The following is a 141,409-nucleotide window of genomic DNA, read 5'->3' as shown; positions in this document are numbered from 1 at the left end:
CTCTCTTCAATTTGTATTGTGCTTCTACATTCCCAGTATAATTCCAAAAACACTTAACCATAAAAATGCTAAATAAAAGTGAATGTCCGTTTCATTCAGATTAATTTTAGAATTTAACATTACTTTGCACTCGTTAGTCACAATTTAAAGCTTAAATATATTATAAAACAATATTGGGGCAAAATATATTATAAAGCAATATTGGGGTAATGTGGAAGTTTTACAGGTATTATAATGAACAAAGCAGCACTTTTACGTCTTATGCATTGGTAGATTTCGCAATTATTACTCCAGCTCCTGTTATCCAAGTCAAACCTTATTTTCGTATAATTGTATTCCAGAATATTTCCTCATAAGTCTTGATAGGCTACATGTATTAAGAGTTAATTTCTGGTGATAGTATTGATATTAAACTTGGCCAACACAATATTCCATCTACAACTTCAGAGGGGCGGCAAGAACTAGCGCTGAGGTAGTTCTGGATATTTCAACTGTAAACCAACTTATGAATGTCGTGATATGCAAATAAATATCACCAAACGTAGGTGTCAACTTCAGAGGGGCTGCAAGACACTTTGTGTGCAAATTTATAAAACCAGGGGCATCACATCCAGTAAAATTAAGAGTGATCTCAACCTTGTTAACAATTCGAAGAGATATTCCTAAGTTAATAAAGCGGCGAAACTAGCGCTGAGGTAATTCTGGTGATTTCGGAAGTGAAAATTGTTGAATTTATAACGGATTCTTTTTATGTAGATACAGTTGATCGTATATGCATCATAGACAAATATATGCATGGCATAACAAAAGCCTAAACTAACCAAATCTAACCTGTCACAGATTCGTATATGCAACATGTATATAAGCGGGGAACTACTTCAGCACTAGTTTAGCTAAAAATTGAATTAATTTGTTTGAAAGATGAAGTAGGATATAGGCCAAAGATTATTATTTGAACTCTATACAGAGTAGTGGTTTGGTTCGACTGGAACATCTCGGAAAAAAGAAAATATATATTTTTTTTATTATTAACGGCATAGACCTATATTCATTATTATTTATTATTCCACAGTTGAGTAACAAAATGGACAAGAAACCATCAAGAAACTGTATTACAATAATCTGTAAGATGTTTACAGGACAAAAATTATTAAAACATGTAACAATGCTATACAATATTGAAGTATAACTTAATACACAATTTATGGCATTCATAGTTGACAAATTACCTAAGCAAGTGGTTGCCCACCTGGTTGTGTGGAACCAATGTATGTTTTCAAACGTTATTTTAACTAAATTTAACTTCATCACATTCTGTGACATATCAGCTGGCTGAAATATTTTTTATCTTACACTTCTGAGATTTTAACAGGAATGAGTTTGTCCAAGGACTTCCCTTGGCTTGAAACTCTTGCTTATATATCCGATATTATTATTATTTTTCTTTATTTTAATCTCTAGGATCCAACTGTGTTCAGCATTCAGGATAAGACTAAAGCAACAATAAAGAAATTAAACTGGTCTTGCTGAGTTATCAATCGAGAATTCGATTAATGTTCCACTCTGTGACTTTCGTCCAATATGTTTGAAAGCATAAAAGTATCTTCATTGATTGACATTAAAATTACGGAAATATTATCAAATAAAGACAATTGTATGAAAAATTCATTCCCGATGACAAACAATTAATAGTTTGACCAAAGAAAAGGGTCTCTTAAAATTATTAGAATTATCTACTGATATCGTGGTTAAAAATTGTGTTTCCTAAAACATCTCTGTTGCAATCTTGGTTGCATGACTCACCAGTATATCTCAATGTTTTCTGGATTGCAGTACTACACTTAATGCCATTTGCATCAGTATATTTCAGTGAGAGTACATTTTCTGCTCTGGTCTTCTTGAAGAACAAATACGAGTATAGAAGTAAACATATTCTTAAGGTAGATTTGCAACTTAAGCTACGGTTTGTTTATGGTGATCATCACCGGACGCACATCGCCGGCGATTATAAATGCTGGCGATGATTGTCAGGAAGTGGTTTCTTTATCAGTGTAAATCGCTGTCAATTCTCATTTGTTTTGCTACTTTAATTCGATTAAATATTTCTACATGGCCTTCTCTAAAAATCGATTATTGAACATGTATGGAGTGATATGCGTCCTGAATTTGCTTCAGAAGCAACCTCCAGCGTTCTGCACCGCGTCCAACAATCATCGCTGTAAAGAAACAGTGCGCATTCATTTTAACAGCCAGCAACTCCAAGCAATGATCGCCGTAAACAAACTGCAGCTTTAGAGTACCTACAATTCAGCCAGACTTCGCAAAGCGACTTCAACCATTCCACTAATAATTTTATAAGTATAAAAAACTTGTTTAACACTAGAAGAACCAACCGATCATTTGACTCATTTCGATATTTAATTTATTTGTACCTCCTCTGTGTATTTGCTCAACAAGCTAGTCCTTCAGGACATTTATTGAATTTACTCTTTTTAGATCCTCTGAAAATGTCAAGTCCCTATCATTATTTATGGGGATAAAAGTACAGTTACCTAGAAGGACGAACATGGGTCATTTTTACTGGTTTGCACTGTCTTATTTTCATGCAGCAGCAAACTACAAATATTGCTGTTTTATGATCGTCTTACGCCTCCTAATAATGAACTCAATAGGCCTACATTGTCCCCATGTGACAAGCTTACTGAATGTATGTGGCAAGTCTTTCATATTACCGAAAATATTCTCTTTATGTAGACTGGTTGATACTCAAACATAAGAACGACAATAGGGAGTTTATAACCGCTTTCCTATGACATTACAATATAGTCAATTTATTCTGGATAACAGTGGCAATTCTTTTGGCAACTGTGTGAAGTATTTCATTAGTCTATCTCAAGATTTCTATTTGCCATGTACTGTAGTTATTTTGCAAACATGGCACGAAAGGGTTTGAGCGATGAACTTCTGTTATGAAAGATTATGAGTGATGAAGAATTCTGCATTATTTAGAAACACTGTCAGAAATAGATTAGGAAAGAGAATATCCAGTTAGTGTTTGTGACGAAGATGAAAATGAGACTGGTGATTTTAATTATATCTCGCGAGATTATATATTCCAGCAGTGTCCAGGAAACCGAAGAGAAAGACCTGTCAGATTGGAGGGTGTCACAGCAGAAATAAGACATCACATGTCTGCGCAAAGTATAACAAATTCTGAAAGAATCATGTATGTGTGTGCAAAGTGTAGAATCATGTACATGTGTGTGTGCAAGATGTGATTATAATAATCAATAGACTATAGATAAATTCAGAAAACACAAAATATATATGTCAAAAATATTTAATGTAAAATTGAGTGAACATGATGTTAAGAACAGAATTGTATTTGAGAAATGGCAGAATTAATATGCTAGTACTTATACACAGTTAATAAAACAAATTTTCTTCATCTACACATAACAATTTCTTTTTAGAAGAAGAGTGTATTGTGGTCTCAAATTTTGTTCTGGAAATATTAACTCGCAACTCTTTAATTATACCCACTAAGTCTGTAATAAGACGATATTTCAAATGAAAGCTGCTAATGAGACAGAAATTTAGGATAAAACATGCATGTCAAAATGACCGGTGCTAGTCGTACTAGGTAGTTTGAAAGTCCCAGTCTTTGTAATGTTAATTTTAACAGCAAAAGAAACATCCCACTGGAAACCGTATGGTTTCATTTTTGACAGTAAAGATATGATAAAACATAAAATAACCTTGTATTTGTATATTATATTCAAAACTTAAAACTGATATTTAATATAGCTACCAACTTATTAAGGGTAGTTAATTCACTACATTATGCAAATGTTTAATGAGTACAAAATGATTACCAGATTATTACAGAAAACACTGGAGGTCCACCAAAATGAAATGTAAGCTTCAAAGGGTTCATCACACACCATATTTGAAAACCACTGATTTAGGTTATGGCAAAATATAAGGATAATAAATAACGACTATAAGATGCAATGTTACAAATGTAAGATATTTACAGGGCAAAAATAGAGCACAATACATTAACAGAAAATAATATATAAATTATGATTAATATTTACAGAAATTATCTTTGAGAAAATAAGAGACGATACATGGAGACATTATTCATTTAAGATAAATCATGATAAAAACAATAATACGTTAGCATTAAATAAGTGCAAAATAAGATGTTGAGGATGTAATGTAATTAATGGAACACATTGAATATCTGGATTGCGGTAAATAAAACATTTTTATGCTTACAACGGGGCTCAGCATCACACCGGAAGCGGAATTTCTTCACCGATAGCGCATGCATAATAAAGGGAGCCGAGGGTGACTTTTATCGTCTCGTGGCAATACTGTGTGCGTAGGAGGGGTTAGGAGCACTTTCTGATGTGTTCTCAAGCTTGTCCCATCATAAATGCTACAATGAATAGTGTGCAAAATCTTTTAAATGTGTAATTTTCTATAAGACCTTTACACGAAGATATCAAAATAAAGAAGATGGGCAGACCTACACATGAATTAAAATTATAAGTGACGAAGAATAGTAATAGAGAAGTGACAAGAAAATTCAACATTCGGACTTACGAAAAATGCAATATGCGGCTGCAATATAGAAGACGCTGTATTTTGTTTTCCTTGCATGTTGTTCGACGGCGAACATTTATTGACAAAAATAAGTACGTTTTATGAATTTTATTTTTCTGTTTAAATTTAGGACTGTGCTTAGCAACTACATAATTTTGATTATCGTTCTGCAGAAATGATTGATTTCAATGAAGCACAAGACATGAAAGAATTAAAAAACACGATTCTTCAGCTGCACACATCAACAATAATGTTAAATTAGCAGTGTTGGGTCAAACATACAGACACAATTGGATTGTTGAACTTCACAATGATAAAATTACCAAGAACTGTTATGTGCGTGCGGTTTTGTGGAGCTTTTGAGTTGGCTTTAAGAGGTCACGAAGACAGAAACCCATCTTTAAACGCTAGTATTTTTCTTGGCCTCATCAATTTCAGTTCTGAATTAGACGCACTCTTAAGGAACATTTGGAAAAAGGAACAGTGTTTAAGAGCACATCAAACGCTATACAGAACGAAGTCCTTCAAGCCATTTTGATGTATGCCACGATGAGATTTCAAAGAAATAAAGAAAGTTGCTGAATTTTTAGCAGTTAAGACTGATGAGACGACACATGTATGGAATGCTTGAGAACGTGTGAACTGTGTCATAAAACGGAATATAGTGAAAACAATATTATTTACGGTGTGCTGCAATAGAAATTGAACACTTTCCTTTGCTATTACTGGACCTACATAGGAAAATGATTAACTGCAATTTCTTGACTAACAATATTATGTAAATCTATACCTATGTAACACATGTTGATAGTTACAGTATGCAGTAGTTAGTACCTATAATAATAATAATAATAATAATAATAATAATAATAATAATAATAATAATAATAATATGATAATAATCATAATAAATATTTGTGCACCACCAGGATTATTTATCACCACATGCAACTGTATAGGCCTACATAACTTACACCTAGAGCTGATATGTACTTATTCTTATAACAATATTTTACAGGCTTATTATTTGAATTTACATTAATTTACAATTGAGGACCGTTTATGCAAAACTTGCTAACTGCAAAATTTGCAAAATTGAGATTTTGGTAAATTTGTTAACATAAAGCAGGCCTCTACACGATGTTAAAGTTACCTTAGTAAAATTGAATTATTTATCTTCATATAGTGTGTCAAAGTGTGATGGTTGCACCTATAACCTATTTGTCTGCATTCAGTTTTTGTCTCTCCTGTATAACTTAGTTTTTTCAGTTAGCAAGTTTTGCAAAAACGGTCCTCAATTATACACAATCCATAGCCCTATCATTACTGCCATCATCGTCATAGTCTTCAACGGTTGGTCCAAAATTAATTATTATTTCGTCAATGCCATCAACCATTCGGAATTATCTTATTAATCGTAGGTACTACTTTCTGAACAAGACTGAATTCTTCGATTGTATCCCGAATGACATGTTGATCGAAGTCATCCACTTTAACTTTACACAAGTCCTAATTCTGGAATGAAGTAATATGTTTTTCAGAACTATGTATAACAAAATAATAACTTACAACAGTAATTCATTATGTTGCTCATAGTACACACACTATTGTACATACCTATTATAGCAATAATTTCTAAACATTACATACCTATTCTTTCCCGGAGTAGTGTGAGGTTCATTTGGTTGTAATTCAACATTCTTCTTAATTCTCTTCACGGAACTAGTACTTTTGCCAAAGTATTTAGCCGCTCTCTTAAATTCCTTATCAAGAGGTTCCAGCAAACATTTGTTAAATTTTTATATTATATTTGCGATAATTTTTCTTTCTCCACTGTGGATAACTGCGTTACTTTTTCTCCGCGGTGGTGTGATTTCACCATACTTGCCACCCTATGGTTCCTGCTCCATGTTAACACTACTGGTACGCAGTGAAGGAAATAGCTCTATGTTTCTTGACAAGAGATTATGATGCGAAGCATGCGCAAACAACTAAGTTGGCTTCACTCACGTTACGCGCTTCCTTCCCTCTGCCTCTCTATTCCCGCTCAGAAAGTTCAAGATAACTTGCAATAACAGTATATATAGTCCCGTCGCTTTAATTTCCGGCAGCTAATCACGATGCAGGTCGGCTACATTTAAACGTGTGCGTCTTGTGATTCGCTGATGAAGACGTCATACATTTCCTAAGGCTGGATAAATACTTAATATAAGCGCCCGCCATTTTGGCTCTTTCGTTGGCGTTCGCAGGAACACATGAGGACGTTATTTTCCGCTCAATTATTTGCTAAATTACAGTGCGTTTGATTTATTATCATAGGAGCTACGACACGATAATGTTTAACGGTGTGGCAAATAGATCCCTCGTCTGGTAGCTCGGCAACGAAAGAAAAAAATGGCGAACGATACTACTTACCTAGACTTTATAGAGCCTTGACTTCCTAAGACGAAAGCAAAGAGGAGGAGTCACGCCGGGAATAACAGCGTCGTGTCTACAGTAGACTGTGGTTGGTAGTATCAACGAGTTAGAAAGAGATTATAGAGCGGTCATTGCGCCGCCATTTCTGAATAAAATTGAAAGACCGTCCGGCATTAGCTTAAGCGCCCAAGACAAAGTGGGCGTGGCGATAAGGAAGGCTGGAATCGTCAAGCTGTCAAAATTTCGTTTTCATAAATCAGTTAACCTGAAGTGGAAAAACCTAGTATTTCGTCAAACACGTGCTAGTAACTTAATCTTTAATACATAACCTATTTAAAACTCTTGAGCTATTCCTAGAAGGAAAGCTTAAAAGAATAACCTAAGCAAAATTGTCATGTACGTATGACAAGAGGTCCTAGCATATATACTGAAGAAAATTAATATTCCTAGGTTCTTTTAAATGCGACCTGCAAGATTGCCAATAAAATGAACGAGTATGATTTGGATGAGTTTGATTAAAAATTGTTTTCCCAGTCTCTACACGTTGCAAAACTATGTATTATACCATAAGATATAGAATGAAAGTAGGCCCTAACTGTAGTAAACAATCTTCACCTCCAAGCTTGTAACTTGGGCAAAACATGACCAAACACGCTTTCAGCTTTTTTTTGTTACAGTAGTGTATAAATATCGAAATGTGAACGTGAGGCTGGTCTGTCTGGACCCTTCAAGGGCTGTGGCACCACAGATTATTATTATTATTATTATTATTATTCTTATTATTATTATTATTATTATTATTATTATTATTATTATTATTATTAGTAGTAGTAGTAGTAGTAGTGTATACTTGAGCACCCACGTGCAATAATTGGGTAAGTAGTTACGAAATACATTCATACTTACTCCATTATTGCACGTGGGTGCTCAATTATTTTCTTTCATGTCCTTCCAGTCAAAATACTAACAATAATACGGCCTACCCTAGAGTTCTGCGGAATTTTGGATGCGAATGTCAAAATACAATAATTTTAACATTTTATTGCTATTAGTTTTTCACTGGGTTTGAAACGGAAATGTAGCATACTGGTTTTGTCCGTATTTAGTTTAAGTCTATTACTAGAGAACCATTTATTTAGTTTATCGTTTGTCTTCGACATAGGCCTACTTTTTATAAGCTACAGCACATCGTCTTCTTCTATAAGTAGTAAGGAAGAAGACAAGAAGTGTCGTGAACACCAAATGCTATGCTCGGAGGGACACAATTTATTTGTCTCATTTTATATTTATTACCCACTCTTTCACCAGCTCCTTAAAAAAAAAAAAAAAAAAAGAGAATCTGCAAGAAAAGAAAAATACCGTACGGTAGTAGGTACACACGGTATATATGCCGGGCTTTGTTACGTATTTATGCATGAAAAAAATGCTGCTAATTAAGAAAACTATGTACTTAACTTCATACGGTATATCCGCTTTCTTTTTCCTTTTGATATTGCAGCTATATGCAGCACACAAAACAGGCATCTTTCTTTTGTTTTTTCGTAGCTCTACCTCCGTATATAGAACGTTGTACGCAGACGAATTTTTTGAACGGTAGGCGCTTAGTTCATATCTGCCGTGTTTCGCGGTGGCACCGAAAAGAGAGCTGTACAGGACAACTTGGCCACTCTGTTGGATAGTATCTTTTTATCCTCTAAGGGTAGCATCCATCAGCAGCCATCAGTGAATTTGATTGCTGCTTCTTGTATAGACCAATGACATCGTACACTGTTGTGTCCTGGCGGTGTGTTGTGTTTTGGCTCTGCTGTATTGTTTGTAACGACCACAACGTAAAAAAAAATATGTTAAGGGGTTAGGTACAGCTTACAGCAATACAAGTTTTGGAAATATTCAACATTTTTTCTTCCATTACTGTATCTTGTACAGTAATAAAAATTGGTATGTGTAAAACACTGTCCTTCCGCTATACAGGGTGTTTAAAAAATACGGGGCATAATTTCAGGTATGTATTTCCCACATGTAGACAATCAAAATAGTTCACTACAACATGTGTCCGGAAGTGCTTTATTTCCGAGTTATGTATGGCCTTCACAACAATGAAATTCACCTGAACGTTTTTCTTTCCGCAGATCGTTGCCGTCAAAGGAGACATTAAGAGGGCACTCTGACAGTTCATTCCGAGGCGAAGGTTACATTCAGTGTTGTGTAGGCGTTAGACTGTGCGACATGTATTCAAATCAAGAGCTGGCAGAGATACACTTCATGTACGGTAAGGCGGACGGCAATGCTGCGCTGGCTCGTCGTTTGTACCAGGAGAGGTACCCACAGCGACAATGTCCAGATCGGAAGACATTTGTACGTCTCCATTACCGTCTGTGCGAGTATGGAAAATTTAACTCTCCTGGTTTGGGAAGGGGACGACCAAGATCTACAACTCCAGAAGTACAGGAGGAGATTCTGGAGGCTGTGAACATGACTCCTTCTATCAGCACACGAAGGGTAGCGTTGCAAGTCAATGTTCCTCATACGACTGTCTGGAGACTGTTGAAAGAGTATCAATTGTATCCTTATCATTTGCAACGTGTACAGGCCCTGTCACCAGCAGATTACCCTGCCAGATTAGGTTCTGTCAGTGGTTCTTGCAGCAGTGTGGTGTAAATCCGAACTTTCCTGCCTTAGTATTATTTACAGATGAAGCACAGTTCACACGAGATGGCATAACAAATTTCCACAATCAGCATGTATGAGCGTATGAAAACCCACGTGCACCTGTTCCATCTCATCACCAGGTGCGGTTCTCCCTCAACATGTGGGCCGGTATCATTGGCGATCGATTAGTTGGACCCCATGTACTTGTAAACAGACTTACGGGGCAGGCATACACAAACTTCCTGGAAAACACCATACCTCATGTTTTAGAAGACACTCCACTGATCAATCGTCAACACATTCACTTCTTGCATGATGGCGCTCCTGCACACTTCAGTCGTATGGCTCGCCGGTACTTGGATCGAAGGTTTCCTGATCGATGGATAGCTAGAGGTGGCCCAATTGCTTGGCCTCCACGCTCACCTGATCTGAACCCTCTCGATTTCTACTTGTGGGGCCATTTAAAATCATTGGTTTATCCGTCTCCGGTGCCTGATTTGGAATCCCTTTGGAATCGAATTGTGGCATGTTCTGAGGACATACGCAATACTCCTGGAGTTTGGGATCGTGTTCGCAGGTCAATGAGACATCGATGTGAGATCTGTATTCAAGCAGGAGGTGGACATTTTGAACATCTTCTGTAATGACAACGACCTGCGGAAAGAAAAACGTTCTGGTGAATTTCAATGTTGTGAAGGCCATAACTCGGAAATGAAGCATTTCCGGACACATGTTGTAATGAACTATTTTGATTGTCTACATGTGGGAAATACATACCTGAAATTATGCCCCGTATTTTTTAAACACCCTGTATGAAAAAAAATATTTTTACGATTTAAAAAAGAATTGTTTATATTTTTTTAATAAATTCAAAATGATGCCAGTTTACTGTGTAGTGATGAAGCATTTCCCTCATGACTCATAAACTTGTTAACTTTTTTATGTTCTCGCTCTTTTATTTTATTGCTGGAACTCATGTTTACAACATATGCTCTTTCATCTACACAAAATAATATATATTTTTTTTATTTTGTGTTAGAAGAAAACACTGATTTTTTACCATTTTTAAGTGAATTTATTTCTTAGTAGACAATTTACCAAAGATAGGGAAGTGATCTTGCATTATATTGTAGATATGCCATGCATAAATATACAAAACATATTTCATCACTGAATGTTAGATAGTTTTACAGTTATGTGAGAAACGCTTCATCACTGCACAGTGAACAGAATTTTGAAAAAAAAAATGTAAATAATTTTTTTAAATCGTAAAAAAAAAAAAAATTCAAATAGCAGGACAGTGTTTTAAACATACTAATTTTCATTATTGTATAAGGTAGGCCTACAGTAATGGAGGAAAAAAGGTTGAATATTTCCAAAATTTTACTGCTGTAAGCTGTACCTAACCCCTTATGAGCGAACATGTGAACGGACCAGTTATTACTACTGGTTCAAGAAATAAATTGTTTATGCTCTCTTTTCTTTGAAAGAGATGACAGTACGGAAATTTCGCAAAATCTTGCTAGCGTAGCATACACAAGAACTTGTACAGCCGCCATGTTAGCCAATGAACCTTCCAGCAGTTTTGTTCCTATTTCGCTGCAGCGTGACGCCATTGATGTCCACCGGTCCGTTGAGATTTGGAATACGCTGTTAGAAAAGGAGAGAGAAGGAATACCACAGTCTAGTATATACAATCACGAAGTTCAATACGTAGAGAATATGCATTCATAGATAGTTGCTAACCACTAGGATCGCTACTATCGCCTCATCACAGACAATACGAAATAGTATCGGCACAGTCTATTGTTTAGTACCCTCACAATTCAAGCTTCGTGACTGTATGTACTAGACTGTGGGAATACCTTCGGAGAGCCAACAGCGGACGGAAGTAGAATCGTATTACGTCACTTTCGACCAGCTGATTTTAGATAAAACATACGTAATGGATACGATACGTTTATTAGGCAGGATTTGTGGTTGTCTATTTTTTAACATACGATAGTGTCTATTATTCCTCTAATTCTTAAATGTCATTAACACTATTTCTGAAAGCACAAGAGCTTTAAGATTTAAATTATGAGATTACAGTTTAAATATGTGAATTTAGCACTGAGTGAGCAGGAATTTAACTTACCGAGAGATTTGAGAGATATGACTGCAATATTTTTTCAAGGATTCAGTTTCAATACAGATGTAATTTTTGAGCATGAAGTCTGTAATCTTGTGTAGATTAGCAGTTATTGGACAAAACTTTAAAGGTCTATACAGGGTGATTCATGAGGCAAGATAAAAAATTTAGGATGTGAATTCCGAAGTCATTCTGAGTCAAAACGTTCATATGAATATGGGTCCGTTTTCGAACGGTTACGAAGATATGACTCTTTGATTTCACAAAAACTTCTGAGATTTCACTCTACTAACTCGCATTTAGAGACAGATATCGGACAAATTTAAAGTTTATATTCATGTATGCATACATACCTAATATTCTAGACGTCGGGGTCGATGTTTTCGCACATTTTCAAAGGTACCTCCTCCTGCTCCAATGCACTGTTGCGCTCGGGCGTGAATCGTGCTCATCGCTCGGGAGAGTTGCACGTGGCTGTCTTTATGCTGCATCCAAAATAGATCGATTAGCGCCTCTTTCTTTCCCCGTTCCTTTGCTATACCAAGTCTTTCATCCAACCGCATAAACAGTAAGTAGTCTTCGATATGGTATCCTTCTGTTCGGAAAGAGTCGTTCATATTCAGGGACGGCACGCATGGAACTTCCATCGCACAAACCATAAACATACACAATATCGGCGTATTCTGTAGTAGAAAATTTATAAGGCATTTTGAAAAACACAACTTAACACTTCTGACAACTGTACCTGTATAACTACTGTACTGTAAGTAGCTGACTGAACTGCTGTGAATTGATGAGTGATAGTGTAGGCTATTTGTGTTATCTGCCGGTTCTGTGTCATTACATCAGACAAGGGCAGGCGATTGGACATTTGTAATGCCCCACCACCCAGTTTCTTTCTCTTATCTACATCACTCACAATGAAGATTCCAATGTTATGTCATTCATTGCGGTCGGTGACCTTGTCTCAAGTTCTTAAGTCAGCAGCATATGGTAACGTCTGATTCACATTGGGGAGAGACGTTTCACAAAAAAAAAAAAAAAAAAAGAAGCATCTAACTCCGCCATCGTTCGAAAACGGACGTATATTCATATGAACTTTTTCACTCAAAATGGCCTAAGATATCATATCCTAAATTTTTTACCTTTCCTCGTGAATCACCCTGTATATACGCTCTCGAAACATGCAGCAAAACCTAGTCCATGCCACATTTTGAATGAAAGGAGACATACGTTAATACAACAAAGACTTACCTATCCATCCTCATCTTGCGTACGCGCATAGTTATTTTCCCGTAGCTCAACGTTTGTTACAGTGGAAAGTTTATAATATAGCTTATCACTGCACTAGTTCAGTTCATAACTTAAAAATATGTAATATTAGTTTCATGTAGCACAAACCAAAATGCACTAAATAGACGTTAAAATTAAAAATAGTTCTGAATCTGGAGAAGCAAAGAGTATCACAAATTAGAAATTAAAAATAAAATCTGGGAAACCCTTTTCCGGCAAGACGATTTCGACGTTCTGTTATTTTATACTTGCCCTGCCTTAGAAAATATTCTCTCACAAGGAACAGAAGTTGCAACAATTGTGAGATGCATTTTAGCAAGTTCAAAGAATGCTGGACGTACGTCATTCTTTTTTGGTCGCACCATCTAAGAGGATTAGATGTTCTCGAGAAAAGAGTCCACTTCTGTGATGGCAGCAGTGGCGAGGCGTGGGTCCAAGAGTAGGGAAAACTCGTCTGTAGAAGGGCTTTTCCAAATTTTGCCATAAACTATATAAATTTAATTGCTTTCTAAATTATGTTAACATTTTTATCAAAGCTGAAAATCCTTACCTTATTTTTTGAAGTTTAGTTCAAACCTCCGATTTTTTTTGTCTGTATTTCTGTAGTTTTGAAAGCAAGCCTTCCCAATGCTAAGAAGAGCAAGTGACGACATTTTATCTTGAACTTGAGAGTTTCGAAGATACGGCATGTCTTTATGCGCTTCAGTGTTGAAAAGGATCTTTCAGCAGAAGCACTAGATGCTGGGATGGTTATAATGAGTTGAGTAAGCTTGTATGCTGTACTTCAGGAAGTATTGTTAGTGACTGGTAAATCCGACGCTAGAACTTGGAGAAGTTAGGGGTGAAAATTGCTCCCCACCCACCACACGCTTCAGTAGCAAGAGTTTGTCAGTCAGTTTATGGTTGTCAGGTAGTCAGGTCCTCAGTCTTGCCTTCCTGCCTGCCTGTGTGTTTGAAAACATTTGGTCTGGTGATCTTTCGCTTTCGCGTTCTGTAATATATTACTAGCTCTTTAGTTTTTGTTATAACAATTTAGTTTATTTAGTGTTCTTCTTTATAATTGTTTCAAGTTTTTAGTAAATAAATGTCGTCTTGGACTTACTCATTCGGTGTTAACATCCGACTCCCTCTGCCTAGTTTGAAAGGGGGAATCTGATTTCAATGCCAAGCCTGATTTGATAATTACTGATGATGACGCGTAATGAACTTTGTTACTTTAGCCCTTTGTCCATTTCTTAATGATTCGAGGGCGTTCTCGCTATCCTTCGGCAGGTCTTCGTACACAACTTCTTTCTTTGTCTTGTTTTATCTCTGCCTTAACCGACTCAACAAGCCAATGAGATGTAGGAGATGACATATCTCTCACAATACAGGACCATCGTGGAGACGTTACAGGACAAGTGCAAGACCTACATAGTCCTGTGGCATAGAGATAAATTTCACCCCACGTCAGGAATGGAACCACGGACTGGCTAGTTGGGAAGCACACGTTGTCGTAACTGCAGACCCTACACTTTTCTTGTGAAAAATTATTTGCTAGCTATTTTCACAACGCGACTTCTTAAAAGTATTATTTTATTCTATTTTTACAGCAAAGTGCTGGCTGGCACTTCCTCTAATTTCCAGTTAGCTTATCGAAACAATTTTGAAATTACTGAAGAGTGTGATTAACTCGCAATTTATTAAAGGAGTATGTTAATTCATTTATAGCTGTTGAAAGGACTGTGACTGGATTGGCATAACATTTTCCCGTTACTAATTAAACTACATAATAGCGAACTAATATTTACTATTTAGCTGTAGTTATAGTCATTTTCAGAATACCCTCAGATCGCTTTAATGTGTATTTGCTATTTGATATATTACATTTAGGACACTGCATTTCCAATAATGTTTTAATTACCATCCGTCACAAATGTTTGATGAAACAGTTAATGTCGGCGAACTAATGTACGTAGTAATTTACCAGGGTCTTAGAAATCTTTTAAATCTTATTTTCCTTCTGATTTTGTTGTCAGAAATATGCAATGTGAATTCGTCCTTTTCTTGTAATATGTCATTTTGGTTAATGTTTGAATTTCGGCATTTCTCGTGTGATTTTATCTAAGTGTATCCAATCGTTTATATAGTGCTGTTTTTTTTAAACAGCACCCTTTTTTGTAACAGAAAATAAGCAAGTAATATATAATAGTAAATAAAATATTTGAACAGGTTAATGTGTTCAGTTAATGGCATGGCTGTTATCAAATACAGCTAAAACGGTTTCTGTGGCTAATGTAACTATTGAAGCAACACCATGATTCACCGGTGAGTAATATGTTTTCTTTATCAATAGTAGCAGTAGCAGGGCAGTCTCTTCTCTACCCTCTACCTCTGTTTGTCATGTGTTTGTTGACAGCGTGCAGACTGTTAGAAGTGGAGTGGGTGAAATTCGTTACAGGGCCGGATTTACCAGTCACCAACAATATAGCCTATCCGTTAGATCGGAATTTATTAAGTACCTACACAATTCAACGATACTCTCTTTGTGCACATGTGTTTCTTTGTACAGTAGATACACTAGTTTTCAGCTGTGGCAAGTAAGTGAAGAGGCGATGTCACATTCCCACAAAACGACTACCCCTCGCAAATCCATTTATCAATAAGAACTCTCAAAAAAGATTACGCTGTTATCCCTAAGGTGATTTAATCTTATAATCAACAAAATTGGATACAATCTGTTATCTAGTTTAGAGACGTCATATTACAGGTCCAACGAAATTTCAGGACTATGTAGAAAGGAACAACAATCAAGACCAACAATTCGTGAATGGACATAAAGTTTATGGAAACTGGTAGCATCCTGCAACAAAAGATAGCCATGTGACCAACGCACAGTGAAGAGAATGTTGAACATCTTCGTGAAGCTTTTCTTCTCAGCCCTACAAAATCTGTTGGTAAAGCTGGCAGACAGTATTCCACGTTCAAACGTACACAAAGTGCTGCGCAAATGTTTGTAACTATATGCTTAGAAAGTGCAGCTACTGCATGCCATTAAGCCACCAGACATAACCTCTCTGGATGATATATACTTGAAATGTAACTGAGAGTTGTGGTTACCATTCATAGCGATAAATAATAAACACACATCCAATTTTATTTTCAACAATACATTCTTGTTTATACACGCAATTAAATTTAAGCAGGTTCATAATATTATAACGCGATACTGTATTACAATATAATTATGCAGCTGTAAACTTTCCTCTCATTCTTGCCGCGACCACGACAATGTGATACGGTAACAAAACAATATCTGACTTCCACAAGGTGTTCCAGAACAAACTTCAGAAAAAATTTATCATCAGAAAATGCCGCCCCCAGGAAATTGTCGCCATAGGCAACTGTCTAGGTTGCCTAGGCCTAAGCACTGACCAGACATCCCGATTTGGCCGGAACAGTTCCGGTTTTCAGAGTCATGTCCCTTTGTCCTCACTGGGTTTGGCCGACATACTTGGATGTTCTGGTTTTCCCAAGTCAACTGAAATGACTCAAATGACCAATGAATTGAGGTTGTAAATGTAATTGTTTAACTTCCAACACTAGTGAATAGTTGAGTAGAGGGTGGAACCGGGATACTTTAGCAATCGCTGTATGCAAGCATTGAATATAGCTTTTACACACTCCGTACTGGGCACACACTGTGGACATAAACAAAGGTAGTACAGTCTGGTTATGATTGAATATAAAATACATGAATACATACCTTATACATGCAAGGTTCCACCTTCTTCGGTTTCGTTGCCGGCATTATAATGAACAATAAAATACATCCAAAGATTTGCGAACTGAAAAGTCCTGCGGCAATCACTCAAACAGTTTTTATATTTTGAGAACAACTGTTCAACATCATAGGATGTCAATAGTGAATGCAAATAATACAACTGGTGTTTCAACATTGCATTTGTACATGTTACCAAATACAGTAGAGCGTCTCGATTAGGCACAGTAAAAACGTAAAGAAAGTGCAGGTAACGTGTGGGAGAGGACGAGCCGTACAATAAACACGAGAGATGCACAAGGTTTTAGTTACAACATTTATGGCAGAGCACTAAATGAAATTATATTTTCCAAAACACAGGAAACAAATGAACACCAATTGCATAACTTTATCATACACACATTTTGTCCACACCTGTGTAGTAACGGTCAGTGCGTCTGGCCGCGAAACCAGGTGGCCTGGGTTCGAATCCCGGTCGGGGCAAGTTACCTGGTTCAGGTTTTTTCCGGGGTTTTCCCTCAACCCAATACGAGCAAATGCTGGGTAACTTTCGGTGCTGGACCCCGGACACATTTCATAGGCATTATCACGATCATTTCATTCAGACGCTAAATAACCTGAGATATTGATACAGCGTCGTAAAAAACCCAATAAATACACATATTTTAACAAACAAGCAATTGTAATGTTGAAATAATTCAATATAACAAATCAAATTTTGCTACTAATATGATGTTGCTTTCAAGGAGCATTTTTATGGTCATAAATTTCATTCTCTGTATGACTAACATAATATCACCGTCTTCTGTGGCCGAATTAACAAAACTAGAGTATATTGGTCTGAAATGACAACATTCTTTCCTAAACATAATAATTATCCCTTCTCTAAGTTCAATTTATTCAGGTACAGTACAGAAGACAGTGATATTATGTTAGTCATACAGAGAATGAAAAATTCATGACCGTAAAAATGCTGCTAGAAAACATCATATAGATTAAGTAGTAGAATTTGATATGATATATTGAATTATTTCAACATTACAATTCCTTGTTTGTTAAAATGTGTATATGATAATTTTATGCAATTTGTGACCTTTTATTTTGTGTGTTTTTGGAAAATGTAATATCAATTAATGTTAATTAATATAATTAATTGTAACTAAAACCTTGTGCATATCCGTGTTTATTGTATGGCTCGATCTCCCCCACGTTACCTGCACTTTGTTTACATTTTCACTGTGCGTAAACGAGATGCTCTACTGTACACGTAAACATTGTGACAAACAACCTCGACACTAATGTCAGACAACTGTTCACTATGACTGCGCACAGTACTCTGCTGGCTTAGGTTCGGTTCCTACAGTGCGCAACGGGATGGCTGACAGGTCATTTTGCATTCTTAACAAAATGTACCTACGAGAGTAATGTCAAATTTCTAAGCTCTGTTGTGCATCAACCTATTGCTGCCGTAAAGGTATCCCAAGCCCTCCATCTAGTTATGAGTGTAAGCAGAGTTAGGACATTAGTGTTAGGTTAAATCACGGATAAAAAAAAAAAGACTTCGTGTAATGACATAGGTACCATTTCATGACGTAACAATGTTTCTCGCATTTCATCACGTAAATCCAATTACAAAGTAGTAAAATTCCTAGCATGTTAGATATGAGGGGGTCAGAAGCCAAAGAGATATTAGTGCACTTATGTTATTTGTGAGAAAAATGTGGTTGAAAGTACTTAAGATTTCATAAATTCTGTGAAATATTTTATTTTAATTTTAGTGTGTGGTGCCGTTAGAAGATGTATCCTTTTGCCACTAAAATTTTAAATGTTTTAGCTTGTCCTAGATGCACTTAACTCATGTTCTGAGGAATGACACTTATACCCCTTTGCTTCTAACCCCCTCATATGCCATTCTAATAATATAATATGACATTGTTGAAACAGTTTCACAATCATAAGATTATTCGCCTTTTCATGGCTCATAGGTTGATGTCCCTCAAAGTGCGGAAGCATAGAGAAAGCAATGCGTGTAGAATAATATTTGTAACTGATAAGCAAAATTACCGAGAGGGAAGTTCTTGTGGTAGTTACATATTTCGTCCTAGCTTCGACTATGAGGAATATGGTCGCCTTACCTAATTATCACTACCCAGTTTATTATAACTTCTTACTTACTTACAAATGGCTTTTAAGAAACCCACAGGTTCATTGCAGCCCTCACATAAGCCCGCCATCGGTTCCTATCCTGTGCTAGATTAATCCAGTCTATCATCATATCCCACCTCCCTCAAATCCATTTTAATATTATCCTCCCATCTACGTCTCGGCCTCCCCAAAGGTCTTTTTCCCTCCGGTCTCCCAACTAACAGTCTATATGCATTTCTGGATTTTCCCATACGTGCTACATGGCCTGCCCATCTCAAACATCTGGATTTAATGTTCCTAATTATGTCAGGTGAAGAATACAATGCAGTGCAGTTCTGCATTGTGTAACTTTCTCCATTCTCCTGTAACTGTAACTTCATCCCTTTTAGCCCCAAATATTTTCCTAAGCACCTTATTCTCAAACACCCTTTATCTCTGTTCCTCTCTCAAAGTGGAAATCCATGTTTCACAACCATATAGAAGAACCGGTAATATAACTGTTTTATAAATTCTAACTTTCAGATTTTTTGACAGCAAACTAGATGACAAAACCTTGTCAACTGAATAATAACACTCATTTCCCATATTTATTCTGCGTTTAATTTTCTCCCGAGTGTCATTTATATTTGTTATTGTTGATCCAAGATATTTGAATTTTTCACCTCTTCGAAAGATACATATCCAATGTTTATACTTCCATTTCGTAGAATATTCTGGTCACAAGACTAGAATAACTTCTTACACCCAAGAATTTTCACGAGTCACCACTGTTTTTACACCCCTATCTGTTAATCCAATGTATCTTTGGGCACTTTCCACGACTGGTGTAACACCAATATCAAACTTAATTAGTCTAATAAAAGGCTTGCATGTCTTACATTCACACAGAATTCATTTTGTTTCATCATTTATACAGACTTTTTCACACATTTTTTTTGTAGCCTATTAAGCTTCGACGTTTGTCTGAGATATGAATTCTGTACGTTCATTAATTCAATATGTTTCATTCTCTATTATTCTCTAACTGAATTTATGATTGCTGGCTATAGTTTGTTCTGTGAGAGTCCATTTTAGTAATGTTATACAAAGCAGTAGTTACCCATTTTGTGAGTTAGTGAGAATGGTGAAACATGAGAGTAACATGTGATATAAGGAGAGAGGAATACGAGGTGTAAAATCCTCCCTTAAATGAAAACGAATAATTCATTTTGAAATAAATGTATTAAATATACAACTACTATTTACTCTTACTACTACTTAAATTCACGCACATTTATGAAATCAAAACTCACAACTCAAAATTTACATTTACATCAATATTGGTAGTAAGTTGGCCTCCATTGTCAGCTCGAAGCCTTGCAAGTTGTTCAGGGTTTAATATCACTTTCTTTCCATTGGGGAATGCCAAGGCATAGTTGCTCGAAGTTCCATCAAATATCACAATCAGCCTGGCAGTCGTTTGTCCAGTTGGATGCTGATTACCGGACTGCTTTGGGGAACATGTAGGATTCCTTACTTGAACTTGAGGTGACAGTAATCTTGGACTCTTTACCTGTGCTGTATGCCTGGGAATGTTCTGGTTCATTACTTGGACATCTGTTCTTATTTGAGATGTTGAACTTCTGGGCCTCATTAACTGTGTTACTGAAGTTGCAGGACTCCGTAATTGTGTTACTGGAGTGCCAGGACTCCGTAATTGTGCCACTGGGGTGCCAGGACTCCGCAACTGTGTCACTGGGGTGGCAGGACTCCGTAATTGTGTTACTGGAGTGCCAGGACTCCGTAATTGTGCCACTGGGGTGCCAGGACTCCGCAACTGTGTCACTGGGGTGGCAGGACTCCGTACCTGTAGCACTAGGGTGCCAGGACTCTGTAACTGTGCTACTGGGGTGCCAGGACTCCGTAATTGTGTCACTGGGGTGCCAGGATTCCGTAACTGTGCCATTGGGGTGTCAGGGCTTCGTAATTGTGCCACTGGGGTTCCAGGACTCCGTAATTGTGCCACTGGGGTGGCAGGACTCTGTACCTGTGCCACTGGAGTGCCAGGACTCTGTACCTGTACCACTAGGGTGCCAGGACTCCGTAATTGTGCCACTGGAGTGCCAGGACTCCGTACCTGTGCCACTGGGATACCAGGACTCCTTAACTGTGCCACTGGGGTGCCAGGACTCCGCAACTGTGTCACTGGGGTGCCAGGACTCCGTAAATGTGCCACTGGGGTGCCAGGACCCCGTACCTGTGCCACTGGGATACCAGGACTCCGTACCTGTGCCACTGGGATACCAGGACTCCGTACCTGTGCCACTGGGGTACCAGGACTCTGTAACTGTGTCACTGGGGTGCCGGGACTCCGTACCTGTGCCACTGAGGTGATAGGACTCCGTACCTGAGTCACTGGAGTGCCAGGATTCTGTAACTGTGTCACTGGGGCGCCAGGACTCTGCCACTGTGCCACTGATGTGCCAGGACTCTGCAACTGTGCCACAGGGGTGCCAGGACTCTGTAACCGTGATACTGGGGAACCAGAACTCTTGGACTGTGACACAGGGGTGCCAGGACTTCTTAATTGTGCCACTGGGTTGCCAGGACCCCGTAACTGTGATACTGGGGTGCCAGGACTCCGTAAATGTAATGTTGGGGTCCCAGGATTCTGCAACTGTGACAGAGTTCCAGGCCTCTGTAACTGCGACGCTAAAGTTCTGGGACTGTGTAATTGTAGCACTGGGGTTCCAGGACTCTGTAATTGTGACACTGAGGTTAGAGGACTCTGTGTCTGTAGCACTGGTGTTTCAGAACACCTTACCTGTGGCAGTGGGGTGCTAGAACTCTGTACCTGTGGAACTGAGATACTTGGACTCTGTACATGTGCCACTTCTGTACTTTTGGAGTGAACTACCATCATGGAAGTTGCAGCTGATGTGATACTTGGACTCTTTGTTAAAGATTCCACACTGTTTCCTTCTTTGATCAGTGCAGAGGACGTGGAAGGTGAATTTCTATTTGTTATGCGAGATCTGTTCTGACGGGGGTTCTTTGGTTTGTAATTGCGATCCAGCTTTGGATTATACACAACATCTAAAAATTCCACTGCTACAGGACTCTGTGTCTGTAGCACTGGTGTTTCAGAACACCTTACCTGTGGCAATGGGGTACTAGAATTCTGTACCTGTGGAACTGAGATACCTGGACTCTGTACATGTGCCACTTCTGTACTTTTGGAGTGAACTGCCAGCATGGAAGTTGCAGCTGATGTGATACTTGGGCTCTTTGTTACAGATTCCACACTGTTTCCTTCTTTGATGATCAGTGCTGAGGATGTTGAAGGTGAATTTCTGTTTATTAAGCGAGATGTTTTCTGATGGGGGTTCTTTGGTTTGTAATTGCGATCCAGCTTTGGATTATACACAACATCTAAAAATTCCACTTCACTGCCATCACTGTCATCACTGATACAAACTATTTCTTCTGTTTTTTTAGGTATTATGGTTGGAACCGCTTGTACTTGGGGGTGTACTGTTAAATTCTGTACTTTTTGTGAATTATGATTGGTGGAATTCGTGTTTCTTTTCGTATTTTCCAAAATTTCTTTTGCTTTTTCACCGACCACCTTTTCATATAATACTGTGTGTCCCATATTACTGACTGAGGGCACCAATACAATAGGCTGCTGATCATCACTTGTACTTTTGTCAGCTTCCTTGAATACATGAACAATGTTTTTTAGTACTCTTTCTTGTTCTGTAGTGCCGCAGTGTTTCCCAATTCCTTTAACAGAAGCTGAAGAGTTAAGCAACTGATCTGCTGTGTTGCTCCTGTCATGATTTTGTCCAGTTACTGAGCCCGAATGAATGCTTCCCATTTCTGCATTTGCACTTATCTTTCGATCTTGAAGTTTTGGCAAGACCTTGCTGTTCGTTGTCACACCATTGTTATACAGAATTGTTTTGCTATTACTGGTTGGGGTAATTGGTGAGTTAGTCTCTGAACTTGCTTGTTTTCTTGAAACAGATTTGAGAAATGTTTCGGAATTCTTCTCCAATTTAAATTGACTATTGGCTTCAGTACTTGAAACCTTCTCCTGCTGCTGGAAAAGACGTTTCTTGACACGTAGTACAGGCGTTTCCAAAGGACATTTCGGAACCTCCAGAATCTCAATCTCTGGTTCAGAATCTGCTGTAACTGTAGATTGTTTGCATTCACCTTGTCTGCAAGATTGTTCCTGCAAACAAGACATTGTGCCATGTATATTGATCATACTTGCTTGTAGATGACTTTAATGTTTCCTTTTTTTCAAACGTAACCTAAAACATTCATGTAACTTCACAATAAAATTACATACGTATGTACAAAATCTGTACACATATTCATGATATTTAAATATACTAGTGCAGAATTTCATGTTTGTAATTGAAGTACATTAATTGGGATTAGCTTGGCTGGGATTGTGTAAATTTCTTATTAGTTCAAATGATAAAAGAGTGGCAAAAGACATAGAAACTATTAAGTGAGTGTTCAAGGAGTAAGAATAACTATGAAAATAATCGGAGGGAAAACGTATGAATGAATAAGTGAATTAATGCCCAGAAAAACAATAGATGATAAAGGAGGTGACTAGAGGAAATTGGAAGTGTTTGTTAATAGGAATTGGTAGTGAAATGTTACTAATATTGCAAGTGACGACTAAGTTAGTGTACAATCAGAGAAATTGAAATGATAGGAAGAGAGGAAATATTTCAATGTAAGTTTGCAAATGAAGGTTGAGTTGACTTACAAAAATAGTGCCTAACAGAAAATTTATCGGGATGATAGTGAACAAATAAACATATGATTCAGTGACTAATGGAGAAATAGGGGATAAGAGTGATGACAGAAGTGAGGAGAGGTAGAAGTGATTATAAATTAGAGATGAAGGTGAATGATCATGATTAAGTAGTGTTAGTAAAAGTTAGTTTAAAATTAGGGAAATTTTAGACAATAGGAAGTACTTCAATATAAGTAAACAATAAAAGTGGTGAGTTGTTCATTAGATAGAAGGGAAAATTTTAAGGTGAGAGGTTAGAAAGCAAATTGAAGACATGTATTATAGTAATATAGGTAGCAAAGGTAAAATAAGATGACTCCACATGTCGATGAAAGTTTGTATGTGTTACTGTAATTAGAAGGTGATGGGGAGCACGAATACAGAGATCTGGTGGCAATTCATTACTAAATAAGAGCTGTAGAAATAAATATCGTATATCATATTAGTTCAAATAATTATATCATTTTTAAGTAACTGAAAATTGACCCTTTTAATTATTGTTTACAATTTGGTTAGCCTACTTGTTATCACGAAACAATCTTACATATTCTACTGTGTACTAAGTGCGGAAATCTGATACAAGCAACTGACTAAATATGAGAAGATGTACAGCACACCAATGACATAATTCCGTAACATACCATACTCTTAAGAGATCCACATAATATATGCATGCATGCAGAGAATATGATTTCAGAAATAAGTTATGTAATAACAATCATTTTACAATCTCAGGCTTGATTGAACATACACTTCTGCAATTTCTGCTGTAATGCTCTGTAATTTTTATGTTCATAGTGCTTTTCACACCCTATCACAGTTAGGAAAATAATTAATTATACGACTGTACCTGCTCTTAAAGTAGAAGTGGGTGTAGCTCCGAATCACAATTTCATACAGTAAACCTCGATAAGATGCGCCTGCTTATTACGCTATCCCGTGTAATACGCTTTTTTTGTCCGGTCCCTGAACATTTCATATATAACGCCTTTATAAAATACCCAGTTTGTTGTGGTCAAGTCCCGCATAATACGATGTTTTTGTGGAATATTTTCCATGTCATGTTCAGCAATGTACTGTAACAGCAATGAAACATTTTGGCCATTGAACTAACTGGTGCCATTAACCTGAAAAGTATTGGTATTCGACCCTTTACCTGTGCATTTAAATCTTCATACTATACAATACCCCACCCTCTTGTTACGCTCAATTATTCGACCCTTTACCTGCATGCTTAAAGCTTACATACAGTTACAATAATCCACCCTCTTGCTAATCCTTTGTCTCAAACAACATTCCTCACTCGACAGTAATAAAATTCTGGAAATTTTTGCTGTTCAGTTTGTTGTCCTTAGTGTATTGAAGTGTGAGTTAGTTAGTGGGGTTTAAAAAGGGCACGTCAGCAACTATGGCTATTTGTGCCATTATCTGAAATTCTTTATAGAACAGAGACATAATACAATAATCAGAAAACTTAAAAGAACTAAAAAACGTTGTTACGATTAAAACGAGATACACAAATGCAGTTTCAACAAGGTGATGCATAAAACATTATAAAAATATCGGACCTTAACTAGTATTTAAAAAAGAGACAAATAAAATAATAATACAGATGCTACCATAAATAAATTATCTGGCGTATTTCTAAAATACTCGGATGTAAAAGGTCCGAATGTCAAGTTTGTTAAAAAACTTATATACTAAATAACAAATGTAACCTCCGGATGTAAAGGGTCCGGAGGATAGATAAAAACGGATCAATAAAAAAACTAAATCACCTTATCCAAACCTGTATTCGATAAAAATCTCAGAACTGCATTTTTACAATTAAAATCATTTCCAAGAGCGCCACATAGAGTCGGCTGAATTCCATATTGCCGACGGACATGGTCATATTTTCTACAATGCAATAAAAAATGTTCCACCGTAAGTGGAACATGGCATAGATCACACTCCGGCTGAAGCTCGCCACGTAGGAGATGGCCATGTGTCAGATGACAGTGGCCAATCCTCAACCAGGTGAGTAAAACTTCTTCATGTCGTGACGCTCTTGTGGACGAATCCCAAACTCGAACAGTATTCTTTATTCTTCGTAATTTGTTTTCCTCTTGTGCAGACCATTCTCCTTCCCATTGCCACTATATTCTATATTTCAAATGATTTTGTAAGTCTTGCCACCTCTCGCGCCAATATACCAGAGTGCCATTCGTAGCACCATCTTTGGCTGCAGCATCTGCAGCCTCATTACCAGGAATTCCGACATGGCCAGGAATCCACACTACTCCAATCTCGGAGTCAGAGCTTAGGAGTGTGTGGAACAGCTGCTGAATTCATAACACAGGGGATCACCTGAATAGAGAGACTGCAAAGACTGAATGGCACTTAAAGAGTCGGAGCAGATTAGATATCTGCCCTGAGGTTGTCGAATTAAAAACAATAAAACTCTGTAAAAAGCATATAATTCTGCAGTAAAAATACTGGTATATTCGCTCAGTTTATATTTAAATATCTGTCCATTTGCAACGAAGGAGCAACCTACACAATCATTTACTCGGGATCCGTCAGTAAATATTAAAGAATAATTCGGAAAACATGATAAAAGTTCACTAAAACGAAGTCTATAAACAAAAGCTGGTGTAAAATTCTTAAAACTTCGGCTCAGGCTTATATCAAACATGGGACGTCGCATAATCCATGGTGGAGTGGTGGTATATTCTAGTGTGCGAACGGATGGTAGATGGACGTCGAGCTCAGAGAGCAGTTCACGGAATCGCACGCCTGCTGGACGAGGTCTCCATGGATTTTCACTGTATCGGCTGTAAAGAGACAAATGATGGAAAGAGTCGAAAGAATTGTGCTCAGGCTGCGAGCGGAACTTAACTGCATATGAGCACAACAGGAGACTACGTCGCCGATACAGTGATGGTTCCCCCGCTTCACAATACAGGCTCGCTATCTGACTCGTTCGGAAGGCACCTGTAGCGAGTCGTATCCCATGATGATGGATAGTGTCTAAGAGACGTAACTTGGATTTATTTGCTGAGCCATAGATAAAACAGCCACAATCCAGCTTTGAATGGATAAGGGCACGATAAAGACGTAAAAGCACTATGCGGTCTGCACCCCAGCGAACCCCTGACAAAAGGCGTAAAATGTTGAACGATTTTTCACAACGCCTTCTCAAATCATGGATATGCGCCTCCCACGTTAATTTATGATCAAAGATAAGGCCCAAAAACCTCGCAGTGTCTGTATATTGCAACTCCATTCCATTAAGACGCAGTTCAGGATGTGGATGTAGTCCACGATGGTTGTAGAAGTGGACGCACTGCGTCTTTTGAGTGGAGAATTTAAAGCCATTGGAAACAGACCACTCCGATAGCATGTTGATGACCAGTTGCAACTGTCGACTGATAGATGGAAGGTATTGGGAACTGTAATATAGACTGAAGTCATCAACGTACAAGAGAGAAGATACTCAGTCACCCACACAGTGGGCAATGCCACTGATCGCAATGCAGAAAAGAAGAACGCTTAATACAGACCCATGGCGGAAACATAGTAAAGGTGTGGGATTGCGCATGCTGTTACGATAGCGGCTGAGGCGTGTGACGTCATCTTCACTGCAGAAAGCGATTGCAGCTCATTGCGTTGAGTACATTTTCTTTAATATACTTAACAAGACATTAATATTACAACACATAATGAGTCATTGAGCAGTGTACGGTTACAGTAATCATTATAGAAAAACCAGAGGCAGTAATATTAAATATTTTTCATTCCCGAAAGATAAACATCTTCGTGAAAAATGGGAGAATTGTTACAAACGCCAAGACACTCTGCCAAAATCACATAAGGTCATTTTCTTTATATCTTTATATTGATAGAATAGTATGTTTCAATATATCTGTGAGTTGGTCTATCTAACAGATACTAAGTTATAGACTGAAACCAATCATAAACATATTGAAACTTCGTAACGTATCGGATTCATAACAATGTCAATAAAGGATATTAAGTTTTCAGTATAGCCTACCAAACTATGCTTATTTATAAGAACTGACGCTAATTGTAACACTCAATTATTATAATAATATCTAGCTATGTCTTTTCAGCATGTATATGCTCACAATGTTTTAAAAATGATGACTTTGATAAAACAATGCAGCAGAGATTGCTAGGCTATTCACCAGTTCGTGCATGGAAACTTAAACCTGATGCTATACCTGCAATAAATATACCTGGAGGCAAACATTCAGCAAATGCGTCAACTAGAATGGGGCGACAAAATAAGAGAGTAAGGCGGAATATTGTGAGAGAGATTCTACAAGCCTCGATAAATAAGACACCAGAACCCGATGAGTAAATATTTAACAATGGACTTTCAAATTGAGTTACTGAGGCAGAATAAAAGCGTGTGTATTTCTAGAGCTTATTACAATGAAAATATTTTTGCAAGATTTGTTATTTGTAAGAATACACAGATTAACGCAAATATGCGAAAATGTTAATATTGCATGCAGAGGTGGATCTAGCTACTTGGTGGCTCTAGGCAGAGAAAAATATTTCCGCCCCATATTTCGCCATATATGCGTTATTTGGAGCAATTGAAATAGGCCTAATTATTTCCGCGTTATTATTACTGTTTCTAATATCGGAAACGCCTGACTCAGATAAATCACACATTTCACTATTTTCGGTACCTACTGTACTTTTCGCCACATTATTACAATCTGATGTATCTGGACTCGAGCTGGAACAAGCTGGCTATGTTCTTTTCTTATAACACATCTACTTTTGCACTTTTTCTTACAATTTTCTCTTTTTTACTGCCTAGTTTTCCGCGAGTTTCCAGTATTGTTGTTTAGTCAACTGTCTGAAGACAGATCTGGACCCCACAAGTGACACCATCAAGGCATCACTCATACGGCAACTAGGCCAGGACATAATGGGGTAGGGTGACCAGTTCCTTTCCCCCTCCATTGCATAGATCGCTGACTAGCTACATATTACACTAATCAGATTTCAGATGCAGTTCTTCCTCTGAAACATCGTCAAGTGAGATGTGCTATCTGATAATAGATGTACATATCAGCCAGAACCTCAATCAGAGGTGTTTCCAGTATTGAGAACCACTTAGCTTTTTCAGACTGTCACTCATTATAATGAATATTAAAAAATAAATCACCTAGGTACAAAAAACTGCACTCTTTACCATTTCAAAATAAACTGAACTACCAAGCGTCCAGCCGATACAATGGCTGACGATATTATCTTTGAATTTAAGTCTGAATAGGCATTATTGAGTGTTGATACTGGCTACTCTTATTATAGAGTTTGCAGCGTCTCTCAGCAGAAATCAGTTCTCCTCTTCTGCCAGAAGTAATTACGACGTTAGTTAGAACAAAAACATTTATTAGAATTATTAAAGAAATTAACAAGACAATAAAAATGTCTGGAATTTCAAAGGAATATATTATAAAGAAAATGAAAAAAAAAAAAAAAAAAAAAAGATTGCATAAGAATAAGTATTTCCTTACAAGAGTGGGATTTAGAATAGTGAAATTATATTATGTCGTGTGTGGAATAGTAAGGTAAATAATGTAGTAGACTATACTATGTCTCAAATAGCCTAAATATATAAAAATATTTGTTTACTATATAATGAAAAATTATTCCAAGAAATGCAAATACATATACTTACGTTAATGAAGGTTCAAAAGTACATATTTGAATTCATGTATAAAATAATGTATGTTATAAATAACTGTATAGATCTAAGTATGTATATATTTATTGCACATTGTATTGTAATTATTATAAAAGCACCTGTATATTACTGAAGGCAATTATTAATGACACACAGCCATATCACATTGTTTTTTGAAACTTGTTTTAATATGTAATAGATCACAATTTTATTACGTTATCATTTCAAGGCAGTCCCTATTGTACTTGAATTCATGTATAGCTTATATAATGTCTGTGTTATATGGGCCTAAGTTTATGCATATTTATAGCATAATGTATTATAATTATTATAAAAGTACGTGTATATTACAGAAGGCAATTATTAACGTTGCACTACCATATTACATTATTTCTAGACTCCTGAATTTAATTTGTTCTCTATTTTATAATGTTAGCACTTCAAGGTAGACCCTATTATAGCCTATACTGTAAATATTTACTGAATACACAAACAATGATTTTTATTTATTCATTTAAATCTATGGACTCTGATCTAAGCATCAACAATCTGTTATGTTGACTGTGTCATTCGAGTGCGGCCTGCAGTGAAGGTGACGTCATGCGCAGACTGAACGAAAACGCGCACAGCTTGTCCCACACCTCTACTATGTTTCCACCATGATACAGACCCCTGAAGAACGCCGTTTTCTCGGAGATGTTCGGTAGAAAGTGTGGTGCCTACTCGAACTCGGAAATACCGCTCTGCCATGAACTTCGCAATAAACGTTGGTAGACTGCCACGAAGTCCCCAATCATGCAGGGTTTGCAGAATTCCACAACACCATGTGGTATCATAAGCATTTTCTAGATCAAAGAAGACCACCACAAGATGTTCCTTCTTGAGGAAAGCATCTCTAATGGCAGTCTCCAGCCGAACAAGATGGTCTGCGGTGGATCTGTTGCTTACGAAAACCACATTGGATATTAGATAATCGGTTTCCCGATTCGAGTACCCACATCAGGCATTTGCTTATCATCTTTTCCATAATCTTGCATACACAGCTGGTGAGACAGATTGGCCTGTAATTGCCAGGTAAAGAAGGGTCCTTTCCTGGTTTCTGGACTGGATTACAATGGCGGAACACCAAGCAGATGGAAATACACCCTCAGTCCAGATTCTATTGTATATAGACAGAAGAAAGGATTTTCCAGCTGGTGGAAGATGACGAAGCATGTGGTTATGGATGTTATCAGGGCCAGGGGAGGTGTCAGGGGATGTGTCTAGTGCCGCCTCCAGCTCCTCGGATGTGAACGGTGCAATGTAGTCTTCAGTGTTGTCAGATTGAAAATTTAGGTTTCATTTTTCTGCAGTATCTTGATTTTCAGAAATTCCGGGTCATAATTATTTGAGCTGCTTATTTGTGAAAATGTGGTAGCAAATATTTCAGCAATGTCTATTGGACTGGTGGTCGTTACTCCGTTGTTTAGAAGGCCCGGAATTACAGTACTACGTTTCCCCATTATTCGACGGACTTTGTCCCATATGGTGTTAGCTGGGACGTTGTGTTTCAATGAACTCACGTAGTTTGTCCAGGACGTCTTCTTAGCATCACACACAATGCGACGAGCTTTGGCTCGAAGACGTTTAAACTGGACAAAATATTCTTGGGTCGGATGGTGCTCAAATTGGCGTAAAGCACGTTTGCGGTCACGGATTGCATCTCTGCAGGCATCCATCCACCAGGGGACAGAGAAGCGTTTTGGCCTGCAGGACAACCGTGGGATAGATAATTCCGTTGACTTTATAACCGCATTTGAGAAATGGTCTACTATGGAGTCCACACTTTCATGTCTGTTATCATCGAATGATATGGTCTCCGAAAATCCGACCCAGTCCGCCTTTTTAATAACCCAGTTTGGAGATCGAGATTCCGCAGGGTGTAAAGTGGACATATGCATTCGAATGGGATAGTGCTCACTACCATGTAGGTCGTGAATCACAAACCATTCGAAATGCGTGGACAAAACTGCGCTACAAATGGAGATATCTATCATGGAGTATGTACCGTAAGCTAAGGAGAGATGTGTTGCTTCCCCTGAATTCAGGGTAACAAGATTTAGACGGGTACATACCTCTGCTATTTTATTTCCTCTGTCATCATCGGAATTTGAGCCCCATGAGTGGTGGGATGCATTGAAATCCCCCACTACCAGATATGGAGCAGGTACCTGCGAGAGAATGTCTTCAATTTCATGCACTGTGAAAGGTGTGTCTGGGGGCATATATACAGAGACTATTGAGAACTGGATAGAAGGTAGAGTGACTCGAGCGGCTATGCATTGATGTGGGCTGTTGATGTTGATAACAGAGGAAAAGATACTTTGGCGGAATAGGAGGCATAACCTCTGTTGGCACGAATACCGGCAAGGTGATCGTACTGGTGAGCGTAGTATCCCGATACTCAGGGAGTTTTTGGGACGAAGGTGTGTCTCCTGGAGATATAAAATAGCACCGTTTTCATGATAGATCAATTGCTGTAGTTCTGTATATCTCTGCGTACACTGTTCACATTCCACTGTACAATATCAGTCATCAAGAGGAGCTATATCATGTTGGTGGCTTAACAGGAGATGTTCTCTTCTTTTCCTTTCGATGGGAAGATGCTTTTGTCTGCGACTGCTTTGTCTTCGACTCTGGCAACTCACTTGCAGTTCGTCGCACTCCTGATCGCGATCTTGATCGAGGACCAGATCGAGAACGTGATCTTGACCTGCCACCCGAACTAGGAGTGCGACGTTCTTGTGTTCTACTAGGCCTACAATCCTTCTCTGCTGTCATAGCAATAATTTTCTTAGGGACGTAAGGCCTGATGTCAAGTCCACAAGTGTCGTCTGACTCAGCAGTCTGAGTAGCGGCGTCTACATATGTCTGGGTTGCGATCTCAGTTCGCTTCCCAGGTATGTTTGTAAGAGGTGGCGTTTGTGTGGTGGCATCGATTCCCTCTGTTGAGGTGGCGTTTGTGTGGTGGCATCGATTCCCTTTGTTGCTCTCTGCAGTACAGACGCATAGGACTTTTCAGTTGCCTTCTTTTCTTTATCTAAAATACGCTTACGTGCCTCAAAGAAGCTAATATTTTCCCGGACTCGAAGCTCTTGAATCGTCTTTTCCAGCATATACTTTGGGCAGTTTTAAGAATTAGAAGCGTGGTCCCCAGAACAATTCACACAGTGCTCAGCGCCGGTACATGGGGAATCCCCATGGTCAGCACCGCCGCACTTTGCACAGATGATATTGTTTGTGCAACGTTTTTGCATATGTCCGAACTGTTGGCACCTAAAGCACCGCATTGGGTTCGGCACATACGCATGCACAGGGACACGCTCGTAGCCGAAAAAGATATGTTCTGGCAAAAGAGACGTCTCAAAGGTCAGAAAGACTGTGCTTAGGGGTTCAGTCCGTCCGTCCCGCTTCCGTAGTAAATGGTAAGCCTTGGACACAGACTGTTCCGCCAGCTCTAGTTGGATCTCTTCATCTGACAGACAATCTAGAGAATCTGTATGCACAACTCCTCGCGTGGTGTTGAGCAAGGAGTGACGTTCGACTCTGATGGGGTATGACCCCAGCAACTTTGCTTTCAACAGCGTCTCACTCTGTTTTGCAGATGCAGTCTCAACGAGGAGACTACCGTTATGGAGCTGAGTTGCATTTCTGACCTTGCCAACGAGTCCATCGAGCGCATGTCTCACGTAGAATGGACTAATGTTTATCATGGTTTTTTCCGTTCTATCCAAGGTGATAATGATGAACTTCGGAGGCGGCACTTTAACTGTTATTCTCTCAGGGTCCAAATCCATTGCATTGTTCGGCATATGACCACCAGTCGCATTGTCTTTTCCTATCTTCTGTTTTTTGTGTTGTTTGTCTAATGGAGGGGAAGAGGAGCGCGAGGACATTTTGAACTGGCCCCCCCTACGGAACCGTCGGCGTCAGCCTGCCACCGGGGGGGGGGGGAGAAAAAGACACCTAAAATTCTTCTCAGTCTGTGCCGGCCGTGGGAACCCTCCCACAGCCCAATCCCAAGCAACCCACTTCACGCAAGTTATCCTTCAATCTGGTCATTACACACCTAATGGCAAGTCTTACACCAGAGGCGTGTCGCAGTTTTATGCCCCTACCACGGGAATAACCGCCCGTGGCTCCCCACTCTACACAGAACACAACCGCCGGACCACTCGGCTAACTCCGACCCACCTCCCAAAGCCGGAGCAATCCGAGACCGCACGCAGCTTCAGGGGACTTGTGGTTGATTACACTGCGACACCCATAAGTCAGCTGTAACACGTCGGAGCGATATATTCGCCCTGGCGAGCAGAGTCGGTCACCGGGACATCTAAATCGCCCTGGGCCCCCATTGGGGCTCTACGTGAGGGTACTTGACCTCTGGTCAGGGCTCGGCACCTAAACTTGCATATAGGGACAGTATGAAGGGTCCACTATTGCTTCATTGCTGGGCGCCCTGTCAGGCCACACAAGTTGGAAGTCGCGCTTGAAACCGTGGGACAGGACCACGGAGATAGGAAAGATCCCCGCTGGTGAGATGGGAGTTATAAGCCTAAGATACTTAACCTAATAATGTATATAAAAACTTGAAGAGGAAGAGGAATGTAACCTAGCAAGGCATCCTTAACAAATCAATCCCGTCATTGTGGCGGACGTGGCAAAACCAACAGCGGGGATGGAGAGGTGAAAATGGCTGTGATGATGTGGTGGGCGTTCCGCATGCAATGGTGGCCAGCAGAGAGAAATAGAGTGACGAAGAAGACGAGAGAACGAAAAGGAGTGGTCGGTGATAAGACGAAAAATGGCTGAAAGTAAAAGCATGAGAGCCACCATTGTACCCCCCGGTCACCAACTTGGAGAAACCCACCTCGACCGGTTGAAGTGTGAGTGTTATTACAATGCGTGTTAAACGAAAAACGCTTTCTGTATCGGAAAAATTGGAAATCTTACGAAAGTACGATGAAAACAGTACTCTTCATCAGATACAACTGTCTGATTCATTAGGAATCCCATCATCGACATTAAGAACGATAATAAAAAATCGCGACTCAATCACTGCAGTTGCGACGTCAGGAGGATGTAAGAGCAAGAGAGTTAAGTGTGGTAAACATGAGGACTTAGAGAACACGCACACAGCGAACAACTATAAATGACTCTTTTCGAAAGAATTAAGTACAGTACATACATACAGTATGGTAAATGTCTTTAACGTACAGTATAGTAATTACATAATAGAGTAATACTGTATTACCTTTCATGAATCATGTATTTCAATAACGAAGAATGCTAATAGATACTGTATATAAGTCAAAATTAGTATACCCGCCTAATACGCGGTTCCTTGAACAGCTTCTTATCAGGGTCTTACTGTATATATAATAGAATTTACCACATTAATGTATGGGAAACTGGTATGTGTAGAAATAGAGGCTAACATAGGATGATACTGCTGACTGACGAACTGCATTTTATAAAATTTCTTCAATGCTATTACGATTATTTACTGGTATTATTCTTATATTCAAATTTAATTTTGCTTTTCTCTTCTGTATCTTTATGCAGAATTATTTGGCACTAAGGCTGATCAAGGGCGTTTGGATTCTACCTCTTCACTGCTGATGAAATGCTACAGTCCAAAAGCTGGCCCCAACTTTTTCTTCAGGTGGAAATGGAAGATGGAAGGTATGCTACTTGCAGGCATTACCAATGGCTAAATTAGTTATGTGAAGTGAACTGAGCCATTCTCAACAAATAACGTAGCCACCGATGTGGCTCAGTCGGTTAAGGTGCTTGCCTGCCGGTCTGAAGTGCGTTCAGGCACGGGTTCGATCCCGGCTTGGGCTGATTACCCAGTTGGGTTTTTCCGAGGTTTTCCCGAACCATAAGGTGAATGCCAGGTAATCTATGGCGAATCCTCGATCTCATCTCACCAAATATAGGTCTCGCAAGGAGAGAATACCGACAGAAGAAATGCAAATGAAACAATACGATAAGGAAGAGCGGGCAACAGGAAAGGTCACGAGATAGCTTGAATGATATTCAAGAGTACAGTCGGAAGAGGAATGACATCGATAGAATCAGTCTTGTGTTGTGATAGTTACATTACAACTTTAGTTTGTTCCATTGCATATAAATATGTGTCTTGTATCGCACGGTATAATTATTTTATTTGTAAACATATGTTGTGCGTTTAATTAGCTTCGAATTTTTCTCTTGCTACGTTCTTTATTTCCACAGCGATGTCCTCATTTGTTCATCTTCTTGGAAGAGACAGTACTTCCATCGGCCTGCACCTCTCACCCTCTTGGTGTGCCTACATACACACGTCAAAACAGACAGTAATGCCACTGCTTTTCGGTAATCGTTCCTTGCGCGAGCTATACCATCTCGCTATCACCAATTTCATCGACGGTAAATAACCTAGTAGTTGATACAGTGTCGTTAAATAACTAAGGGGAAAAACAAATAATGTACCTTCACTTCCAGCTTTTTTCTTAACCTGATATGAATCTGACCTTTAGATTTCAGTAAAATATTAAAAGAAATTTTCTCTTACCTCAGTCATGACACTGCAGGCCTGCAGTGAGGAGTCAGTAATTTTTAAGACTTTGTTTCTCTTCCTCTTTCGTTTTTTAGGCATGACCCAGTTGTCACTCTCGTCTGAATCTTCCTCTGTACTGTCCTCAGGGCTTTCTATATTTAGTCGTCTGTCCTCCAGATTCCGGTTTCGAAGCTTCATACCTCCTGAAATGAACTCTGGCCCATGTATTAAAGAAATATGTATTGAATATGAATCATTATACTATGAAATGAATTACATTTAGACAACAAACTTCTACTAGTTGTCTAAAATGTTTTTGAATTAACTTGCATAGAACAGATATAATAATGTTAATTCATGCCTAATGACTTAAGCAAAAGTTTTAATTCTCTCACTCAGGCAACTGTAGTTCTAGCTAGGTTAGCTCAAAATTACTAGCAGATGGGGGACCTGATAAGTGACGAGTTTTTTACACTATCTTTTTCAGTATTAAAATATTGAATAACAGATGCAATTATTTTCCTTTGTGTTGGAAAGAGTGGGTGAAGAAAGAACGAAGCTGAAACTCATCACAACAAGGAAAAGGAATTGGTTGGGTCAACGAACTGAGAAGAAACTGCCTACGGAAGGATGCATTGGAAGAAAATGGTGAAGGGAAGAAGAGTTTGGGGCAAAAGAAGATATAAGATAATAGACGACATCAAGATATGTGGATTCATATACGGAGACTAAGAGGAAGGCAGAAAATAGGAAAGATTGGAGAATGGTGGGTTTGTAGTGAAAGACCTGCCCATGAACAGAACACTTATGTATGTATGTAATTAATTATAGTCGTCCACACCAGTGGAGTAATGGTTAGCAAGTCTAGCCGCGAAACCAGGTGGCCTGCGTTCGATTCCCAGTTGGGGCAAGTTACCTGGTTGAGGTTTCTTCCAGGGTTTTCCCTCAACCAAATATGAGAAAATGCTGGGTAACTTTCGGTGTTGGACCCCGGATTCATTTCACCAGCATTATCACCTTCATCTCATTCAGACACTAAATAACCTAAGCTGTTGATAAAGCGTCGTAAAATAACCTACTAAAAAAGAATACAAATAATTATAGTCAGTTATCTAAAAATGATTAAAGCTCTCTGCTGACAAGTGACAACTGAAGAAATTCGAAACCTTGAATTCAAATGTAATTCATGTTCTTATATACTGTATAAAGGATAGCACGCACCTTGTCAACTTACTAATTTTTGTTATCAACTAGTATTATTAATAGAGTTTTTGATATTAGTTATATATGGTAAAAGTTACTTCTCATACAGTATTACTGACTTGAGAATTACTGAACTCTACCACTGCTTTTTCTGTAAGAAATTGGAACCACTCAATATTTATTTTAATAATGAAATTTTATGAGAACCTTCTTTGAAATGAATGAACAGATTAACCCACCAGAGGTCGCACACAGTGTTTTGCACCGGGCAGTATATATTTTGGTGAATTATACAATATTTCTATTTTATTGGTTGCTGCGGTCTTCAGTACCTATTCCCTACTTTTCTGAGAGTGTGAAACAATATAAATAAATAAACGCCATTATTGATCTGAGTTTTGAGTAAACTCTTGTTGAATAACAATCTGATCTTTTCCATTGTGTGCAACCTTTGACATGTTCTAAATTTGATTACACTTCTTTCCAATAATTGCGCCGCATTCTGTGACTTTGTCAACAGATGTTATTACAATTGAATATCAATTTCTCACAACAATGGCAATTGTAACATAAGTTCTGTTTTGTAATAGAGTATTTTTAGTCTGAAGATTTGGGTTGGCAAGCTGATACTACGGTAGAAATCAGTCTTCTTATTAGTTAGTATTGTATTTAATATATGTCGAAAGCACTGTAGTGCAATAGCAAACTATTACTACTGCTTCTACTATTGCTACTACCACTTATACTATTGCTTCTACTTCTACTACAGTTTCTACTACTCCTACATACTTGCTTGCTTACTGGCTTTTAAGGAACCCGGAGGTTCATTGCCGCTCTCACATAAGCCCGCCATAGGTCCCTATTCTGAGCAAGATTAATCCAGTCTCTACCATCATATCCCACCTCCCTCAAATCCATTTTAATATTATCTTCCCATCTATGTCTCAGCATCCCTAAAGGTCTTTTTCCCTCTGGCCTCCCAACTAACACTCTATATGCATTTCTAGATTCACCCACAAGTGCTACACACTCTGCCCATCTCAAACATCTGGATTTAATGTTCCTAATTATGTCACGTGAAGAATACAATGCGCGCAGTTCTGTGCTGTGTGACTTTCTCCATTCTCCTGTAACTTCATCCCTCTTAGCCCCAAATATTTTCCTAAGAACCTTATTCTCAAACACCCTTAACCTATGTTCCGTACTCAAAGTGAGAGTCCAAGTTTTACAACCATAAAGAACAACCAGTAATATAACTGTTTTATAAATTCTAACCTTCAGATTTTTTGACCGCAGACAGGATGATAAAAGCTTCTCAACCGAATAATAACAGGCATTTCCCATATTTATTCTGTGTTTAATTTCCTCCCGAGCATCATTTATGTTTTTTACTGTTGCTCCGAGGTATTTGAATTTTCCCACCTCTTCAAAGGATAAATTTCCAATTTTTATATTTCCATTTCGTACAATATTCTCGTCACGAGACATAATTATATACTTTGTCTTTTCGGTATTTAATTCCAAACCTGTCTCTTTACTTGCTTCAAGTAAAATTCCCGTGTTTTCCGTAATCGTTTGTGGATTTTCTCCTAACATATTCACGTCACCCGCATAAACAAGCAGCTGATGCAACCCGTTCAATTCCAAACCCTCTTTGTTATCCTCGACTTTCCTAATGGCATACTTTAGGGCAAAGGTAAAAAGTAAAGGTGATAGTGCATCTCCTTGCTTTAACCCGCAGTGAATTGGAAATGCATCTGACAGAAACTCACCTATACGGACTGTGCTGTAAGTTTCACTGAGATACATTTTAATTAATCGAACTAGTTTCTTGGGAATACCAAATTCAATAAGAATATCATATAAAACTTCTCTCTTAAGCAAGTCATATGCCTTTTTTAAATCTATGAGTAACTGATGCACTATACCCTTTTACTCCCATTTTTTCTCCATTATCTGTCGAATACAAAATATCTGATCAATAGTTGATCTATTACGCCTAAAACCACACTGATCCCCAATAATTTCATCTGCATATGGAGTTAATCTTCTCAAAAGAATATTGGACAAAATTTTGTACGACGTCAACAACAGTGATATTCCTCGAAAGTTACTACAATTAGTCTTGTCCCCTATCTTAAAGATAGGTACGATTATGGACTCCTTCCATTGCACTACTTCTACTAATAGTACTAATTGTACTACTTTTACTGCTTGTGCTACTACTACTAGTACTACTAATAATTCTACTACTACTACAATTACTACTATTTCATTTCTGCTACCACTTCTACACTTCTACTATTACTTTCACATTTCTACTTCTACTACTAGTACAGGTGAATAAAAAATCTGGAACCATATAAATACCTTCATATGCTTGATTTTCGATTACTATAGGTGTTACCAGTATTTGTAAGAGTAAATGCTCTACCAGTGACACATTCGATTCTAGCCCTCAGCTATCTCAAAATCCGCCATTTTGGATGCAACTTTGAAATTTTTAATGGAAAGGGGGTCGTGTAGATACTCAAAATGATGTGAAATATTCTGAAAAAAATCAATGGTACAATCCGTTTTGAAATATCTCTGATCGGTTTCAAGTTAATTAAAGATAACTGTCATAATGAGATAAACATTAGTACTAAGGAGGCTTTGGAAAAGGTATTTTTATGCAATTCTGGTAAGTAACTTTTCCTGCTTTACTGTCTGGTTAACCAGTGACAGTTTCAATGCATTGTTGTGATTATTTGAAGCTTTCCTATAACAAATTTCTTGATTTTCGTGATGGCATTATCGAAAAAGAGAGGAATTTATATCATTCTTCATTCTAGTGGGTTAAGCCATAGAAATGTTGCAGCAGACTGGACGAAAAGTTCCTTGGATATTGGATTGGACAGCGATGATGTACATGAAATATAGTAATTTTAGTACTATTTGTCTGTACACAGCGATTCCTATTAAACTATTGGATGGATTTTGTTCATATTAAGTATCTACGCGTAAATTTTCAGGGAATTATGTATATTGAACGCAGTAATTGTATTACTGTGATGTCAGTGCATAGCAATTTATCTTAAGCTATTGAACAGATTTTATTCATATTCATTATCCTTGAGAAAATTTATTAGCAAGTGATCCTTTGTGAAATGTAATTAATTCAGTAAAGAATGGCCGGCCACGTCTCCAGATTTAACACTCCTTGATGTTTTCTTTTGGTATTACATAAAGAGCTTGGTATATAAAAAGGAAATTGAGAATGTGGACAGAACATTTTGTAGCATTTCCGGGGTGACTTTAGCACAGGCTTCAACAATACGGTTCTTTAAATGTTCCACATTCTCAATTTTCTCTTCATATACCAAGCTATTTATGTAAACCCAAAAGAAAAAAATCAAGGTGTATTATATGTGGAGACTTGGCCAGCCATTCTACTCGTTCACGCCGACCAATCCAATGTCCAGGGAACTGTTTGCCCAATCTGCTGCAACATTTCTGGGCTTATATAAATTCCTGTCTCTTTCGATAATGCCATCACGAAAATCAAGAAATTTGTTATAGGAAAGCTTAAAATAATTATAAGAATGCATTGAAACTGTCACAGTTTAACCAAACAGTAAAGCAAGAAAAGTTACCAGAATTGCATAAAAATGCCTTTTCCAAAGCCTCCTTAATACTGTACCATGTTACAAAATATCTGTAGATGCAGTAACTAGTGCTTGTGTCATTATGACAGTTATCTTCAAATAACTTGAAAACTATCAGAGATATCTCAAAAGGGATTCCACCGGTTTTGTTTTTTTTTTTTTGAGAAAATTTCACATGACTTTGAGTACCTACACAACCCCCTTTCCATTTAAAATTTCAAAGTTGCATCCAAAATGGCGGCTTTTGAGATAGCTGAGGGTTAGAATCGAATGTGTCACTGGTACAGCATTTGGTCTTACAAAATACCGGTAATGCCTATAGTAATCGAAAATCAAGCATAGGAAGATATTTATATGGTTCCAGACTTTTGATTCAACCTGTATTTCTACCGCTATTATTATTATTATTATTATTATTATTATTATTATTATTACATATTAGGGCTCTACATTAGGAGCCACCAGTGTGGCTCAGTCGGTTAAGGCGCTTGCCTACCGGTCTGAACTTGCGCTCGCATGCAGGTTCGATTCCCACTTGGGCTGATTACCTGGTTGGGTTCTTTCCTAACCGTAAGATGAATGTCAGGTAATCTATGGAGAATCCTCGGCCTCATCTCACCAAATACCATCTCGCTATCATCAATCTCGATGCTAAATAACCTCGTAGTTGATACAGCGTCGTTAAATAACCAAATAAAACTTAAAAAATCTACATTAGGACGTGGCAAAATAAAAGTAAAATAACTATAAAAGCAGAGAAAAATTTGACATACATCATTAATGCTACTAACCTTCAACAAAATGTTCATCCTCTGTTTTAATTTCGGGTAGTTCGACGTTTTCTACTACATCTAAATTTGAAGGACATGGAGCTTCAGGAGTGAAGCACTCAGGGACATCTACTGGTTCCTTTTCATCTAGCCAGAATGCTTCGTCCGGATCCTCGTAGTCAGCAGGTCTGAAACAACCACAGTAAACTTACCAATTCCCGAAACAATATTATTCAAAGAGGGAATAAAGACGTATTTGTGCTACAGTTTTCATTACCGGTTCAAATGATCCTTCCATTCTGAGAACAACTTCTCACGAGTCATCCTGACGTTCACAATCATTTTGAGCTCCACAGATTCTAGGTCACTCAGAAGTGCTGTTAGCCGCCGGGAAAGTCTCACTTCACATGAAGGATATTTTCCACGCTGTGTCTGCAAGATGTTAAATTTGGAATTACATTGGTACAAACATGAAGTGCTCTACAATTCACAGATAATAAATAAACAAACGTGGCGAATCAATTTCCCACATGAATACTGGTCTTATGCATTACCACATTTACCATATTGGTATCAGTAAATTATTAAATATGTTTCATTTAACGACGCAACTGCGGAGGTTATATCAGCATTACCAGATGTGCCGGAATTTTGTCCCGCAGGAGTTCTTTTACATGCCAGTAAATCTACTGACATGAGCCTGTCGCATTTAAGCACACTCAAAGGCCATCGACCTGGCCAGGGATCGAACCCGCAACCTTGGGCATAGGCGGCCAGCGCTATACCAACTCGCCAACCAGGTCGACCTATTGGTATCAGTATTTATTATCATGAATACTACTATAAGTCATGGTGCCCCTTGACATTTCTGTCTTCGGTACCTCCATGATTATCATTAATCATTATACTTGCTATTTCCATCTACCATTCTATATACATCTTCAGTAATAGGAGTTAAATTAGTAATAGTATAATGAAGATGATCTACAGAGATCTTTATTTAACCTTAGCATTATATAATTAAAAAAATTCACTGCAAAAAACTAAAATAAGGGCATTTTGGGGAAAAATCACTAATACACTCAAAGACTACATTAGAGGATCATAATTTAGAACAAATGAAAAGATAAGATTGCGAAATAAAGATAAAAAATGAAACGAAAGATGACATTGACAAAAAAGTATCAAAATTTCAATTGATGTGCGGTACCATTCATCGGATACTGAAAAATAAAACAAGGAAAGCAACTAGAATGAAGTTGTACAAAATGATGGCTACGCCTGTCCTCTTATACAGTTCAGAAACATGGGTTCATTTGAAGAGGATCCTTAATAAAGTACAAAGTGTTCAAATGGCTTTTTTTCAAGAAAAAGAAAAGAGTGCACAATATCAGATCACAAAAAGAATGAAGACATATGGAAACTACTACAGATTTATAGCATTACTTACTTACTGGCTTTTAAGGAACCCGAAGCTTTATTCCCACCCTCACATAAGCCCACCATAGGTCCCTATCCTGAGCAAGATCAATCCAGTCTCTATTATCATATCCCACCTCCCTCAAATCAATTTTAATATTATCTTCCCATCTATGTCTTGGCCTCCCCAAAGGTCTTTTTCCCTCCGGTCTCCCAACTAACACTCTATATGCATTACTGGATTTGCCCATACATGCTACATGCACTGCCCATGTCAAACGTCTGGATTTAATATTCCTAATTATGTCAGGTGAAGAATCAATGCATGCAGTTTTGTGTTGTGTAACTTTCTCCATTCTCCTGTAACTTCATCCCTCTTAGCCTCAAATATTTTCCTAAGCACCTTATTCTCAAACACAGATTTATAGCCTCAATGATAAAATAAAGGAGTATCGTGAGAACTGGTTACAGTACATGAACAGAATGCAAGGACACAAGACCACCCAAAATTGTGTTTGAATCCAAAGCAACTGGGCCACAAGGGATGTGGGACGGCCGAAGAGATGTTGGAAAGAGAAACTGTGAAGCCAGAACAGGCAAATGTGCTACCGCGTAAATTGAAGAAGAAGAAGATTAGTTTTTTTTTATTTTAGTAGGTTATTTTACGACGCTTTATCAACAGCTTAGGTTATTTAGCGTCGGAATGAGATGAAGGTGATAATGCCGGTGAAATGAGTCCGGGGTCCAGCACCAAAAGTTACCCAGCATTTGCTCATATTGAGTTGAAGGAAAACCCCGGAAAAAAACCTCAACTAGGTAACTTGCCCCGACCGGGAATCGAATCCTGGCCACCTGGTTTCGCGCTAACCGTTACTCCACAAGCGTGGACAGAAGATTAGTAATAGTGGTCTATATTTAATATACATACATCTAGCCATTTACCTACACACCATCATCTCACTTATTACAGTATTTTTCCTAACATCTCTTTTATTATAATCTCTTACTTAAATGTTTAATATTGTTCATTCTCTTACCAATATTACCATACTAGTTTCTTTAACCGTTTTTTCTTCATATCATCACAAATTTACTTTCACTTTAGTCTATTATATTTTAGGACATTTTTCCCGAGGTTTCCCCTCAACCACTTGAAGCAGAATTGCTGGGTAACTTTCGGTGTTGGACCTCGGACTCGTTTCGCCTTCATTAATTTCAACTTCATCTATCATGTTCAATAGTTTCAGGTCGACAAGGAGATCAGGTAGATATGGTACCATGATTTGTCTAGAGATGTTATCCATCTGAGAAAGCTGTACAGATCCCAGGGAGGCATAGGGGCTTTCACTGCAGACTACAGCAGACCAGAGAGTGTAGCTTCCTCTCTCGGGACAGATGGCGCCATGGCGAATCGAGGCATCTACAGTGCTACAATCATCAGCTCAATATAGGATACAACAGAACGTAGTACGTGAATTGCGAACAGATTTCATCGATCTAAGGAGGTTGCAAAATATCAACAGGGAGACAGAAGGGAGTTGCTGTTCACACAGACTTAGTTAGATCTGGATGCTACAGCTGAACTAATAACATGGCACCAAGGAATAAATCATGTACTCGAAGGAATGCGGCCCTAAGAACTTCAACAATCATTTCCTAATAAGAAGGTTGCACAATAATTCTCAGGCTGAGATGCTAGCCTTTTGGCCCTCATCCAAAAAACACTTCTTCCTGATTTGCAACATTTCTGTCCACTTCTGCTTAGTCCTTGGTATCGTCACAATTCATTTATAGATTTTTATTTTTAGTAAACTCTTTTTTTGTTATCGTATTGATATCGATTTAACTTTTTTTAACATGTCTACCCTCTAACATGCGTATTTTACACTATTAATCTGTTAATTTAGCCTTTCATGATGCTGGAACATTCCGACACCAGGACCTCACTAATTATACCTTTTGTTATAATTTTTTTACACTGAACCAGTCTAAAAATACATCACTTCCATCTTTCTAGACACCATTTTCTAATATTATATTCCTTCTGATTCTTCTTCCCCTCCAGTGTCAATATGCTTTCATTTGCAGATAATATCATTACCTCGTCTCTCTCGTTTCCTACTACTTCTTATTTACTACAGTATGCACTCGCTGCCCCCACATGACTTTATGTTTTATTTCAAGAAAATTACAACAATCAAGATTATCAGCGCATATTAAAATACAAGATACTCCCATGGTTAGCGTTTCTTGCACAGCTATCTCTGCTACAGTTAACTGTGAGCCATATTCACAATTAAGCAGGCATATGTTATTAAAGGGAGTGATACAGTAGCCAGTCTCGCACAATGGCGTCGTGGTCGAAGTCATCCTGCCTAGGACTCGCGTTACGGAATGCACTCTGGTTCGAGTCCTCAAGGAGGAAGAAAATTTCTCATGAAATTTTGGCCAGTGTATGGGACTGGTGCCCACCTAGCATCGTGACGCATTTGGGAAGCTACATAGGTAGCAAAAATCCGGTTCCGAAAACTAGCTGTAATGACGACTGGGGGGATCATCATGCCAACCACACAATACCTCCATTCTGGTTGGATGATCGTCCACCTCTGCTTCGGCATGTGGACGTGAGGCCAGCAACCAGCTGGTCGGTCTTCACCCTTCATGGGCTGTAGCGCTATGGATTTACTTTTACTTTATTTACAGTAGCCAAAATAATGGTTTTCCTCCAAATTATATGTAAATATGCAAAATCGATAGTCAAATTGTTTATTAATCTACTTCATTTTCTATTTTTATATAGTGAGGATCACGTAGAGTGGTAGTAGTAGTAGTAGTAATAATAATAATAATAATAATAATAATAATAATAATAATATAGTATTAATAACAACGATGTCTTACTTATTTACCATAATATGGTATTATCTTTATGTTGGGGAGGTGTTTTCTAAAAGGTTCAATAATTTGTGAAAGAGTATGCACTTTCCTGTTGCATCTTGCATAAACAAGTTTCTTCAAGTTCATACATGTTCGCACATGCACTTTCACGTCACCCGTTGCACTATAAAAGCTGATGCAATTGCAGCGATTGTCATTCTTGTGCTGATGTCGGCCCTATCTACACCATCAGCCTGGCTAGTTCAGTCAGTCGACACAACTGAACTTCCAGTTGACGACGTCCTCATATTGCTGAAAGGCATTTTCATCGCGGGTAATACAACTTTTGAATGCCGTGAAGGTGATTCTATTGTCTTGAAATTGCCATACAGTATTAAGTTGGAAAACCTTGCAGAGAAATTCGGCGACTACAAGAAGCTGTTACAAATCGTTCCTGTCAGCCCGCACCTATCGGAGAAGGAGGCGGCCAGATTTCTGCCACTGGTTTCCCGTCGAAAAGTCTTCACCACATCACCCGGGAAACAACAGCAACCTGGAGGAAGCGCCAGCAGCACCTTCTTTAGTGAGGACGAGCATCGTGGATTTCGTGTCGGGACCCCGCCCACAAAAAGGTTCCGATTATTTAAATCAACTGATTATTAAGTATCGGGCAACATTGTATACGGCATTGCTCGATCGGTGTACTTGTAACAAATGGGAAGTTCTTGTAAATAAATATAATTCAAACTACTTACTGTACAATCAAATTAATACCTGTATATCAGTTTATGTAAAGAAAAGACTGTCTGTAGAAAGAGAGGATAGGTTTGGATACCTATTGGACTGTGCCAAAGATGGGACCAGCCACAGCAGAGATGCAATTAGTCAATTGTTTATTCGAAATCATATTGTTCCTGATGATTTTGTCCGCAACCTTGAGAAAGTACTTAATTGCGAGGAAACACAGATCAACTGTCTGTTCCTCCTTGGATCTTCCAATTCCAGAAAGAGTTTTATAGCTCAGGGCATTGGCCACCACTTTATAACAGCTTATGCGACATGTGCGAATACCCTGTCTGAGTTGACATACGAAAATTTCTTAAATAAATCATTGATTTTGTTAGAAGAACCGTTCCTTACAGACGGCACCTGCGATGATATGAAAAATATTTTGGCAGGCGCTCTGGTACAGGTAGGCAAAAAGTACAGGTCACGACAGGACCTCTGTCGTACCCTGATACTCATGACAGGCAATCATGAAAAACTAGGTAAGGGATATTTAAGTCCTGCAGACGAGATTGCATTGCGTAATAGGCTAATAGTATACGAGTTTACAGAACCCTTTACATGTAGTACATATATCACACCAGCACAGGTGGCTGATTGGATCTTGTTTATCTACAGGAATCTAGAATGTTATGCACGGGAGGCACATTCTCGCGGAAGAGGGCTCGTACTCTGAGCAACCCGTATGAGACACCTCCGTCCACGTACATGGAGACGCCGGACGAACCCGACGGAGCAGGAGAGGAGACCGTACGGGTACCGCGAGCGGCAGGCAGCAGTGGAGGGACCGGGAACTCGGGTCAACAGGGGATCCCTCCTGGGGAGAGTGTGTCACCAGTGCCGCGTCCATTGCCCTACAAGCATGTGACATTCAATTTTGTGCAACGTTCATGGGAGGAAATAGACTCTTCCCTCAGTACCCTACCTATAACGATCGCACTCTTGCCCGTCTCGGACGACGAAATGCTTAATGTGCTGCTTAAACAAATCATGCCGTGTTGTCTCGGTTACCGTATACGTAAGCCCCACGTGAAAATCAGTAATTTTATAATACTGACAGATGAACTACAGATAAGGGGCACCACTCCCAGTGAAATGTCGTCCTTTGTACAGCAGAGCAAAATTATTCACTACATGTCAAAGAATTTTGTTACCACAGGATATACACTTTCGAATAAGCCTGAGATCAAGGGGATCAAATATAGTGAATTGGTGGGGATGAACAAGAAGAAGCAGATGGTGCAGATACCGAACACCGAGGATTTCGAGACCGTCAGTATTTATGGTATACATAAAAATATTCACGGTAATCTCATGAATAGAAACAAAATGTAGCCAGGGCTATGTATTAAACGATCTTACTTCTCAAAAGTATCACATGAAACGGACAGTAGGCCTATATCTAAATCGAGCTGGTGAATCATGGAGTGACCGCGGATTACAACCGGTATTATCGCCGCGAGGGAGCGCAATGATATCAAGAGAGTGGTTTGTATACATGTGTGTATTAGTGGACTCAGTGTCATCATATAACGCTCTATATGAGGTAAAATATAGTGGGCAGACAATAGGAAAACGCCATATTTTGCAAATAACGCGCTTCGCCAAGGTGATCGTAAAATGGAAGCCGCAGTGGGTATGCCGAGTAAAGACAAACCGACAGACAACACCGCTCCATGCGGAGACTGCAGAAAACACGTGACCAAAGCCGACGCAGCAGTCGAGTGCGACGGATCCTGTAAAAGATGGTACCACAGAGATTGTGCAGGGGTCAGCGCAGGAGACTACGCTACCCTCAACAAGCCTAGCAGTTCACTATTATGGTTATGCCGAGACTGAAAGGGCGACTTTCATCATGCTGAAAAACGGGAAAGAAGAGCTAAACGCAATCTGGGAGGAAATTAGAAGCCTGAAAGCCACAATCAAACTGACAGTAGCGGACGAAATAAGAAAAGCTCTACCACGACCTGAGCAGAGACCTACAAGGAAAGATACAAGGACAACAGTCATAGTTGAGAACGCTGATGCAGATCAAGAGAAGAAACGGAAGAAGGGATCAGCCCCTGAACCACCCAGCAACGAGACAAACATACAGTTGGCCAGTGAGCAAACGATGTTATCAGAGTCCAGAAGCCAGGAGAATAATAGCCAAGATAACGAAAATATTCTCAGGAACGCCCCATCCAGAATGAACGGCGGGGAAGACGCCGAGGATGAAAATGCAGACAGAGAAGGAACCTGGACTGAGGTAGTCAGACGTGGCCGCCCTCAGAGACCGAATATCAGAGGTTCAAAACAAGTACAAGACACAAATCTTAAAACAGCAGACAAGACTAGCATGGTTATATGTAGGCAGCCTACATCCGATGACAGAAAAGGAAGGTCTCATAAGGTATCTGCAAGACAACGGGATCACCAGCGACATTTCGTGCGACCAGTTAAACACCAGAGGAACGAACAATGCTTTCAGAGTGGGAATTAACTTCAGCCACCTGACCAGAGTAAACCACCCTGAATTCTGGCCGGAAGGATTCCTCGTAAGACGGTATATTTTTCGACGCTCAGGAAATGCAGTTCTCATCCCCACGAACGGAATTCACCAGAGCGAAATACGTCGATAAAGGAAAGGATAGCGCACAACAACAAAAAGGAGCTCTGAGGACACTACTATGGAATGCAGAGGGAATTAGAAACGCAATACAAATGACGCCAGACAATATGTTCCAGCCATACGATGCAGTGATTCTAACAGAAACCTTTTTAACGAAGGAATGGCATACAGAGAACTTCTACTCTATTAACTCTCTCGCTACACAAGGTGTGCATGGAAGAATGAAAGGCGGTCTCACACTGCTCCTAAAAGCCAGGCTATCGCCATTCAACATTATGCTAAAAACAGACAATAATCTAACGGTCAAAACTAATCTGTGCGTCATCATATGCGCACATTTTCAGCTGGACTACAGACAGGAAGACATTATAGACGAGTTAACAACAGCACTAAATTCAATACAACGAAAAGCACCAGTGATACTCGCGGGAGACTTAAACTGTAGAATCGACGCAGAACACCACAAATCAAAAGCAGTAATCAGCTTCTTAGAAGAAGAAGGACTCATGCTGATTAACAAGAAAGAAGCCAAAACATACATCGGTTTCAACGGGTGCAGCACAATCGACTTAGTCTTTAGTAACCAAGAAGCATCGCGACAGCAAGTGTTAGAAAGTGTAGTCGCGAGGAAACATCTGCCAATGGACACAACAATATATGTCACCAATGCACCAGCAAAGAAACAAGAAAGAGTGAAGATAAGGAGAGAACTGGATCTAGCTGCAATAGAAAAAACAGACACCAAAGAAATATCAGACACCATACAAAAATGCAACATAGAGGAGGCAGTAAAAATTATGGAAAGGTGCATCCAAGACGCAACTCTGAAAAGCAATCGACAGAACAGAAGGGTGCAACCTTGGTTCAATCAAGAGTGTTACCAAGCAAGGAAACACACAATGATAGCACTAAAGAAAGCACTCAGCACATAGACAGTGGAGCACCTACAGAGATACAACGTCAGCAGACGAGAATAGAAGAACGTAATAAAATGGACAAAAGAACATTTTCAGGAGGAAGAAGAACGCAAACGAATAGAAGAGGCGGAGCAACAATGGTACAAGGCTATATCACCAAGACAACCACGTTTCCCGAAGGTTATACCAATGACTGTATGGGAGAATCATTTCAGAAACATACTCCAGAACAGAGAAACCCGACCCAAACTGGAGCACATATATACAGACATGGTACCATTCACTGTAGCAGAAGTTGAACAAGCAATGCACGCGGCAAAAATGAAGAAAGCCTGCGGCCCAGACAAGATTTTTAACGAACACCTAAAGACCACGGCAACATACTTCAAAGAAATATGGATAACAATCTACAATAAATGCCTAGAAGAAGGAAAAATTCCAGAGAACTGGAGGCGTGCAACATTAAAGTCCTGTACAAAGGCAAAGGTAATATAAGTGACCCAAATTCATACAGGGGCATAGCCCTGGAATGCGCACCATTTAAGATACTGACAAGTCTAATAACGAAAAGACTATACAAGCTCACAGAAGACGCAATACCAGAAGTGCAGTTCGGTTTCACAAAACGGAAGTCGACGCTTCAGACGGTGATGTGCCTCCAGGAACACATAGAAGAAGCACTAAATAAGCAAAAAGGGTGACTACATGCAGTCTTTATAGACTATACAAAGGCTTTCGATCTCGTGAACAGAACAATGCTTATAGATAAACTAGAGAACATCACTAGAAAGAACTACATCACAAGACTATTAAGGAACATCATGGAAAGTAACTATGTGCAAATTGACGACAACATCGACAGATCTCAGCCACTGGAACAGACAAATGGAGTGCTACAGGGCGATCCGCTAAGTCCGCTGCTATTCAACATAGCAACATCAGATGCCTACAAAGACATTGAAGCAGACAATGTCAAAATCTACGCCTATGCGGATGACATGGTGATTCTATCCACAGACATAGAAGACCTTCAGACAGCGTTCAATCAGCTTAAAGAGTGGGCAAACAAAAATGAGCTACTCCTAAACGAAACGAAGACAGTCACAATGACGTTCAGGAGAGGAGGTAGAGCCGCAGTCAACGACGTCATAATGTATGGAATGGAACCACTGACAAGAGTCCCACACTTAAAATATCTAGGGATCACCATGCAGACGCAGGGCAATGTATACACATTGCATGTAAAGGAAAGAGCAGCAGCAGCAGCAGCAGTGATAGCCATGAACGGAATAAAAACCTACACAAGATATCCCTGTCGACAGTAATGAAGCTTTTCGAGCTCAAAATCACACCCATAATAACATATGGAATAGATTTAAGGAAAAACAATCTAGCAGACATCGAGAGAGTCAAAGCGACATTCCTGAAGAAAGCATTATGTCTATCCAAATACACCCCTTCGCATCTTACCTATGTACTGTCCAAGGAATCTTTCTACATCGAAGATCTGAGACATCAACTGCTACTGACATCTACGAAGGCATATGAGGACCTACTCCAGGAACTAAAGGCAAAGAGAGCAGATATATGTATAGAGTTCTACGCCATAGACGCAATGATGAACACAGAATGGAAGAAGGCCAATTACGAACTGAGACATGTAATGACGTGATTCGCAGTCCATGGGTTTCACTTCAAACTATGTAGCGTCGAAAAATACCACCAGCCGAATGATCACTGTGTATGTAAGCTCTGTGGAGACATTTGTGACAGATACCATGTAGCGAAGTGCGAATGTAGAACAGTGTCATTAACAAAATTTTGTGAATCGTAATTTGGTTACTAACTATATGCACATTGTGCGCTTCTTCTTCTTATTATTTATTTACAATTAGCTTACCTAACTCTAACCTTGAAATTGTAACCACAACACAAAGCAACACATACAATAACTATTATGTATTAATATTAATACTGCTATTAATTAATTATTAGTAGTGGGCTCAGAAATCAAGAACAATTTGAATTTTCAGAATTTAAACTACTGACAACTTGTGTCACTGCTGCCAACATAACAGTTATAAAATCACTACTAGTTGTAGTATTTCTCAGTACTGAAATTCGAAACGAAGTTGGTAAAAGAAAATTCAACCTGCAAACTAGAAAATCACCATAATCCACTAGCTTATGTAGTAATGGGGGGGGGGGGGAATGGTTAGGTTTCACCCTTACGGTATTAAGTAAGCTGACCCGGACTATAAACGTAGCCTACTGTAACTGATATGAGACGAGTCAATTAGATGATCTATAATGCGCGCCATGACTAAATTTGTTAAAATTAGTAACCACTGTATGAAAGTCAATCATGGACACTGAGAAATATCAATTCTAAATTTGATTAAAGAAAGCAGACATTCTAATTTGGTCATTATATAATCAGCTGTTGTTTGGCCATACGAAATTTTTCCACGATATCAGTATCACTGACAATATAATTTAGATTTATCCTTTCTTAAAATCCCTTGGCCAGCGTGGTTCCCTATAATCATCACTTTCAAAACTGTTGATGCTATTGCTGCTAGTATTAAGTATGACTTACTTCAAACAAAGCATTTTTCTTTTAAATTCGCACCAATATCCAACAGCCTCAATTATAATATAGCCCAACCACTAAGTATTGACAAATTGTAAAGGTAAGCATTCACTACATCGTATCGCACTCCTCGTATGACTTGCATGCAACAGATATTTTAAGTGCAGTGCATTCACTGTAACGGTTCCACCTCATCGCCTCATCAGATTCCCCTATTAGCTGTTTAAAACATGACGTTGTATGATGTTGACATTACTGAAAACAGAGGAGTTGAGGTTAGGTCTATTAATTATGACTGTTAGAGAATAAGAATTTGTAATTGCTTCATGCGTCTTAATTGAAGAGGAAGAAACGAAATAAATATTGGTTACACAATATATATGTAAGAAAAGACTTGATTACTGTAATGGGAATACCTCAAATTATATAATTCTCCGCAACTTTCTATAAGCGAAATAAGTTTTCTGTCTGCCATTTTGGCGCGACACTGAACATGTCACAACATAATAGTAACTGTTGACCAATTAAAATTGATTTATTAAAGGCCATGATCGCACGCATTGGAAAAGTAGCTCATCCGAGAAACGTGGATGGATTTGCCGAGAGGCGATCAGTGTGACACCATGTAGTGAACGCGTTTACATAACAATTAAAGCAAATATAGTCTTTTTCTGATCCGTTCGATTCATCCGATGAGTGCGATACGATGTAGTGAATGCTTACCTTAAAATGTTGCCTGTCATAGTAACATTTTTATGAAACAGGAATCTGACAAACTGTCGACATAATTCTACAAATCGTTGCAATTTTTCCTCACAGGCAGAATGCTTTATGAAACAGAAATTTGATAATTTGTAGAATCGTCATTTATTTGTTACAATGACATATTTACAATTGTCAAGTTTTATAAAATAGGCCTCAGGTAATCAGTCTAATTGGGAATGAAGTCATGCCCGAGAACAGCCACAGATCAGTGGACTAATGTGTCTGACCTGATCTATGCATGGTGGCTATTTTGCTGTTAAACTTACCCACAGACCTCATACATCAAAGAGGATCGTAGAGTGGATGTAATGGCCACTGGATGGTTTTTATGCCTTGCTCAGAGGACTCCAAACCCTGACATTAGAGATCTGAACCACATGGACTGGAGCATGCATCTATTAAATTGTGCTCTGATGTGCAAGTGGCGGATAAGACCATAAACAGTATCAAAACAAAATACTGACAGTAATAGTCTTAACCATCGCTTATAGTGTACAGACCCAGGAACAAAATTTGGGCAGACTCTTAAATATCCTTACAAAGCATGATTCATAATGTTCCCTCTCAGTATAACATTGGAACTAGACTGTCGATCATGAGATCGACATGCCATGTGGAGGGGAGGGTTTCTGTCTCGTCGTAATAACTCAGGCTGTTACGTTGTCTAACTGTCTTGCAGAAGAGTATGGATTCGGGTCACACTGATGGCAGGATTTTTTTTACATGAATTTTGTTAAAACACCTGCAACTGAAGTTTCATTTTGTTTGTTTTCGTATATGGAATAATTATTTCTCATCTCTTGTGGGATTTTATCTGGCTAGATTCCGCACAGAACAATAAAAAAAAGAAAACTCAATTAGAAGATCCAATTTGTCTTCCAAACAAAAAATAATCATAATAACAAAAAAAGAATTAAACAAAAATGGGAAATCTAATACCTCGCGAACAATTCGCGCCTCCTCTCTCTCAACTTCGATTCCATACCTCATGGGGTCAGAGCAGTTGCAGAAGTAGATGAGTGATGGAGGAGGTATTAGGTTCACCATTTTTCTTTAATTTTTTTTTTTCGTTATGATTATTTTTTTGATTTGGAAGACAAATTGGATCTTTCAGGTGTCTTAACAAAAATTAATGTAAAAAAAAATCCTGCCGCCAATGTGACTCGAACCCATACTCTTCTGCACAACAGTCAGACAACATAACAGTCTGAGCTATTATGACAAGACAGAAACTCTCTCTTCCACGTGGCATGTCGATCTCCTCACCCTCTATTATGCAGGTTACATTTTGTTTATCATCCCTATATCTTACTGCAAAATTTACAAATGTTCATCTACTATTAGGAATAGACTAATTTTTTTCGCATCTTTTAAAATGTCTTGCAGCTTGTGATAACAATCGAAGTAAAATGATTTTCAATAGCTGCCAAAGTGATCGCGTGTGTACCACTTGAAGTGCTGAGCATGCACAGTATGTTATAACTGGAACTTGGAAAATTCAGGTGGCCCAAATTTTGTTTCTGGGTCTGTATAGTCAGAGCACGGTTCACTATATGCATACTCCAGTGTATGTGACTCAGCTGTTTATTATTAGCAAGGACTCATATGCAAATGTGTATTTTTACTGGCAAGTTAAAAGTCATGCAAAAAACATTTTTATACATGTATTGAACGTTTGTGATGACTAGAGACGAGAATTTCATGCAAATGCATGTTTTTATAGGAACACAGGACATAGCTTAAACTTAGTACTTATCCATTTCATTACTTTCCGGTTCCAAATATGTGTACATTTTCCGTGCATATTTGCATGTTTTGGCCTTTTTGGGGATAAAAACATGCATAATGCATATTTACGCAATTTTTAGCTTAATAATGCATATAATATACATCATATTCAGTTTAAATGCATGTTTTAATGTTTTGAGTAGACACCAGAGTTTCTCATTTTAATGTCCCTTATTTTAGCTTCAGGAATCAGGATTGAAGGAAAAGAAAAAAGAAACTACATTACAGAAAAATTACATAAAATGGTAAGATTTTCACAATACGATGTTAGAGGACCTTTCCCTGGACGGAAGTTCACTTTTACAACACCTTACTGACCATCCTCTACAGACTGCGTGTCATAAATTGATTTATTGCGCTGGTTATTTTGAGAATAGTAGAGAGGAAATATAGAAAGTTCAAGGAAACTGCCGACAAATAACTTAGGTTAAAAGCACCCTCTTTTAGGGAGGTTGTAAATAATCTCTTTCTTCCTTTTCTAGTACCAGTAGCAATTTAGATTCTTCTAAAATTGGAATCATTCGCTAAACTGTCTTTGCAGTGTGTGAACCTCGTAAGTGGTTAATGTTCTTGTTTATTCTGTTTGTGTGTGTTAATGTGGTTCTAATATGCCTCAAATTAAAGGTTCCAAAAGTGTACTCTTTGCTCAGTGGATTAAAGGAAAAGATTTTACTACATCATATAGGGATGTCGTATTCTGCGATTGTTGCAGTAAAGAGGTAAAGCACTGCTATTCTGTTTCCGAATATTTTCTATGACAGTTGTTCTTTGTAGAACATTACAAAACTTCTTTAAAATAAACTGGACAGGGTCACAAACGCGAACCCGAACTACAGATTCTTCTGTTCAGTGAATTAATTTATTTATGGTGAAAACTTGAATGAAGAATTTGACCTGCCACTGTACAAATATGTTCATTTAAGTTTGCACCCATAACTTTTTGCGAAGTAGAGAGGTCATTCTCTGCCTACAAAAAACATATTGCCTGACAAGCACAGGAATCTCACAGAAACCAATTTAGAAATGTTGTCAGTTATTAACTATACAAAAAAAGTGAAGTGAAATAAGAAATTTGGAGCAAAAATGAAAGTGCATATTTTAATGTTTTTTCGCTTGATTGAGCATGTTTCATAGTTTGATAGTGCATGAATGCACGCATATTTTGGGATTCTCGTCTCTAATGATGACGAATACGAGTATGCAAAGTTAATCACGCATATTTTTGCATATTTCAGGTATTCCTGCATATAACAGACTATTGTGTGTACACTGTAGCATATTTTCAGGATTTTGTTGCATAAACTACCAAATTTGAGTCTTTTGTATAAAAAAGATATTCTGAATTGATTGTCAGCACATCATTTTTTTGGTCGAATCTACTCGATGGCTGCAAATTCCTTCTACAGTAGAATTCCTCATATCCGGCAGTGCCAGATAATTTGCAAATATGTTTATAGGTTATGTGAAGACATACTGCACTGCACAAACTTTTTTTCCATGTTGAAATTTAGTAATTTTCGTATAGATATTTAAAAATAAAGTTTTAAAATACATAAAATGTTTATTTTTAGTACTGAATATGGTAATGTACATTCATCAGTTCATAATTACAGTAATACATAATAGCGTAAAAAAATACTAAAAGTTTTCGTAACCTTATGACAATTATAAATGGCGGCCAGGTGACATGAAGAGCATTGTACCCAACGTCGCAACTATGAAGACAATGATGTAACGCTTGATGATTTGAACCTCTTTAACATATCTCTAATGTCTGCTTGTTTATATATACTATCTATTACTCAAATACTACAGTGTAACAGAGAATTTCACATTTTCCTATTTAGACTCATCCAACACCCCTTTGAAACGGGCGAGTTCAAGTGGTAAATTTAAAGATAGCGTCTCTGCACATTGTTTGCAAGGCCCAAGTGATAGCTTACCGACGCTACCTGATCACATAGCAGCAATTCATGGACCACCATACTTTTATAGGGTTTTAATTTAAGCTGTTTATTGGCAATTCTTGCAGAGAATTTTGAAATGCATGTTTTCGTGAGCAAGCCAACTGAGAGATTTTTTGGGCTATGTTCCAGTAATTCCTCTATTTCAGCTAACATCTCATTTTTCTATCATAAAGCTCCACATCTGGTAATGTTTTATGTCATTAAGAAAGCATGTAAATTTTTAACAATTTGACAAACGGTTTCCCTATGCTTCGAACATTATTGTCAGGATTTTTCTTGCAAATTGCCTTACCAATGTTCTGGACGAGTTCGTTTTTCACATATATATCGTACATAACACTCTTTATTCTAGACTATGCTGATGTCATGGCATAACACTGAACTAACTTATGCATAATGTTAATATGTTACCTGTTTTAACACAGAACTGGGTAACACAACTGACTAACAAACTCTAAACCAAACTGAATCGTGTGAGTCAGCCCCTCTTGGCGTCTATTTCTCTCTGTGATTACACCTGAACTCCCAAAGTAAGAAAACATGCTCTGACAGTTCTGAATGCTACTAAATATCCTGCATAATTCCCATTGGTGAATAAGTCAATTGAATGCTAAATATTCTATATAATCCCTGTACATTAGGTGAATGGGTCAAAACTTTAGGCTTCAGCTCTTTTAGGATAATTGCAATTGGACTTAATACAGAAGAAAAAGAAGTAAATGCTGATCTGCCTCTAGTTTCACATTTCGAATCCCAGCTCTAATTATCACTGGTCAACAGTCATTTTGCGCCAGACATAAAGTAACAAATTCTTGCTAATTTCGACCTCCTGAATTCAAAAACTAACAATCAAAATGTTCCATTAGTTCGGATTTTCGAGATGCACAATATAATTCATTTTATATGCATTCTATTTAAAAAAATCACCATATTTCGTGTATAACTACTTTGTTTTACAAATGAGACGACCCATTATATGAAAACAATAATAGTATAAGTAGGCCACCATGTTAGAACCACTTGTAGAAACGGAAATTATTTTATTGCCCTTTTACGAGTCTATTTGGTGGGGGGGGGGGGACAGGTTCGCAATATGAATTCCCTTGAGATTACCTGATTTTATTTGAAATGTGGACTTCTTTCACTGTGAGCTTTAATGACATTACTGTAGTTTATATTTTGCAATAGATCACTTTGTCAAAACGACTTCTAGAAGCGGAAATTGTCTTATTGCCCTTTTCAGTTCCATTTGAAGGGGGAGAAACAGATTCGCTATGAAATCGCTTTAGTTTACCAGGAGATTTCCGTGGTGTTAGTATTCTGTGTAAGATGTATATTTAATTAAAGTGTGCTTTAATGATAATATTCAAATTGCGAATGTTTATATTTGTGGATTTCAAGGTTGTAGCATTGCTTCTTGGAATGCAATTAGGCTACACAAAATTTGCTGCTTTCTGTGCGAATGGGAAAGTCGCGCTCAAGATAAGCATTATAACATAAAACGACAATCACTACAGCCAGGGAAGAAAAATATTATACATCAACCCCTTGTACATCAATGTATAGTAATTTTACTCTCTTCACACATCAAGTTAGGGTTAATAAAGAATTTTGTTAAAGGGATGAATCATAAAACTGAAGAATTTAAACATATCCAGAAAAAATTTCCTGCTATTACTGACTCGAAAATAAAAGAGGGAGTTTTCAATGGACAACAAATTAGACACATAATGGACAATCACTTCGAATCTTTATTGGAAGGAAAAGAGAAAGCCACCTGGATTGCACTGAAGGAGGTTGTATTAAATTTTCTGGTTAACCGTGGAAGTGAGAACTATAAAGAACTAGTGCAAAATTTATTGTTGACATATGAAACTATGAGTTGTAACATGTACCTGTAAATTCACTTCCATCTTGACTTTTTCCCCCAAGAATTGTGATGATTTCAGCAATGAACATGGTGAGTACTTTCATCAAGAAATTTCAAATATGGAAAAAAGATACTAAGGACAGTGGAGTACCAATATGCTAGCAGACTAATGTTGAATTTTATCTCGTGATTTACCTGATGCCCAGTATGAAAGGAAATGCAGAAAAAGAAAGCTGAAATCTTCTGAAGAGTGAATACTTTTTAAACCTCATTGTTATTACATAAAGCAGTATTTTGAATAGATATAAATATGAAAATTTCTCAAAAACCGCAACCAACAACTCTTTTTTATTGGCATATTCGTATTCAAGAGACTCACATTAAATAGAAAACATGTAACACATGCTCAGTGCAAAAAAATTAAAAGTTTAAATTTGTTATGCAGTGTTACAAGATATGACATTCCACAGAAGCTACTAAAAATAAAAAAAAACAAGGATAAATATAATGTTCACAGCTTACCTTGATGTTATCTAAACGTTCACTGAGTGGCAAGTCATCATTATTGCAATATTTTTCCAGTAGCTGCCTGACTCCTTCCACCGAATCAGCAACCAGGGTGAAGTCATCTGGATCTGGTACAAGCCAGTAAGGATTGTAAAGAGGTCTCCTGAAGGCAGTTTCAGCACCCTCTGAAGATAATGGCATGTCCTTCACCGCAAAATTGTTTTTGTCCCTAACAACAATTATAGGCTCAACTTTCTTTTCGTGCTCATGTTCTATGGGACCTGTACTCACTTCTTTGTCTGGTGTCCTAACTTTTGACGTTCTTAATGAATTGTTTTCACTTATCTCACCATTTATGCACTTTTCATCTAAAGTATCTATTAGATCACTCTTGTTTTCAGGCCCATTAGATGTTTTATTACCATCACTGGAACTTATTGTAATCTCCGATTTGAAAGCACCACAATTTTCAATTGCATCATTTATAGGCAAAGAACTTTCCTGTATTCTCTGAGAAAGCTTGTTTTCTTCCTCAAAGACTTCTTCATTCATTGGTTGTTCCTTGTGAGACTTCTCTCTTGCATCTGGAACTGTAACTCTTTCAACTGTTGGTACTGATTTTGAGGAATTGCATGATGTATCTTCAGAATTCAGTCTATTTACATTTTTGGAAACTTTATGAGTCTTAGAAATTTTCTCTTTCTTCCATCCCGATCTTTTTTTTCTTCTCCTTGGAGCATAATTTAGAGACTATAAGAATGAGAATAAAGAATTATGATAATACCGAATACTAACAAGGGATGTACTTGACTTTGAATGCTCAGAACCGCACAAAACATACTTATAATATAAATCACTTATCACAAATCATCAGATATGTTTGTCACTGACATGGAAGTGAAGTTAAATATGCAAAAGTGGCTTTTGTCAGATGTGCACATTGTTGATTTACACTTTGCTTTGATTACTTCATTGAAATCCCACTCCTGCACTTTGAAGACTGAAAAGCTGTGCAATATTATCAGATCAGTAGAAAAAAAATTTTTTGTTCAGATATCATAATCATTTTAAGCAGAGGTTTTGTGGCACTGTTGAAGGGAAATGTAGCAAAAATAGTCACAACATTGAAATATGTGGTTTTGGTCTCATTATATCGATATTTCACTTCTTTGTATTACCAAAGTTCTTCTCTTCTCCTAGATCTTAAAATAGGTAATAATTCAAATGTCTCTTGTGGTAAGACACACAGTTTAGCATTGAAATGACTCATACTACTGATTTTATGATGGACGATTTATAATACAAGTATGTTTTTGTGCGGCTCTGAGCATTCGAGGTGAAGTAAATTCCTTGCGAGTGTTATATTTACTCATCAATTCATATCTTTGTGTGATAATTTAATGGTACCCATAATTTATAAACGGAGATTTTACTGTAATTCCATTCCAAAAAACATACATTATAATTGCACACAGCAAGACTCACAATTTCTTGTCAACCATCTATCAGTGAAGCAAAGATAGCACTTGCATTCGTGCGAAACATTCTATACTGGGAGATCTATTAATTACATGTCTACAAACCCTTCAACCTACTTCAGAAGACTCGAGACTAGTTTCATGTTTAAGTTCTGCTATGTGTTGCAAGTCCCGGTCAATCCAACTCTTCGCTTCTTTGTTCTGTCTGTAAATTCGTACATCTTGGTCCAAAAACTGCGGAAAATATAAGAATCTAGCGCCTGAGCGATCTTCTCCCAAATAGCTACCATATTCTTCAACTTTCTCTGATATGTTGTCTCTGAGGGTTTTGTACTTTTGCTGTAAAAGGAATTCATAAAAATTATACACAAGTATTTTTTCTTTTGAAGATCTATACATTAAATATACATGGAAAGTACGCATCTAAAACAATTATTTCATGACTACAGATGGTTAGTCACACGTCACTTTTTCCAAGGAACAGTAAGCAAATAGGATTTCCAATAATTTACATTAGAAAGCAATAGCTTCGTAACTATAAGATGGTGTTATGCCATTCTAAATATTAAATGTTCTGTTTCAAATGATGCTAGTGGAAATGCACTAAACACTGAGAATGGAATGACTTGTTCTGAAATTCGTCACTGATGTGACTTCATTTCTAGGAGGGGAAAGTGTGTTGAAAATCGCAAAACATATGTATTCATGTCAGCACACTTTCTACAAATTATACTCACTCTATTAGAATAGTGCACACTCGTAACTATATTTACACTACATTATTTCTTACCATGAATGGTGTCATTAAATGACGTTTTCATTATACATAATGAAGACATTTTAATAATCATAGCCACGTGTGTGGCCCAGTCGGTTAAGGCGCTTGCCTGCCGGTCTGAAGTTGCGTTCAGGCATATGTTCGATCCCTGCTTGGGCTGATTACCTTGTTGGGTAATTCATGGCAAATCCTCGGCCTCATCTCGCTATCACTAATCTCGATGCTAAATAACCTAGTAGTTGATACAGCGTCGTTAAAAAACAACTAAAATAAAAAAATTAATAACTATCATTAATTTATATGAAGATTTGTCAAATAAATTATCCAGGATAACATTTTTTATCCTTTTCTCTCGCAAAGTTACAACATTCCCATTCCAAGAGTTTATACTTTATTGTTTATAGCTACAGTCAATGCAGCCTACTCCATATGATCATAATTATTTGGTCAGTTATTTAATGACGTATCAACTACTTGGTTATTTAGAGTCAATGGAGTTGATAGCAAGATGGTATTTGGTGAGATGATGCAGAGAATTCACCATGAATTACCCAAAATTCTCCTTGAATGTGGAAAATTTAGGAAAAACGAAACCAAGTAATCAGCTCAAAACAGGTATCGAACCCACACCTGAGTGAAACTCCGGAACAGCAGTAAAATGTGCTACTGCCTGAACTATGCTGGTGGTAAGATCATAATGCAATGCAAATGGGAATCTAAGTTACACCAAATTTTCTCCCCATAGCAACCTAAACAGTGGAGAAACCTTGGCCACTAACAAGCAGGAAGGCCTAGGAGTGTAGGCTATAATCTGCGATATTTATGCCACTTCTTGCTCTACCTTGTAAATGATTAATTTTACGTTAATATTTTCAGAAAATTTATCTAGCTTTAACTCTAAAATTTGTCTGAAGAAATTTCTCATTTGTGTCAATCTTTCAGATAATCATTGCCGTAAAATATGATCTACATTCTTCCATTTCACACTATCAATATTGCATTGAAAGTCACGGTCACTAACACAGCATCTGTGACTCAAGTTGTAGCGCACTGGTCTTCCAATCCAGGCAGCCCGTGTTCGATCCCCGACCAGATCGTGATGGAATTTGTGGTTGACAAAGCAGACATTGCACAGGGGATTTATTGGGGTACTCCAATTCCTTGTACCATTTCACCAACACTCTTCACCTCACCTTATTTCAGTTATCCGCAAAAATAAAAACAGGCTGGGGTTAAACCTTGGGAATAATATCAGTTTCCAATGCTGATAAACGAGGGACTTGGAGCTTATCAGGTTACTTATGTGTGGATAGAACCTGGCTATATCAGAGGCTGAGACAGGATGGTCACCTGTCAACATTGTTTGTTGATTTCTGAAGGCTTGGAACTTCAGAACTCTAGGGATTATCAGGATAATTGTGTGCGGATGGGATCTAGCTCTATCAGGGGCAGAGGCAGAATGGCCACCTGTTAGTGTTGGATTCACCCAGGAAACCTGTCAGATTCGGACAGTCATTGCATATATAGGGTGCACAATGGGCCAAAGCATGCCTACGTGTATGTACACGTCCCAGGACCTACCCCCGAGAAGTCAAACCAAGCCAAGCATGGTCAATAACTTTTGCAGAGGTTCAAGGCCATGTAAGTATACATCAAATTACTTCTCCAAAATTCTTTATTTTTCTATATAATTTCCAGCTTAATCAATGCATTTTTGCCAGCACTGTCAATTTAAATATTCCTGTGTAGTAGAAGTCTAGTTTGGCAGTGTGCAGCCTATGACAGTATGGTAGAGGTGTCAAACAGCCTGCTTGAGAGTCAATTGTGGCTCTCATCAAAGCTACGCAATTCCTGTGGGAGCCACACATTGCTCTTATGGAAGCATACTATGAAAAGGGAAGTATGTCAACTTTAGCTATGTTCAGCACTGCTATTTTTGCGCCATTTCAAAACTGACATAACACTTTGCTCAAGCATATTTAGTAATATTAATATATAGTACATGTATTGAAAGTGTTATTTTAAGAGTAGGAAAGTTGTTCAAAGTGCCAACAGCACCTCGAAAACTTTCAAAGATGGACAAAGAAACCCACAGGTCTCCCCTGTCTGAAAGTTTTAAAAAGTGGCAAATAAATTCGCAGGTTTCAGACAGTTTACTTTGTATTGTGGATGATATAACCTGTCTAGTCTGTTGACAAAGACTTGCTGCACCAAAAGAATCGAATCTTAGGGGACATTTCGGCACCCACTGTAAAAATTTCGAATCCTTGATAGGTGATCAGTATGATATACAGCGGAAAATTTAACACTACAACTGCTGAGTGGTCATTTTGACTGCTTTTCATTTTTTGACTCACTATTACTGCTACAGTTTTTATCGTATAGTGTTGTGAGTTTGACTTTTCCTAAGTTGTCTTGTAAAGTTTGTGGAGTGCAACATAATTTACTTCTGCTGAATTAGTCCTATGGTTATTGCTCTTCATACTTAGAACTACCAAGCAGTCACATTAACAGCTGTAATAGAAAATGCTTTCTAAAGAAAGTTATAACGATTTTTGAGTCTGTAATTCTAACCCAACCATTGAAATTGAATACTCAGCAATCAAATGGATGCCTTCAATCGGTATTTGTGTGTTAGCTAGTCTGTGAGAATTCATTTCATAATTTATTTCTGAATAGTAACAATGTTTCTGTAGTGATCATAGAGTGACAGACAACGGTCTTCCACAAATGAAGGATGCTGAAAATTGGGTATAATTTTCCTGAGGATATATTAGAAGTGGAAGATGCTCCATACATAGGGGAGCAGATAAAAAATAATGGTAATTCCTCAAACGAAAATTACCACCCTACAGATGATTCAGAGAGTAACAGTTCAGACAACGAAGGCAACTCACCTGCTGCAAATGAGGATGAATGTGATGTATAGCTAGAAGTAAAGGAGTGCCTTTATAATCTGTCTTGATAATACAATTTTAATCTTGAGTGGTTTTTAGCACAGGTGTCTATTATAATCCCCATAATGAGTAAACCACAGCCATCCTTTACGAGTAGATGCACTTAAATATCTACTACCTCTATTTTGCTTAGTAATGATTATACTTCCTTCAGATTGATTTACAGACATGTTTTAACATGCAAACTTACAAAAATGTAATCACAGAGAGCTTTGACAAGATGGACTCGCTGATGAAATGTCAACTCATGAAATTGGTATTCTTCTAGTGGATTCCAGTCACCCATGATCTTCCAGAACAGAGGTTCAATTCCTATCTTCTCAAAAACCTGCAAAATAAACACATTTCCTTAATATAAGAGAAGGCCTTTTGAAAGTTAGTAATTGCTTAAATTATTGTCTAATCCTTAAGTTGTCCACATTAAATTAATCAATTATGGACTTTTCAAATATTGATTTCTGGTTTAAGAAGAAAATTTGAAGCACATTTTCAAGAGAAAGCCGCTACATTAGAATCCACACCTGAGAATAGTAATGAGTATTGGACTCATCTAAAAGCTGTATACAGAAAACAGCAGAAGAAACAATAGGATACAGAGAAGGTGTGAGAATTAAGAAACCTTGGGTCACAGAGAAAGTTTTGGAGATGATGGAGGAAAGTAGAAAATGGAAAAACATCAACAAAGACGGTAGAAGAAACTACAGGAAACTTAACAACGAACTAAGAAGAGAAACTGATAAGGCAAAGGAAGACTGAATGAAAGAGAAATGTAAAGAAATAGAGGATCTAAAAAGAAAAGGAACATATGATTTAATGTATCGTGAAATAAAATGTTTGGACTTCACAAATAAGAACAGGAAAACCATATGGTTGATAGAGAACAAAATCGGAAATGAAATAACAGACAAACAAGGGATTCTAAAGAGATGGACGAAATATATAGAAGAGTTATATGAGACAGGGAATCATTCAGATGACTTACCTACAGAAGACGAAGCAGCCATATTAGAAGACGAAAAAGGATTTTATATTTGAAGGGAAGAAGTTGAATTAGTGCGTAAGAAAATTCATAATGGGAAAACAATAGGAGTTTATGGAATCCCCATTGAATGAATGAAATGCTCGGGTGAAGACAACAAGAAACTATCATTATGTAACGAAGTATATGAGAAAGACGAATGACCTGAAGATTTTACAGAGACAGTATGCAGTTCATTTTGCCAGAACCAAAAGCCAAACGAAAAGGTGATAGATTTAGATACACATTTGAAAAGAAAATTGATGTGAGAGAAAACTAAACTGTAATCTAAGACTTGGCAGTCTAGAACTTGTTTATATTCACATATGAGTGGGTATCAAAGTCACCCCATAGATCCAATAAGTTTAACATGCTACAGTATAAGAATGGCTTGGCAGATTTTACTGTGGGGCGAGGTTGATACATTGGCTATCTCTTCCTTCAATTCTATGCACTTTAAAATGGCATATCAAAGTCACCCCATAAGGTGGGGTGAGTTTGATATACCGTAACTTATTTTTTTCTAAGATTCTGTTACAATTTATTGAAATTTCAATAGGTTATAGAGAATCTAGACAGTCACCCTTGTGTAGGAATTTTTATCACTTTTATTACACAATTTTCTTGGAAACTACATCACATGAAAGGAAAAAAAAAACTATCTAAGTTACTCCAGTTTATGGTACCTAAATGCTTCTTTGTTTCGATTTAGTAGTAGTAGTAGTAGGTTTATTTTGCCTGGCAGAGTTAAGGCCATGAGGCCTTCTCTTCCACTCAACCAGGTTTCAATAATACAAATACATGAGATACAAAATTTGATTGCAAAACAACACAAAAGAAAATAACTTAGAAATCGCACGCACGCACGCACACACACACACACACAAAATTTATAAGATCTACTTTACTATTAATTTACTTGAGATATATTATTCAGTTAATATACTAATTGGAGAATACATACGGATGACAAGACATAAAATGTTGATTAGCAAAGTCCTACTAAATGGCATACAAACACAAATTATTAGGTAATATATGAAGATAATAAAAAAAAAAAGACAAGAGAAAAAAAAGAAGAAGAGAGAGGAGAAAAAAATAACATCTTGGTCATTTAAGACTATTTAGAAACTTCCGCAAGAGTCTAGTTCTGTTCATTAAAGACATTTCTAAGTAGAGTGTACTTAAAAGATTTTAGACTCCGACTGCTCCTGATTTCCTGTGACAAGGAATTCCAGGAACGAGCTGTGTGTATTGTAAAGGAAGCAGAGTAGAGAGATGTTTGATGGAGTGGAATTGATAGAACATGGTTATGCTGTGAACGTGTATCACGGTTGTGGTGGGATGCTAAAAGTGTGAAGCGAGGAACTAGGTAAATAGGTGTGGAATTATTTAAAATCTGATACAGTAAACAGAATGAATGAACTGAACGTCTCTCCCGTAAACGAAGCCAAGATAATTGAAAGAAATACTTGGAGACATGATCATAGCGACGGCTGTTAAAAATGAAACGAACACAAGCATTATGAACACGCTGAAGTCTCAATGACAATTCAACACTAAGATCACTATACAAAACGTCGCAATAGTCAAAGTAAGGCATCACCAGGGTCTGTATCAAGATCTGTTTCAGTTTAGAAGGAAAGAAATTTTTCAGTCTTTTCAGAGAATGCAAGATTGAGAAAGTTTTCTTACAGACATATTTTATCTGTGCATTCCAGCTGAGATTCGAGTCGAAATGGAAACCTAAGTTTTTAACCGTAGTACTGAATGGTATTATAGTATTATTTAAAGTCACTGGCAAAAGTGTATTAATGTTGATGGAAGATAGTAATCTTTGATGTCCTAGTAGAATTACTTGCGTTTTCCCGGGATTAAGGTTCAGCCCGCATTTTCTAGCCCAGCTGCTGATTAACGTAAGATCATGATTTAATTCTGATAGGCTATCATTAAGTGAGTTTGGTCGTGAATGTATATATATCTAAAGATCATCTGCATGGAGATGATGCTGACAATGTTTAAGGGCAGTAGAGACGTCGTTAATGTAAATAGCGAATAGTAGAGGCCACAGTACAGATCCTTAAGGGATTCCTGCCTTCACGTCTCGCCATGAAGAAAACCGATTATTGTGAGAGACACATTGATGGCGATTGTGAAGGTAAGACTCCATCCACATGATTGCCGTGTCCGACAAATGCAACATTTTCAGCTTTGCAATAAGAATATCATTGTCAATAGTCTCAAATGCTCGAGAAAAGTCCAGTACCGTAGTGATAGTATGGTCACTTCGCATCTGTCCATAGATTCACGACCATCTTCAGTCAACTTAAGTAGGTCAGTAGAGGTACTATGATTTGGTCTGAAACCAGACTGGAGTGGGTCAAGGAGATAATACGAGTCCAGGTAGTTGGTGAGCTGCCTGTGGACTATACGTTCTAGTACTTTAGATAATGTCGGAAGAATACTTATTGGTCTGTAGTCGCTAGGAGCGGTAGGCTGAGTGACTTTAGGGAGGGGTCGAACAAGAGCATATTTCCATTGCACAGGGTAGGAGGATGTGATAAGAGAAGCATTGAAGATATGTGTAAGAGTTGGAAGAATAATGTAGAATTCCCTTTACAAAGCTTTTCATTAGTCCCAATTTAATATTCAATGCAGGTAATATTATTTTTCTGTCATTAATCAATGAACTGCAAACAACATTTTCTGTACCTGGTTCTAAGTTCTGTCTGAGAAGCTATTGCTTAATTAATTTCAAAGTAATTTCACACACATCGTGGAGGCTTTTTGCTATATTCTTTTCTCTGTTTTTAAGTGATATTACAGTTGTAACTTTGGTTTTTAACGTCATATACCAAGTGTTCACTTTTTATAACATGTTCCATTCGACCTACACGACCTGAAGATGCCAATCAAAATTGGCGAAAACGTTTGTTTTTAAAATCTGTGTAAATGTTATTATAACATGTTTTATTGTGTTTATGTTAAGTATTGACTGAATAGAACTCATTTTTCAATTAACATTGAACTTAACGGAACCAATATGCCTTTGAAATTACTTAATGCCAGTCAGGCAAAAATCATGAACATGTTTGTGAATACTAAAACCAAACTCTTAACAACAAAAGCTAACATTTGGTTCAATAAGCAATGCCTTATGTTAAAGGTCATTCCTAAATACGCCATCATTCAAATACGCAACAAATCTTCAGTAGCCCAAAGAACTAAACGCTTTTCACAGTTATATTGGGTCAGAAATGAAATAAAATTCCAATATGTTAAGAAAGAGCACCTTAACAACAAATTGTATGACCTTCACTTACAGCTTAACAAAAATTTAGGTCAGCTCGCAGATATTGTTTATTCCACTTGCACTGAGAGGGTTAATGCCCTACTAGAGAAAAAGTATTCCACATTAAACAAGAAATTAAATGAATTAATTCGTAATCAAAAGCCTGCAATAGTTCAGACAACTGATACCACACAACAAAATAATATTGTCAATTTAACAACTCTTCAACTAACACCGGAAGAAACTCAAATCTTGAACAGGGGTTATAAACATAACTTTGCTACCCATGATGTTAAGAAGATCATAGATGATCTCATTATCGAAACGGAGTCCACTATCCAAAGTAGCTCGCATCATAACAAGGACTATTTAAGAGTCCAAGCAGCCAAAATTATCGAAAATTATTCTAAAAGCCAATCTTCAAATATACATACTCAACAAGCAAAATTAGTCAATAACAAAATTAGAAAACTAGGAAAAAGATTAAAAGAAAATAATATAATCCATGTCAAGGCAGATAAAAATAATGCCATTGTTTTAATGACTAAAGACGATTACATTAATAAAACCAACGACTTCATTAATAAAAATGATGTAATAGAATTAAAAAGTGATCCTACAGATTCATTTCAGAAACAGATCAAACAAGCCATTAAATCAGCTTCAACAATTATCCCGAATTCCAATGCGCATAAATATATGGTACAAAACCCTTGTGCACCATTTTTAAGAACCCTCCCGAAAACACATAAAAGTGTACTTTCCATGAGACCAGTGGTGAATAGTGTTAGGGCCCCTAATCACAAAATTAACAAATTCTTGCATAATTTCTTAAAAAATGCCTTGCAGCTTGAAAATAAATACTCTTTAAATAATTCGTTACATCTCATTGATAACTTGAAATCAATTAAGTTAAACAAGAATACCAAATTAATATCTTTGGACATTGAAAACCTATATTCCAATATTCCCATTAAGGAAACCATAGATATCGTGAATGATAAATTAAGATCGAAGAACATAGATCACAACATCATAGAACAAACTGCCAACTTACTTTCCGTTTCCTTAAAACAGAATTATTTTTCTTTCAATGACAAAATTTTTCAACAAACTAAAGGCTTAGCCATGGGCCCTATCTGGTCTTCTTTCCGAAGTGTTCTTACAAAGTTTGGAATGTAAACAAGTCCCCAAGTTAACTACTCAGTATAACATACTCTTCTATGCCTGTTACGTAGATGATACCCTCATACTTTACAATAGTAGTACTGCAATCCACGAAGATGTTCTCAAAAGTTTTAATAACCTGCATCCTAATTTAAAATTTACTTGTGAGACAGAACATAATAGATCTATAAACTTTTTGGATTTGAACATAGCCATTCGAGGCTCCACTGTTTGTTATAATATTTATAGGAAACCTACAACCACCAGTCATTCCATCCAATTTGATTCCAATCACCCCTACACACATAAGATTAGTAATTTCCGTTTTCTAGTTGACCGGTTGCTCAAAGTCCCCCTAAACAGAAACAATTATCAGGCTGAATATAGATACATTGTAAATTTAGCACAAATCAATGGCTTTAATAAGAATTTAATTAACAATTTGATAAGAAAACGCTTAAATAAATTTAAAGCAGAAACCAAAACTAATAGCACTTTAATAAGTTCTGTCAAAAAGACTAAAACCACCCACTGGAAACCCATGACATTTTTCGGTAATGTGTCATACAAATTAGGTAACCTTTTTAGAAAAGAACAAATTAACGTAGCATTCCGTACCAACAACAAACTTAATAATATAATTCCCAATAACATTCAAAATTACAATAAATTTGCCAACAGTGGTATCTATCTATTACAATGTAAAAACTGTCCCAGTAAATATGTTGGCCAAACAAAAAGGAATTTTCGCACGCGTTACAAAGAGCACGTCTCTGACTTCAAATTCAATAGGAATAAATCAAAGTTTGCCACGCATCTCATTTCCCTTAATCACGAACTTACTGGCATAGAAGAAGCCCTTCAGGTCTTAAAGACTATTAACAATCATAATTATATGAATGCTGCGGAGGAACTATATATTACCACCTTTTCTAATAATAATGATAGCCCGCTCCTTAACGAACAATACCCAAATTCAAATAACCCGCTGTTTAAAATCACACGCAAGTAACGGTCATTCATCCACTAGTCATGCAACATATACAGTTTTCGTCATACGCTACCACTTAATGTAAAGATCAGTCGTGTCGCCGTCCTCATGGATTTCAAGACGTTCTTCCATTTTTTGTAAGTATTGTTTTAGAAGATTTAAATAATACTTAAATGCTTCTAAATATTCTTTCATTCTATCCTTACAACTTACAGGATTTTTCCTGCTCTCCATAATGGCCACACGACCGACCTGTTCGTAGCATCTTCAAATCTATCTTGAAAACTGTATCTGCTATGACAGAAGAGTTTTGCTGTTTCCTTGGTTCACACACGCCTCTTTCAACACAGTGATTCTACACACATCGTGAAGGCTTTTTGCTATATTCTATTCTCTGTTTTTAAGTGATATTACAGTTGTAACTTTGGTTTTTAACGTCATATATCAAGTGTTCACTTTTTATAACTTGTTCCAGTCGACCTACACGACCTGAAGATGTCAATGAAAATTGGCGAAAACGTTTGTTTTTAAAATCTGTGTAAATGTTATTATAACATGTTTTATTGTGTTTATGTTAAGTATTGATTGAATAGAACTCATTTTTAAAATTACTGCTTAATTGCAAAGTGTTCTAGCCTTTGCACGATTATCCCACTAACATAAAAGCAGCAACATTTTGTATAACTTTGCTAAAGACTTAATATGATTGCCACCACTTTTGTAGATTTCTCGAACGAGTACAACAACTGTGGGGTGTAAACAGCTTATCCTAATCATCTTATCCTGCAACCGAAATAAAGATTGTACACCTTTTAAATAATAGGAGTTAACTTTACCTTTTGTGATTTAAAAGTAACTTCCCCACAAATATAGCAAAAGTTATTTGGGTTATTAACACACTTACGTGGCATTTTGCATCTTTAACGCCAATTTCTAATATAGAAATTATAATATAATCAAATATATGTTATTTATAATCACTCACAATAACGTTTGAAACACTTCATATTTTAACTACTTTGAAGTGCACTGAAATACAGTTTATGCACTCAGAAACCAGGCACTTAACTAAATATCTAAAGGAATGGCAAGATGAGGGTAGTATTTTATCTGCAAGTGCCATAAACCCATCCTCACGCCCCCGTTATAGGCTGATTAATATCATCCTCTCGAATCTTTGCTAATAATAAAAATCTAACGAAACTGCCAGACTGGTGTACAGTAGAAATGAGAACTACTATATCAAAGTGAAGACCATTTTCATGTTTAGCGACCTAAAATTTGTAAGTTTTGACTAATTTTATCTTGGTTACATTTTGGCTGTTGACTAGTGTGATCGATTCAAAATCTCGCATTCCTGCGAGTTACTCTGTATTTCCAAATGAATCTTACTTTACACTTCCAAACTACTGTTACTGATTTTAAAACAATACTGAATGAGAAAATGCAGTATGTCTCTGTGTTTACTTTCTTGTAAGCCTAGTAAAGTGACAATGACAGAAACTCATATTGTCTACTATAATTAAACTATGGAAATGGTACAATATTTTTCGTAAACTATGGTTTTTATAGTCCCGTGCCGTGGTGTCGTAGTATAAGGCATTCTGCCTAGGACTCGCGTTACAGAATGTGTGCTGGTTCAAGTTCTCATGGGGAAAGAAATCTTCTCATGAAATTTCGGCCAGTGTATGGGACCAGTGACCACCCAGCATCGTGATGCACTTGGGGTGCTACGATAGGTAGCGAAATCCGGTTGTGAATACCAGCTATAATGGCTGGGAGGATCATCGTGCTAACCACACGATACCTCCATTCTGGTTGGATGATCGTCCATCTCTGCTTAGGCATGTGGGCGTGAGGCCAGCAGCTGGCTGGTCAGTCTAGGCGCTTCATGGGCTGCACCACGGATTATTATTATGGTTTTTATAAATTTGTGCATAGCAAACATATACAGCAGAATCCTGATTTATGACTCCATTTAACGTTTTTCTGCATTTATCGCTAAATTTTCATGGTCTCAATAATTATTATTAGGTATGATCAATCTTTAATGCATTTTTATTTTCTATTTAACATTATTTTGCTGTCAAATCCGTATTGTACAGCTGCAAAAAAAAAAAAAAAAGAAGTGACCACACTCATGAACAGCGAATATTTTCTAAGACCACTTCAGATAACAGTGATATTACATGGTACAGGCGCTTATAGAAGCAGTTTTGGAACTAAGATGTTTAAGCAGGAGTCATTCACATCTGCGTCTCGTAGAGCTGCGGTAGTGTGTTCGCTTAATGATTCAAAGGTTGTGACTTCGAGCCTTGTTCGAGTTATTTGATTTTTTTATAGTTCTTTAGAGATATAAATAATATTCAAGTTATCATTTATATTGTTATCGTTCCTTAGTCATATCGATAATATTCAAGTTACCATTTATATTCCGTTATCGTTCTTTACTGTTGTAAATAACATTCAAGTTATCATTTCATATTGTTATTGTTCGTTAGCAATATAAATAATATTGAAATTATCATTTGTATTGTTATCGCTCTTCAGCAATATAAATAATATTCAAGTTATCATTTGTATTTTGTTATCATTCTTTGGCGATATAAATAATATTCAAGTTATCATTTATATTGTTATCATTCTTTAGCAATATAAGTAATATAAATTTAATGTTAGATTTGAAACAATACAGTTGCATAATACTAGTGTTAGTTTTTTCTTCTTATATTATTACATTACACTATCCTGTAACACAATAAAATGAAAAGGAGTAACGAGAATTTGAACCTGAGATATTGGCATCTAAATTCCGACGTTCTTCCACTGAGCCACAGGGATACAAATAAAAAAGCATATGCGGAAAAATTGGCCCAATCCCCCTCCAAGACGTCGTGATGATTTGTGGAAGTTCGGCCAGGATGCCTGGGATGCCGTGGCAGAGAAATGAAAAGACTAGTCCAGTGGTAGTCAGCACTCGCTAAAATGGGTAGATTGCATGGAGGGTAAGGAAATTTGCTCCATCGTGCACAAGGGATAGAGAGACAGCATACCCAACAGCAGCCACGAATGCATGCTAGCGCAGTGTCTTATCCACAGGTAAGAGACGCTAGCTCGAGAGTGGAGTGTTTTGATGGCTGCTGAACTAGTCGATTCCATGCCCACTTGATTGCAAGATGTGATCGAGATGAGAGGAAGATGGACTAAATATTGAATCGTGGCTTTTTGTTTCGTTTTTTTTTTTTTTAACTTTTAATTGTTTGAATTTTTTAAGGCAGACGACAATAAGTTTGTTTCGTTTATGCCACGAAAGATAATTTAGTTGAGAATATAATCTTTCTTTCTTTCCATTTCCAGCCATAATATCGAAAAAAATAATGATAAAGTAATGCCATAATACATTCATGAGCCTGATGTTAATTACTGAAATAGTCATAAAAGAGACAGGAGCAATTATATTTTCTCTCTCTTACAAATAATAAAAAAAGAACATAAAAACACTCACGACCTCACGAATATCTGCCCAAAATGCTACCATTATGCTATAACAGTAACACGGAGAACACTTTAATTATAATTGTAGATATCAGACAACATGGTCTAACAACATGTACCATCGCCTATCTCCAAATTGTAGTGGAGATACCCGAAGGGTACTTAGTTTCTAGAGAGCAGCCACTTTTTCTTTTGACAGCTGTACATCAAAAAGTGTTCTTATGAGAATATTTTAAAATCTCATCTAATGCAAAACACATTTCTATTCAACACGAAAATACCATGTGCTAATGGTATAGACCACGCGATCCTCCCTCCTCCCTGCACCTACACCGAAGCACAGTACCTGTGCAAACATCACAACTTACAGCATTGTCTTTGTCGTGCCTACTGAGGTGCGTGGTGTCAGTGCTACTATGTTTAAGAGATGGATATGTATCACTAGAAAAATGGCCGCGAAAAGGAAAAAGCTAGTGACAATATTAGGCAGACATCAGAGCAAGCTGCATCAGTCACAGTCAAAGTCTTCATTCTCGATGTACATTTGCTGGTTTCTTATCCTTACTACCATATATATGCAAGAGGAAAGCCATTTTGATTGTGGATTGTTGATGTTGGGATTTTCCATTAGGCCATGCACCTGTGCCTCAAGCAATAGGGTGTAACATAGCTGTTACATACTATGAGGAGCAGTCAAATGAAAACGGGTCACAATGCGTATCTCACGGGGGGCAAGTTGGCACCACTGGAATTTGATTCTTGAACTTACATCTGATGGCGACTCGCGATAGCACAGTTACAACCTCTGCTTACACACTAGTCATTCGTTTATTGAACTAGAAGTGAGGTTAGAGATAAATGTGTTTGTCCAACATCACTAATGGAGGCAGGTAAAGAAGAATAGTGAGGTGTAGTGCGATTTTTGACTGCTGATGGAGTAGGAGGACGAGAAATCCATCGTCGCATGTCTGCTATTTCTGGTGAACACAGCATGTTATGTTCGCATGTACTGAAATGGCACAAGAGATTCCGAGAGGGACGCATGTCACTGCAAGATGAATGCTCACTCAGGGCAGGCTCATCATGCCATCACTCCCACTATTGATGGTCTTAGACAGGGAAATCGACGGATCACTGTGGACGAACTTCGTTGTTTGGTGGGAATAAATCACAATTCCGTACACATCATTGCAAAGAAGCACCTGCATTATCAAAAAATCTGCGCGCAATGGGTTCCATATCAGTTGATGAAGGAACAAAAACAAATAGAATGGGTGCTTCATTTGGCCATTTGCAACAATACCACACAGAAGAGTATGCATTTCTATCCCATATTATCACTGGGGATGAATCGTGGTGCCACAATTTTGAACCGGAGAGCAAACGGCAGAGCCAACAATGGAAACACATGAATTCTCCCCCACCGAAATAGTCCACAGCAATACACACAAGTTTCGGTAAAGTCATGTTGACATTCTTCTTCGATTCTAGGGGTTCTCTGCTTGTTGAATTTCTCGAGCATGGGCCACAATCAATGCACAGCGTTATGAAGAAACTTTACAGAAATTGAGATGCGCCATTAAGTCAAAACGCCCTGAAATGTTATCTTTCTTCATGAAAATGCCCGCCTACATACTGCAAACTCTGTGAGAAATACGATTTAGAGATTTAGTTGGGAAATGCTTCAATACCCTCTCCTCTACAGCCCAGACCTCTCCCCATGCGATTTTCACATTTTTGGAGAGTTGAAGAAAGACATTCGTGGAATTCATTTTGCATCAGACGAAGACGTGTGTGACTGAGTAAAGAACTGGTTCGGTAGACAGTCCACAAGCTTTTTCAAGAATGGGACTGATTATCTTGTCTCGAAGTGGGATAAATGTATAAACAGTTTTGGAGATTACTTTTAAGGTAATAAATGTTCTATTATACTTTCTGGCATCTGACCCATTTTCATTTGACTGCCCCTCATAGGTATCTCCAAATGCTCCCACAAGTGCACATGCACACACATCACAAAAGAAAAATTCCATACACATGTATGTCTCCAACCAAAGCATTTCAGAGCTAGAGCCCTTTCTTTATGTAGTATCTCTCAGAGTAGATGTTCAAAATGCGATCCTACCATCGAATACAGACCTAGACACGATGCTGCAATGTTAGTTGTATACGATGCAACATACTTGGAGTTCAGGGAATGGTTGCACATGCTTAAAAATATGTTGTTGTAAAGTTTCCATATCATCCAAAAAACTAATAGGACAGGCTTACTTTGATTTTCTTGACAATGTACTGCCAGAACTCCTTAAAGATGTATCCCTGCACATAAGGCAGAAAACCTGGTTTATGTATGATGGGATAATGGTCCATTTCCAACGGAATGTTTGCTGCCATCTTGACAATGTTTGTCCTGGACAATGGATAGGTAGTGGTGAGAATATTATGTGGCTTCTTTGCTTACCAGATCTCAAACCATTAGATTTCTTCTTGTGGGGACATTTGAAATGTGTAGTTTATGGTATCCCAGTAGATGATTTGGTATCTTTGCAACAGTGTATTTTTTAAGTGCTACCATTTCCTGAACACCTGGGATGTTAGATCGTATATGTCAGTCTATGGAGCATCATGCCCAGGCCTGTATTCAGATGAGAGGATCGCATTTTGAACATCTACTCAGGGATACAACAAAAGGAGAGGACTACCTGTGAACTTCAGTTATGGTCATATGTGTATAAAAATGTCTCCCAAAGTTTGTTGGAGCATTTTAGAGACACTCTGCATAGGCCAACCTGTAATACAACCATCTACTTGGTGATAATGTTTTTTTTTTTTAAAGCTACATTAAATTTATTTTTGACTCAGCCTACTTGGGGCATGTGATGAAGTGACCTTAGGGCAGAACCTTGCGTGGTCATTTATCACATACTCCAATATGGCAGTAAATTACAAATTTCAAAATAATACTTACACTTTGAGCATCATTGTTGGATTTAACGTACAATTTATACCAACCAGAAACTTTGCGCAATAATTCTCTTGTCCATATTTTATATGGCATTGGTGGTCTCTGATCGAGTTTCTTCCTTGTAAATGGAGTGCTGCAACACAATATTTCCATTAAATTTCAATTAAGTTACAAATTGCTTGTCACAAAAGAAAGTATTTTTTCTGTCTAGTAAATTGAATTTAAATGTCACACAAAAATATAACATTATTATTTCAGTAATACTCTACATACTGGTCTCCAAGAAGCCTTTAAATTTTACACTTAATCATACTAAATTTTCAGGCTGTAGCGTAACTTACATGAGCAGTGATGTCATCAGTATAGAGAGATTCTTTGATGCTTGTGGAATGGCAAACATGCGCTCCAATTCAAACATTGAGATTTTATTTAAGTTGAGATCCTTCAATGATAGTGTGATGAAGTGGCCTATCACCGGTAACTGTGGAGATAAATGCAATTCTATGCTTCAATTAAATAATACAATTTGACACTATAACAATTCTAAGAAATAGAGGTGAGATGTGACAGTGTTTTGTTGTTGCACCTCCGAGATATGACAGCTCCAGGAAAATCGCTGTGACAGATAATAGCGATTTTTCCACAATGTGATTTTGTGTTTGGATTGATTCTTGGCGACTGTAAATGTTTCCCTACATTAGCCAATGATGTTTATGTTTATCGGCATTCTGAAAATTGACATACCAGTGCCATAAATTTGGTATTATATTATCAACAATACTAATTAGCCCAGGGAGTAACATGCTCTGAGTAATATTATCGCAATGTGTGGGAGTGTATATTCCCCCAAGAATGTATATAGTAAGTGTATTCAGTGATGCGTGGACGTAGCTTGAGTATCAAAGAGTTTCCAATGTTAACAGTTTGAGTGGGATAATAATTAACCAGATCCCAGTTATGCTGCCCTTCAAGTGAATATGAATCTTCTGATTTACAGCTGTCTGGAGCTATCAAATCTGATCACATATCGCTGGATGGCTTTATTAGGGTTTGATCTGGGACAGGTCTGTACACTTAGGCATGGTTGGACCCATTGTGCGTCTTACATATGCGATGATTGTCGAAGTTCAACAGATGACCTGGGTGACATTCGTGAATTCGATAGTGATAGGTGGGCCATCCCGCCTAAGTCCCTGATAGAACCAGGTCCCATTTCGCGAAAAAACCTCAGCCCTTCCTATATCAGCATCCGAAACCAGTACTACTCCACAAGACTTCATCCAGTCTATTTTTACTTTTGCAGATGATAAGTGAAATGAGGGGGAGAGGTGGAGAGCATTGGTGGAATGGTAGAAGGAAATGGGAGTTCTCCAAGAAAACCTTCTGCAACAATGTCTATTTTGTTCATCAAAAATTCCATCACGACCTGGCTGGGGATCGAATCCAGGCCACCTGAATGGAAGATCAGCATGCTAGGACCTTAGCCACAGATGCAGTATGGTCACATATACATACGTATATTCAACTGTTGCCAAGTGGACCAACGAATTTAAATTTGGTCTACAAGATGATCCACTTAGTGGCCGCTCAAAATGTATCACTACCCCAGAAATTATTACAAATGTGCATGAAATGTTCTTGGAGAATTGCCGACTGAAAGTGCGAGAAATATCTGAAGCTATATGGATGGCACATGAATGGACGTATCACATTTTAACTGAGGAATTGGGTATGAAAAAGTTATCTGCTACATGAGTGCCACAACTGTTAACACAGGATCAAAAACACATCAGAGTGCAAATATCTGAACAATTTTCGGCCCATTTCAGAAAAACCAATAACATTTCTTGCGCTGGTTTGTAACAGATGAGACATAGGTCCACTATTATATCCCAGAGACAAAACAACAGTCACAGCAGTGGAAACATGTTGATTCTCCACTATCAAAGAAAGCAAAGGCAATATGGTAGGCCGGAAAGGACACGGCATCAATTTTCTGGAATGCGAAAGGGATTCTGTTGATAGATTATCTCTCCACTGGTCAAAGAATTATGGGACAATACTACAATAACCTCTTGGACCAACTACAGCAAAAGATACGCGAAAAAAGGCCAGGTTTAGCAAGGGAGAAAGTTCTGTTCCATCAAGACAAAGTGAGCTCGCATGTATGTGTCGTTGCCATGGCAAAAATACATGAACTGAGGTATGAATTGTTGTCACATCCGCCTTATATGGCTCCATCAGACTTCCATCTCTTCCCTAAGGTTAAAATTTTCCTGGGTGGATGGAGATTCTCTTCAAACAAGGAAATGATAGCCTGAGTTGACGAGTATTTTGCAGTCCTGGAGGAATCTAAAAGCATTGAAACATCGATGGACCAAGTGCATTAGTGTACAGGGAGAAAACATTGAAAAAAAATTAGGTAGGCTATGTTGTTATTTTTTATTTCATTTCGAGAACTTTTCAAATTACCCTCGTATCTCTGAAATGATGTCATATTAAAAAAAAAGTTATTCATACATATTTACTTACTTAAATGGCTTTTAAAGAACCAAGAGATTCACTGCTGCCTTTACATAAGCCTGCCATCGGTCTCTATCCTGAGCAAGATTAATCCAGTCCCTAGCATCATATACTGTTCATGGCACAAAAGTATCAACAATTGAGGAATTAAAATTGATTTATTATAGAAGGTGATGACCGCACAGGTCAAAAAAGTTGCTTCTCAAAGCATTATGGACGGATTTCCAACAGCCAATGTGTGTAATACAATGTAGTGAATGTGGCTACGCATCAATTATAGCAAAGATTGTTTTTCTCTGATCCATGTGATTCGTCCTATACAATGTAGTGAACTGTACCTTACATAGTCCTTTACTTTTGAAAATCGGCTCTTCAACTATATACTCTTTATTTCCCACTCACCTCCCACATACTTGCTATGTGTTCTGAGACTGAGTCAGCAGCTAGCAATTCTTTCTCCCATAACAATATTTCTTTATCTTCTCCCTCTTCCAGCTTTTTATACTCTTCTGACAACTGTCGTTTTCTCTCAGATTCTCTATGCTCCTTCTCCCCTCTGACACTATGCAGTAAATGAGATTCACAATGTTCCGTGCCTGCGAAAATAAATACATTCCAGTACTGAGATTTAGTTAAACATTTCATACAAGCACTGAATATAATAAACTGCGTCTACCAACCTCAAACCAAACTGTCAAATCTAACATATCTGTATGCACAATGAGGAATCTCCACATTTCTAAGATTGTTGTAAGATTATTAACTATTAACAAAGAACACTGAAAGATGAGATGTCCTACCTACAGCCCTCGATCAGATCACTCACGGCCTATTGTCAAATTTGCAGATTATTAAAGAAAAATAGTGCTTTAAAATAAAACAAGGCCTCAATCAGATCACCCATGGCTTGTAGAAAAATTTGAAGTTTTACGATAAAACAAATCTGCTACAATTTCTCCAGAAACCCCAAATAATTTCCTCCCAATGCAACAATTTCCAAATTCTGGGAAGACCGTTATTTACAATACCAGGACCACACTGCTGTCTGCGCATTGTAATCAGTGTTGCTCTTCTTCAGGTCCCAAACTAAGGGACAGTGGAATGCCAGACAGCAGTCCTCGTTTCAATGCCTGAGTTTGATCTCCCAGTTTCCTTAAAATTGTGTACATGTTCAACAAGGCATGCCGAATTGCACTTTGGTTCGATATAATCGAAAGTGCTTTTGCATTAATTTTATATTCTGACTAGCCGTACCCGTGCGCTCCGCTGCATCCGTTAGAAATAAATATAAAGTAATTACATAATTAAAATAGGACGTTTGATCCAGGGAACAACTTTTACAACAGCGCAAGATAATCTGCTTCGCTCATTACCCAATTTTTTTTGCATTGCATTTATTGCATATATATTTTATGTATTTTAACACGATTCAATTGAGCATAGTTAAAATTTGAATTATAAAATAATGGATTGCTAAGCTAACGTACTATTACTGCATACTAAATCAATACATTCTCGTTGTTCGTTATTTCTCTGAGATTAAAATGAGTGTACATAAATATTATTTTAAGAAATGCAGAAAAGAATGTACAAAATAGCCTATCAAATTTTCTGTGCATAAGAAGCTATTTTAATCTTACCTGTCCTCGATTTACTCAGACGTTACTGTAATAACATTATAGCATTATGTCCATCTAGAGAAACTACACTTTCCAATGGTGAAATAATAATTAATTATACAAATCGATTAATTTAGCTTCTGATATTACTTCATACAAACACAGAAACATTCTCTGTAGGCTATGCTTTCGATTGTTGATGTCCAAGGCCCCTGTTTCGATTGTTGTTGTCCAAGGCCCCTTATTTATACACGAAGTCATTTGTTCTTAATTCATTGCACCGTCTTAGATGGCGTTATTTTAATTTTAAAACTCATTTATCTCATTAAATATCAGTCCTATCAAACTTTTGTGAAGAATAAAACTTATCGGAAATCATTTTTAAAGAAACTTTTGTTATGTAACATTTTTCACAAAAATCAATAATAAGCGAGATATTTCGATTTATTTAATTCAGGCTCCCTTATAACTCCCCTTTTAAATAAAGTATTTTGAATGCCATATAGCCTAAAATCTAAGTTACAACGAACTTAATTTATATTCCAATTTTCATATAAATCGGTTCAGCCATTATCGCGTGAAAAGGTAACAAACATACAGACAGACATACAAACAAAAATTTCAAAAATGCGATTTTTGGTTTCAGGGTGGTTAATTATATATGTTAGGACCAATTATTTTTGGAAAATCGAAAATTACCAGAAAAATTTCGGCTACAGATTTATTATTAGTATAGATTTATATTGACACCATGTGAAAAATTAAGCTCTGCCTGCAAATAGAAATATGACAAATAAAATCAAAGATTATTTGTTGAAATTTGTGTGATGTATTTCAAACAAACAATCCAAAGTAACCTATTATGATACATGAGGCTTCAGTTTGGTTTTAGAAGTTGCACAGTTTTCATTATTAATCAGCCAACTGTTGTACAATAGTGATTAGATGTAATTTTCAAATTTCTAGTATACTTTGTCATATTGTGGCAGTGTTTGTGAGTAAGGAGTTAAGGAATTTGTTCTTCACTATTGTTAATTTGTTATTAATAGATGGTGTATGAGCATTTATCATAGATGGCTCTACTTATTTTGTGTTTTAACATCATTCACAGATGTCTCCACTTGTATTGTTTTTCCAGTTAGAAGCAAGTCTATTTTGTTTATTAAAATTGTAATGGTGTGGTCAAATTATTACATGTTGATTCATTACGTGCCAGAACAATGCTGGGAGCCTCTTAATATGTACAAGAAACTTGTCGGTGGCTACACAATTAACACAAATAAAGGTAACCTTGTTTAACCATTATTTGTGGGATAAATATCTATCCCTACCATTTGGTCCTCCAGTCTGTGATGAGTTTATTGAAGACACCATTAGGTTTGTTCCAGCTAGCAATTCAGGAACTAATATCGAACTTCTTTTGATGCGTGCGCCAGTTGTGTACGGGTTAGAACTAGTTCAGGATTTTACGTTGTTGGAACGTTTCTTTAATTGTTATTTCAAGGCCTGCGGAGATTCTTTTTCATATTAAAATTCTATTCATCTTCCGAACTTAATTTGTCATAAAATATATCACTATCACCTTCCAAATCACTCATGATCGACTATTTTTTTTATTTTATTCTGAAAAATCTCGAAGCATTTTAACCATAACTTCAGATTAAACCATCTACGTATACGTCAACAGTTCAGAATTCTCAGTTCTGCTTTTAATCAAGAACCAATTTCATTCATTCCAAACGAGTTCTGAAGCACGTTGAAAGAGGGAACTGGGAGTTCAGTATCAGTTTGGAATCAGTTCTAGTCTTGTTGGGACCCACATTGGGCTACTGCGCATGACCAGGCAGTTCAGAATCGATTCTAAGCCATGCTGAAACAAACCTATTGTCATTCTTGTTTCCGCTACAGAAACGCATGCTCGTCAGCAACTACTATTAGCAGAGTTGCCAACATAAATGTTAATTTTATCAGCTGCCACTAGGAGTGCTTTCTTTTTATATAAATACAGGATCATTGTTGACGACAATATGAATGAAACAGATAAACATAAATTATTTTCAAAGCCAGCATTACGCAAATTGATAACTTCGTCAAGAATGAAATTAAAATCGCAGATTATAATCTCAATGAGGTTACATTAAAAAAATTGCGATCGCTTCATGAAGAATTTCAAACTGTACAAGTCGAATCAGAATTAAATGATGACGCATATAGGCAAGTGAATATCAATCCCGAGAATTATTAATTTGTAGTGCATACTCTGGAGAGAAGATTCCCAAGAACTACCCAAGACATATGCACTCACTACAGTCACTTATGGAACAACCTCTGCACAATTTCTAGCTACAAGATGTCTGAAGCAACTCTCCTAGGATGAAGGTGTCCAACAATCCAGATCTTTTAAACACAATTCCTATTGAACTTCGAGAATCGCAACATGCACTAACTTACAAGTACAGTGACATAATAAGAATGCTAGGACTTATCTGACAACCTTTCAAGGATCAATTTCAGATCATCAATGTTCTAGATCAAAGTGAGAAAAAACATTCAAGTAATTTAATGAAATGCATGGTCTTATCCAAAATTGCATCTATGTTTCACCCACTTATTGTAATACTCTGCAAAATCTTTATGCAACAGTCCACACCCGTGGAGTAACGGTCAGCATGTCTGGCCGCGAAACCAGGTGGCCCGGATTCGATTCTCGGTCAGGGCAAGTTACATGGTTGAGGTTTTTTCTGGGATTTTCCCTCAACACAATATGAGCAAATGCTGGGTAACTTTCGGAGCTGGACCCCAGACTCATTTCACTGGCATTATCACCTTCATCACATTCAGACGTTAAATAACCTTAGATGTTGATAAAGTGTCGTAAAATAACCTACTGAAATAAAAAAAATCTTTATGCAACATCTATGGCAAGAAGGTTCTTCATGAACCGATGAATGCCAACCTTAGTCAAGAATGGAAAACCTTACCAAAACAACTTCCATACATAAACAATGTGAGCATTCGACTTGTAGTTGTTAAGGGTATAACTCTAACTCTTGAAATACATAGTTTTTCTGACGCTTCTGAACGGCACATGGTGCCTGCATATACGTCAGGTTAAACAACCACAATGAAACAACAAATAAGCTTCTTTGTGCAAAATCCAAGGTGGAATTGCTGAAGCAGATCTCGATTAGAACTCTGAGGAGCAGTTCTCCTAACAAGATTTCTGAGAAAAGTCTCGAGGACTCTGGAACACTTATGATACAACTCTGGACATACTCTACTCCAGCATTAGTATGGAGAGCTTCTTGATCCACTAGAAGGAAGACATTTGTAGCTAATCGTGTTGCAGAAATTCAGGGAAATGCACCTATTAGCAGATGGCAACATGTATCTTTCAACGATAATCCCACGGATTTGGTGTCATGAGGACTTCAACCTAAATTAATAATTTTGATAATTCACTCTGGTGGTATGGTCCCTCATAACTAAGTCAAGAATCTTAAAGTTGGCCACAATCTATTCCTCAAGAGCAAAGAGGCAACCTCGCAGAACAAAGAGCTACAGTAACGCTCTTAAGTACACAATATGATGATAATTTCATCACCAAATTCTCAAACCTGCACAAATTGCAAAGAATGTCTGCTTACTGCATACAATTAATCAAAGGAATTACACCCAACTGACTGCACAAGAATTGAAAATTCTTTGGACTGTAGCGTGAAGTTCATGAAAACAGTCTCCTACCCACAAGAGATTGCAATGCTCAATAGGAATCACACTGTGAAATCAATAAGCAATATAAGAACTTTGCAACCAATATTAGATGAAAAGAATACTCTGCGAGTTGGAGCAAGGCTTCAGAATGTATAAATTTCCGAAGAAGCTAAGCACCAAATCATTGTGCACCAACATCACATAACAAAACTAATAATCTCTGGGCACATTCGATTACTACATGCACATCTTCAACTTTTGGTTGCTTTCCTACACCAATATTAGAGCCAATCGGCAAGACGAACTGTTAAGATATGTATCCATACATGCATCATCTGTTATAAATTGAAATGTACTACTGCTAAACAAATGATGGGAAAGGATTACACCCATTCCTCAACACTGAACTCGATTATGCAAGTCCTAATATAATAAAAACTGGCACACATCGAACAAAAACAATAGTCAAGGCATATCTTGGAGTGTTTGTTTGCCTTGCCACAAAGGCTGTTCATTTAAAGGCAATTTCTGACCTCACAACTAAGGCCTTCATCACAGGCACTTAGACGTTTCAATTCCCACAGGGGACAATCACTCACAATACACAGTAAGAATGGGAAAAACTTTGTTGAGGCAAATTTCTTAAAGTTCAGAAGAACAATTTCCTTACTGCTACTGCAATAATGGGAGTGACGGTATTTCAACCCACCTTCAGCACCACATTTCAAAGGAATCTGGGAAGCAGCTGTGAAGAGTCTAACACATCATTTAAGAAAAGTTACGGGTAATCAATGCTTCGCAGTCGAAGCATTGACAACTCTCAGCACTCAAATTGAAGTATGCTTAAATTCGTAACGTCTAACCAAGCTCAATGATGATCACTTTGATAACTCCTACCTCACTCTTTCACATTTCTAATTTGAGAACTCTAACTGCTATTAGTGACCACAATTTTCTGTCATCCTGCATTAACACTCTATGAAGATGACAAAATATTCAGCGAATAACTCAACATTTTTGGAAGCAATGAACAAGGCACTACTTGAGAAACCTTCGACCTAGATCCAAGTAGACAACCAGCCAGCCCAACATCCAACCAGGAACCGTGGTCCTCATCAAGGAAAAAAATTTAACTCCTCTTCAATGGAAGGTCGTAGTTGTGAATGATGTCCATCCCGGTGATGACAACTTGATTCCTGTGGTAAATGTTCATACAAATAATGGAGAATTTAAGAGATCTATCCTTTACCTAAAAAAACTTGGTGGGCCGGGATGTTTGAGCATTTATCATAGACGTCTCTACTGACTCTGTGTTTTAACATCATTCCTAGATGTCTCCACTTATATTCAGTTGGAAGCGAGACTATTTTGTTTTATTATAGTTGTGATGGTGTGCCTATAATTGATGTGTGGACAAATTATTCATGATTGTTATGTGTTGATTTATTAAGTGCCAGAATACAAGAAAGTTGTCGGCAGCTACAGAATAAACAACAAATGAAGCGAACCTTATTTAACTATTATCTGTAGGATAAGTTTCTATCCCTACCAGGTGGAGATTATGGCTTCTAAATCTAGAAACAAAGAAATAAAAGTACCGAAGATAGGTCACTTTAAATAAAGTAATCAGATAAGTACTTATTTACTAAAATGAGAAACAAAACAGTGTATTTAATTTGTAATGAAGCAGATTCAGCATGTAAGGGATGCAATATTAAGCAACATTATAGCACCAAACATATGCATTCATGGTAATTTTGGCGGTCAATTTCTGAACTTAAAAAATTTTGGGAGAGCAATCAAGTTTTAATGTTTCTTCTCAGTCCAAATTGATTAAAGCGAACTATGCAGTAGCAGAGATTACTACAAAGAAATCAAAACCCTTTAGATGGCGACTATGTGAAAGAATGTTTTCAAAGTGTATCTCCTGACAAGAAATTGCAATTCACTAAGTTAGCTTCTCATAACAGATTACTGCTAGCCATATAGACGAATTCAGTTTCGAAGACATTATAAAAAGGTGAGTCACAAATTTAAAGGTCAACTGTCTGGAGCTTGATGAGAGTTTTGATGCTAGTGACACTGCTCAATTAGTAATATTTGTAAGGAGAGTCAATAGATATCTCAATATTACAGAAGAACAAGCAGCTATTGTAACATTCAAAGGCACTATAAAAGCCAATGATTTCATGTGGGTGTAAGTGAAATCTTGAATCGAATTGGTTTGGAATATAAAAATCTATCAGGTGTAACATCTGACTGGGTTTCTGCGTTCTTTAGGTAGAAGACATCTAAGATGAGAAATATGAGGACGTGCTGAAAAATAATGCCTCCAAATTTTTATTTGAAATTGGGTGTAGTTATTTGAGTAAAACAGAAGTGGTAACTTTCTACAACTTTATTGTTGACATCTAAATAATAATTTCTCCATACAATCAACCAGGCATTCAATGCTTTCCTCCCAAGGAAGATCAGTTTCTTGATACAGTCACTGTAGGACATTTCACTTTGACGACAGACCAGAGCCTACATTTTTAAACAAGCCCATACTTCATCCATAAAGAAACTGGGGCATCCGAAATAAAACTTCATGTCTTCATTGTTCTATATACACCTTAACACATATAATCACTGATTAACCTTGTAACTTCTTTACCGTGCTAGTATCAGGAAGCCTAGACTTCGGACAATGAAGAATACCACTTCGAAATTAGTCAGCCGGGTAAAATTCCTAATATTAACACACTAAAGAAGTTACAAAGTTAATCAGTGAAAAACTTAATGTTGCAAATACTTTAAACCATCTGCTTTCTTTCCAGATATGGCAATTATGTTTGCAGTAACACAAAGAATAGAGACAAGAATCAATGAAAAGCACGTACCTTTTTTTAAATTTGGATGTGTACTTTGTAAGGAGCACTCACTGGCCAATTCACTGCAAAAGAAAGCGTGAGATTTTCATGAAACTGCAGATTAAAACCAATGCTGAAGCCTAACAGAGAAAATATACAAAGAAGAGCATCAATATTTTAACTCTGCAAAGATCGTAAGTTTCTTGAGGAAAGAAGGCAGCAAGTAAATGACACTTCAGGTCGCATGATTTCAATCTGAACATGGCAATACTCTTAATTTCTTTCTAAAAAATGGTTTTAAAGTGATTTTTGTAAATAATTTTGCCTATATGATTTTTGTAGATTTTTTTCGTATTTTTGAACCACTGTGTAATGGATTGAAAACAGAGGGGGCGGGGGAATTTATGCAAAGATAATAATACAGTATGCTAATTTCCCTAAGGTATGAAAAAAAGTTCCAGGGTTGCTAGGGCCCACTAGGCCTGAAACGCATCAATGACTAACAATACTACTTTATAGTATACCATACTAGAAAGGTATATCAACAAATGCAGTGTTAATGAAATAGTTTAATGGAATTTATTTATGTTTGAAAACCAACTTTTGAGAATTACAATGGTCATGAGGCAGAACAAAAGAAAGTACCTTGTTATATAGACAAGGGTATGAAAAATTATTCTATATTTAAATGGGTCTAATGCAAAGTTGCTGTTTTGTTAATACGCCTTTCTCACATGATGCCCTCAATGTACTTCCAATCCCTATTTAAGGGGAGAGGATGGTATTTTTTTAAACTTTTTTCCTATTTGGTGTAAAATATTAATTTTTTGTACGTAGAGAGCTCATAGCTGTGGCAACTCAACCAAATAAAAATATTTTGAAAAAAAAAAAAAAAAAAATATTTGGAGGCCCAAATTTGAAAAAAAAAATATATATATATATCCAATGCAGGATTGTACTAAAACCGATATATCTAAACCATTTTTAAAGATAGATTCAAACAGTTTTTTGCAATGTATTTGCAAAAGCATGTTCTACAAACTGCCTGTAACAGAATTTTGATATCAGTCCCTACATTTGTAAAATAAACAATTAAAATTTAATAACAATTTTCTGATTTCCTTTCTTGCAAACAAACGGACGTATTTATAAAATGAAATGAATTAACAAAATTCTGTTACAGAGAAAGTTTCCTAATAGTCTAAAGAATTTGTGTTCTAAATTTCATGCATGTATCTTTAATAGTTAAGAAATTATATCCATTTTTGTCTGGAAATGTAGAAAAAAAAATTAAGTTACTGGAAACCGATAAAAGCAGGAGTGTGATTTAAAAATCCATAGTGCAGGAAGTTTAAAAATGACGTCTCAACATCCAATAAAGGCACAAATACCCACAAAATGTTATGCAATGCATTCCACACATATCAAAGGGTATTTTAAAGAAAAAAAAAAAATTTGAAAATTTAATTTACCGGAAACAACAATAAAAGTGGGCGAGTGATTTAAATATCCATAATGTAGGAAGTTTAAAAATGGCGACTCAACATCCGATAAGGGCACAAATACCCACAAAATGTTATGCTATGCATTCCACACATATCACATGGTATTTTAAAGATTTTTTTTTTTTAATTTACTCATTTTTCACCAAAAAATACCATCCTCTCCCCTTAACTAGCTAGTAGGAAAGGTATTTATTAGTGAATCCATTCTTTTCTTAGAGAAAGTACATAAATATCATGCAAAACCTGTTGCAAGAGTTTGTATGTACTACTCTCAAGTCCAGATTTTATATTACAGACAAAGATGTTTGGATACCCTTTGGTATGGTGCATATATTTCCACTACAGTTCAGTCCAGGGCTAAGTTATATATATTTTTCTACTCACTCTGGTAGTTTTGCAAGATTCTCCTCCAGAACACGTTCCACTTGAAGAGCCCTTTTGGTGTGGATATCATCGGGTCCAAAGTAACGATAACAGTTCAGAAGCAGAAGCCGAACATCGCTAACAAACTCCGAAAGCTTACAGTACTCATTGTCCACAAACTTTCTTTCTACTGTAATGCAAAATTATATGGTTATGTCTTTCCTGAATAAAATAACATTTTTTATTTCTTAATTTTCTTTGGGAAACTGTTAATATACCATACACCGAGGTGAAATTGTGACTAATAGTGTGATATCGTGCTAATGATTTTTTTTTTTTTTTTTTCCCCACGTTTTCAAAAATGGCACCAAGATTCTTGCTCTTCTCTCTCTCCAAGCAATAGTATTCGATACATATTGAACCTCTCCACATTATCAATGTCTTTGGAAGCCATTACGCAATTCTTTGGAGAGCAGATGTTCTTTTCTATATAATTATGTTCTCTATTTAAAAGGTTACTGCTTCTAAACCTTCAAATATAGATACTACTGGGTATGAGATTTTGCCATAAAGGTAAGAAAACAGTTTGAAGTATATGTAACTGCCAATCTTTATGTATGAATGTTGTCTTTGTTCCGTGTTATTATACACAGTTAATTAATATTTTGGTCCACACCTGTAGAGTAACAGCGCATCTGGCTGGGAAACCAGGTGGCCCGGGTGCGATTCCCTGTTGGGGCAAGTTACCTGGTTGAGGTTTTTTCTGTGGGTTTACCCAACCCAATATGAGCAAATGCTGGGTAACTATTGGTGCTGGACCCCAGACTCATTTCACCAGCATTAGCACCTTCATCTCATTCAGACGCTAAATAACCTAAGATGTTGATAAAGCATCGTAAAATAACCTACTTAAAAAATAGTATTTTGTGGAAAATCAAAGATGATAGAGGCAAAATTGTAACAATCAAGAGGCAAGAGTATTAATTGTTCTGTGGATGTAGAAGCGATAGATGTGGACCATCAGCCATCTACAACTCAACATGCAAAGGAACAGAAATGTCACCAGCAATCTGAAGGCAGTGAGAGCAAGAAAGAAGTTAATTATGCTGAAAAGGAGTACAGCATGGGAAAGTTATTCAGTGGAGGCGAATCCCTAGTTCCAGAAGAAAACATTGACCTACTAAGAAAAGATCAACAAATGAAGTGATTACATGTTAGTTCTTTATTGTGGTGTAGTGTATCCTCGTAAAGGCACAAGAATTACTGGAGATGGTGCTGTCAGGAGTGCAAAGATTGAGGTTCTGGCTGATACGTACATCTATTATCAGGGAGTACATCTCACTTGATGATATGTGTCAGAGGAAGAACAATTGTTTGTATACATCTGTAATCAAATTAGTGTAATATGATGTATGCAATGGAGAGAAAAAGGAACTGGCCATCCTATCCCTATCTCCTGGCCTAGCTGCCTCATTAGTGGCGCCAAGTTGGTATCACTTGTTAGGTTCAGACATGTCTTCGGACAATTGACTAAACAACAACTGGAAGTGGCCAAAAGAAATAGATGAACTTGAGTATGATGAGGAAGATATTCTTACCAAAATAGAATCTCCAAAATTAATTTAAAAAGGGGCATATTTTAAGTGCCAGAGTACTCTGCACACAGTGCAGTAGGTACATAATCTCTTAAGAAGCTGTAAAAGTCACTTTCTCTTTGTTGAATATACAGATATTCCATCCCTAAGTCTTTTTATTGAATTTTATACATTACTGTATGGTAGTACCAATAAGAAATGTTAAATAAATGTTATGTTTTATTTAACGACACTCGCAACTGCAGAGGTTATATCAGCATAGCCGGATGTGCCAGAATTTTGTCCTGCAGGAGTTACCAATAAGATGTCATAATTTTCATTATTAATGGTCAACTTATTTGTGTCCTTATGAAATGTATGCTTTTCAAAAATATATTTTTTTGAAGCCCTAGTACATAAAATATTCACAAAAACAACATTTATGTATTTATTGGTATCCCAAGAAAAGATTCCTGTGGAGTGACTTTGTTTAACAGTCTTCATTTTATGTTGTGTCTTATGGCTAAATGGCAGTAAAAAATAAAAATTTACTAAAACAGTGGGGCAACTGAATAAATGATACAGTGAAACCTGCCTTTACAGTCACTTCATTTAAACGGCCACCTGGCCAAAAGGCCCATTTTCTCTGGAACCAATTGGATTTTCCATAGGATCAATACAAATTCTCTCTTTATTTAGCGGCCACCTCATGCGCCGGCCAGCGGCTGGGGTCTATTTGGATTGGAACCTGACTATAACGGTCACTGTCCAACAAAAAATCTTTTCACGGATACTGTCTGACCTATTTTTTCGATGGTTAGAGGATAGGAAGCAATAGCTAAGTGTACAACAGTACACATTCCATATCTTTGGGGTTAGTTGGTTACTGTTTTATGACTCTCTTTTGTCACTTTCCACTCCGACCCAGCACAGCTGTAAATTCTTACTCGTTTTTTAAGAATTGAAACACAGACATTTTCTATCGAAAATGTCACAATATGTTTTAGGTAGTTAACCATTCGAATTTTTTTAAATTTTTTTTCTCCTCATTCTATCTTTCTCTATATGGATCAGCTTTTACGAATTTTTCTTTTTCTCATTCACTTGATTCAGAGGAACTGTGAAGTTAGTTTGAGAGAGAAATCATGTCTAATAATAAATTTAGAGTGGTGTTAAGTTTAGAGGTGAGACGAAAAATGATTGAAGAAAGTGAGAAGGGAACATCTGCGAGAAAAATTGCAGAAATATTCAAATGTGGAAGGACACAAATAAACGGTATAATTAAGAATAAAGATGAAATATTAGAAGAAAGGGAGGAAGAGAGAACCTGTGTTTAATAATGTGAATGATTTCGTTTACGAATGGTTCAAGTGTACGAGGGAAAAGAAATTGCAGTAAGTGGGCCTATGATTCAAGAGAAAGCTCTTGAAATTGCCAAAGAACTCAATGTAAGAAATTTTGTTGCTAGTAATAGGTGGTTAGAGTGCTTTAGAAAACGGCATAACTTTGCATTTCGTTCTGTGTCTGGTGAACCAATGTTATTGAAGAATGGAAAAAATAGACTGCCTTCAATTCTTGCGGAATATCAACTCAGAGATATTTACAGTGTTGACGAAACAGGTTTTTCTTCAAGACCCTCCCTAACTAAACTTAAGTTTTAAGAAAAAAGAGTGTAAAGGTGGGAAGTTGGCAAAAGACAGAATAACCCTGCTCTTTTGTTGCAATTCTGCAGGAGAAAAAGAACCACTCTTAATGACAGGGAAATCATTAAAACCGAGATGTTTGAAAAATATTGACATGGGCTTATTGGAGGTGAAGTGGACTGCCAACAATAAAGCTTGGATGACATCATCATTGTTTGAGAATTAGCTATGCAATTTCAATTCTAAGATTAAACGACAAAATCGCAAAGTGATCCGTGAAATTGATGTTTCTTCCCCCAAATACATCACACTTCCAGTCCCTTGATCAAGGTATTATCCAGTCATTTAAACTGAGGTACCGCAAGCGAGTTTTGAAAAGGCTAGTTGCAAGAATGGAAGAGGTTGACATTAATATGCATGATTGTTGTACACGTACAGTCCTTAAAAGTCAGTGAAATTCAGTATTTTCATGCTGATTCATAAAAAACCGGCAACCTTAATCCAGCGGCCACCTGATAAAACGGCCATTTTACAAGGTAACTTCAGATGGCCACTTTAGACAAGTTTCACTGTATTTACAAAACTGTATAAATCATAATATGTAGCTATACAAATTAGATTATCATGGAATTAAAGGCATTGCACACCAATGGTTTCACTCATATCTCATATAAATAGAAAACAGAAAGTCGAAATACAACTATGAAATCTACCTCGACATGGGCAACTATTAATAATGGAATTCCTCAAGGATCAATATTTGGTCTCCTACTTTTTCTAGTGTTTATAAATGATCTTGCCCCCCTAATAAAAGATATAGGTCATCCCATATTATTTGCAGATGACACACGTATAGTAATTACAGCCAATAACTCCAAACACATTTCAATCTTCAACAGAGAAAATTCTCCTCAAAATATGTGACTGGTTCTCAGTCAATAAATTAGTATTAAATTGTAAAAAAAAACTAATATAATTCAATTTAAATGCAGTCCAAATTCAACCTCGCAAATTTCAAGCCCAATAATTAATATGTCCCTAACAGAAACAACAACCAAATTTCTTGGCTTAAAAATCGATGTGTTCAATTTGAAAAATCGTATTAAAGAAATTACCCGCAAACTAAATTCAGCATGTTTTGGTATTAGATCTATGCAAAAAAAAGTAAATATCAATACCTTAAAAACAATATACTTTGCATACTTTCACTCGGTACTGAGTTTTGGAATAATATTCTCGGAAAATTCCACAGATAGTAATAGTATATTCCTACTACAAAAGAGAATAATTAGAATAATAGTAGGTGCCAAATCTAGGGAAGCATGTCGGACTATTTTAGAAAAACTGGAAATAATGCCCACGGCTTGTCAGTATATTTTTTCATTAATAATCTTCCTCATATGTAATCGTGAAAACTTTGTAACTAATTCAACAGTTCATAGTATAAATACACGTAAAAAATGACTCTCATATTCTGTTGGCAAGTCTATCGTGCTGGCAGTAAAAATTTTTAATAGCCTCCTATGGATATAAAAAAATGAAACTCAAAACATAAGATTATTTAAAGTCAAATTAAAGAAGCATCTAATTTCTCACGCCTTCCATTCTGTAGGTAAATTCATGACATTTAACAATGCTTCATGAAATTGGGTATTTAAAATATTGTGTTGTACTAGTAGACTATATTGTAAACCTCTTCTGTATATATTTCAACTAAACTGTGACTATAAATTAAGACTTTATAGTAGTACTAGGTATTTTGACTTGTTCCATATTCTAGCTGTAAAGCAATGTACGAATACCATGGAATGTTAATATAATACAATACAATACAATACAATACTCATACTGATATACTGTTTCAAGACACTATACTTGTTTCTTATAAATATTAAACCATTTCTCTCTAACAACCAAAAAACAATGAATTCTGTCACAATTTGACCCTGGTTTGCGGTATTTATTAACACTGTTTCAGATAGAAGTTAATTACGATTAATATGATACTTACTTTCAAAAAACCACATTGGCTTTGATATGACGTCATAATAGTCCAAAAGACCTTTTTGACTGTTGTCTGGTTCCTCAAGAAAGAACTTGCTGATCCCCATTATATTTTGCAATATCCTGCAAGAAGAAAATAATTCATTAAACAGGGTCTGTAGCTGATAAATGACGAGTAAGGTAATAGCTCTAGGTACTTAAATATTCCTCTGAAAAATATCTACAATAAATGATAAAGTTTGATATAGTAGGTAGAATTTCAAAACTCTATAAATTCAAACGTTAATATGTTTATTTTTATGTAACTTCTACTTATACCAGCATAATGTATTCAAAACTTACTGAAAATGACAGAGTATATTGACAGAAGTAGAGCACGTAATAGCATTCAGAGATGTCATAGTGCGGCTTCTTACTGTGAGAGTTCAGGCATAATCATGGAGTGAAATAGACACCAAAAAGTTCTAAGTCATGCCAGCCAGTTTTGTTTAGAATTTGTTAATGAACTGAAGTGTTACGCAATTGTGTATTAAAACTGTTCTCACTGTGTGTTTGGTGTAGAATTCGTTAGAGAGTTGAAGTGTTACTCAGTTCTGTCTTAAAATTATTATGTTCAAATAATTATATTGTTCCTTGTTAGTTATGCCACGACGCAAGTATAGTGTACTGTAGAACAAAGAGTTTCTGCATATGATACACATATAAAAATGAACTTCTGCAGTGCAATTATATTGCCATTCACAAGAAAACAGCCTGGTAATCTTGTTCCAAGTAGAAAAACTGTTCATCAACTTGTTAAAAATTTAAGACAAAGAGGACCTCTTAATGCAAAAAAAGACTATTACCAGAAGCAGAGCTCTTACAGAAAAGATTAAATAGGTGAATGACTTAAACAAACCACAAAAATCTCACGATTTACTTGTTCAGGAAAAAGCATATCAAAATCCCCAGCAAGATTGGCCATTAAACTGCTTAAATTAAAATTCTATAAAATTACAGTGGTCCACGAATTGCTACCACATGATCATGTGACTAGCTTGATTTTGTAACTGGATGACAAAGTATGTCGCTAATTGAAAGTGAATCCTGAATTAAACACATTTTCAGATTAAGCATGGTTCAAAATACATGGCCATATCATATCACAAAACTGGTATAGAGTGTAGAAAACTCCTCACTTCTATATGAAATTTCACTACATGATGAAAAGATTGGTATGTGGTGTGGTTTTAATATACAAAGAGTAACAGACACAATCCTTTTATGACACTATCAGTGCTGGAAGATACCAAATAGCAATATTGCGATCTTTCCCGAACTAATAGACAATAAAAGCCAGGAAATTTCTTTCAGCGGATTTTGCTACTGCACACACTGCTTAAGAATCACTAACAAGGGAACTGTCACAAGCTAATTTTCGTTCCTTAAGAAACGTGATGATAGTCGTTCGTTTCGTTTTTTCCTCGTTTACGAAATATACCGACTTGAAAATCGTTGTTACTTAACTTATACCACTTCTTGCGTGCACTCGGATCCTCATAGCTCTGCGACACAGTATCACAGCTCTCGTTTTAATGCTCTAGTCAATTTGTTTTCTCTTAACTCGCATTAATACAGTACAGTGCAATCTATGGCATCTTTCACTCATAGATAATGATAAGCAATTTTATGTCGTGGTCGATGCAAGCAGTCCTGGTAAAATGACAAAAAAAAAAAATCACGCGAGAAGATGGGTAAGAGATGTATTCCTCCCACATGTTAAGAAAGACACACTACTACTTCTGGATTCCTGGAGTGGTCAGATAGATAACATTATATTTACTTTTGAAGGTGTAAACAATATTTTACATGGTAAGACAATTAAAACACAATATTTTTGCAACCCTTGGATGTGTATTTTTTGATGTAATATAAAACTGTAATTCGAAGGCTAGAAGAGTATTTCATACACAAAATTATCTGTGAAAACATTCCAGACACATAGCACAATAGTAGCTTCATAATGACATTTACATTCTGTTGCATATCACCAGTTTCATTCACCTGTCCTCAAAGATATGCTAATATATACGTGGCAGAAGCATAGTTATGTGACTGAGAAACATGTGAGAAAGTTTGATAACATTCTTGCAACAATGCTTTGGTGGTTCGAGTTAGAGATCAGCATTCAGATCGGAGTCGACGTTCACTGCTGGAAGGTCAACTTAGACAACTATGTCAGCACTTGTGGATGGATTGTAGGAGGAGAGCATCGGCCATGTGTTGTAGCACTGGGTGATTAAGGTCTATTCTATGGTTAGGCTGACATTGTGCGACTTTGGGACCTTTACTTGCATTTGGTAGTATTAACAGAGTGTCACAGCAGGATCCAAGCAATTTCAGAAAGTGAGAAAGAAGTGACAGATGAAATATTAGCATTCTTGCAAAATGAGTCAGTGGAATGTGTAGCATCATATACTCCAGACTGTGAGAACTGTGTACATGGGGAGTGCAATGATGACGATGTAAGCTTAACAAGTGAAAGTGATACGGAAACAGATGTCCAGACGGAGTGGATGGATTGCTCTGCTAGTGAAATATTCGAGTGCATGTCATAAAAATTATTATTTTCGATCATAGGCTGGACTAACTATATTTACAGGGCATCTAGTGATACTATTTATTTGTGTTATGGTGTACGCATGTGTTGAGGCCACTTTAGTATTTGGATAAGGATTCTTGTTCCGTGATAAATTATACCTAGGGTGACCAGATTCACATCGATAAAAAAAGAGGACACAAAGCTTCAAAAAGGAGGACATTGTTCGAAAAAAGAGGATAGAAAGTATATACTTACTGTTAGATTTAGTCTTAGATTTATATCAGACTATAAACTACATCAATATATATTTTATTAAAAAATATTTACAGTACAGATTTAGGCTTATGTCATACTTAAAGTATATTAATATTACAAAACAATTATGATAAAACTTAATAATAATGATTTTACAGGTGATTTTACATATGAAAGTCAAAGAAACTATAATTATAAAGAAAACAAAAAATATCTATTTAGATTAAGGCTTAGGTCTATATTATACTTAAAATTATGTCAATAGCTATTTGATTACAGCATTACATATGATAAAAGTCAGTAATATAAAATGATTTTACAGTTAACTACATATTAAAGACAAGGGAACTATAATTATTATCAAAATACATATAAAGGGCGCATAAAATGTAAATTTAATATTACTTTGTAGGCAAAGAGAGTTATGATCGTTGGCAATGAGTATATTCTGTCGATGCTGCTGCAACCTAGAGGCAAATTACTTGAAAAAGGCGTCAAATCAGATAATTTAAAAATATTAGGCATACACGTTACGAAAAGGAGGACATTTCTTGATTTTTTTTAAAATCCGCCCAAACCCCGGACAGAAGCCTAAAAAGGAGGACATGTCCAGACAAAAGAGGACATCTGATCACTCTAGTTATACCCAGCATCCAGGATGGAGACTGTTTTATGAAGGTATTTTTAATAGTTCGTTATTATCTCCCTGATCAATGGGGAATATAGGTAGTTGTTTTTAGCAATTTTCAGAATTGCTATTCTATTGTTCAAAATCATTTATGTTATTAAAGTCGCCATTATTAACACAATTTTGTTGCTGTATAATTTTGTTAAATCCCAAGACACTCCAGACATTTCTCATTACGCCATCTTGTTGTGTACAACGGGGGTAAAAGGTCCTCGATGGCTCAGTAGTAACTTCTTGCTTGGTTGTTGACAGGAGTAAACTCTTTTCTGTTTGTTTGGTAGCCCTACTGGATTGCCTTGTTGGATGGTCATTTTTATGATTTGTATTGGAGAATGCTTAGTTTGCAGTGAAAGACATGCCCTTGAGCAGAAAACTATGAATGAATGAATCTATCTAAAAAATTAATCAAGTCTACAAAGTTAAACAATGGGAAAAATACAGGATAAGTGTAAAGAATGGAACATGAAGTCATTAGAATAAACTGCAAGTGAGAAAACCACTGTTTTTATTGTATGTGCCCATCAGTTTTCTGGGGATAGAGTTGTTGTAAAGGTGAAAGCAGGAAATGAGATGAAAAATGTGTAGATATATTAGAAGATGTGTACATTCTCCTGAAAATTATTAATAGGGGTTTGTGGATCATGTTATGGATTTAAACAATCTGATGCCACTAATGAAAGGGGAGATTTTAATTTATCTTTGGATCTGGTTGAGGTGTTAAGGGTCGAATTCATAGTCGTCACTTATAAAATGAGGAAACACTTAAGTAATGAGCATTTCCTTAGCACTTATTTCAGATCGTATTGCAGAGACGCTACTTATTCATATGCCCAGAGCATTCCCTTGATATCGAAAGAAATATGGCAACATGGTTAGACGTGAGCGCTTTCCTACATTCAATTGTTTTCCCGCACCTTCAATTATTGTAAAATTGGCAATATTATAGTAGACAAATACAAAAGTAAATATTACAGAACTAAAAATTATACAAAATGTCGAGAAAGCATTTCACAGAAGAAGAAAGAAGTGAGCTAAGAGAACTAGTTATGAAATATAGAGATATCGTCGAAAGTAAAAAATTTGATAATTGTTCTCTCCAAAAGAAGAAATTGACATGGGACAAAATTGCAGTTGAGTTTAATGCAAACTCCGGAAATATTCCTGTAAGTAAATAATTTTAATTTATTTTTCAGTTATTTTATGGTATACAAAGTGGAAGTGGCATAATTACGCAAATTTTAACAGCCTATTCCTTAGATAGAATATAAACGAAAATGCAAACAACACTTTGTTGGAACGTGAATACTTTTCGAAAAAATATCACTTCAACGTTGTAGGCCTATAATAATATTTTATTTATGTAAAATAAACATAATGTATTATTTCTTAAATTAAGTTTTTGTTACAGAGAAATTCAGACCAATTGAGGAAGCTGTGGGATAACATAAAATTCCGAAGGAAGCTGGAATTTGCGAAGGAGAAGAGGACATTGTTGAAGACTGGTGGTGGTCCAACCCTTGACGTAAAAATTCAAAGTGATCCAGAACTGGACTCTTGTGGCATAGATATAGAACTGGTAGACACAATTGACAGTGATAGTATTAAATTAATAGAAAATAATACAACTTTGCAAGTTTATATAATCATAGATGATGTTCTGTTTTCGCAAGAAACAAGCGAAACCACTGCTTTTCAGTTGGAACCACCCACTAGTTTATTTAATAATGATTCCGGAGCAGAAAAAGAACAAACCCCAGTTGTACTGACTCCATCGACAGACAACAGACAAGAGGTAGGAACTTCAGGACAGGCAATTGTAGATGGAAGAAGAAGACGAAGTTTAACAAAGCTCAGTTTTTGAAAACCGAATCAGATTTAAGAATTGAAAAGTTGAAGTACTCATTAAATTTAGAGAAAGAGTTGGGAGAGATGAGGAAAGAGCAAAAGCTGCTTAAAATTAAATTACAAAAACAATTGTTAGAAACAGCCATACAAGAGAATGCTTTCCTGAAAGAGAAATGGGATTATTTTAGAAAGTCAGGTAAATGAAAAATCATAAATCTGAGTGAAATTGAAAGAAAACTTTTTTTTCCTTTAATTAAGTGTTATTGATATGGGATCCAATTTGGGTACTGGTATATTACAAATTCAGTTGATACATTACTTCCAATTGCATTCTGTTGCTTTTATATTATTATTTGTATTGGAATATGTGTTAGCTTCAGTGTTGATTTTGGTATTTTGAGATACTCTCATAGAACTGAGAAAAAGCTTATGAATAGTTTTTATAAACAGTTCATTGTGCAAATGTGCATTTCAAACTAATTAAAAGTGAGATTGGATAAAATGATGTCTAATTTCTACACCTCTGGCATTTTCTGGAAGTGGAGCTGCTGGAATCTCAATAATGTCTCTGCCTCCTAGGAATATGTGTTAGCTTCATGTTGATTTTAGTATTTTGAGATACTCTCATAGAACTGAGAAAAAGCTTATGAATAGTTTTTTATACAGTTCATTGTACAAATGTGCACTTCAAACTAATTAAAAGTGAGTTTGGATAAAATGATGTCTAATTTCTACACCTCTGGCATTTTACTGGAAGTGGAGTTGCTGGAATCTCAATAATGTCTCTGCCTCCTTCTAATTCTTCTACTTCCCAAAGATCTCCAGCTTGTATTCCCAAATTATATAAAATGGCACAAGAGGTTATTATTCTTGTGACATTTCTTAACTTATTTTGCATTTCAAAATAAAGACAAGGGAATCTTCGTTTCCATCTTCCAATTGTTCTTTCAACTCCACTTCTAGTAATTTTCAGGCTGTTATTGTAGTTTTGCTCTCGCTGACTGACTGGACGTGGAACTGGAGTATAAATATAACTCCGTTGGGGATATCCACTATCAGCAAGTAAGTGTCCAGGAATTTGTCTCTCACTCAATGCAACTCTTATTCCACTGTTTTAAAAAATTCTACTATCGTGTGCTGAACCAGGCCATCTTACAACTATGTCTAGAATTTCATCATTAGGTCCACTAACAATCTGTACATTGATAGAAAAATAAGACTTCCTATTTCTAAAAATTTCTCCCCTATTTCCCCCAGGACTTTTTATTGGAATTTGGGTGCCATCAACAATTCCAATAACTCCAGGAAAACCAGCTTTTTGAAAAAATTGTACACGAATATTATTAAAAGATTGTTGTGTTGATGGAAATTTTATTAACCTCTTCACATGTCACGCAAGAGTTTCGGAAACCTCTGAAATAATCCGGCACACAGTTGATTGGCTCAAGTGGTATAAATCTGCACAAACCAACTGCAAAATAATAACAAAACCAGAATAGCTTGATGTGTTGTAAAAAATAGGTTATTATTACATTATTATCAGTTATTAATGTATTATTGCATAGACCTACCTGAAATGATGCTGTAGCATAAAATCTCAAAGCAACCAGTATTTTCAGCAGTGGTGAAATTGGTAAGCTTCTCATGGTTGTATTGTGATTTTCAATGAGAGGCACCAGAATATCCACAATAGTGTTCTTGTTGAAACGGTATCTCCTTTTAAATTGTTGGTCGCTGTACATCTCTAAAGGATTTTCCATATCTCTGATATATCTTTTGTTTGGTCGAAACACATTTTCATTTTCATTTTCATTGTAGAACTCAATAAATTCATCAAAATCATCATCCATTTTATACTGAATCAGCATATTACAATGAATATGAGGAAACACTTGAGTAAGCTGACTAGCTACCTATTTGAATAAGTGTTCACTTGAGTGGGATTTATGAATTGAAAATGATTATAAGCAACTGCTTAAGTGTTTCCTTAAAATAAGTGTTGACTATGAATTCGGCCATAAGGCTCTCTAATCCTTTTAATACATAGTGCTTGACACTATTCACTTCATACTTCAATCCAATCTCAAGTTTAATATTATCATCTTCTCACACACTAGGCCTACACCATCCATTCCTACCACTACAATTATCAGGCACATCATTAAACAAATTTCACCAGTTCCTATGGCCACAGGGCGGAGACTGACTCAGGGGACAAGCAAGAATAAATAAGTAGGCCTACCGTGACATCCTGGAAATTTTAGTTATAGAATTTAGAGATAGACGCTTTGGTGACAATAAAACAAGTAGAAAATGATTTCGTGCAATTTGCAAATCATTTTATTATTACCAAAGTGAAAGTAAGACCAGACTTACAATTTGAAGCAGCTGACACCTTTGTGAAAAGCAAGGCCTATAAGCATCGTGTTGGTTCAGATGTTTTTAAAAATACTGACACTCTAAATGTCAACTTCTTAGGTAATTTTCTGCGAGAATCGCAGCTATGTTCAGGTTTGCTTACATTTGTGAACTTCTTTTTTATGAGAGGTAACCATCCATACCTGTGGAGTAACAGTTAGCGCGTCTGGCAGCGAAACCAGGTGGCCAGGGTTTGATTCCTGGTTGGGGCAAATTACCTGGTTGAGGTTTTTTCCGGGGTTTTCCCTCAACCCAATATGAGCAAATGCTGGGTAACTATCGGTGCTGGACCCCGGGCTCATTTCACCTGCATTATCACCTTCATCTCATTCAGGTGCTAAATAACCTAAGATGTTCATAAAGTGTTGTAAAATAACCTACTAAAATATAAAATAAAAAAGAGGTAACCCTTAACTTTTAAAACCTAGTGAGATAAGATGCAAGTTCCAGTGTGACAATAATATAAAAAAAAAAAAGATAACTAAATGAAAAAAAAAAAAAAAAAAAAAAAAAAAAAAGAAAGAAAGAAGGAAAATAAACCAATATAATACTAAACGGGTTTCCATTCCTTTTTTCTCTCGTTATTTTTTTGTTATGAACACAGAAGAAGATAGAGATGGAGTTCACATTCTAACTTACCTGTATCCATCAGAAAGTTCCAGTGTAGGATTCTCAAGAAGAGGTACCTCTCTCTTTGTTCTCCCTCTTCTAAGCTTAGCAACTCCACTTGGAGTGTAAGAAGTATCATTGCTGTCATCCATGGCAATGAGTTTGTTCTATAAAAAATAGAAATTATATTTAATTTAAAAGTGGAGCTCAAGAGCCGCAACATAATTCCCTATCAATTCCTTCATTAAACCAGTTTAAATTACGTTGCCAAAAGGAAGAAAAATTTAACATGATACAAATTCAGCAAGAAATATGGGATGAGACTAGTGAAGTGCTTTGTGTGGAGTGTAGCATTGTATGGGGCAGAAACATGGACATTACGACGAAATGAAGAGAAGCGACTAAAAACATTTGAAATGTGGATATGGAGAAGGATGGAATGTGAGAAATGGACAGACAGAATAAGAAACGAAGCTGTGTTGGAAAGAGTGGGTGAAGAAAGAATGATGCTGAAACTGATCAGAAAGAGGAAAAGGAATTGGCTGGGTCACTGGCTGAGAAGAAACTGCCTTCTGAAGGATACACTGGAAGGAATGGTGAACGGGAGAAGAGTTCAGGGCAGAAAAAGATATCAGATGATAGCCGACATTAAGGTATATGGATCATATGAGGAGACAAAGAGCAAGGCAGAAAATAGGAAATACTGGAGAATGCTGGGTTTGCACTGAAAAACCTCCCCTTCCGCAGAACACTATGAATGAATGAATATTTGAAGAAGGGAAAGTTATTCGAAAATGTAGCTTACGTTAGAATTAAGAGGTGCATCATAATGAAGGTGAAAATGTTGTGGTTTGTAGTTAAAGAAGCAAAGTTACGGATATAAAACACACAATGAAAAGTAATGTGAAGTATGCATAACTTGTATTAATGAATAAGCACTAAAAATAGTGAAACAGAACAAATAATAATGAAGAAACACACAGTTTTCGTAATGTAGCTTGAGTCATTCCTCAGTAACTGACTTTACATCCAGACACATTTATGAACTTACTAAATACACTAAAACAAAATATAAAGAAAGTTTTTTCGGCTTATTCTTGTATTTAGAAACATTCTTTATGGCAGTAACCAGTAATCGGAAATATAATTTTATTATTTGTGATTTATTGAAGAAACAGTTGTTGTAACTCACGTTACACAAAAACATTCCAAGCAATGACAATTAAATTACTATAAATCTCTCTAAGAGTAAAAGCCTTCAGTTTTAGCAGTATCACTATTTAATATATTTAAAACATACAGTCATTATCTTGGACCATGGCTAACAAAAAAAAAAGTATGAAAGAAAATAAATGTCTTAGCATGTACTAGTAAACTCACGTTACATTTTGTCCGTAAGTGTAAATATGTGACAACTGGTTTTGTTTTGTTACACAGTGATTCATAAATCTTATTGTAAAATATAGAAAAATAAACTTCTTTTTTTAATCGTCCTTTACAACATTGCCACCCAAGGTGATTTTCTTACTTCATTACAATGTGTATGACGCCCCTATCATTTTAAATTTTCACTACACAATGACAAATGAACATTTTATTTCAGAACAACACAAGGTATTACATTTAATATAAATCTAATTAAATTTCTTCGATATTAAATTTCTTGTTATTTTTTTTTTTAACATTCTGCCCTTTTTCATTTCAACAACTGATGTTAGATAATGTGCATTAAATCTGGTTCAGTTTCACATATGATGCATCTTCTTCATTGATTTAAAAAATGCAATCCATAACTGCCAGCACTCATGAGACACATTATTTTAACGTCATCTTCATCTACAGAACTTTGCAACATATCTGAAACTTTGTTATATTATCATCAAATTTGACTCATAATACTTCAATATCTGTAGTAATTAATTCACAACTTTCCTTGAAACAAACTCTATCTGCTGACTCATCAGTGTCTGCACCATGCACTAAACAATTCCTAGAAACAGACTTGGAAGTCGAACAGTTGATATCCATCTGATAAAATCATATCTAGCCTCCTTGCATAAAAAGAAGGTAGCAACTTCTCCTTCTTGTTGTTGTTTAGTCACTTGTGCGAAAACAGGTTTGAACGTCATAAGTGACACTAACTCATGAGGCAACTAAGGCAAAAGGTAATTGGGTAGGGTGGCTAGTTCCTTTCCCCTCCTGTGCATACATCGCTGACTAGTTACATATTACAATAATCAGATTTCAGATGTATTGTTTTTCCTCTGACACATTTTGTCAAGTGAGATGTATTGCCTGATAATAGATGTATATATCAGCCAGAACCTCAATTAGAGGCTACTCCTTCTTCTATGATAGGCTTAATGCAGAGTGCTTGTTTTAGACCTATCCTGCTTATGGCTGTGGCACTATTAATCACCGTGCTTAAATTGAGTCTGCCATGAAGCAATGAAGCAATCAAACACAATGACAGAATTTGCTGCTGGCTGACACACATTGGAAGTAATTTTGTTTCTTGTTTTTCAATTTCAGGAATTTTAATATTTCATTTAGTGCAATATTTAAGGAAAATGTCATCTAAAATGTGTAACGAAGTACATTAATACAGTATCAATCTCCGAACCAGACAATTTTGCAAACTAAAAGAGTTGCTTGTAAACAGACATAACAAGTGCTAATAATCACCAAACTAACTTGCGGGAAAATATAAGAAAAACGGATATCCAGAAGAAAATATATTACTGTTATGAAAGTTCACTTCATACTTCAAGGAAATATGGAAATTTAAGAGAAAATTATAAGTTTAAAATTCAATGCTTTTCGCCTTAATTTCGGGGAATAACCCATTTTACTTTCTACATCCGCCATTACAATAGCTTATTACAGACCAGTACTCACATCAGTAAATAAAAAAATCACCAGCATTTGCCCACATTTGAAATTCCTGTACTCAATCGCTGCCATCTTCATATTTACATAGACCACCTGGATAGAGAGCCTTAACATCTTCTAAGCTAATCTAACCAAAATAATTAAAAAGTGGTGCTACCCCTTTCTATTGATGATTTCCAAGCATTATAGAAGGTTTAAGATGAAATAATTTCTTTATTTTAATAACTATTCAAAAAATTATGATAGTCCGAAGCTGCAGCTACACGGTTCAATTTTCCATGTGTGTATGCATGAAATCTGAGAAGAATATCCAAAGAATCAAGTTTGAAACACACGTTCAGTTAAGATGCATTAAGATATTGTGTCTACATTGTGTGCCATTTTCAACGTAATCTTACTATATATATAATTTTAATGTACCGAAGTACATATGATATTTCCATGCAGATATTCTGCGTCATCATATGATTTGAACCCGGGTTTTCAGCTCTACATGCTGATGCTTTATCCACTAAGTCACACCGGATTCCACCCCGGCATCGGACAGAATCGTCTCAGATTAAGTTCCAACTCTTGGGTTCCCTCTAGTGGCCGCCCTCTGCACTACGTCATAGATGTCTATGAACGTAGGACCGAAGTCCACACATGTCCTGAGGTGCACTCGTTATGAATGACTAGTTGGCCGGGATCCGACGGAATAAGCGCCGTTTTAAATCACGAAGTGATTTATGCATATCATACATATTATTTTAATGTACCGAAGTACATATGTTATTTCCATGCAGATATTCTGCGTCATCATATGTCGGATCCCAGCCAACTAGTCACTCACAACGAGTGCACCTCAGCACATGTGTGGACTTCGGTCCTACGTTCATAGATATCTATGACGTAGTGCAGAGGGCGGCCACTAGAGGGAACCCAAGAGTTGGAACTTAATCTGAGATGACTCTGCCCAACGCCAGGGTGGAATCTGGTGTGGCTTAGTGGATAAAGCCTCAGCAAGTAGAGCTGAAAACCTGGGTTCAAATCCCGGTGCTGGAGAGAATTTTTCACTGTTCCATTATTCTTTCATCGTAATCTTACTAGGTAAATACAGTATATTAATTAATATTAAATATCAATCTTGCATTCATTGCTTGCATAAATAAAGTTGAAAGAGAAATTGAACCATGTAGATACACCTTTACTTTGAAGGCTACGATCATATAGCCTACTAAAATTCTTAGTAAATCTTTACAATAGCGTTACCAAAGGAAGGCAGATAACAAAACGTGTACATTCTTGGGAAATTTTAATTACATGCAAGGTAAACAAAAGCCTCAACTAACCTAACGTAACCTGTCACAGATTCGTATATGCAAGGCATACTAAAAGCCTAAAGTAAGCTATCTTAACATGTGACATTCGTATATGCAAGCATAAGAAAGGAACGTATCGCAATATTAACACATATATAAAAATTAGAATATAGCCTACGTTAGCATAAAACTTTCGTAATGTTACCAATATTATGTTAGTATGACTAAGAAAAAAGGCTTAAAGGAACTGAAGGTGTATAAGCAGAGTATGAAGGGAAGTACCTCTGTGCTAGTTTAGCCGTTCTTTCGAACAATACAGAAATAACTAAAACCAAACTTATGTGTTTTCTTATAACTTTATAAATTTGTATGTTCCAATACTGTTAAGTAATACCTACTGCCCGTGCCTCACTTCCTGAGTCGTTTCTTTGCGGGGCGAGACGCAGAGGGGGAGTAGGAGGTGCTGGGTACCGCATGTGCCTACTACCCTACGTTCAACACATCGGCCTTTTCAGGATTCCTTTCGTCAGCTATGGAGCAAGATCAGCCATGGACAAGCGAATGTATAGGCTATCCCCTCACAAAACAAATTATGTCTTCATCAATTCCTGTAACTAAACACTAATACCAGTGGTACAGTCTCTACTCGAGATTATCGACCTAATCGCGATTACGGTTGTCATGTGTACACATCCATAAACTCTTTCCTCTATGGCAGTGTTTCTCGAACGTTTTCCACCGCGAAACCCCTTTTAATCTAAAGTGTAACTGCAGAATCCTTGTAATATTTTATTAGTGTTTAATAATTAACAGACAAGTGAAAGCTTATCTCAATAATTCTGTTCAGTGGGAAAATGTATTTGGTTTTTAAGCCTGCAATCTGGTTTTATGGTGGAAAGTTGTAGTCTCATTTCTACTGTACTTCTGCATTTTGTCTTTTCGATATTCTGTTTTAGTGAACACATACGCAGAGAATCCAGTGGTGAAATTGATAAGTATTATGGGTATTTTCCGTTTTAGATGTTCATTAAACATATTATTACGCATATTATTGGAATATTATTATTACGCATATTCTTGTATTATTATTATTATTATTATTATTATTATTATTATTATTATTATTATTATTATTGTCGGTGGTTTCTTGTTATTACTGATTCATATTTTCGTAAGATTTATATATTTTTATAGTATCCACTAAATATAAAATAGCAACCGGAGTAGCCCAGTCGGCTAAGGCACTTGCCTATCGATCCAGAGTTGCGCTCGAGCGCGGGTTCGATTCCCGTTTGGGCTGATTATATGGTTGGATTTTTCCCCGAGGTTTCCCCAACCGTAAGGCGAATGCCAGGTAATCTTTGGCGAATCCCCGACTTCACCTTGCCAAATACCATTTCGCTATCATCAATCCATCGATGCAAAATAACCTAGTAGTTGATACAATTTCGTTAAATAACCAAGTAAAAAAAAGTATAAAATGACATTTAAAATCATATAGGGCTCACGGAACCCCAGAACATACTCTGAGTAATGCTGCTCTATGGCCATTCAGCAGTTGTCCAGACTGAACGAAGTGTACATACATTTTAGGAAATCACCATCAGAGATAATAGCAATAGTGGTAACCACAATTAGAGTATCCAGTATTATAACCAGTAAAGTTCCCTGCGATGGCATAGGATAATGTTTTCAGAACATGCAATATGCTGCCGTGCCGTCACGCTGCAGCTCCCATGCCGGTCCGAGCAGACCTAAGAGGCGTGGTTATAAGCACTAGGGAAGTCTCGGTTCAGGACGTGAGACACGGGCAGTATATATCGTCACCTGAATGCAAGAACTAGGTAACTTGATTTTTCATATTTTGTGACATTGCCAATTTACTTATTTATTGCACTAAGGAATATGTCTCGTTTTCTTTTACCTATTTGTTATATTGGAAAATAGATGTCGCTGATATCGTTCGATCAGTTGCCTAGTTCTTGCATTACATTTTGTGCGATTTTTGCTATGCTATAAGAGAGGTAACCAAAAAACGCAAATTTCGAGTTACCTAGTTCTTGCATTCACGTGACGATATGAAGATTAGGCATTTTAAGTTACCTAACACAGTACTGTATGGTAGAAATTAATGATAAATAATTAAGGGCAGTTATTCAACAGTTTCTATAACTTTTATAGTCATAATTTTACACACATACGCACGCACGCACACACACAAAGGCACACACAGATATATATACATATATATATATATATATATATATATATATATATATATATATATATATATATATATATATATATATAATGTTAATGTTATGGTTTGTTTAACGATGCTCGCAACTGCAGAGGTTATATCAGCATCGTTGGATGTGCCGGAATTTTGTCCCAGAGGAGTTCTTTTACATGACAGTAAATCTACTGACATGAGCCTGTCGCGTTTAAGCACACTTAAATGCCATCGACCTAGCCCGGGATCGAACCCGCAACCTTGGGCATAGAAGGCCAGTGCTATACCAACTCGCCAACCAGGTCGACTATATATATATATATATATATATATATATATATATATATTCTGTTATTGCTCAGGAAAAGTAATTTATTGAATAAAAGCATTTACTGGTGGACATTAAATGCAAATATTAAAGTGTTTAACCCTTCAGTACTCGCGTTGGGGACACCTGCCAACCAGCATTTCTTTTCCATGTCCTACCAGTATTTCCTAGAAGGGATTTAGAACCATGAGGCTTTGAGTACCTTCGAAACCAAGATTACATAATAATAATAATAATAATAATAATAATAATAATAATAATAATAATCTTCAGTTTCAGTGTTGAAGTTGCTCGTATAGGTATTGTGGCTAAGGTTTTATTCTTCTGGGTGACAACTATTAAATGCGCAAGTTTTTAAGCTATGATTTCGCTATGTATCCAGGTTTCGAGCAGGTAATCCCACCCATCCCTAAGCCAGCCCCCTCCTTACGTCGCTATCCGGCATTCGTGGAATGTAATGGAATAATGCCTGAATGGAGAAATGTTGAAGGAATGATGGTAAATTTCTAATCAGGGAAAACGGGAGAACCCCGAGAAAAACCCAACTGCAAACTTGTCCGCCCAAGTGTCACTATGAATTTTTCAATTAAAGATGGCATACGAACCCGGACCACCTGGGTGACAGGCTGAATGTCTGACCATCCACCCACCAATGAAAATTTACAGAAAACTGTGTTAATTATAATAATAATAATAATAATAATAATAATAATAATAATAATAATAATAATAATGATAATGCCTCTAACAGAAAGTTACGCCTTATGACTTGTTATAAAAGTGTATTAATTTATCGTGTTAGATGTTCGTATTTCTTTATGACATGTTTATATTTGAATCCTAGCATATCAGTATATAATTAAGTCTACTGTTACCCAGAAGAATGGAGAAAGTTACACAAGGTAGAATTGTACTCATTCTATTCTTCACCTGATATAATTAGGAACATTAAATCTAGACGCTTGACATGGGCAGAGCATGTAGCACGTATGGGTGAATCCAGAAATGCATATAGTGCTAGTTGGGAAGCTGAAGGGAAAAAGACCTTTGGGGAGGCCAAGACGTAGATGGGAGGATGATATTAAACTTTATGTAAGGGAGGTGGAATATGATGGTAGGGACTGCATTAATCTTGCTTAGGATAGGGACCAATGTGGGCTTATGTGAGGGTGACAATGAACCTCTTGGTTCCTTAAAAGCCATTTGTAAGAAAGTTACCCTGGACATAGCCACCTCGTTGAATGTCCGTATTTCGCTTCTGTAGACGCTAATATTAAGAGTCCCATAGTTTAAATAGCTACACTATTTTACAAGTAACAGAAAAATATATGAAAATTCTAAACAGAAAGGGAATGTAATAATTGCCATATTTTTTATTACTTAACATTGATATCATTAAACTATTCTAAATTGAAACAGTCTTGTTGTTTAACTTCTAGACTAGACGGCATTTCAGAAGGCAGTCGCTGCTATATGCGCCGTAGCATTTCTGGTATGTGACGTCACAAGCTTGTACAGTAGAACCAATCGGAATCAGTCAGTAACAAGTACTTCTCGAGTTCGTTTGTTCATGTGTGAGTGTTTCAATACATTGAATAAGAATTACTAACATTTACTGTGTGTGTGTAAGATAAATAAATGAAAGAGAATGTAAATAGACAAGTACTGTACAGGCAGGCACGGAAAATAGTGTTTAAGGCATATAATTATTTTAAAAACTTTGATGAGCAGAACGCTGCCGGCCATCTTGATGCTGGCTGCAACGTTGCCAACACACAAGAAACAACTGCAGAAGCATGTGTTGTGGGATTGAGAACCGTGCAAAGAATATTGTAAGTGAAGGAAAGTGGGCTTGTTTGGTGTCATGCTTACAGTAATTAACGGCTAAGGTCATTATTATCTTTTGATAATTTAAATTCTCTCCTGCGCTATTTGTATTGCATTTGCGCGTGAAGTACGACGTGGCAATGTTGTATGCTGCCTTGCTCTCTCTATCTGTCTCTCTCGACGCAAACGCTAGCAGACTACTGCCTTCCGAATTGCCGTCGATTCTAGCCTAATATAACAGAAGTGACTTCTCTCTCCATTTGTTCGTACAACTTCATTTATCAATCATTCATCTTTATGAACTTGTTTTCTTTCTTTTTTAAGTCTGGTTTTCATATTGGACACTTTTAAATTAATTGTGCCATGTTTCTTAACTGCTCCCAAACCGTTTTTCATACTAGTCTCTAATATCTGCAAATGTGCCGGATTTCTTTTGCCACGATTCCGGCAACATTGACTTCCGAAATATAAATGAAAAATTCTTAATGATGTCCATAAACAAAGATAAATCTTCCCCCTTTTCCTCAACATCTTCCTCTGTGTCACTGAATAGCTCAATCACTAATTCTTTCGATCGAAATACATGTCGCGTTATCACTTGTTGTGGCTGGACTGACCTCGACTCTACTGATACTAACTCCCACGTGAAGTGAAGCAAACTCTGTAAGCAAGCTGCAGCATGTAAGAACAAGCTCCGATAGTTTTTATTAATATGACATTTCAGAGCTTCCTCACAGATAGAGCAGCCTCGTTTTGCTCATGAGGAACATGAGCAAAGTAAGGTCTTCGTTTTTATTAATACCACCCAATATGATTAACTTCAATAGAGTGGAAAGATATTAATACAATCAGTGGGATAACATAGATTTCTTTTAAAGGAAGAAAATATATGACAATTCTGTTGGTTCCAAACCTTTTTTTAATGTGTATATTAAGGAAAACACGGGAACTTTGCTTGAAGCAAGTAAAGAGATAAGTTTGGAAGTAAGTCCCGAAAAGGCAAAGTGTATGATTACGTCTAGTGACCAGAATATTATATGAAATGGAAATATAAAGATTGGACATTTATCCTTCGAAGAAGTAGAAAAATTCAAATATCTTAGAGCAACAGTAGCAAATATAAATGACATTTGGGAGAAAATTAAATGCAGCATAAATATAAATATTATCAGTTGAGAAGCTTTTGTCATCCAGTCTGCTCTCAAAAATTCTGAAAGTTAGAATTTATAAAACAGTTACATTACCAGTTGTTCTGTATGGTTGTGAAACTTGGACTCTCACTTTGAGAGAGGAACAGAGGTTAAGTGTTTTTGAGAATAAGGTGCTTAGGAAAATATTTGGGGCTAAGAGGGATGAAGTTACAGGTGAATGGAGAAAGTTACATAATGCAGAACTGCACGCATTATATTCTTCACCTCACATAATTAGGAACATTATATCAAGACGTTTCACATGGGCAGGGTATGTAACATGTATGGGTGAATCCAGAAATGCATATAGAGTGTCAGTTGGGAGGCCGAAGGAAAATGACCTTTGGGTAAGCTGAGACGTAGATGGGAGGATAATATTAAATTTGACTTTAGGGAACTGGTTTGATTGTGAGAGTGGATTAATCTTGCTCAGGATAGAGACCGTTGGCAGGCTTATGTGAGGGCGGCAATGAACTTTCGGATTCTTTAAAAGTCATAAGTAAGTAAATAATTATTTACTTTCTAGTAGAAAAGTTTTCCGGGCTATGAGGCCGTGGTCTGTTGGTTGTGAGACCAAACGTTTCATTCACTGCTGCGGTGAACATCTTCAGTGGTGTCTATTGCTGGTGCGGCTGGTTCTACTGCGTGTGCCGATTACAGTCTGCGCTGGCTGCATCGTTGTATATATAGTGCGGGAGGGGGGGGGGGCTTGCTGTTGTCGCCTCGGTCCGCGCTCGAATGTGCTTCGCAGGCGGGTTTGCTGTTTTCCACGCGCCCCGCGTCCGGGGTTGTGTTGTTTAATTGTGCTACGCGGGCAGGTTTGATGTTGGTTTTCCTTAATGCCGGATACCAGGCCTCAAGGTTAACAAGGCCTGGTATCCGGCATTAAGGAAAACCAACATCAAACCCGCCCGCGTAGCACAATTAAACAACACAACCCCGGACGCGGAGCGCGTGGAAAACAGCAAACCCGCCCGCGAAGCACATTCAAGCGCGGACCGAGGCGACAACAGCAAGCCGCCCCCCCCCCTCCCGCACTATATATACAACGATGCAGCCAGCGCAGACTGTAATCGGCACATGCAGTAGAACCAGCCGCACCAGCAATAGACACCAATGAAGATGTTCACCGCAGCAGTGAACGAAACGTTTGGTCTCACAACCAACAGACCACGGCCTCATAGCCCGGAAAACTTTTCTACTATTGACGCCGGCCGTGAAAGCCTACACTCCAATATTTACTTTCTAATTATAATTAGAAAAAAGAATCTATCTTTAATGAGTAGGAATAGCAATGATCCTCATGTTCATAACTAGTATAAGAATTACTGTAACATTTTGTAAAAAATTATGAAAGGTGCAAAGAGAATGTATCTGAATGGAAAAATACAAAATTCAGATAATAAGATTAGAACTAATTTGAACATTATTAAAAATGAAACTCATCGATATTCAAAGAATGAAAATATTACTTACATTAAAATCAATGATTGTAAAATAGAGAACCTAAAATCAAGTGAAAATCATTTTAATGACTTCTCTTTAAATACTACTGAGAACTTAGGATTGTGCAAAAGAAGCTACAATTGGTTACCTAACAGATGCATTTAACACTGAAGTTCTAGGTCTCAAATTTATTCCCACTACTGCAGCAGAAATCATGCATGTGATAAAACATCTAAAAGCAAAATATTTCTCTGGATATAGTGAAATCCCAAGTAAATTTCTGAAAGCCTATTCTTTTTTTTTACTGGTTATTTAACGACGCTGTATCAACTACGAGGTTATTTAGCGTCGATGGGATTGGTGATAGCGAGATGATATTTGGCGAGATGAGGCCGAAGATTCGCCAAGATTACCTGACATTTGCCTTATGGTTCGGGAAAACCTCGGAAAAAACCCAAATCAGGTAATCAGCCCAAGAGGGAATCGAACCCGCGCCCAAACGCAACTCCGGAGTGGTAAAGCCTATTCTGAAGTAATATTCTCTCTGTTAAACTATTTATGCAATTTGTAAATGCAATCGGCATTGTTTTCAGAAAGATTCAAATATTCAATAGTATTTAACCAATATACAAAATGGGAGATAAATGTACTATTACTAATTATAGATACATATCAGTATTAACAACATTCTCAAAAGTGTTTGAGGAAGTTATCTATAATGGATTATATCATTATCTGGAATCAAACAATACAGGGTGGAAGTGAAATTGCTTTGCAGATTTGCAGAGTGAATAGCTCATGTTGTGTGTAACAAAAAACTATAATATCATATTGGTGGAAAGTTGATAGTTTTTTCAGAAAAAAAAGTTTTTTTCCCAAATTTTTAACAGTCTCTTATTTGGTGACTATTGCCAGTAGGATCATGATTTTTGTCCATATAGATAGGAAATCTAATTAAAAAAAAAAAATTAGCTCTCTGGTGTATTTCAATAGCGTGTACGGTTTTCGTGTAAATTTAATTTAAAAAACCCCTAAATTCAAAGCACTGTATGAAGAGAACGTGTGGCAACATCTCGTTAGCTTGGCAGCTTACGTAGGGAGACTCACTGAGTTCGTTGACCTCTTACATATGAATACGAGTGACAATGTTGCCGGACTGATGAAATTCAAACTTAATTTTCTTATTATCTGTGCATTTGACCACAAAACGTAATATAGGTTTTCTATTCATTCATGTGTACCCTATCACCTCTTTCAATCTGAAAGGCTATTTCACTTCCACCCTCTATATTAGTTTTAGAAGACTTAGTTTGGACTTAGAAAAGAAAAATCAACAGAGAATGCTCTTCTTAGGTTGGTGGATGAAGCACTGAATTCTTAAAATTCGAAATTACATGTTGGTGGGATTTTTAGTGGCTTACTTATCAAATAGAAACCAAAAAGTAGGAATAAATGCACCAAATAGTCACAAAGTTACTGATTTAGAATTTAGGAATATTAAACATGGAGTTCCTCAGGGGTCAATTTTAGGCACATTGTTGTTTCTAGTTTATATAATGATTTAGCCTTAACCATAAATAATTTATCCCATGCAATTTCATTTGCAGATGATACAAGTGTGATTATTTTAAGCAAACAATACGATTATTTTATAAACACTTCTAATACAGTGCTGCATTTAATGAATGAATGGTCCCATGCAAATAAACTACCACTTAAAGTTGATAAAACAAGTATAGTCAATTAATATTTGAGGAGAAAAATTCGCTCCGGTGCCGGGGATTGAACCTGGGTCCTTGGTTCTACCCTAGATCATATATAAAACAGATTGACCAAGCTTATATTAAATTTAGACGCAACTGGAAAATAACGGACGCTATGCGTCGCTAGTGTCGAGAAATGAGCTTGCAATAACCAACACTAGATGGCAGAGTACCTGAAAAGTACATAGAGTAATACGACTGTGGGATGATTTTTTTACGTCATGCCACCTCCAAATATCTTTCTCATTGTAATGTGAGGTTATGTTACTTTGATGTGTCGCTAAATTGTAGCATACAGAAGCTTGTTTTACCCAAATTCATCAACACACATAGATGACATTTTGGTACATGGCTGATATAATGTTGTTTGCGTTCAATATATAATGTCATCATTTGATGTACGATATCTAATTGTTTTTAATTTTAAGTATACAATACCTCACTAGCAACAATTAACACAAAATACTAAAAAGAGCAGATTTGTCTGCGTTTGTTGAATGCACATCATGATGCTCACGAAAAGGCACTAATTTATTTTGTGTGCACAAGATTACAATTTTTTAATATGAAGGAAAAGCAGGTATTCGTCTTCTGAAATTTATCCGATAGGGGAAGAATTACAACTCCCTCCCCCCCAAACATGTTTCCTCTTTGCTAGGCCTACATGTTTTCATTTTACAGGTGTATTATATGATGCGATATGGAAGCAGATAAATAATAACTGTACGTTTCTCGTCCACATTAAATTCAACGTATTCATAACGTAGGCCTGATATATTGCTTCATGTAGGCTACACAGCTGGCAGTGTTCTTTTTATGAATAAGCGGTCGTACAAATCATTTTCTTTTCATCTGAACTATTGCTAGAATATGCGTTTGTTTTTTTATTTGCTCTGTATGTTGTTAAATAACTACGGAACATCGTCTTTGGTTAACAAATTGTTCTAGTATTCGTTTCATATCAGTCTTACGGTATTGAATTATGTCCATAATGTGGGCGAGATGATATCAGGCTGGAAAATTCGCTCTGAATGCATTTTTTTACACAATTTCTAATTTTCAGCAGATTTACGATACCCTATGCCGTTTCTCTGCCAATGCAGAGTTAATTGCAATATACGGTAATTCTGTTATTTTCCTGGCACTTTTATATCCGTTTTCATAAACGTACTGATTTAGATTATTTACCGTACTGTATGTATTTTGCTCTCTACAAATCACCGTTAGTCAAATGAAATAGTCTATAATAGTTGTTTGTAACGAATTAGTAGACAACCTCAATCCCTCCTGATCGCCTCCCTTACGAATTTCTTTCTCACTTTAATCAAATTTCATTTATACTGGTCCTTAAATTACATAAACTAGTGCTGAGGTAGTTACGGTGATTTCTGAAGTGAAAATCGTTCAATTTATAAGGGTGAAATCAAAAATAATTTTTGTAGTCTTTCCTTGTCCTTAATTGAAAATTTGAGTTAACTTCATATTACGACAATATTTCTTCCTTCTTCTGCAGTTAACATAATCGCAGATGGACATTTCTAAATGAAGTTTGTTACACAGAAACCTTTGAGACAATATTGACACTTGAAGTTCTTATATATATATATATATATATATATATATATATATATATATATATATATATATATAAATATATACATATATATACATATATATATATAGTTCATCTATAAGAGTTAAACTAGTGCTGCACTATGCCATGCACCCCACCCCTTGTTTTCTCCCTTGAAATATATCGGTGCCGGGTAGAGTTCCCGGGTAGCTCAGTTGGTAGAGCGTTGATACATTAAACCAAAGGTCCCGAGTTCGATGCCCGGCCCCAGAACAATTTTTCCCTATAAATTATTCAAATCAACTTTGCAGGGAGTTATACCTGAAAATCTTGATTAGCGCTGAGGTAGTTTCCTTCATACTCAGCTTCTTCACCTTGCATACATGAGTCTGTAACAGGTTAGGTTTGGTCAGTGCTGTCATGGTAATTTTTTTCTTGGCCATGCACCCCACCCCTTGTTTTCTCCCTTGAAATATATTTTACTCTCCTCTCTCTATCTCTCCAATTGTCATTTAATTATTTTTTTTTAATATTAAAGAAGAAGTAAAATTGTTTTGCTTTACAATTTAATTGTACAAGTTTGATTTAAAGAATACACCATGTAGCACCACCATTGATGCACACTTGTCTCGATGAATCCTGGAGTGTATATTTGCAGCACTTCTCGTTTTTCAACCATTATTTTATATAATTCTGGATTCCAGTGCTGAAGAGGTGGATAATTTTTTGTTTATAAACATCAAACAAAATACCGGTAGGTACAGTAGGAACAGCAAGAGATGATCTAAGATCTGTGTAGATCTCCATGTACAAAACTTAGGCACCCATATGCCGTATGGCTCCTTACAGACAAAATTTTCATTTCCCCATACGATTAATTAAAAAAAAATTGCAGGTTCCATACGATATATGGCCTGGTGTGGCCTCCATGACAGCACTGGGGTCAGTTAGTTTAGGCACTTTTACACCTTGCATATACAATCAACTGCATATCCACAAAAAAATTCCTTATAAATTGAATGGTTTTCACTTCAGAAATCACAGGAACCGCTTCACCCAGGTAAGTAGTTAGCAGTTAATCATTTCAAAGCTCTTGTTATATTATGAAATAGCATCACACAATGCTACCAAAATAAATGTTCCCAGTGTTAAAATTACAGAGTGTAAATTTCGCTTAGGACAGTTTTTGCTCTGGAAAATTAAAGGAAACAAACAGTATATCAAACCAGCAGCTGAGACACAAAGCACCTGAAATTCGAAAGTGGTTAAACATTTTTATATTTCGTTCTTTCTTATTTACCAGCAACAGAAGTACCAGTATCAGATTTTTTGCAGAGCTAATATCAGAGGCCCCTCCTATTAGAGAATGTTTTGAATATTATTATATTCTGGAAAACTACATTGGCACATCAACCTCCCCTCCCCCCGCCTGAATTCTGAGCTCAAGCACGAAAATTTCAAAATGTACAAACTACAGATGCGGCAGAATGTTACCACAGTGGTCTTCAGCAAGAATTTTGTAAGACATATCCAAATATCTTCATGGTCATTATATGTATTAAAGTAAAACATATACCACATGTGAAGTACCTACTAAAAATGAGAGAAATAGAAATGGGAAGGACAATAAAAAAAAGTGGAATGGACAAACACTAAGAAACTATTCATCTTGAATCAGTATGAACAATAGGACACTTTTTTTTTGTTTTTTTTTTTTTTTTTGGTGCCAGTGGTATAGAATATGAAATTAAGTTGCATCAATAAGTTTTTCGAGTTTAGCATTACTTTAAGTATTTATTGTCCCCCTGTTGGAAAGATGGAATTACTTTGTTTGAAACTTGATGAAATTGTATTGTACCTTAACTCACTTTATTAAGGTACAATAAAATTCAAAATAATAACTGCAGGCCATTTTAAAATAAATCTGTTGGATGTAAATTATTTCTTAATTTATTAGGACCATAAAGGTATTTTTACAAGCGATAGATTGAATCATTTTTATCTTAATAATTTAATGTAGGATGATTATTTCGGGAATTGTTATGCTCTAAATTGTGAGGATATTTTAATACTTTTTTAAAATATAAATTTGGAATATGTTTCCAGTTAGTAAAGAGTAATTCAGAGAGACAGAGGTCTCAAGCATATTTATTGACACATGCCAGAATTATTAAATATGAAAAAAAGAGTTCTTGCACTAACATACTGTTTATAAAGTAACCAAATCTTAAGAAATACAGTATATGTACTGGCATTCTATATAAAGGCATAGGAGTGAATATAAATCTGTTTGAAGGAATTCCTATTTAATATTCCTGCTATAGGAACATGACAAAATAAATACAACGCAGCATGGAAGCTAATTCAACTCTTTATCGAGTATTGTTGATGAGATGTGTTATGAAGGTAGACCGAATCATTCAATATAAATGTATAAATAGGACGAATAATAATAGATTAATTTCAATGTATTTAGTATCAAAACTGAAAGCGGTAACTAGTCTATGAATGATGTCTTAACAAGTATAAATAAAATGGACTCTTGACAAGAGACACACATTTGGCTTCAGTAATAACTAGGACTTCAAGGAATTTATGGTAGCTCACATGTCAGGCAAAACTCTGAATAGTCAGCATTGTCAAACTATAGAAGCGCGATTAAAAAGTATTTTTTTCCCCACCCATTACATATGATTGCTTTTTTCAAGTCCCGGTAATAACATTATTAAATTAATTATCCCACATATTTGGGTGGTGCCTTTCTTTGTTTCTGACATAATTTATGAGAGTTTCTCTTTTACACTTCAATAGAGAAATACAACTTTCAGTGGACAATGAACGTGTAACTCTAATGGAACTCTAAGAACCACAACATTAATGTTTTCTTCTTTTCTTTCTTGCCCTTTAGTTTTTGTTGCAGATAACATCATGCTATTGGATAATTATACATGCACCTTCCTAATAAAATTGGCATATATTTCACTGGTCTCAGATGTAAAATTAAATGTATAATAGCTTCTCGGTGAAAAATATTTACTGAAAATTATTGTAGGATTTGAATAGAAATGCCACTTCTCAGGCAAGGTTATTCGTGGATGACTGTATGATATATAGAAAACATTAGTGATAAATCTTATATCACCACCTTGCAAAACTAGCTTGACGTTATTGAAAACTGGACTACAACAAATAAAATTAAAATCAATGTGAGTAAAAGTAAATCAATATGTATCCTTCTGTAAAACACAAAATTAAATTCGTCTCACATACCAATTAAATGGATCACCAGTGCCACAAGTAAACACTTAGGTACTGTATATATTTTTAGTAACAAACTGGTTGAAATAAGTCACTAATATTACAAGGATAGCCTGGAAAGCACTACATTTCTTTATGCGTAATCTTAAGAAAGCTAACCGAAAGTCAATAGAATTAATGAACAGTTTCCCTGGAAAAGGATGAGGCGATTGAATATTCCTAAGTCTCAGATGTAAGACACTGCGCATGATCGGAGACCAGAGCACTGATACACAAGATAACGAATATTGGGTTACTTAAATGCAGGCTATTTGGTTTGTTACTACCATCGTTCCGAAATTCACTTCAAATACTGCAAAACATATGATAATATTACGTAAATAAAATATAAATATATACGTAAATCGTGTAGTAAAATCGACAATGGACCTTCATGACTAGATCGACACTCCGCACAGAAAGGAAAGCTTTCGTGTCGTTTCAATAGCTCAGACGCTAAGACTTCTACCTGTTGTGTAGAAGAGAGCGAGTTCGATTCTTAGTCTACGTCAACGATTTTTTTTTTGTCTAAATAATGTTGAAATAGTTAAGTAACGTTAAAATAGAGTTTTACAAAGTCCTGAAATTAAAACTGATCACAGACAATACAAAATTACAAGTTATAATATTATAAACGTTAATCTAGTGAATGCATTTACATACACACATATACAATGTAAATGCATATATATTAAAAACTAACAATTAAAATGAAATTAAAAATATTCCTAAGCCACACAGACAAATTTTTACAAAGGTTTAGAGTCCTAGGCTATGTCATTTGCTGAGTAATTATTACAATATTTTATTAGTAGCTTTCCCATATGTGTAAGAAATGCACTCGCACAAAACACTTTTTGTTAAAAGTGTGGCTTTGGATTATTTCACTCTCACCCCTTCAGTTGATTTTAACTATTTTATCTACGTGTTTCCAATAGTGTTTAATTTAATGTGCATTCAATTTTATTCATGTTATGATTGAATGAAAAAGCAATGTTGCAGTTATTGACTAATTACATATATTAATAATAATTATTAAATGCAACTGTTAAGTAACCAATTGCAGTATCTTTTGCAAAATCTTGAATGTTTAAGTTGTCAATAATATTTCTGTACCATATACTATAAGACGTTAAAAGAATTTGCAATAGATTTGGAATCCTCTACTTTATAATCACTTGTTTTAATGAAAAAATATTTTCTTTCTTAGAATATCTACAAGTTTAACTTTAATAATATTCCGAATAGCTTTAATTGCATTATCTGAATTTTGTACTTTTCTATTCAAATGTATTCTATTTCCCTCTTTCATTATTTTTGATAAATTACACTGTACTTCTTGTAGTATTTAAGAACATGAGGATCATTACATTTCAGCTCATTACATAGAGATTCTTCTTTTTAATACATTAGATTTTTAAGTTCCTGAGTTATCTACATTTTTTTACTTTTGACTTTTTTCACAACATTCGGTGGAGAACATCCACTGAAGTGGTTCTGAAATTAAGTGAAAGATACAATACATTTACCCTTAATACCAGTAGTACCAGTATCATATACGTTTTTCCAAGATTCATATTGTAGACATAAATGTAAATAATCACTAGATACTTGAAATTGCTCAGTGACATTGGAAACACTTAGGATTTGTTTATCATGTTCAGAAAAGCCATTGATTATAGATTCTGTCGAATAGAAATTCAGTCTAATTCTGTGTGCAAAACTTTTATCAATGGCTGTGCTACTTCAGCTTGTATGCTGGTAGGAAAATTACGCTACAACTAAGGTTGTCAGTTTCAAGGAGTGAATTTAATTTACTTTTACGGAAAAGTTCCGAGAGATAATCTGTGTTTATGTCACTACAGAGTAGCCACCTATGCCCACCGACGCCCTCGAAATCGAGACGAATTGTGGAATCAAGTTGCTGACACCTGGGAAGATCTCGCCGAGGATCAGAACCTGTTCCACAATCTCGTGACATCCATGCCGGATTGACTTAGAGCTGTAATAGAAGCTGATGGCATGTGGACAAGATTTTAAGTTAACAGGTCTCGTTTTGTTTCTTATGATTATTGTTTCAGGAAGAATACTTTTAACTTCCAAGTAAGATTTTTTTTTTTTTGACGAGGTTCAGCCCACTTGTAAGACCCAGAATTTGGGCATAAATTATTCCATATTTTTCGACAAATTAGACAGTCGAGGAACTGTGAAGAAATTAATTACACCTCAATAAAAAAAAATTTTACCCGGGATCGAACACGAGACGTTTCGGTTATATAGTAGAACCGACACACTACTATATGAGCTACCGAGACAAGACAGTGACAGCAGCAGTCCAGAATGTAGATTCCATAGCAGGCATTTGCCATTCAGTACAGAGAAGCAATGATATTTTGTGACTCGAGCTATGTTGTGAAATCGTGGCCTTAAATCGCTATCTTCTTCGTGATTCTTATTCTGGTCCTTGTCCTTGTTGTGGTCCTTGTAACAATTCTTGTTGTATATGTCATGGTATTTATTGTTACGTCGATATCGAGTGAACCACGCTGTAGAACTTTAACTTCCGACGACCAAGAGTCGTCTCATTCCTTTTAAGGGTAACTGTACATAACCCATGTTCAGTCCACTGCTGTGGAGTAATGGTAGGCACATCTGACCGTGAAATGAGTGGGCCCGGGTTCAAATCCTGATTGGGACAAGTTACCTGGTTGAGGTTATTTCCGAGGTTTTCCCCAATTGTAAGGCGAATGTCATGTAATCTATGGCGAATCCTCAACCTCATCTCGCCAAATATAATTTCACTATCACCAATCCCATCGAGGCTAAATAACCTAGTAGTTGATACAACATCGTTAAATAATCAATTTAAAAAAGACGTCAGATAAGCAGAGGAAGTTACAAAAGCTTGTGGTGGCGAAGAATTTAAAGTTTCCGTGTTGTTCAAGAAAGGAAAGTACTACAAATGGGAGGAAAAGTAGATAGCCTATATTGGTGTATTCATCACATGATATTACACAGGAGATATCACCACATATGGTTGTAAATAACCAAGGACATTTTAAATCTGAATGTGTATTTTAGTGTAATCAAGTGTTGCTTTGTATAATAAGAACTGTAGGCACTGTGTATAAATCTCGATATGCATCGGAAAAAAATAGTAATCAACTTGGCAGAAATGTTCGTGTGTCACAATATAATTCGTAATATTTTATTTGTTAATGGCACTGTTATTTTTATTAAAGTATGTCAGCAGTTACATGTACTACACAAGTGTCTTAATTCTTTGGAAAACAACTATTTATGTCATTTGGCAAAATAATAATATGAACATTTTCCATTTTGGTAATAAATTAAGTGGCAAGAAAATGTTCATATGTCACACCATATAATATTTCATATTTTTTACATTATTAATTATTCCTTTTCATTAAGATTTTCTGTTTATATTTTGGAATGCTTACGTTAAAAGACAGTGATGTCTCTTTCATAAACTCTTAAGTATTTAATTAAATATCCTGTGACGATCATAGTTACTTCGAAAATGTTATGTGTATCACTATGGAATGACCCATCAGTATTGATAGTATTGTTACAAATTACAAAACCTGAAACTGTTAGAATGGGATCAGGAGTAGTGACAAAAAAATGTAATGTTGTAGGCCTACATCAACATGACTATTTTAATCCAGTGTCTAATAAGGTGTGAAGGCCTTTTGGGGTAAACAGTATTGAAAATGTGAGGGATGGGGTATTCCTTGGTAATGGATTAGGCCTGTATATTTTATAATATTATTAACTATATATTGTTAAAGTACCTAGTAAATATCGTAATATGTATATTATATAATACTGTAAACGAGACATCACAGGCTGCAAACTAGATTATTCTTGTGTTTGTATAATTATACGAACATGTATGAAATAAACAAGACTACTATTGCTTAGGTTAGGATAGTATTATTTATATATTGTAATCAGGCTATATGCACAAATTTTCCAATTTACTACTATCATAACTAAATAGGTAATGTTAACATTAATTTTCATACGCTTTTGTGGTAGAAGTTAAAATAATTCGAAGTAAAGTATAACAAAACTCCGACAACATTATAATCATGAACGTCAAATTCTCTTATTTTATTTATTTTTCAGTGTTTAGTACCTTATTTCCCATTGTTCTTTGGATTTATCATTAATAAAATATCAATTAACGGATAAATTATGTTATACACTCAGTTGATAATATAAATAATATTCACGACAAATATATAAAAACAGAAGAGATAACGAATCATATTATTGCCGCCCGATACGGTACCATTACAACATGGTCTACATATTCTGTTTACCGGTACATTGGCTTTGCCTGGCAGACTGGCAGAGATTCTGAATTGTATTCAATACAAAGGCGTACTTTATCTTATCTCTTCGCTTCGCCCACGTGACAACTATAAATAGGTGCCTCGTTGCGAACTTGCCAAGTTGCCAAGGTCATATAGGTCAATAATATTTATCCATGGTCATCAGTTGTCGACAATACATACCGAGATTATCTCGTAAGCAAGAAATAATCGATTTAGAGTTCGTGTCTCTTGATGGTGTTGGTCATTGTGCCATCTGTTGACGATTATTGAACTACATCAAGCCGGCCTCGACTGTAAACCCTAAAGCCTATATAAAAGAGCTATCTGTTAGTATATATGATCTAGGGTTCTACGTACCAAGCGCTCTGGCAACTGAGTTACGCGAATTCAATCCACAGCACTGGACCGAATGCTCCTCCTTTAGTGTTTTCCTTTGTGGCCTGACTCCTAGTTAGGCATATATGGTGATGTATATGTCCAATATCAACTGCCATTATATTAGGAGCGCACTCAATTGAGTGACTTGTTTGGTCGGGATTCCGCAGTTAAGTGCACAGTAATCTGTACAGACATACGCACTGCAGCTATGAGAATATTATAGATTTATTAATTTGCCCTACATAATAATATCTGTAATATTGACAATTAATATTTGAAGGAGGAGCATTCGGTCCAGTGTTGTGGATTGAATTTGGCATAGCTCAGTGGTCAGAGCGCTTGGTACGTAGAACCAAGGACCCGGGTTCGATCCCCGGCATTGGAGGGAATTTTTCTCCTCAAATATTAATTGTCAATATTACAGATATTATTGTGTAGGACAAATTAATAAATCTATAATATTCTCATAGCTGCAGTGCATATGTCTGTACAGATTACTGTGCACTTAACTGCGGAATCCCGGCCAAACAAGTCACTCAACTGGGTGCACTCCTAATATAATGGCAGTTGACATTGGACATATACGTCAACATATATGCCTAACTTGGAGTCAGGCCACAAAGGGAAACACTGAAGGAGGAGCATTCGGTCCAGTGCTGTGGATTGAATTCGGCGTAGCTCAGTGGTCAGAGCACTTGGTACGTAGAACCAAGGACCCGGGTTCGATCCCCGGCGCTGGAGCGAATTTTTCTCCTCAAATATTAATTGTCAATATTACAGATATTATTGTGTAGGACAAATTAATAAATCTATAAAGTATAGTCAAATTTAGTACACACAATAGTGCTCAGGTTTCCTACAGTACTAGACTGAATGGAACTCATCTCAAGGAATCTATAAGCACAAAGTTTCTTGGTTTAGAGTTGAATCATCACTTGAACTGGAAAACACATAGATGTATTACTCATAAACTGAGCTCTGCCTGTTATGCATTAAGATTCTTATCTGCTATTAGTGATATAAACATACTTAAAATGTTACACTTTGCAGAATTTCATTCTGTAATGAAATATGGATTAATATTCAGAGGTAACTCGTCTGAAGCTAAACATATTTTTGTTTTACAAAAGAAAGTTACCTATAAGAATAATGGCTAGTGTGCATAAAGGACATCATGTAAAAATATTTTCCAAAATTTAAAAATCTTGACCTTACCTTGTGAGTACATTCTTTCTCTAATGATGTTTCATATTAGAAACAGAGATACATTTAGTACTAATCAAGACATTCATAACTTACATAAATCAGATCTTCATCTATCCTCTGTTAGTCTAAGTTCTTATTAAAAAAAAAAAAAAAGGAGTTCTCTATTAATGTATTACAGTCTTCAATGCACTATCTAATTATCTTAAAGGTTTGAAGGATCATGAGAAAAGGTTTAGAAAAGAATTAACCAAAATTTCTACATACTCATATTTTCTACACAATAAGTGATTAATTATAATCTGGCTTTCAGGTAGTAGCTCCCTGTAAAGCAGGTTTGAATAATTTCAAGGAAAAATTGTTCCGGGGGCGGTATCAATCCCGGGACCCTTCGCTTAGCGCTCGAACTGTCTTCTGACTGAGCTCTTCATTTGAGTCATGTCGATACAAAGGAAAAATTGTGACGGTGTCGTGTATAGTTCCTGGGGTAGCTCAGTCGGAAGAGCGTTCGCGCGCTAAGCGAAGGGTCCCGGGATCGATACCCGGCCCCAGAACAATTTTTCCTTGAAATTATTCAATTGATGAATTGTTTATACTTGTAAATTGAATTATTCTACTTGATATGAAATGTACATTTTTTTAAAGCTCATTTAAAACATGATTGCAAATTTAATCAATCTGTTTACTATGGTAGATAGTTCCAGTTAAGCTCGGATGATTTTGATTTTCTCCCCCAACAATCGTTTTTACAGCTAACACCTGCAATTGCCTTTCTGTGTCAGTATGCATCTAGAGCTACTTCTGGTTCAGTGGGATGCTATATTCAGTCAGTAATGGCTTCAACAATTGCGGACTTGTGGCACAGGTAAATTATTGGGCTTTCCAATGCCAGATACTGCTTTTCAATGATCGTAAGATGATGTAAAATGAAATGTCTTACCATAAGTACGTCGTGTGTGAACCATATAACACTGCTACACAAAAATGGATTCCCACCTCGAGCACAATCCGGGAAAAAATTAACGAGACAAAAGACGCAACCCACATGAACAACAACAGAAGTGGCCAAGGCGAGGGCAGCAGTGACACAAGAAAATCCACCAACAATAAAGAAGCATCGCCAGCCACACTGGAACATCTGAAGGCACAATTTATTAGATAATACATGAAAATTTGAGTCTAGAGCAGCGGCATAAAGCACGCAGACATGTGTTGAAAGAGCAGCACCTCAGGGAATGCTCACCAACACTAGAAAACTGTACAAAGACCACCGGGAAGGTGAAAACTGGCGATGAGTGGCTTCTCTGGATGAGCATGGAGTTATCTAGATCAGCGGTTCTCAAAGTGTGAGTTGCGATCCCCAGCAGTTCCCAAAGTGTGGGTCGCGACCCCTCCGGGGTTGAGAAGTGTCGCAAGATGATTTACAAAATAAATCAAAAAGTGTCTTATTAACATTTATTTTGTATTAAGAAACATAAACAATATTGAACATAGGAATAAAAAAAGTTTCAATAGTTATAAAGTAAAAAATGATTATTGCGCCTGTCTTTCAGAAAATAGCTTCTCAAATCTGGACTCACCTTTCCAGACACACACAGTGACATCATCATTTGAAGTTCAAGAAAATTTCTCACTTTTGTTTCGATGGTGAACATAGCCGAGAAACTCATTTTGCATAACTACAAGGTTGCAAATATCTAAAAATTTAACAATTGCGTATTTTTGCAAGCTCGAGGTATCCTTGCATTCTTTTGATCCAAAATTGGTCTACACTCTGCGAGAAAAGTATAATTTAAACATTTCATTTTTTGGTACATATTTAAATGAGATTTTCCTTCATAGTTTCTGGAATTTCAACTAGTTGAATGCAACTGCCTGAAAATGAATTCACCATCTATGTCATAGTCGTAATTGTTTTGAGTTTTTTCTGGAATGTACTAAAAAAGTTGTTGAATAAAATTGTGGAAACTTGGTTAGCAAAAACATAGTATTTGACTATCATACGTAGCGAAATTTTCCATGAGCTCTTTAATACACTGGAATGAATCAAATATATATTTCCCAAATGATATTGACCAGAAATCAAGTTTCTTTGTAAACCTTTTAATTTTATCTCTGGCTGTTATAATGTTAACATCTTTACCTTGCAAACTATTATTCAATAGTTTCAATAGTTATAAAGTAAAAAATGATTATTGCGCCTGTCTTTCAGAAAATAGCTTCTCAAATCTGGACTCACCTTTCCAGACACACACAGTGACATCATCATTTGAAGTTCAAGAAAATTTCTCACTTTTGTTTCGATGGTGAACATAGCCGAGAAACTCATTTTGCATAACTACAAGGTTGCAAATATCTAAAAATTTAACAATTGCGTATTTTTGCAAGCTCGAGGTATCCTTGCATTCTTTTGATCCAAAATTGGTCTACACTCTGCGAGAAAAGTATAATTTAAACATTTCATTTTTTGGTACATATTTAAATGAGATTTTCCTTCATAGTTTCTGGAATTTCAACTAGTTGAATGCAACTGCCTGAAAATGAATTCACCATCTATGTCATAGTCGTAATTGTTTTGAGTTTTTTCTGGAATGTACTAAAAAAGTTGTTGAATAAAATTGTGGAAACTTGGTTAGCAAAAACATAGTATTTGACTATCATACGTAGCGAAATTTTCCATGAGCTCTTTAATACACTGGAATGAATCAAATATATATTTCCCAAATGATATTGACCAGAAATCAAGTTTCTTTGTAAACCTTTTAATTTTATCTCTGGCTGTTATAATGTTAACATCTTTACTTTGCAAACTATTATTCAAAATGCGTTCAGTCCATTTTTATGAAAGGACTGGACTAATAGTTTTTTATTCACTGGTCTACGGACTGAGCTGGTTTTCAAGTGATATACACAGTAACACAAACTTTTAGACAACAATTGGCGTTGTTTTGGAAGAAAAGAAGCTTAAAATATAATAATAGAAATGTAAACAAAATCATATATATTTATAAATAATACAAATGGCCAAATGGACTGAGTGAGTTTTAGAATCACATTCTTCAATTGGAAAATAGGTTTGCATATATTCTGATTTCTCAACTTGTACGTACAGGTATATTAAAAGTTCTGTTCTTAACTGTAAAAATTTTTTCAACACAACCCAAGAAAGCCATCTTCCGTGTGATAGAGAGTATTTTCATATAACGAACCCATACCTTCACAAATTTTGCTCAAAATACGAGTTTGCAACGCCCTTCTTTTGATGGAATTTACCACTTTGTATTGAACTATTACTGAAGCACCATGGTGGTAATGGTTTGAAGTACTAGAAATGATGTTTACCTAATATTTCGTGTAATTGTTGTACCATATATAATTGAATTTGGTTATACTTTGGGTGGTATCCACTGATTTTGAGTAAAATTATCATTATTTTCGATTTTACAAGGATTTATATTTTTCGAATGGAGTTTAGTACCTGTACGACAGGTCACAAAAGAAAGTCTCGCCCAAAAGTGGGTCGTGCCTTCAGAAAGTTTGGGAACCACTGACCTAGGTGATACAAACCCCTTGCAATTTACTACCATCCACTGGGCCAAAAGGGGCGCATCAACTTCATCCGGGAAAACAAAGAAAACATTTTCCAAGGGTTTCATGGTGGTTACAGATTATTGTACTCAGAAGCAACTCAAGATTCACAGAGTTGCGAAAAATATAAAGCTAAATTCTTCCTACTTCCAAGAGGACCCAATTTTTCGTGAAGAGAATCCCCGATTGTATAATGAAGAGGCCCCAAATGTTTGGATTCACATGGATAAGGCATCCAGTCATATCTCAAGAGAATCCCTTGTCTATTATAACTGGAAATTTGAGGACAAAGGTATCAGCATGATACTTTTAACAACATCCCAGTGAAGTCACCTGATGCATCACCAATGGATTTTTGCGGGTTTGGTCTGCTGAGACGAGACCTTGCTTCCAGACGTCCCATTACAGTAGAGAGTTTATGGAAAGTCTGCCAGGAGGTTTGGCGTAGCATTCCTCATCCTGTTCTGCAGGACAATCTTCTACAGTGGAAATTATGTTGCAGAGCCATAGTTCATGTGCGTGGGCATCACATCGAAGACAATTGGTGGTGGCAAAAGGGAATCTCACCATGAAAAACGTAAGTAAAGAACGTCCAGTCTTAACTGGGGCAACTTCATAGAACGTCTGGGATAAATATAGCTGTCGAATGGTCTGAATTTTCTCATAATAATTTTGTGAATGACGAGTCCAGATTGATAGAAATTATTTGAAAATAGATTAATATTTTGAACTTCTTTGGTTAATACAGACTTTCAGACTTATTGTTGTATATTTTTGTATAGCTTAACTGATGAACTGTATATACTGTAAATTGAATAGTAGTCTATATAGCTCAAGTGATGAATTGTTTGTGCTTATAAATTCAATTAATCTACTTGATATGAATTGTACAATTTTGTATAGCTTATCGAAGGTAGGCTTGTAAATTGAATTAATATGTTTAATTGTATATTTTTCTATAGTTTAGCCACTGTAAATTGAAAAGTAGTCTGTATAGCTCAACTGATGAATTGTATATGATATAAATTAAATAGTAGTCTGTATAGCTCAACTGATTAATTGTATATACTGTAAATTGAATAGTAATCTGTATAGTTCAACTGATTAATTGTATATACTGTAAATTGAATAGTAATCTGTATAGCTCAACTGATGAATTGTACATGCTGTAAATTGAATAGTAGTCTGTATAGCTCAACTGATTAATTGTATATGATATAAATTAAATAGTAGTCTGTATAGCTCAACTGATTAATTGTAGCCTATATACTGTAAATTGAATAGTAGTCTGTATAGTTCAACTGATGAATTGTAAATACTGTAAATTGAATAGTAGTCTGTATAGCTCAACTGATGAATTGTACATGCTGTAAATTGAATATAGTCTGTATAGCTCAACTGATGAATTGTATATGATATAAATTAAATAGTAGTCTGTATAGCTCAACTGATTAATTGTATATACTGTAAATTGAATAGTAGTCTGTATAGTTCAACTGAAGAATTGTAAATGCTGTAAATTGAATAGTAGTCTGTATAGCTCAACTGATGAATTGTACATGCTGCAAATTGAATAGTAGTCTGTATAGTTCAACTAATGAATTGTACATGCTGTAAATTGAATAGCAGTCTGTATAGCTCAAATGATGAATTATTCATGATTACAAATTGAATTAACCTACTTGATAATGAATTGTACAAGTTTGTGTAGCTTAACAAATGTATGCTTGTAAATTGAATTAATCTGTTTACTGTGTATTGTGTATGTTTGGCTGGTGAATTGTATATGATTTAAATTGAACCTAAAGTGATAAATTGTTTATGCTTGTAATTTGAACAAATTTGCATATTTATTATCAATTTTTGCATTTCTGAACTGATTTAATTGTTTACGCTTTTAAATTGAATTAACTTACTTACTATGTATTATATTTTACAGATCAACTGATGAATAAACGTTGAGGTTTGTAAATTTAATAATCTGATTGCTATATACTGTATATTTGTAGTAGAGCCACAAACATACCTCAGTCGACAGACTTGCTAACCTACCGATCGGGAGCTGTGCTTGGGCTTGGATTGGATCCCTGTTTGGTCTGACTGTCTGCTGGTTTTTTCCGAGGTTTTTCCGAGTCGTGGAGCGGATGCTGGGTGGTCTATGGCGAGTCCTCGGCCTCACCTCACTTCATTTCGCCAAAAAATTGTAGTCTTGCAAAATTTTGACTTGTTCCAAATCTTACAGCTTGAATGCTAATGTCAGATCTATAGTATATAATAAATGAAATGATCTATCTTCGGACAGCTGACTAAACACAAACATTCGACCACATGTCGCTACTTTTGCAGTCCAGCAGTACAAAATAGTGCAATTTCTTTCATAATTTCTATGACTTCTACATTTTCTTGACATTAATATAAAAACCATTTAAGACGTCGTGATAGCTCAGCCAATAAAACAATTTCCTACAGTATTGCAGATAAATGTAGTTTCTCAAAAGAACAATATCCTGAAGTCAAAACATACTATTGGTAAAAGTAGATACAATCCATATATACTTACTTACAAATGGCTTTTAAGCAACCCGCAGGTTAATTGCTGCCCTCACATTAAGCCCACCATCGGTCCCTATCCTATGCAAAATTAATACAGTCTCTATCATCATATCCCACCTCCCTCAAATCCCTTTTTAATATTCTCCTCCCATCTACGTGTCGGTCTCCCCTAAGGTTTTTTTCCCTCCGGCCTCCCAACTAACACTCTATATGCATTTCTGGATTCGCCCAAACATGCTACATGTCCTGCTCATCTCTAACGTATGGATTTAGTGTTCCTAATTATGTCCGGTGAAGAATACAATGTGTGCAGTTCTGCGTTGTGTAGCTTTCTTCATTCTCCTGAAACTTCATCCCTCTTAGCCTCATATATTTTCCTAAGAACCTTATTCTCAAACACCCTTAATCTCTGTTCCTCTCTCAAAGTGAGAGTCAAAGTTTCACAACCATACAGAACAACCGGTAATATAGCTGTTTTATAAATTCTAACTTTCAGATTTTTTGACAGCAGACTAAATGACAAAAGCTTCTTCACCGAATAATAGCAGGCACTTTCCATATTTATTCTGCGTTCAATTTCTTTTACAGTCTCATTCATATTTGTTACCGTTGCTCCAAGATATTTGAATTTTTCCACCTCTTAGAAGAATAAATCTCTAATTTTTATATTTCCATTTCATACAATATTTTGGTCACGAGACGTAATCATATACTCTGTACAATCCATAAATCCTACACAATAATTAAAATACGCGTAATCTCACACACTCAATCTAACCTACAAACAAACGTACCTAAGCTATCCAAACCTAACCTAATTCCCGTAATGAGCAGTTTAACTGTAAACTAAATTAGATGCCACTTCACTTAAATGTATGTATTTTCATAAATAGAAATATGTAAAAGCAACTAAAGTACCTACCTGTTTCAGCTCATATTACCAGTGACATCTTCATGTGGTAACAGTTCCGCCAATTTCAGCTAATGCAACCGGTAGCGTCTCCATGACGTAAGGTAACCGTTTCATAGCAAACTGTACCGTTGCAGTGTATCAGTGGGCCGTGACTGTAGTTGTATCTACAACAAAATTTTGTTCTGGAGTCTTATATTCTATTACTGATTAATTTAGTAGTAACAGAAAATGTACCGTATACTGAATCAAGTTTAGTTTAATATTTAATACTGCTAAACTAGCGCAGAGGTAGTCCCTTCCTACTTGAACTACATACCTCTCGTAACAGGATCATCATGGCTGTGAGATAACTGTGCATACGAGGACTTGATTAATAAAAACCTAAACTACTGGTGTATACGTGTAATAGGAGCACGAAGGAAACTTCATTTGATTGGAATGTGGACGCGAAAATAAATACAGTTAAGGATATCGCTGGCACTGCACGAGAGGTCCTCTCATGCAGTGCCAGCGTGATCCTTACCTGGATTTATTTTCGCGTGCCCATTCCATATCAAATCATAAAGTTCCCTTCTTGCTCTGCTTAATGGTTACACACCTTGCATATACCGGACGAAGGTTAGGTTTGGTTAGTTAAGGTTTTTATTAATCAAGTCCGCATATGCGCACTTATCATCTCACAGCTAAGATGATCCTGTTGGGAGAGGCACGTACATAATCATAATGTAACATGCAAATTAAAACTATCAAATGGCCTAATTGGGCACCACATACATTAAGTTAAAATTTAATGCTAAACGGGAGAATTAGCTATGGTAGCTTTCAACTTCAACCATGCCATGACGGTTACGACCAAATGGAACTAAAAACACAATTTCGGCAACATAAGGACATGATGTTGGCCTGTGGCGTTATTAGACGAAATTTGTTTTCTTTGTATCTCCCTCTCTCTAACTTCGTTCTGAATATTACCGTGCATCTACACGGTTCAAAAAAAAAAACACACGCACGCGCACGCACGCACACACACACACACACACACAGAGAGAGAGACGGTTTTTTTTCGAGGTTTTCCCCAACCGTAAGGTGAATGCCAGGTAATCTATGGCGAATCCTCTGCCTCATCTCGCCAAATACCATCTCGCTATCACCAATCTCATGAACACTAAATAACCTAATAGTTGATACAGTGTCGTTAAATAACCAACTAAATGAATATATATATATATATATATATACTCTAAAAAATGTTAAAAAATAACGACATACCACAAGAATAATCAAAGAAATCCTCAAAATTACAGACATTATCACCAAGCACAATTACTTCACATACAACAAATACTACACTTAAACTGAAGACTTACTCATGGGATCATCTCCAGCATCCTAGCCGAAATTTTCATACACATCATAGAACAGACACACATTCTAAACAATGACAACAGCAAACACTCAAACAATAACATTTACTGGCACAGCTACGTAGACGACATACTAATGATATGCAAATGAAACAAAAGACAGATTGAAAACCTACACAAACACATAAATAAAATACATCCAAAACTACACTATACACTAAAAATAGAAAACAACAAATCCACAAATTTCTTGGACATCACAATAACAAAAACAGACAACAAACATATGTTCAAAATATATAGGAAACCCACTACCACGGTAAAACTCATACAACACTCCAATCACCCCACATAACACAAACACACAGCATCATTCATCAACATTCGTATGAGCCAGCAAGATTATAAGGAAAAAAAAAAACACTATCAAATACATAGCACAGGAAAATGAATACTTTTTATTTTTTATTTTAGTTGGTTATTTAACGACTGCTAGGTTATTTAGCGTCGATGAAATTGGTGATAGCGAGATGATATTTGGCGAGATGAGGCCGAGGATTCGCCATAGATTACCTTGCATTCACATTACGGTTGGGGAAAACGTCGGAAAAAACCCAATCAGGTAATCAGCCCAAGTGGGGATCGAACCCGCGCCCGAATGCAACTTTAGACCAGGAGGCAAGCGCCTTAACCAACTGAGCCACACCGGTGGTTGAAAATGAACAGACAATTCCAACATAATAGTCAACATCATAAGAAATACTAAACCCAACACAAACACAAGAACAAAACAAATATATTCACTAACATACGAAAACAAGAACACATACAAGATTGCATCATGTTTGAAGAAACTAAAATACAACATTGCATACAGAACACACTACAGACATCTTAACACACAGACAAGACACAAATAAATACAATTTAATAGGAGTATACAAACTATCATTTAACAGTTGCAATACCTTTTACATTGGAGAGACTGGAAGAACATTTCAAACACGTTACAAGGAACATATCACAGCCATAATGGAACTATACAAAAATCCAACCTATGCAGAACCCATTACAAACTCCAATCATAAAATTTATGATTTATGTTGCTGTATTTAATACAGCAACACTGACATCAACATGAAAATACTACACATCCAGCCGAAGAACCTGAAATTTGATACTATAGAACAATATGAAATTTATAAACATACAAAAAAAAAAAAACACTCCCAGCACATCTTGAACACTAAACTCAATTTCAAAACACACACCCTTTTCGACAAAATCATGAACACACCCCACCACAACAGGAAACTAGAAGATAGCGCGGATCTCCACTAGACTTTGGACAATGAAGGATAACACTTCGAAATTAGTCAGCCAGATAATGTCCTAAAAAGTTAACACAGTAAAGAAGTTGCAAGTTAATCAGTGATTATCTAAGTGTTAAATGTGTATATACAACAAAGAAAACATTTTTATTAGCATTAAATATTGTTTTCTTAATAACAAAAAATCTTGTGTTCCACTATGTTTTTCTCTCCTCCAGTGCGTATTTGCTTAAAAAGCCTATATTGTATATGCTGTAAATTGTATATAGTAGTCTGTATAGCTCAACTGATGAATTGTTTATGGTTATAAATTGAATTAATCTACTTAATATTAATTGCACAAATTTGTATAGCTTAATGAAAGTATGCTACTTTGTATTGTATATATTTGTATAGTTTTGGTCGATGAATTGTATATGCTTTAAATTGAATAGTAATCTATATGGCGCTATTGATAAATTCTTTGTGTTTGTAATTTGAAGTAGTTTGCATGATATGTATTATCAATTTCTGTATATCACAACTGGTTGAATTGTTTATGCTTTAAATTTAATTAACTTACTTGTTTTGTATTATACATATAGCTCAACTGATGAATGATCGTTTGCGTTTGTAAATTTAATAATCTGATTGGCTAAGTATTGTATACTTCTAGTAGAGCCACCGATGTAGCTCAGTCGGCAGACTCACTGGGCTGCTCATCCGGAGCTGCGTTCGGGCTTGGGTTGAATCCCCCTTTGGTCTTTGGTTTCTTCCGAGGTTTTCCACAGCCATGCGACTGAAGCCGGATGGTCTATGGCGAGTCCTTGGCATCAACCCCTTTGATTTGATTACCTGGTTGGGTTTTTCCGAGGTTTTCCCCAACCAAAAGGCAAATGCCGGGTAATATTTTGACGAATCCTCGGACCTCACCTCATCTCACTACATCTCGCCAAAATATTGTAAAAAATTGCACAAAATTGTAAAAATTGTAGAAAATTACTAAATTGTAAAACTATAAAAATTTGTAAAAATTGTAATTGTAATATTGTAAAATTTTGACTTGTTCCACATCTTAAAGCTTCATTGCTCATATAAGATCTATGGAATAAAATAAATGAATGAATGAATGAATGTATGAACGTGTAGCTTACATGGCTTAGAAGAGGTGATAGCTAAGTGACATGAAGTTGTGGAATATGACAAGGTCAGAGAGGATTTTATGATGGGATAGATATCAAGTGACATGAGGTCGAGGAATGTGACAAGGTAAGGTTAGGTTAGTTGAGGGGATAGCCAAGTGTTATGGTATTTTAATATAAACTTCATTTACATATGTAGTACAAATGCTATCATATTTTATGAGATTGACAAAACTTATTAACTTAAACATAGGATTTCATTTCATTCTCCATGTACTAAATTAAATTACATGATACTATACTTATGGCAAAGTGCATCAACATCGGTTAAAAACGCAGTAGTCATAGATTACGAAACGACAGTTAAACAGTAACCATGGTTAAAATGTAATTTCTGTTCACCATTCACAATCACCGATTACTTAAACATGGCTAGCTGACACCTCATTTAACCAGAGTAAAGTCTATGATGGTACACTGTTTCTACAAAATGACTAAAGGAAAGCATCCATGCCGCTGCGAAGACAATAGTCAACGTCTAAAAACGACCGCGCTCACTCCATTCTACATCGAAATGAACGTGTCCTACATATTCGCGTTGCATTTGTTTGCCTTTCGGCCTGAGAGGATAAAAAGAAAGGAGAGAGCGATCAAAGGGGAAATGCTTGCAAGCGATGGGACGGATGTGACGTCTAACTACACCTTTTGTCCCATAATTCTCCGCGAAATACCGCCAAGTATTTAATTTTGCTACAGGCGTTATGTCACATGGTGAAATTTAAATGTCTAACTCACATTTTAATAATGGTTAGTTGTTGCGTTTATGGTGTAACAGCTAAACCAAAATCTTCAGGAAATGCCGTGACCTTTCATATCTAAGCATTATATTGTTATATTTATGTATAATGAATGGAATTGATATAATAGTATGTAGGCCTAACCATTATGGCTTAAGTTCTTTACAGATTTCCGAAAGATTTAAGTCGTAAAAATGAATGGCTAAAATTTATAAATAAGTCAAATTGGCAGCCAACGGCAAGAAACGTTATTTGTTCGCAACATTTCCTGCAAGAATGTTTTGACAGATCCTCCTCCTGCTCTAGTGCTAGTCTGAAATCATATGCAGTTCCAACTTTGCATGTGGAAAGACTTAAATATGTAAGCATATCATCCACCTATATATATTTAGAATTTAACAATGATGAAGTACAGTGCATTTAATTATAGTCTATAAGATTTCATATACAAAGTAGCCTAGTTTTTTTCTCTTCCCTTTGAGGTTCGGCATCATAATCCAGAGACTCTAAAAGAAGTTCCTTATATAATTTCAACATAATCAGAACTGCCATCAAACTCTGACACACCAAGAAAGTTGGGCGAAAAGGAGGTTAAAAACGACACTGGATAGTAATCACCTCCCAGTCTGTTATAATTCTACACAGAATTCCAGCACTTTTTTCTGCAGAAGAAAAGCACTGGCTATAGCCTATGCAACAAATGCACACTTTTCTCATTTTTCTGTAAATTTAGACATGATAAAGTATAGCTATATAACTTAGTACTGTGAATAATTTCGAGGGAAAAATTGTTCCAGAGCCGGGTATCGAACCCGGGACCTTTGGTTTAACGTACCAACGCTCTACCACTGAGCTACCCGGGAACTCTAACCGACACCGATCCAATTTTTTCCTCTATATCCACAGACCTCAAAGTGGGCTGACAACCGTCAAGCAACCAACTTCGAGTGCACACTATACCCGGCTCCGGAACAATTTTTCCCTCGAAATTATTCAAATCAACTTTACAGGGAGTTATACCTGAAATCTTGATTTGCATAATACACGTCACTGTTCGTTAACAGAAAACCACAATTTAAGTCACACGGAGTTAGTGTGCACTCGAAGTTGGTTGCTTGACGGTTGTCAGCCCACTTTGAGGTCTGTGGATACAGAGGGAAAAATTGGAACGGTGTCGGTTAGAGTTCCCGGGTAGCTCAGTGGTAGAGCGTTGGTACGTTAAACCAAAGGTCCCGGGTTCGATACCCGGCTCCGGAACAATTTTTCCCTCGAAATTATTCAAATCAACTTTACAGGGAGTTATACCTGAAATCTTGATTTGCATAATACACGTCACTGTTCGTTAACAGAAAACCACAATTTAAGTCACACGGAGTTAGTGTGCACTCGAAGTTGGTTGCTTGACGGTTGTCAGCCCACTTTGAGGTCTGTGGATATAGAGGGAAAAATTGGATCGGTGTCGGTTAGAGTTCCCGGGTAGCTCAGTGGTAGAGCGTTGGTACGTTAAACCAAAGGTCCCGGGTTCGATACCCGGCTCCGGAACAATTTTTCCCTCGAAATTATTCAAATCAACTTTACAGGGAGTTATACCTGAAATCTTGATTTGCATAATACACGTCACTGTTCGTTAACAGAAAACCACAATTTAAGTCACACGGAGTTAGTGTGCACTCGAAGTTTGTTGCTTGACGGTTGTCAGCCCACTTTGAGGTCTGTGGATATAGAGGGAAAAATTGGATCGGTGTTGGTTAGAGTTCCCGGGTAGCTCAGTGGTAGAGCGTTGGAACGT

General features: G+C 36.5%; 1 protein-coding gene and 1 non-coding gene across 3 annotated transcripts; both read right to left on the bottom strand.

Moving 5' to 3' along the window:
• Window positions 1-20,212: 20,212 nt before the first annotated feature.
• LOC138691400 (uncharacterized bromodomain-containing protein 10-like) lies at window positions 20,213-135,155 on the bottom strand. Of its 2 annotated transcripts, XM_069813313.1 has the most exons (15): window positions 135,017-135,155; window positions 104,189-104,325; window positions 95,770-95,885; window positions 90,563-90,731; window positions 88,704-88,756; window positions 80,891-81,084; window positions 78,307-78,446; window positions 77,969-78,098; window positions 65,228-65,365; window positions 61,420-61,641; window positions 59,840-60,574; window positions 42,002-42,156; window positions 41,746-41,912; window positions 36,120-36,307; window positions 20,213-23,229 (listed from the first exon to the last, which is right to left on the bottom strand). In XM_069813313.1, exons 2-15 carry the CDS (start codon window positions 104,308-104,310, stop codon window positions 20,299-20,301), a joined length of 5,460 nt encoding a protein of 1,819 aa, XP_069669414.1. In that variant the 5' UTR covers window positions 104,311-104,325; window positions 135,017-135,155; the 3' UTR covers window positions 20,213-20,298. The 2 variants fall into 2 exon arrangements, with proteins under 2 accessions (XP_069669414.1, XP_069669415.1); XM_069813314.1 differs by lacking the exons at window positions 88,704-88,756; window positions 90,563-90,731; window positions 95,770-95,885; window positions 104,189-104,325; window positions 135,017-135,155 and having other exon boundaries at window positions 78,307-78,466; window positions 80,891-81,028.
• A 5,256-nt stretch (window positions 135,156-140,411) lies between these two features.
• TRNAN-GUU (transfer RNA asparagine (anticodon GUU)) lies at window positions 140,412-140,483 on the bottom strand. Its single transcript has one exon. It is a non-coding gene; the product is annotated as a tRNA-Asn (tRNA).
• Between the last annotated feature and the right edge of the window lie 926 nt (window positions 140,484-141,409).

This window comes from Periplaneta americana, chromosome 16, assembly GCF_040183065.1.
Source record: "Periplaneta americana isolate PAMFEO1 chromosome 16, P.americana_PAMFEO1_priV1, whole genome shotgun sequence".
Lineage (NCBI taxonomy): Eukaryota > Metazoa > Arthropoda > Insecta > Blattodea > Blattidae > Periplaneta > Periplaneta americana.
The sequence above is the reverse complement of the archived record's forward strand: the minus strand, read 5'-3'. Positions and strand labels throughout refer to the sequence as shown.

Coding starts and splice junctions, on each gene's coding strand:
- LOC138691400 (XM_069813313.1), bottom strand. CDS start 104,310: ATGGATGACAGCAATGATACTTCTTACACTCCAAGTGGAGTTGCTAAG. Junction 61,642..65,227: donor CTCTCTGTGATTACATTTTT/GTAAGTTTGCAT, acceptor TTCCTTTTACAG/CAAAAGTACAAAACCCTCAG. Junction 23,230..36,119: donor CCTGCAGTGTCATGACTGAG/GTAAGAGAAAAT, acceptor TCTTGTTTGCAG/GAACAATCTTGCAGACAAGG.